At 40.6% G+C, this 134,569-nt stretch overlaps 6 protein-coding genes, 1 long non-coding RNA gene and 1 other non-coding gene across 9 annotated transcripts; 5 read left to right on the forward strand and 3 right to left on the reverse strand.

Annotated features, from left to right (window-relative positions):
• Positions 1–23,505: 23,505 nt before the first annotated feature.
• On the forward strand, positions 23,506–29,757 carry LOC143856910 (protein SET DOMAIN GROUP 41-like). 2 transcript variants are annotated; one of them, XR_013238427.1, is made up of 3 exons: positions 23,506–23,525; positions 28,930–29,028; positions 29,448–29,757. XR_013238427.1 is itself a non-coding variant. In XM_077367162.1 (3 exons), exons 1-3 carry the CDS (start codon positions 26,971–26,973, stop codon positions 29,514–29,516), a joined length of 243 nt encoding a protein of 80 aa, XP_077223277.1. In that variant the 5' UTR covers positions 26,926–26,970; the 3' UTR covers positions 29,517–29,757. The 2 variants fall into 2 exon arrangements, 1 of the variants encoding a protein (XP_077223277.1); XM_077367162.1 differs by lacking the exon at positions 23,506–23,525 and adding an exon at positions 26,926–27,045.
• Positions 29,758–36,530: 6,773 nt separating this feature from the next.
• Positions 36,531–39,449, forward strand: LOC143857081 (disease resistance protein RPS2-like). Its single transcript, XM_077367354.1, has one exon. The coding sequence runs from the start codon at positions 36,531–36,533 to the stop codon at positions 39,447–39,449; it is 2,919 nt and encodes a 972-aa protein (XP_077223469.1).
• Positions 39,450–44,798: 5,349 nt separating this feature from the next.
• Positions 44,799–79,490, forward strand: LOC143856912 (uncharacterized). Its single transcript, XR_013238429.1, has 4 exons — positions 44,799–44,934; positions 45,047–45,170; positions 47,609–47,688; positions 79,181–79,490. It is a non-coding gene; the product is annotated as an uncharacterized LOC143856912 (long non-coding RNA).
• On the forward strand, positions 48,633–66,085 carry LOC143857394 (uncharacterized). Its single transcript, XM_077367823.1, has 11 exons — positions 48,633–48,661; positions 48,765–51,176; positions 51,268–51,576; positions 51,652–51,751; positions 56,711–56,917; positions 57,041–57,327; positions 57,505–57,946; positions 58,394–58,653; positions 59,224–59,277; positions 59,653–60,263; positions 65,376–66,085. The coding sequence occupies exons 1-11, from the start codon at positions 48,633–48,635 to the stop codon at positions 66,083–66,085; spliced, it is 5,421 nt and encodes a 1,806-aa protein (XP_077223938.1).
• LOC143857465 (small nucleolar RNA R71) lies at positions 55,760–55,866 on the reverse strand. Its single transcript, XR_013238662.1, has one exon. It is a non-coding gene; the product is annotated as a small nucleolar RNA R71 (small nucleolar RNA).
• LOC143856890 (uncharacterized) lies at positions 68,116–68,904 on the forward strand. Its single transcript, XM_077367148.1, has 4 exons — positions 68,116–68,175; positions 68,256–68,339; positions 68,424–68,648; positions 68,754–68,904. The coding sequence occupies exons 1-4, from the start codon at positions 68,131–68,133 to the stop codon at positions 68,775–68,777; spliced, it is 378 nt and encodes a 125-aa protein (XP_077223263.1). The 5' UTR covers positions 68,116–68,130; the 3' UTR covers positions 68,778–68,904.
• On the reverse strand, positions 71,655–73,452 carry LOC143857395 (vinorine synthase-like). Its single transcript, XM_077367824.1, has 2 exons — positions 73,434–73,452; positions 71,655–72,280 (listed from the first exon to the last, which is right to left on the reverse strand). Exons 1-2 carry the CDS (start codon positions 73,450–73,452, stop codon positions 71,655–71,657), a joined length of 645 nt encoding a protein of 214 aa, XP_077223939.1.
• A 13,438-nt stretch (positions 79,491–92,928) lies between the features above and the next one.
• MEF3 (Pentatricopeptide repeat (PPR) superfamily protein) lies at positions 92,929–96,553 on the reverse strand. The gene has a single exon (XM_077367784.1). The coding sequence runs from the start codon at positions 95,994–95,996 to the stop codon at positions 93,930–93,932; it is 2,067 nt and encodes a 688-aa protein (XP_077223899.1). The 5' UTR covers positions 95,997–96,553; the 3' UTR covers positions 92,929–93,929.
• Positions 96,554–134,569: the final 38,016 nt, after the last annotated feature.

Consider the following 134,569-nt stretch of genomic DNA (forward strand, 5'->3'; position numbering starts at 1 on the left):
TTTGACTCATCTATCCTTTAGTTGGTGTTATTGGAGTCTTTGACTCATGTTTCCATTTCTTTTAGAGAGTCTTTGACTCATTCGTTCTTTTGTTGTACTACTAGGAAGTCTTTGACTCATTGGTTCTTCTGTTGGCGTTATTTGGGAGTCTTTGACTCATTCCTCCTCTAAGTTGTAGTATTAGAGAGTCTCTGACTCATTTGTTCCCCTCTTTAGTGTTGTTAGTTCGGAGTTTCTCATTTAGAGTTGTTGATTACTTCGCTTTTGATTAGAGGCTAACTCAGTCTTATTAGAGCTTTGCTTGCTTAGGATCTTGGACCATTTTCTCTCTTCTTGGGACGCTATCTTTCTTGTTGTGGTTTGTCTCTTTGAGACGCTAGTTGCTTATTCGGGGTTTCCCCTTTTGCTTTAGGGCTTTGCCCTAGTTTGTGGTATTACTTGCGTGTTCCCTTTAAGATTAAAAATATTTTAAGGTCCTGAGCATTGGAAAAGCTTTAAAATCCAAAAACATTAGAAATTTAAAACTCAAAAAACATTTGAAAACATCAAAAACCTTAAAAAAAATCTAAAGTGTTGAGTGTTTCTTTTAGAAGCGTATTAGGCGAGTTCGATTTTCGAACTACGTTGGCTTGATCCTCTTCCGAGGTACGTAGTGCAGCTTGGGATTTATATCCCAAGTCCAGCCAAACTTTTTTGTAAATAATATTTTAAACTTTCTTCAAAAACCTTTAAAATCTTGTTTTCAAAAGATCTTCCTCTAGAGTTAGGAGTTTCTCCTAGATAGAGAGTTTTAGAGTTAGGGTTTTTCTTTTGATAGGTTGTTTGATTGTTTGTTTCAGAGTTAGGGGTCTGTCCTAGAGTTATAGGAGCGCCTCCGTCCGGTCAGTCGGCGATCCATATTGCCGAGTGATGACTAGAGTAGGATACGCTAGTCCACCCTTTGTTTTCCTTAGGAAATACAGCCTAGTCACACATAGGTTGTAATAACCACCTGCATTAGGCTAGGGCTAATCTGCATTTAGTTAGGGCATATAGGGTGTCCTAAAATTCACAATTCACTGGAATTTAAATAATCGTACAATAAACTTTAATAATTGGTCCGGTCTTTTAGATCGAGTCTAGGATAGAGGGCTAGGTGTCTTAGGCATCTTAGCTTAGAATAGGCGCGAAGAACTACGTTGCCTTGATTCTCGTGGAGGCGGGGATACGTAGGCTTCTTTGGATGAATACCAGACCATCTGAGGACTCGGGCTAATCACTTTTAAAACTGTTGAAACAATCAAATCACTTAGGATTTTCCATGAAATTAGAATTTTAGGAGAACTTTCACTTAGATTGAATCCAAACCAATTAAGAAATCAAGATACACATTTAGGATTCACATTGAAATTAGATCATAGGATGCATGTCACATAGATAGCACATTAACAAGAGAGTTGAATGAGCCATTAAAAATGAATTTAAAAGAGTTAACTTTTGGAATTGAAGACCGATTATCGGGCAGGAATGGTGCATGTGGTGGATAAATCCCCATACCTTCCATTCTTGTAACCAGGTAGCGAGTCTAGATTTCTGGTTAATTATGGGTCCTAGATCCCACATCTAGGTGGCGACTCTGTCAGTCTCTTTTGTGTGGAATTCGGATTGCCTTAGTGATCCCAAGTTCACATAAAAGATGAATTAAAATCAATAATGAAAGGCACACGCCAATCGCGTGGGTGCGAGAGACCAAGAGATAGTGCGTGGCGGCTCGCGCACCACGCCCCTCTCGCGGGATCGGGTCCCACAGACTGGCGACTCTGCTGGGGATAACCTAACTTCATTACAATTCCAAAAGATTACTCATTTGAATCTATTTCAACTGGCTCATGAAAACTCTATCTCTTTTATGCTTGTTAGATTAGTTTGTATGCTTTATTTTCTCATCACATTTACTCAAACTTAATCTAACAAAACCTGAAGGCATCATAGATTGCGCGAACTTATTGCACACACTTACATCACTTTCATCTAAACCCCTGCATCTCACATGCACACACGTCCTATTTTAGAAACCCGGAGTGTTATCTAGCATGGTTGACTGGGATTTCATCACCTGGTGCCTCTGTGCTAGAGAAGCATTCCACCCTTAGCCTAGTACCTTTATGGTACGTAAACGGATCTCTTGTTCACGTACTGATACGCCGGACACTGGTACAGTATATCGAACATGGATTCGCGCTAAGGGAACTCTTGGCCTTACCCCTAGATTAACTCACACATGCATGTAGTATACGAACACATGTGCATCACGTGTGTTGAGCCTAGTTTAGGATATCCTACCCATTTGTGTCTAGATTAGGCCGTAGTTCATCTTCCAATGGCTACGATCGGTCATAGGTACACAAACAAAGTCATGAGTCGAGATCCTCTCTCCACTCCGCTAGATTAGGGTTAGGATTGATGCCTTCAGGTAACACTGATAAAATGTGCGAAGATTTAAAAAACTTTTCCTTTGGGGTTAGGATGTAAATCCCATTCATTTCCAAAGATCTCATAGGATTAGTCATTCATGATCCATCCGTTGAAAGCAATCTTATGCTATCTCATCTCATCTTGATCTCATCTTGATCGTACAGTTGTTGATATCCATCATTCAGATTTTAGATCTGGTCATTGACCCTACTTTTGTCATTCTTATGGCCATGGTCTATTATCTGAGCCATTGATTTTTCATTGATCCATGTTTATCATATATCTTTTACCCCTGGATCATATCGAAATCATTGATGAAAAAGTTTGATCTTACCTATATCCTTTGAGTGCATGATCATTGCTGAGATCGAAACTTATTTTGATTAGGGATGTTTATCGTTCCTGATTCTTCATTCCCAAAAGAAGACAAGTCATACTCAAATGAGACTTAAAGGTGTGGATTGAGAATTCATTGAGACGTTGTTGATGTAGGTCATATTATCATTGTCTATTTTTCTTTAACCTTCATAAACAGTATTTCTTTGATTTTCAGAATAAAATACCCTTTGGTGTGTTTCAAGATTACTCTTTTCTCTATTTGTTCAGAATCTTTATCCCATGACTATTGATCTAGTGTGTGTGCTTCCAAGTCAAGAGTCTATGTTTAGCGAAAGACCATTCTTTCTAAAGACTGACCATTTCCAATCATACTTGATCCAGGCAGTCTATTGTTTTACCCACATTGTCAACATAAGCCTTTGTTGCCCCATTTAACCTAGACCTTGTGGAGTTGCCTTTTCTGGGATTCCTACTCTGGGATTGAACTTTATAGTTATCATTATCATGGGGAAAGGTGTATCATCTATAAACTTTCAGTGTCAGTTCACTACCTTTGAAGAAGTGTCCTGTGTCTTTAGATTTATCTTTCATTAAGTGTACATCAACTTTCTTCTCTCTAAGTTGAAAAAGTTCAGTTATGTAGATGTTAAAAAAGAAGAAGAGAGAAGTGTCATATCTGCCAGTCTTTCTTATATAGAGTCAGTGTTCTGTTTTCTATCAGAACTGATAAAGAGCCCATTGAGGTGTGTCAAAAATCATCAATGTACTTACAGTCTTCAATTCAATAAAATGGTTGATTTCGTATCTTTGATACTCTATGATTCACTCTTAGATCTAATGTTTAAACAACTAAAGACCCCCTTTTCGGATGAGAATGCAGACGAAATTCACCTCGAGATCTGAAAGATGGTCGAACGAGAGGAAGAGCGTCGAGCATAGCCACTTAAAGAAGAAATCGAAGCCATTGATAGTGGTATCGAAATCCGAAATTCGGGAGAAATGGATTGGAAAAACTTTATCTCCTAAGGAGCGCAAAGAATTGATAAACCTGTTTAGAGGGGTTTGAGGTAGTCTTGCTTGATCCTATAAGGATAAACCAGGGGAATGCCCTGTCGTTGAGCAAAGCAAGACTTCATCTGCTTTAGACATCCAGTTGAAGAGTAAAATTTTAAAGAGATAAGCATCAGACATCCTGTGGAGCTGATGAAATACTGAGAGAAGATTTTCGGACAAGGAGTTGTGGAATCTTGAGCATAAATCCAAGATCTTTGAGATGAGAGTGGAGCACAGTGGTTGAAGTTTTGCCAGAAAACCGCCAGACTCCTCGATAAAAAAAAATTCTAAGTCTTTGAACCTCAGCATTCAAGAGCTTGTACATCATATACATCAGGAGGCCATCATTGGACATTTGAGCCTTAATAGCCAAAATCCTAAAATCCTTTTGAGAACCCTTTGGGCCAACAATTTAAAGCCAATGTTTCTTTTCAAACACATTATAAATCCGGGGCATTTATGCACCCGAACTACGTCGGACCTGATCCTCATTTCTTCAGGGGTACGTAGGCAACTTGATTAATTCAAGTTCGGTCAAACCTTGGGATAAAATCCCTTTTCAAAATTTTGAAGCTAAATGCTAAACCATTCTTTGAAAAATCCTTAAGCGAACTACGCGGACCTGATCCTCCATTTTTGGGGTACGTAGGTAATCTGGCTAGACCAGATTCGGTCCAAATCCTTAGAACCTTAGGTATTCAACCCTTTTGAACCCGAGCCTACCTAAAAAAAATCCTTCTGGTGAAACAAGCAAAGGTTCGAGGCGAAGGAAAAGAAAAACAGAAAGAAAAGAATGAGAGTCTGAAGACCCGCTAGGTTGAAAATCCGAAAGGGCGGCCTAGAGAAAGGTGAAAGTCGTTTTTCTTACTAAGTCAACAAGCAAAATGATTGACTTATCAGAAAGTAAGGGTAGTGGTATGCTGGATTGAAAACTTGAAGAGACAATCTAGTCAGAGGCAAATACTTCCCATGAAAAGTTGAGTTGAATAGAAGCAGAAGAAGTTCCTCAGTTACGTAGAATTCCTAAGTTCGAGTGCAAGCAAAAGTTAGGACAAGTAGTCTTTTAGACTGAAAACTTGGAAATAAAAGTTGAGACAAGTGGTCTTTTAGACTGAAAACTTGAAAATTAAAAGTTGTGACTTCTTTTGAAGAGGAGACTCAAGAAGACGGAGAAACAATCACTGCATAGGGTAGGATCTTGGAATCCAAATAGTGTCAGCGAGACTTACTTTGACACCTTTTTAAACTAGGGGCATTAAAACCGAGCAACCCAAAGGGGGTAGTAACCATGACGGAAATCCCGATGGAGGAAATTAGAGCATCTTGACTTGGTTTTTGAGACTACTCTAAGAGTGGCTGACCTTACCATTTAAAAAATGATACATTTGATTTAAGGGTGAATCAAAATTTAGTCAAGTCCCTTGAATATTGTAAGTCTTCTTTTGAAAGAGTCCTTAGGAGTCTGTTCCTTGTTTCTCATTGTTTTCTTTTAGAATCCAAAGTGTTTGGCACTGGAGAGAATGGATGTACACCTTCCGAAATGTAAAGAAAAATCTAGAGTAGATCCTGGTTTAAGAATCAAGGAAGGGGCAAGAAACATTTGGTCCAAACCTACCTGAAACATCAAAGCCTCAAGCAATGAGCAAAATGAAGAACTCTTACGTTCAGACTTTGTGAAGGTGGTCTTACCATTATACCAAAGAAAGAACCCATGCAAACTCAAATTTTTCCTACTTACCTTGGTTCTGCTTTCTTAAGACCTTGTCATGGAAGCACATCATACTAGGGGCATCTTTTATGACTTGCGTCATAAAAGATATTACACAATGATAACTGGGATATCTATTCTTAGCAAATAGAAACCAGAGAAGCTTGAACATACTCTTTGAGTTGAATTCCTTGATCAAGTTGTTTCTTTTGGAGTCAAAGTTTCATAAACTTCAATTTCCAGCGGGGTATATAATCTACTCCTACATCCTTCAAACCTCATTAGAATGCTTTTCATCTGTTAAAGAGAGTCAGCACCTAAAAATCTCATCAATCTACTTGAGTTTTGCTTTCAGCAAAGATCATGCACTCCAATTTATTCTCAGCAGGAGATAGCTATGCTATCAATGAACTCGATATAAGATTGATAAATATTTTCGTGTTGATTTGAGACTCTTTGAGTATAAAGGTTTTTTGTGTGCGTTTGAGACTCTTTGAGTAGTTGAGACCCTTTGAGTGTTACAAACTCTTCGGGTAGTTGAGACTCTTTGAGTATAAATGTTTTGTGTTGATTTGAGACTCTTTGAGTAGTTGAGACCCTTCGAGTGCTGCAGACTCTTCGGGTAGTTGAGGCTCTTTGAGTATAAATGTTTTTTGTGTTGATTTGAGACTCTTTGAGTAGTTGAGACCCTTCGAGTGTTACAGATTCTTCGGGTAGTTGAGACTCTTTGAGTATAAATGTTTTTGCGTTAATTTGAGACTCTTTGAGTAGTTGAGACCCTTCGAGTGTTACAGACTCTTCGGGTAGTTGAGACTCTTTGAGTATAAATGTTTTTGTGATGTATTTGAGACTCTTTGAGTAGTTGAGACCCTTTGAGTGTTACAGACTCTTCAGGTAGTTGAGGCTCTTTGAGTATAAAGGTTTCTCTATGTAGTTGAGACTCTTTCGAGTATAAAGGTTTTTGCATGTGTTTGAGACTCTTTGAGTAGTTGAGACCCTTTGAGTGTTACAGACTCTTCGGGTGGTTGAGACTCTTTGAGTATAAATAGATTTTGGTGTATTTGAAACTCTTTGAGTAGTTGAGACCCTTTGAGTGTTACAGACTCTTCGGGTAGTTGATGCTCTTTGAGTATAAATGTTTCTCTATGTAGTTGAGACTCTTTCGAGTATAAATGGTTTTTGTGTATTTGAGACTCTTTGAGTAGTTGAGACCCTTCGAGTGTTACAGACTCTTCGGGTAATTGAGACTCTTTGAGTATAAATGTTTTTGTGTGCGTTTGAGACTCTTTGAGTAGTTGAGATCCTTTGAGTGTTACAGAGTCTTCGGGTGGTTGAGACTCTTTCGAGTATAAAGATTTTTGCATGTGTTTGAGACTCTTTGAGTAGTTGAGACCCTTTGAATGTTACAAACTCTTCGGGTAGTTGAGGCTCTTTGAGTATAAATATTTTTTGTGTTGATTTGAGACTCTTTGAGTAGTTGAGACCCTTTGAGTGTTACAGACTCTTCGGGTAGTTGAGACTCTTTGAGTATAAATGTTTCGCCATGATTTGAGACTCTTTGAGTAGTTGAGACCCTTCGAGTGTTACAGACTCTTCGGGTAGTTGAGACTTTTTGAGTATAAATGATCTTTGTTGATTTGAGACTCTTTGAGTAGTTGAGATCCTTTGAGTGTTAGTTGAGACTCTTTGAGTATAAATGTTTTTGTGATGTATTTGAGACTCTTTGAGTAGTTGAGATCCTTTGAGTGTTATAGACTCTTCGGGTAATTGAGACTTTTTGAGTATAAATGATCTTTGTTGATTTAAGACTCTTTGAGTAGTTGAGATCCTTTGAGTATTACAGACTCTTCGGGTAGTTGAGACCTTTTTTTAGTATAAATGTTTTGCGTTAATTTGAGACTCTTTGAGTAGTTAAGGCCCTTTGAGTGTTACAGACTCTTCGGGTAGTTGAGACTTTTTGAGTATAAATATTTTGCGTTAATTTGAGACTCTTTGAGTAGTTAAGCCCCTTTGAGTGTTACAGACTCTTCGGGTAGTTGAGGCTCTTTGAGTATAAAGATTTCTATGAAGCTCTCTGAGTGTTTGATTTGAGACTCTATGAGTGTTACATACTCTTTGAGTAATTTGATTTGATATTCTTTGAAGGGTTGATTTACGTCTGCATCGATAGTGGTCTGCTTTCTTTGAGGTAATTTCATTGGGTTCGTTTTCTTAAAAGCTTTATTTTAACAAAGTATGTTTGTGTTTGCTTTAATAGAGTCTTTGCGTATTGATTTAAATAGTTGAGTTGTGAGTATTAGAGAGAGGCCATCTCATTGAGATGTCGTGATTGCCGAGTTAAGGGTCGGTGAGAGGTCATCTCCCTTTTGCTTCTAGTCTTTCAGTCTCGTAGTGCTATTTTGTTGTTTTACCCTAATGAACATCATTTTAAAAACAAAAAAAAAAAAAACTTGTTTTACTTTGTTTTCGGGCCGGCCAAAATGTGTCGTCTGTTCAGCTTTGCCATTCGTGTGTTACACACGCTTTGCCAAAGAGGGGCATCTGTAGACACCCCATTTTGACCGGACCCAAGTTCGCTATGCTTGGGCGAAATCCCGTTCAATCATTTCCGCCATGTTTCGCACTTTTCCGTTAAGTGTTAAGAGAGATTATTCCCAAGAATCCGAACAAGAGAGAATTTGGATCCGATTGATGGGCCCGTCTTGAGCATTTGTTTAGATTTGGATCAAACAGGGTGGCCCGCACATTGTTTTAGTGAAAAATGAGTTTTGAACCTACTTCGATCCAACACCTAAAGATGATCATCAAGAGAACGGTCAAGATCTCAGAGAAGTCGTTTTAACAACCAATTTTGTTTCGATCATCAGGTTGAGTTACTCGGATCAGCCCATTGAAATGATTTAGGAGGACACAACCTACTTAGGTAGGGGACCCATCAATTGGATGGTCTGGATCGTCATAGAGGAATGATTTAAGGGGGCACAACCAATTTACATTGCGACCCACCATTTGAACGGTCAAGATCATCAATTGTCGCCCATCAAATGGACGGTTCGGATCATCAAATGGGAGTGATTTAAAAATGGGGTAACATATTCACATTTTGATCTATTGGATGGTTTGGATCAGCCCATAGGATTGATTAGTGGAGCACAAATTAAATCACATCGCAGCCCACTATTTGAACGGTCAAGATCATCAATTATCGCCCATCAAATGGACGGTTCGGATCATCAAATAGGAGTGATTTAAAAATGGGGTAACATATTCACATTTTGATCTATTGGATGGCTTGGATCAGCCCATAGGATTGATTAGCGGAGCACAAATTAAATCACATTGTCGCCCATCAAATGAACGGTTCCGATCATACTTTGGAGTGGGGCATATGATTTTATGCACAATTGGGAATTTGGTCACATATGGGACCCATTTGGGTTATCTTTTACCTACTCAAAAGAACTTTAAAAAACATGCATGGGGCCACACACATGTCAAAATTCAATGTCCACAATGGTGGCCACCTACCATGGAATATGTCCACAATGGTGGCCACCTACCATGGAATAAGTCCACAATGGTGGCCACCACCCTCCCATTCCTTTGCTATAAATGGTTCAATGAGGGTGAGTAAGAGGGAGGGAGAACTCATTTCTCTTCTATCATGTGTTCTAACAAAGTTGCTATGAGGGGTTGAAAAGAAAAAAAAAGAAAAGAAACAAGAAAAGAAGAAAAAGAAAAAAAAAAGAAGCAAAAAGAGAAAGAAAGCGGAAGCGATCGCACGGAGGCGGAATTTTTGAGTTTTCGGCTCTCGGATTCGGCGAGGATTTCGATCACAGGTAGGTACACCGTTCTCGGAATTTTTTTTAGAATTATTTGGTATATTTTCGGATTTTTGCATGATTTTTAACAAAGAAAACTAAACGATATACTAAACAGATTCCAAAAATAATGAAATTTCGTGAGAAAATAATATGATAATGATATATTCTACCATGAATTTGTGAGAATTTTTGGATTTTGTTTGGTATATTATTTTACGCATTCTTTGAAAATTATCAGATTTTGGGAGAATTGTTACTGACGTCAAATCACAGATAAAATTCTCCAAAGTTTTACAGTAGTCTTAAATTCTATACTTCTTGCTTCTGTAAAATTTTCAAGTGATTTGGATCTTGTTTCATATGAGCTGTAGTGTTAATTCATAATCTGGTTTGAAATTTGAAAAATCCGAAACTGATAGTAAATAGTTTTCTAAATTCATGGAAATCTCACAGCATGCTATTTTCACTTATCTCTTACTACTGTAGAAATTTCATGGAATTTAGATATCTATTTCTAGTAGTTTATGTGTTATTTTTGCAATCTGGTTAATTAATTTTTAAATCCATATTAAATATGAGTTTAATGTAAAAATCTGTAAAAATCTTCCAGTAAATTACATCTCATCATATCTTGTTGGTGGAGAAGTTTCAACTCATTTCGAGTTCGTTTGCAACAGCTTCACTTGTAAAATCACTCATATGGTTAAAAATTGGTAAAATCCATTAAAAAAATAAAAAATTAAGTGAAAATCATCTTAAAATCTCTAAAGCACCTTCATCTTTGTGTGTGTTTGGGAGACCCGCCCGGTCTCATTCTCTCGTTAGTCCTCTTTGTGCGCCGTTTGGTTTTGGAAGAACGCCCTACTCGGCTTGGCTTCATACCCCTACCCTTATGGGTATTGGGTTGCACATTTGTTGCACCCTAGGGCTAGGTAGCTGTCCGGCCCGGCTGGGTGTTTTACCTCTGCCAAATGTGCAAATTCGTGTTTCCTTTTCTTTTAGAGAGTCTTTGACTCATCTATCCTTTAGTTGGTGTTATTGGAGTCTTTGACTCATGTTTCCATTTCTTTTAGAGAGTCTTTGACTCATTCGTTCTTTTGTTGTACTACTAGGAAGTCTTTGACTCATTGGTTCTTCTGTTGGCGTTATTTGGGAGTCTTTGACTCATTCCTCCTCTAAGTTGTAGTATTAGAGAGTCTCTGACTCATTTGTTCCCCTCTTTAGTGTTGTTAGTTCGGAGTTTCTCATTTAGAGTTGTTGATTACTTCGCTTTTGATTAGAGGCTAACTCAGTCTTATTAGAGCTTTGCTTGCTTAGGATCTTGGACCATTTTCTCTCTTCTTGGGACGCTATCTTTCTTGTTGTGGTTTGTCTCTTTGAGACGCTAGTTGCTTATTCGGGGTTTCCCCTTTTGCTTTAGGGCTTTGCCCTAGTTTGTGGTATTACTTGCGTGTTCCCTTTAAGATTAAAAATATTTTAAGGTCCTGAGCATTGGAAAAGCTTTAAAATCCAAAAACATTAGAAATTTAAAACTCAAAAAACATTTGAAAACATCAAAAACCTTAAAAAAAATCTAAAGTGTTGAGTGTTTCTTTTAGAAGCGTATTAGGCGAGTTCGATTTTCGAACTACGTTGGCTTGATCCTCTTCCGAGGTACGTAGTGCAGCTTGGGATTTATATCCCAAGTCCAGCCAAACTTTTTTGTAAATAATATTTTAAACTTTCTTCAAAAACCTTTAAAATCTTGTTTTCAAAAGATCTTCCTCTAGAGTTAGGAGTTTCTCCTAGATAGAGAGTTTTAGAGTTAGGGTTTTTCTTTTGATAGGTTGTTTGATTGTTTGTTTCAGAGTTAGGGGTCTGTCCTAGAGTTATAGGAGCGCCTCCGTCCGGTCAGTCGGCGATCCATATTGCCGAGTGATGACTAGAGTAGGATACGCTAGTCCACCCTTTGTTTTCCTTAGGAAATACAGCCTAGTCACACATAGGTTGTAATAACCACCTGCATTAGGCTAGGGCTAATCTGCATTTAGTTAGGGCATATAGGGTGTCCTAAAATTCACAATTCACTGGAATTTAAATAATCGTACAATAAACTTTAATAATTGGTCCGGTCTTTTAGATCGAGTCTAGGATAGAGGGCTAGGTGTCTTAGGCATCTTAGCTTAGAATAGGCGCGAAGAACTACGTTGCCTTGATTCTCGTGGAGGCGGGGATACGTAGGCTTCTTTGGATGAATACCAGACCATCTGAGGACTCGGGCTAATCACTTTTAAAACTGTTGAAACAATCAAATCACTTAGGATTTTCCATGAAATTAGAATTTTAGGAGAACTTTCACTTAGATTGAATCCAAACCAATTAAGAAATCAAGATACACATTTAGGATTCACATTGAAATTAGATCATAGGATGCATGTCACATAGATAGCACATTAACAAGAGAGTTGAATGAGCCATTAAAAATGAATTTAAAAGAGTTAACTTTTGGAATTGAAGACCGATTATCGGGCAGGAATGGTGCATGTGGTGGATAAATCCCCATACCTTCCATTCTTGTAACCAGGTAGCGAGTCTAGATTTCTGGTTAATTATGGGTCCTAGATCCCACATCTAGGTGGCGACTCTGTCAGTCTCTTTTGTGTGGAATTCGGATTGCCTTAGTGATCCCAAGTTCACATAAAAGATGAATTAAAATCAATAATGAAAGGCACACGCCAATCGCGTGGGTGCGAGAGACCAAGAGATAGTGCGTGGCGGCTCGCGCACCACGCCCCTCTCGCGGGATCGGGTCCCACAGACTGGCGACTCTGCTGGGGATAACCTAACTTCATTACAATTCCAAAAGATTACTCATTTGAATCTATTTCAACTGGCTCATGAAAACTCTATCTCTTTTATGCTTGTTAGATTAGTTTGTATGCTTTATTTTCTCATCACATTTACTCAAACTTAATCTAACAAAACCTGAAGGCATCATAGATTGCGCGAACTTATTGCACACACTTACATCACTTTCATCTAAACCCCTGCATCTCACATGCACACACGTCCTATTTTAGAAACCCGGAGTGTTATCTAGCATGGTTGACTGGGATTTCATCACCTGGTGCCTCTGTGCTAGAGAAGCATTCCACCCTTAGCCTAGTACCTTTATGGTACGTAAACGGATCTCTTGTTCACGTACTGATACGCCGGACACTGGTACAGTATATCGAACATGGATTCGCGCTAAGGGAACTCTTGGCCTTACCCCTAGATTAACTCACACATGCATGTAGTATACGAACACATGTGCATCACGTGTGTTGAGCCTAGTTTAGGATATCCTACCCATTTGTGTCTAGATTAGGCCGTAGTTCATCTTCCAATGGCTACGATCGGTCATAGGTACACAAACAAAGTCATGAGTCGAGATCCTCTCTCCACTCCGCTAGATTAGGGTTAGGATTGATGCCTTCAGGTAACACTGATAAAATGTGCGAAGATTTAAAAAACTTTTCCTTTGGGGTTAGGATGTAAATCCCATTCATTTCCAAAGATCTCATAGGATTAGTCATTCATGATCCATCCGTTGAAAGCAATCTTATGCTATCTCATCTCATCTTGATCTCATCTTGATCGTACAGTTGTTGATATCCATCATTCAGATTTTAGATCTGGTCATTGACCCTACTTTTGTCATTCTTATGGCCATGGTCTATTATCTGAGCCATTGATTTTTCATTGATCCATGTTTATCATATATCTTTTACCCCTGGATCATATCGAAATCATTGATGAAAAAGTTTGATCTTACCTATATCCTTTGAGTGCATGATCATTGCTGAGATCGAAACTTATTTTGATTAGGGATGTTTATCGTTCCTGATTCTTCATTCCCAAAAGAAGACAAGTCATACTCAAATGAGACTTAAAGGTGTGGATTGAGAATTCATTGAGACGTTGTTGATGTAGGTCATATTATCATTGTCTATTTTTCTTTAACCTTCATAGACAGTATTTCTTTGATTTTCAGAATAAAATACCCTTTGGTGTGTTTCAAGATTACTCTTTTCTCTATTTGTTCAGAATCTTTATCCCATGACTATTGATCTAGTGTGTGTGCTTCCAAGTCAAGAGTCTATGTTTAGCGAAAGACCATTCTTTCTAAAGACTGACCATTTCCAATCATACTTGATCCAGGCAGTCTATTGTTTTACCCACATTGTCAACATAAGCCTTTGTTGCCCCATTTAACCTAGACCTTGTGGAGTTGCCTTTTCTGGGATTCCTACTCTGGGATTGAACTTTATAGTTATCATTATCATGGGGAAAGGTGTATCATCTATAAACTTTCAGTGTCAGTTCACTACCTTTGAAGAAGTGTCCTGTGTCTTTAGATTTATCTTTCATTAAGTGTACATCAACTTTCTTCTCTCTAAGTTGAAAAAGTTCAGTTATGTAGATGTTAAAAAAGAAGAAGAGAGAAGTGTCATATCTGCCAGTCTTTCTTATATAGAGTCAGTGTTCTGTTTTCTATCAGAACTGATAAAGAGCCCATTGAGGTGTGTCAAAAATCATCAATGTACTTACAGTCTTCAATTCAATAAAATGGTTGATTTCGTATCTTTGATACTCTATGATTCACTCTTAGATCTAATGTTTAAACAACTAAAGACCCCCTTTTCGGATGAGAATGCAGACGAAATTCACCTCGAGATCTGAAAGATGGTCGAACGAGAGGAAGAGCGTCGAGCATAGCCACTTAAAGAAGAAATCGAAGCCATTGATAGTGGTATCGAAATCCGAAATTCGGGAGAAATGGATTGGAAAAACTTTATCTCCTAAGGAGCGCAAAGAATTGATAAACCTGTTTAGAGGGGTTTGAGGTAGTCTTGCTTGATCCTATAAGGATAAACCAGGGGAATGCCCTGTCGTTGAGCAAAGCAAGACTTCATCTGCTTTAGACATCCAGTTGAAGAGTAAAATTTTAAAGAGATAAGCATCAGACATCCTGTGGAGCTGATGAAATACTGAGAGAAGATTTTCGGACAAGGAGTTGTGGAATCTTGAGCATAAATCCAAGATCTTTGAGATGAGAGTGGAGCACAGTGGTTGAAGTTTTGCCAGAAAACCGCCAGACTCCTCGATAAAAAAAAAATTCTAAGTCTTTGAACCTCAGCATTCAAGAGCTTGTACATCATATACATCAGGAGGCCATCATTGGACATTTGAGCCTTAATAGCCAAAATCCTAAAATCCTTTTGAGAACCCTTTGGGCCAACAATTTAAAGCCAATGTTTCTTTTCAAACACATTATAAATCCGGGGCATTTATGCACCCGAACTACGTCGGACCTGATCCTCATTTCTTCAGGGGTACGTAGGCAACTTGATTAATTCAAGTTCGGTCAAACCTTGGGATAAAATCCCTTTTCAAAATTTTGAAGCTAAATGCTAAACCATTCTTTGAAAAATCCTTAAGCGAACTACGCGGACCTGATCCTCCATTTTTGGGGTACGTAGGTAATCTGGCTAGACCAGATTCGGTCCAAATCCTTAGAACCTTAGGTATTCAACCCTTTTGAACCCGAGCCTACCTAAAAAAAATCCTTCTGGTGAAACAAGCAAAGGTTCGAGGCGAAGGAAAAGAAAAACAGAAAGAAAAGAATGAGAGTCTGAAGACCCGCTAGGTTGAAAATCCGAAAGGGCGGCCTAGAGAAAGGTGAAAGTCGTTTTTCTTACTAAGTCAACAAGCAAAATGATTGACTTATCAGAAAGTAAGGGTAGTGGTATGCTGGATTGAAAACTTGAAGAGACAATCTAGTCAGAGGCAAATACTTCCCATGAAAAGTTGAGTTGAATAGAAGCAGAAGAAGTTCCTCAGTTACGTAGAATTCCTAAGTTCGAGTGCAAGCAAAAGTTAGGACAAGTAGTCTTTTAGACTGAAAACTTGGAAATAAAAGTTGAGACAAGTGGTCTTTTAGACTGAAAACTTGAAAATTAAAAGTTGTGACTTCTTTTGAAGAGGAGACTCAAGAAGACGGAGAAACAATCACTGCATAGGGTAGGATCTTGGAATCCAAATAGTGTCAGCGAGACTTACTTTGACACCTTTTTAAACTAGGGGCATTAAAACCGAGCAACCCAAAGGGGGTAGTAACCATGACGGAAATCCCGATGGAGGAAATTAGAGCATCTTGACTTGGTTTTTGAGACTACTCTAAGAGTGGCTGACCTTACCATTTAAAAAATGATACATTTGATTTAAGGGTGAATCAAAATTTAGTCAAGTCCCTTGAATATTGTAAGTCTTCTTTTGAAAGAGTCCTTAGGAGTCTGTTCCTTGTTTCTCATTGTTTTCTTTTAGAATCCAAAGTGTTTGGCACTGGAGAGAATGGATGTACACCTTCCGAAATGTAAAGAAAAATCTAGAGTAGATCCTGGTTTAAGAATCAAGGAAGGGGCAAGAAACATTTGGTCCAAACCTACCTGAAACATCAAAGCCTCAAGCAATGAGCAAAATGAAGAACTCTTACGTTCAGACTTTGTGAAGGTGGTCTTACCATTATACCAAAGAAAGAACCCATGCAAACTCAAATTTTTCCTACTTACCTTGGTTCTGCTTTCTTAAGACCTTGTCATGGAAGCACATCATACTAGGGGCATCTTTTATGACTTGCGTCATAAAAGATATTACACAATGATAACTGGGATATCTATTCTTAGCAAATAGAAACCAGAGAAGCTTGAACATACTCTTTGAGTTGAATTCCTTGATCAAGTTGTTTCTTTTGGAGTCAAAGTTTCATAAACTTCAATTTCCAGCGGGGTATATAATCTACTCCTACATCCTTCAAACCTCATTAGAATGCTTTTCATCTGTTAAAGAGAGTCAGCACCTAAAAATCTCATCAATCTACTTGAGTTTTGCTTTCAGCAAAGATCATGCACTCCAATTTATTCTCAGCAGGAGATAGCTATGCTATCAATGAACTCGATATAAGATTGATAAATATTTTCGTGTTGATTTGAGACTCTTTGAGTATAAAGGTTTTTTGTGTGCGTTTGAGACTCTTTGAGTAGTTGAGACCCTTTGAGTGTTACAAACTCTTCGGGTAGTTGAGACTCTTTGAGTATAAATGTTTTGTGTTGATTTGAGACTCTTTGAGTAGTTGAGACCCTTCGAGTGCTGCAGACTCTTCGGGTAGTTGAGGCTCTTTGAGTATAAATGTTTTTTGTGTTGATTTGAGACTCTTTGAGTAGTTGAGACCCTTCGAGTGTTACAGATTCTTCGGGTAGTTGAGACTCTTTGAGTATAAATGTTTTTGCGTTAATTTGAGACTCTTTGAGTAGTTGAGACCCTTCGAGTGTTACAGACTCTTCGGGTAGTTGAGACTCTTTGAGTATAAATGTTTTTGTGATGTATTTGAGACTCTTTGAGTAGTTGAGACCCTTTGAGTGTTACAGACTCTTCAGGTAGTTGAGGCTCTTTGAGTATAAAGGTTTCTCTATGTAGTTGAGACTCTTTCGAGTATAAAGGTTTTTGCATGTGTTTGAGACTCTTTGAGTAGTTGAGACCCTTTGAGTGTTACAGACTCTTCGGGTGGTTGAGACTCTTTGAGTATAAATAGATTTTGGTGTATTTGAAACTCTTTGAGTAGTTGAGACCCTTTGAGTGTTACAGACTCTTCGGGTAGTTGATGCTCTTTGAGTATAAATGTTTCTCTATGTAGTTGAGACTCTTTCGAGTATAAATGGTTTTTGTGTATTTGAGACTCTTTGAGTAGTTGAGACCCTTCGAGTGTTACAGACTCTTCGGGTAATTGAGACTCTTTGAGTATAAATGTTTTTGTGTGCGTTTGAGACTCTTTGAGTAGTTGAGATCCTTTGAGTGTTACAGAGTCTTCGGGTGGTTGAGACTCTTTCGAGTATAAAGATTTTTGCATGTGTTTGAGACTCTTTGAGTAGTTGAGACCCTTTGAATGTTACAAACTCTTCGGGTAGTTGAGGCTCTTTGAGTATAAATATTTTTTGTGTTGATTTGAGACTCTTTGAGTAGTTGAGACCCTTTGAGTGTTACAGACTCTTCGGGTAGTTGAGACTCTTTGAGTATAAATGTTTCGCCATGATTTGAGACTCTTTGAGTAGTTGAGACCCTTCGAGTGTTACAGACTCTTCGGGTAGTTGAGACTTTTTGAGTATAAATGATCTTTGTTGATTTGAGACTCTTTGAGTAGTTGAGATCCTTTGAGTGTTAGTTGAGACTCTTTGAGTATAAATGTTTTTGTGATGTATTTGAGACTCTTTGAGTAGTTGAGATCCTTTGAGTGTTATAGACTCTTCGGGTAATTGAGACTTTTTGAGTATAAATGATCTTTGTTGATTTAAGACTCTTTGAGTAGTTGAGATCCTTTGAGTATTACAGACTCTTCGGGTAGTTGAGACCTTTTTTTAGTATAAATGTTTTGCGTTAATTTGAGACTCTTTGAGTAGTTAAGGCCCTTTGAGTGTTACAGACTCTTCGGGTAGTTGAGACTTTTTGAGTATAAATATTTTGCGTTAATTTGAGACTCTTTGAGTAGTTAAGCCCCTTTGAGTGTTACAGACTCTTCGGGTAGTTGAGGCTCTTTGAGTATAAAGATTTCTATGAAGCTCTCTGAGTGTTTGATTTGAGACTCTATGAGTGTTACATACTCTTTGAGTAATTTGATTTGATATTCTTTGAAGGGTTGATTTACGTCTGCATCGATAGTGGTCTGCTTTCTTTGAGGTAATTTCATTGGGTTCGTTTTCTTAAAAGCTTTATTTTAACAAAGTATGTTTGTGTTTGCTTTAATAGAGTCTTTGCGTATTGATTTAAATAGTTGAGTTGTGAGTATTAGAGAGAGGCCATCTCATTGAGATGTCGTGATTGCCGAGTTAAGGGTCGGTGAGAGGTCATCTCCCTTTTGCTTCTAGTCTTTCAGTCTCGTAGTGCTATTTTGTTGTTTTACCCTAATGAACATCATTTTAAAAACAAAAAAAAAAAAAACTTGTTTTACTTTGTTTTCGGGCCGGCCAAAATGTGTCGTCTGTTCAGCTTTGCCATTCGTGTGTTACACACGCTTTGCCAAAGAGGGGCATCTGTAGACACCCCATTTTGACCGGACCCAAGTTCGCTATGCTTGGGCGAAATCCCGTTCAATCATTTCCGCCATGTTTCGCACTTTTCCGTTAAGTGTTAAGAGAGATTATTCCCAAGAATCCGAACAAGAGAGAATTTGGATCCGATTGATGGGCCCGTCTTGAGCATTTGTTTAGATTTGGATCAAACAGGGTGGCCCGCACATTGTTTTAGTGAAAAATGAGTTTTGAACCTACTTCGATCCAACACCTAAAGATGATCATCAAGAGAACGGTCAAGATCTCAGAGAAGTCGTTTTAACAACCAATTTTGTTTCGATCATCAGGTTGAGTTACTCGGATCAGCCCATTGAAATGATTTAGGAGGACACAACCTACTTAGGTAGGGGACCCATCAATTGGATGGTCTGGATCGTCATAGAGGAATGATTTAAGGGGGCACAACCAATTTACATTGCGACCCACCATTTGAACGGTCAAGATCATCAATTGTCGCCCATCAAATGGACGGTTCGGATCATCAAATGGGAGTGATTTAAAAATGGGGTAACATATTCACATTTTGATCTATTGGATGGTTTGGATCAGCCCATAGGATTGATTAGTGGAGCACAAATTAAATCACATCGCAGCCCACTATTTGAACGGTCAAGATCATCAATTATCGCCCATCAAATGGACGGTTCGGATCATCAAATAGGAGTGATTTAAAAATGGGGTAACATATTCACATTTTGATCTATTGGATGGCTTGGATCAGCCCATAGGATTGATTAGCGGAGCACAAATTAAATCACATTGTCGCCCATCAAATGAACGGTTCCGATCATACTTTGGAGTGGGGCATATGATTTTATGCACAATTGGGAATTTGGTCACATATGGGACCCATTTGGGTTATCTTTTACCTACTCAAAAGAACTTTAAAAAACATGCATGGGGCCACACACATGTCAAAATTCAATGTCCACAATGGTGGCCACCTACCATGGAATATGTCCACAATGGTGGCCACCTACCATGGAATAAGTCCACAATGGTGGCCACCACCCTCCCATTCCTTTGCTATAAATGGTTCAATGAGGGTGAGTAAGAGGGAGGGAGAACTCATTTCTCTTCTATCATGTGTTCTAACAAAGTTGCTATGAGGGGTTGAAAAGAAAAAAAAAGAAAAGAAACAAGAAAAGAAGAAAAAGAAAAAAAAAAGAAGCAAAAAGAGAAAGAAAGCGGAAGCGATCGCACGGAGGCGGAATTTTTGAGTTTTCGGCTCTCGGATTCGGCGAGGATTTCGATCACAGGTAGGTACACCGTTCTCGGAATTTTTTTTAGAATTATTTGGTATATTTTCGGATTTTTGCATGATTTTTAACAAAGAAAACTAAACGATATACTAAACAGATTCCAAAAATAATGAAATTTCGTGAGAAAATAATATGATAATGATATATTCTACCATGAATTTGTGAGAATTTTTGGATTTTGTTTGGTATATTATTTTACGCATTCTTTGAAAATTATCAGATTTTGGGAGAATTGTTACTGACGTCAAATCACAGATAAAATTCTCCAAAGTTTTACAGTAGTCTTAAATTCTATACTTCTTGCTTCTGTAAAATTTTCAAGTGATTTGGATCTTGTTTCATATGAGCTGTAGTGTTAATTCATAATCTGGTTTGAAATTTGAAAAATCCGAAACTGATAGTAAATAGTTTTCTAAATTCATGGAAATCTCACAGCATGCTATTTTCACTTATCTCTTACTACTGTAGAAATTTCATGGAATTTAGATATCTATTTCTAGTAGTTTATGTGTTATTTTTGCAATCTGGTTAATTAATTTTTAAATCCATATTAAATATGAGTTTAATGTAAAAATCTGTAAAAATCTTCCAGTAAATTACATCTCATCATATCTTGTTGGTGGAGAAGTTTCAACTCATTTCGAGTTCGTTTGCAACAGCTTCACTTGTAAAATCACTCATATGGTTAAAAATTGGTAAAATCCATTAAAAAAATAAAAAATTAAGTGAAAATCATCTTAAAATCTCTAAAGCACCTTCATCTTTGTGTGTGTTTGGGAGACCCGCCCGGTCTCATTCTCTCGTTAGTCCTCTTTGTGCGCCGTTTGGTTTTGGAAGAACGCCCTACTCGGCTTGGCTTCATACCCCTACCCTTATGGGTATTGGGTTGCACATTTGTTGCACCCTAGGGCTAGGTAGCTGTCCGGCCCGGCTGGGTGTTTTACCTCTGCCAAATGTGCAAATTCGTGTTTCCTTTTCTTTTAGAGAGTCTTTGACTCATCTATCCTTTAGTTGGTGTTATTGGAGTCTTTGACTCATGTTTCCATTTCTTTTAGAGAGTCTTTGACTCATTCGTTCTTTTGTTGTACTACTAGGAAGTCTTTGACTCATTGGTTCTTCTGTTGGCGTTATTTGGGAGTCTTTGACTCATTCCTCCTCTAAGTTGTAGTATTAGAGAGTCTCTGACTCATTTGTTCCCCTCTTTAGTGTTGTTAGTTCGGAGTTTCTCATTTAGAGTTGTTGATTACTTCGCTTTTGATTAGAGGCTAACTCAGTCTTATTAGAGCTTTGCTTGCTTAGGATCTTGGACCATTTTCTCTCTTCTTGGGACGCTATCTTTCTTGTTGTGGTTTGTCTCTTTGAGACGCTAGTTGCTTATTCGGGGTTTCCCCTTTTGCTTTAGGGCTTTGCCCTAGTTTGTGGTATTACTTGCGTGTTCCCTTTAAGATTAAAAATATTTTAAGGTCCTGAGCATTGGAAAAGCTTTAAAATCCAAAAACATTAGAAATTTAAAACTCAAAAAACATTTGAAAACATCAAAAACCTTAAAAAAAATCTAAAGTGTTGAGTGTTTCTTTTAGAAGCGTATTAGGCGAGTTCGATTTTCGAACTACGTTGGCTTGATCCTCTTCCGAGGTACGTAGTGCAGCTTGGGATTTATATCCCAAGTCCAGCCAAACTTTTTTGTAAATAATATTTTAAACTTTCTTCAAAAACCTTTAAAATCTTGTTTTCAAAAGATCTTCCTCTAGAGTTAGGAGTTTCTCCTAGATAGAGAGTTTTAGAGTTAGGGTTTTTCTTTTGATAGGTTGTTTGATTGTTTGTTTCAGAGTTAGGGGTCTGTCCTAGAGTTATAGGAGCGCCTCCGTCCGGTCAGTCGGCGATCCATATTGCCGAGTGATGACTAGAGTAGGATACGCTAGTCCACCCTTTGTTTTCCTTAGGAAATACAGCCTAGTCACACATAGGTTGTAATAACCACCTGCATTAGGCTAGGGCTAATCTGCATTTAGTTAGGGCATATAGGGTGTCCTAAAATTCACAATTCACTGGAATTTAAATAATCGTACAATAAACTTTAATAATTGGTCCGGTCTTTTAGATCGAGTCTAGGATAGAGGGCTAGGTGTCTTAGGCATCTTAGCTTAGAATAGGCGCGAAGAACTACGTTGCCTTGATTCTCGTGGAGGCGGGGATACGTAGGCTTCTTTGGATGAATACCAGACCATCTGAGGACTCGGGCTAATCACTTTTAAAACTGTTGAAACAATCAAATCACTTAGGATTTTCCATGAAATTAGAATTTTAGGAGAACTTTCACTTAGATTGAATCCAAACCAATTAAGAAATCAAGATACACATTTAGGATTCACATTGAAATTAGATCATAGGATGCATGTCACATAGATAGCACATTAACAAGAGAGTTGAATGAGCCATTAAAAATGAATTTAAAAGAGTTAACTTTTGGAATTGAAGACCGATTATCGGGCAGGAATGGTGCATGTGGTGGATAAATCCCCATACCTTCCATTCTTGTAACCAGGTAGCGAGTCTAGATTTCTGGTTAATTATGGGTCCTAGATCCCACATCTAGGTGGCGACTCTGTCAGTCTCTTTTGTGTGGAATTCGGATTGCCTTAGTGATCCCAAGTTCACATAAAAGATGAATTAAAATCAATAATGAAAGGCACACGCCAATCGCGTGGGTGCGAGAGACCAAGAGATAGTGCGTGGCGGCTCGCGCACCACGCCCCTCTCGCGGGATCGGGTCCCACACACCCTCCTCAGACGAGGTATAAATCCGTTATGTAAATTCTGACTTGATATTTCGATCATCTACATAAGTCATTAATTTTGTTTCTTATAATGTTGATAAGGTTGTTTTATTGAGTAAAATACGAAGGGGAGTTCAAGTGGCAAGGGGCATTTTTCTGAGCAGAGATCCGAATGATGAGGTTGATGATTTGCCGATTGGACTTGGATACTCCGTGGTCCAAATCGATGTCGTATTTGAGCCGGAGGAACCTTTGCTAAAGCCATCCCTATACCTCAAGACTATTGGAGATGCAGCAGGAGCACCAGTCGCCTGGCAGTCCTTTCTTGTAAGTAAATGACCAATGAAAATTTTACCACTCCTTATTTTTGCTGCTATTAACTTGGTGTTTCTAATTTATTTTAATATTTTTTTGTTTGATTTCTTCTTGCAGATTAGACCAGCTCATACTGCTTGAGGCCGACCTCTACTATATGTTTTGATTGTTTTTCAGTTTCATAGTTGATTTTCGGACTATATACCTTTTGTTGCATTGTAATAGACATTTTGAGTTTGTAAAGTTTCCTCGTTTATGGACTTTTGTATATCTTCTTCGTATAATGGGTCTCTTACTTTATCTAGAATTAAAACTTGTGCGCATTATATTGCTCGTTTGCCTATTTTATTGCTATGGTGTTACTGTTTAACTTTGAGGCTTTGGTGGTTTTGAGTAGATACCTAATTACTGAACAACAAATGTGGACAAGCTCGAGAAGGTACAATTCAATCAATTTTGTATGTAATATTGCCTTATTTGTCTTCTTCTTTTTATTTATTCACACATTATTTTTTTCAGGAGTTCGTTGTAGAGCTTGCGTGCCATGACTGAAATGAATGGGATGTAATGTTCTACAAGGTAGATGCGGATTGGACCGGCTACTACCAAGAAGAATGTTGGTACTGAAGAACTACAATATCCTGCAAAAGGTGTGCATAGTCACGTGCAATATTTTAGTTAGTTTGATTGTGGTTATGATCATATTTTCTTAATGGGATAATAATTAGAGCATTTTGCAGGGAAAGTTTGCCATTTAGTTGTTTATTGATGCTAAAATTCTGAAACCGACATTCTTCTTGTTTGTTTATATCATTTGATATGTTAAATAGACAAAAATAACAACAACAATATCTTGCATGACATAAAAGACAAAAATAACCTTCCTACGTACACTAACACTCTCTCATCTTGGGGAAGAGCAAAAAGAAAATCCATTATGGGTAAACCTAGTATTGAAGTCAATTCCGATGCCATGTCTTTTGCTTACAATGAAGTTGTATTGCTTCATGAGCTTTTATTTGATATTAGTTGCCTCCCTCGCCCCCACATTGATATATATCATGATAATAACAGTGTCATGAGCATGGCAGTGGATGAAAGTTATTGTAGCAAAAAATGAGATGTGTTGGGGAGGTTGGGAGGTGTCATGAGTTTAGATTATAATAAAGTGTAGGGAGCATGGCAGCAAGAGGGCCAAGTTATGAAGGAGCTTTTTCGCAGTGTTAGATTTAGATTAGTCGAATTCTTAAAGATTCAGAGGACAATAGAGTCCTCTAGTTACTTACCCGTTGGAGGAAATCACCCCATTGATTGTCAATTCAGATAGTAGGGTGTAGACTGGCAAAACCCAAAGTGACTTTTTGTGAGATCCTACATTCCCATCCTTGTTGTGACATCTTTGGTTAGGAGAAGTTCCTTTGCGCCATGCATTCGTAAATCTCTTCAATCTTGTTAGCTGCAAGGATAGGGAGGTGGACGTGTCCATCCATTAAAATAGAGTGCGGAAGAGTGGTTTGGGGCTCGCTGTTTTGTAGAATTCTTAATGAGTCAAGAGTCAAACAGTGTCCCCCAATTACTTATTATTGTTGGAGGGCTTTGGCCCATCAATTGTCAATGCAGATAGTAAGGTGCGAACTGTCGAAGCCCAAAAGTGACCATTCTCTGAGATCCTTCTTTACCATCCTCGGTGAGACAGTGGCTTTTTGTTTTTGGAGATTGGTGTGGAAGTCAATCATCAAATTTAATCTGCAGTATTTTGTTTGGCTGACAGTCTTAGAGAAGGTATACAAATTGGATGTGTTGAAATAGAAAGGATTTTGGTAGGCAAACCGGAAGGAGGAATCTGCAGAAAATATTTTTCTCCATTGCCCATCAGCTAACAGGTTATGGTGGGCAGTCCCATCAGCTAACAGGTTATGGTGGGCAGTCCTATGATTCCACCTGACATCTCACTGCCGAGAGCAATGACGGCACTGGTGGGTGAAATGCAGGTGAGCCTCCTGATGATCACATGTTGGGTCGGTATCCCAACGGCAATCCCATATTCATCCCAGCCACTTTTTATGGCAACACAGTCATCCCCAGAAACTATATAACAGTCTTCAATTCGTACATTGGTGCAGGAATCTGACATTAAGGCAGAAAACACAATCAGATCATGAACACAAGAATGGTTTACTCTTGTTTAGTGGTTCTAGTCATATCTGTTTATTTTATTTCTTCGTACTTCGCTACTAGTGGAATCTATCAGTTTAGCTATGTTGCCTTCACAGATTTGAAGTTCACAGCGCATTGCACCACTCCGAATGAGTCTGTGTCTTTTACTCATTTTAATCACATTCATTAGATTGAAAATTAGAAGTTCAGGGACTAGACAAACCTGGATTAATTCCATCAGTATTTGGAGATCTAAGTGGGGCAATAATAGTGATTCCTTTGACAATGACATTGCTGCAACTATCAAACTTAATCAGCACATGGAGACAAACTTGAAACAAATAAAACGATCTTTTCTGAAATGATCAATCTAGAGCAGTTGTCTTCTCTTCTAAGAGGTAGAGATTGTGTCAAATTGACATGAATCTGGTTTGATTTAGATGGCTTCTTCATTGAAAGATGCAGATGAGTAAAATGGCATTCATAAATATCAAATTATTGTGGAAGGAGAAGAATAAACCTGTTGTAAACAGGATGAACATTCCACGATGGGGAGTTAACCAGAGTAAGATCAGATATCAGAATCTGATCCAGAATACATGATTTCGATTAGGTACCCGCGTGTATATTTCAGCTTGTTACTTTTGAATTTCTGCCACCACATAGCCCCTTGGCCATCGATGGTGCCATTATCTCCTGAAGTGAAATCCAACAAAGGTGAGCTCAATTCTTAAGCAGTGAGAATATTTACATCATTCAGTTTATTTTGAGAATTTAGAACCTCAACACCTTATGGGCATCCCAATTCACAAATTGGGTGATGCTCAATTGTTCTATAAAGTTTATTTGGTATGGGTTTGCTCCTAAATTGTCAACTAAGATGATTGAGAGAACTGTTTTTCATCTCATTTGCAAATTTGGCAATTGGATGAACTGAGAGTACCTGTTATTACAAGTGGAGATAATGGTGAAGTGGCTAAAAATATCTCAGTCCTCCACTCCACCCTCTTTTTGGATCTCAGTCCTCCACTCCACCCTCTTTTTCTTCCAAATCATCATTGCTGATTGATAGGCTTGTTCATAACATTGGTTGCATTATGTGAATGAAGGTGAGAAGTTTCCTTGGAGCTTAATGAATATGGTTATATATTGGACATGTGAGTTGTTGCAAGTTGTAAATTACCATCTTCGTCATGAGCAGGCTCTATCACCAACACATAAACCTAAGGAGGGAGTGTCAAGTCCTCTGTTTTTGGGTCTCACTTTCCTGTTCCTTAGCTTATATGTAGGGTCATCTATGTCTTCTTTTACTTTTTTTTGTGACTGTCAGACAGAAAAAAAAAAAAAAGAATCATGCAACCTGTTAAAAACCATCTTTGTGAAAGAAAATTTCAGCTCTAGAGTGGGAGCCATCTATTCTTACAATGAAAACGTTGTGGCTGCGGCTACGAGGCTAGCAAGGTTCTCCTCCATATCAGCTCCTACACAACATTTGCTAATCTCTATGCTTTCTGATACAGAATTCATATGTGGACTTATTCGTGAAACCAGGGGCAGGTTACGGAAAATGTATTCCCTGTTTGTGGATGGGTTGAAGCAGTTAGGCATCAAGTGCGCAGAGAGTAATGGAGGCTTTTACTGTTGGGCAGATATGAGCAAGTTCATTCGCTCTTATAGTGAGAAGGGGGAGCTTGAGCTGTGGGATAAGCTGTTGAATGTAGCTAAAATCAATGTTACTCCGGGATCGGCTTGTCACTGTATTGAACCTGGATGGTTTCGGTTCTGTTGTACTACATTGACTGAAAGTGATATTCTTGTAGTTATGGAACGGATTCGTAAAGTTTCTGAAAGCGGTTAATTTCACAGTTGGAATGTAATTGGTTTTTTTTGTCTTTTTATCGATCTAAGGCAGGATCATGTAAATATGGGCCGAAAGTCATGATACGAAGTATAAAGTCGATTAAGAAAGGGGAAGAGGTGTGTGTTGCATACGCTGACTTGTTGCAGCCTAAGGTACATTGCCATTTCTTACCTATCTTTATGCAATACAGTATGATTACAGTCTGGTAGTTTGTAGAATTTTGAATTTGATGCACTAGGATATGGGTACATATAGATGCTAGGAGTTTGTAATTAGTTTTTCTTTTACTTCTATAAGTAGTTAATCTGGACTTATATGGTAACTCTTGATTTTTTTCAATAAGACTTGCATATTTTGTTACTCCTTGCTACCCATCTTCCTCTTGAAATATTGTTCTTGGGAGTTTGTTCATTATCTTACCACAAACTTAATGAAAGTCTTATTTCAGGGGCAACACAGCTGATGTGTATACCATGTTAGATTGGGTAGACATTTGAAGAAGCTAACAAAAATAGTGGGTTGAGTGTTGACTCAGATTCATACATATGCAACACCCAACTAGGACTATCATGTAGGCCACTAGTTGCAAAATACATGCGTCGACACTGAAATTGAACTTTGATGGCTCTCGTCTTGGTAACCTAGGTCGGGCGGGGATTGGCAATTTGTTAAAAAATGCCGAAAGAGAGACAATTTGTAAATATCCAGGACCTCTAGGTGTGATAAGAGGTTCAAGAGCTACTTCATGGAGTTAGGCTGTTGGAGCACGATCAATTGTGTCATATTATCACTGAGGGAGATTCCCTCAATGTTATCAAGTTGATCAGAGGTGACAATAATTACCATTAGAGGTTTACAAATGCTTTTGAGTAGATCTTGGGTGTATCGGAGGGACACTCGATTGAGTTTCGACATGTTTGGCGATTAGCCAACTACGATGTGGATCTACTCGCTCGTTTGGGTGTAGCTAGAGTCGACGGTGTGCTTGACTATTTTCCTCCTAGAGAGCGTTGATTCCTAGTTTATGCTTGTTCTCTTTTCTGTCATCTTTTCTACTATTTTTGATTTGTAGACTTGGAGCTCGTTTCCTAATGGGATTTTCTTAATCTGGCCGGTTTCAATGTTTTGGTGAAGGGGGAGCATCCATCTTTTAGATGGATGAAAATTTGGAAGTCTTGTGTGCTGCCCAAGGTCCAAAGATTTTGTTGGACAGTTGTGCACCAAAAAATTAGCACTCTATATCCATTAAAGAGGAGTTTCGAATTGGGAAACCTGTGTGACCTTTGATTGAAGGAAGAAGAGTCTTCCAACCACCGATTCATTCAAATTGAGTTTGTGAGTATTGAGTGGCATGAGTTTCGGTTTCATTGGGTTTTCCTTCAATATGATATGGACCTCTTGGATTGCCTGTGGACTAGGCAATTGAGTGCGAAAGGCCATAATCTTTGGTCAATTAATCCTTTGTGGTCATTTGGATGATTTGGCGGATAGAAACCGAAGAATTTTTTATAACAAGAGATCCACTAATAGTAAGGTATTTAGTGGAATCAAAAGTACTATTTTTAGTGGGCCATAACGAGGGAGGGGTTCAAGGGATGTTTGGTTCAAGATCTATATCGGAAATGGTTGGTGATAATTTTTTATAGTGTTTAAAGGCAAAATGAAAGTGAGATGGAAACCCTCTGGTTCCAACATTCCCAAGCTGAATTTTGATTATGCTTCTGTTGGAAACCTGTGTTTGTCCGGTAAAGATGGGATGATTAGAGATCAGAGGGATTATTTGAGGGGAAATCTCTGCCCCCCATATAATTTTTGTATTGCTATTTTCTTTTGCTTTCTTCAATAAAATCTGATTACCATTTCAAGAAAAAATATCTCTTAGAAAGGTTTTTCGATCTTTGTCGATGTACACTCTAGCATGACCATTGATGTTGTTTGCTAAGATATCCTGCTACATTTTTCAGTAGCATGATTAGTTTTACTTCAGTTTATTTCATGATTGCTTATCTTTTGTGAGTTCCTATTTATATTTACAGGCGATAAGGCAGTCAGAATTGTGGGAAAAATATCGATTTGTTTGCTGCTGTGACAGATGTAATTCGTCACCACCAACATATGTGGATCGTATTTTACAAGTAAGAAATGAAACATAATAAATGCATGATCTGTTTTTTTGTGTTTTGTTTTCCTTCGTAAGCACTGTGTTAGCTTATAATCTTATTACCTGTCGTAAGATGAAAAAAAATCTTATTACCTGTCATTTCTTTGGCTTAATTTAATACTTGAGTTGATTTTTGTATTTTTTTGTATTTTTACTCTCATTGTATCATGACGAATGATGTTCATGCTGTTTTGAGTGGCAGGCTTTGTTTTTAGAAATATAATATGGTTACAAGAAATTTTGTCCTATATATTCCTTTCGTTTATTGTCCTTTAAGTTTTCCTTAAAATTTCATGGATATGATTTTTATTTGCATATCCTTATTCACTGCTGCGTGTTATGATTTACCATTTTAAATTTGTGAGGTTAACAGTGCTATTTTGCTCATCGCAGGTTGGCATTGAGGTCGCTAAGCTATTCTTAAATGAAGGGGAGACGATATGCATTTCCTACGAGATATGAACTTTGAATATTTTCCATTCTAAATCTAATCAACAACAATAATTTTTCAGTTTGTTCCCTATTCAAAGTCAGATACTCATGTATTTATGTGACTATAAACTCCCCTTCTTTTCATTTTTTACTTTGTTGTTAATGATTTGAATATTAAGTTGGCAACTAAAACGAATTTTGGCTTAACTAGTACCAACTCGAGGAAGAGTATGTGGAGAACTTAAAATCGAATAAGACTTGTGGGACGCAGGGTTACATGGAGGGATGAACATAAGAAAGATAAGTGTTGTTATTGGATGTGTAGTTCTACTTGTCTTTGATGTGGATAATGTGTTAAACGATAATTTGTTATCAGGTATATATGTACTCATGAAGGGAATGAAGAACAATAACCCTCTTCAAAAGAATTAAATCCGAACCGGATAAAACTATTACCGGCGGTTATTCACCGCCGGCACTTAGTTAAGCCTTTTCCCCGGCGTTCTTAAACCGCCGGCACAAAATTCCATTTAAAGTTATCACCAGCGGATAGGCCATATTTTAGCGGCGTTCTAGAACGCCGGGGAAAACCTTTTTTCATGTAGTGAGTAGACAAGGTCCTATATAGGTATCATAAGGTTCATCATCAGAATCAAGGATCAGAAGATAATTCAATACAAATGTCAATAATAGAAATCAGTACATCTCAGGCTCCCAAGTTTAGTCTCCCAAGTTTAGTCTATTATTCAGAAAATAGTTGTCGGCAAGGTCAGTGAATTATACATTCCTTACTGATTGGGTCCAGAATTGGCCATTATGATTGTTTATAATTGCTCAGTATTACCAATGTATTATGCATGCCCCATTGACGGGGTCCAAAAATAAATTTAGGCCACCCAAGGGATGTCAATCATCAAATAGATCAATTGTCAATCATATGTTAGAACGATATTCAATGAGTTTATCATAACTAAGTGTACATAGTGCCGTACAAAACTAGTTGTTCAATGCAAAGAGGAGTATAGCCTCACTAGGTGGAACCATGATGGCCAAGTCAAAAGAGTCAATAGATTTTAGAAATCGATAATCGAATAGGCATGAATATCATTGCTTACATACAGAATCCTATAAACAATCAGTACAATAAGTATCAAGAGGTTTGGAAACAACCCATGAAAGTAATCCCTTATTAGTCACCTCGATTAGGGATTCAATGTTTGTCTCACAGTTATTTCTCAGTTACATACAGTCAACGGCACATACGGTGTCAATAAGTTTCGTCTAATTTTACTAGGTAATTTAAAATACTTTAAAAAAGGTTTGCTTATAATTGAGTTGAATCAGGTATTCATGGAACAGATTCTCAGTAAAACAGTGTCTAAAAATTTCCATTTAAGGGGATTCGGATGCTAGATTGAAGGTTGGATCACCCCAATGCCAAAACATAAACCCTCAAAAAATCTGTTGGTTCGAATGCCCGAACAGTACGGTCCGGACGCCCGAGTCACTGGGTTCGGGCGTCTGACTACCTCCTTCAGACGTTCGAGCCCAACAGGGCTCTCGGAACCAGAGAGCATGAAATTTTCTAAATTTTGAGGCACGGCTAGTCGGGTGCACGAGGGTTTCTCTTCGGGCGCCAAAAGGTGGTTCGGGTGCCCATCCAGGCTTCTGAATCAATTTGCGGGGTTTTTCATTTTTGGGGTGATTTTTACGCTATTTTTATCAATCTTTCAATGTTTATAACTTCTTCGTTTCTCGTAGAAATCCAGCATGGTTGGATCCGTTGGAAAGCTTGCGAGAAGATGCTTCCAAGGGATTGAAGAGGCTCGCTGATTGTGAAAAATGAAAAAGAACCCTCAAAGAAAACCCTAATTAGGGTAAAAACCATAGATGAGCTTCAATAATCACTAATGTATCACTCTTAACTCGTTATTTACCTTGTATCCGATCTCCAGAGGTCTCAAGATCCTTTCCCTAGGGTTTTTCTCCATTAGGAATGATTTCTCCACTTTGGACGTTTTCTCCACTTTGGTTTAGGGCTGCTGATAGAAAAGCAGCCTCTAATTCGTATTTATACTAAGGGTGATGATATTTTCACCCCCCTGCAGTGTGCAGTCGCCCCCCCTGTTAACGTGATTTGACGTCAAAAAGCGTCATTGTTCTCATTATAAGGGGGGCGAATGCACACTGCAGGGGGTGAAAATATCATTTCCCTTATACTAATCCGTAAAAGTCATAATGCGCCCCTTTTCATTACTTGGGACACCTGTATCTATGACTGCAAAGGTGCTGATGTACTTCACATTTGAAGGAATGAGGGCCCTGATCGCCACGTACAATACAGCTGGGTGTCCCAAGTGATGAAAATGGGCACATTTATCATTTCCCTACATATTTTGTGGGTAAAGATGAAAATACCCCTCTACTAAAGATGTATTTACGATTTGGGGTTTTCATCTTATTTACAAATAAATTATTATAAATGGGATTATTTTAGTGAAATGTTATCAGCACGATTGTATTTTGGTGATCGCACTCCTCACTTTATTACGAGTACGCTATGGCTCGCACCATAGGATGATCAAAACCGTCCATTAGATGGGCCACAGCCTAAATAGGTTGTGCCCCAAAAATTATTTCCATAGGTTGATCCTAACCCTCCGATTTGTACAACTCTCTACCAATCAGTCCTTCTACAGATCGGAGGGTCAAGATCAACCTATGGAAATAATTTTTGGTGATCAACCTATTTAGGCTCTGGCTCATCTAATGGACAGTTTGGATCATCCTATGGTGCGGGCCACACCGTACTTTTAATAAAGTGAGGAGTGTGATCATCAAAATACAGTAGTACTGATAACATTTCCCTTACTTTATGCTAGCCTTATTTGTAAGGTTGCAACTTGGGTCATGTTTTACCCGACCCACATCGACCTGACCCCAAACTATCGTGGGTTAGGTTTTGAAAACATGGGCTTTGGTACCTGACCCAATCTCGGACCGAGTAATATTTAACGAAAAAAGAAAACGCGAAATCCAAACCTGACCTGCCTCTTATAGGTGTGCTATGTTTTTTCTTAAATTTCTGTAAAAGAACATGCCAAATTATTTTCAAGTATATTGATATAATTGTTTTCACTGAGATGATCATGTTTGTGATGTAAAAAAGCAGTTTCCTTAAAATTTTGCACTTCACAACTTAAATTTAGAGATTTTGGTTTGAAGATTTTTTGTGTCCTACAATCTTTGAAATTAATCACAATGGTAAGCTAAACTTTAAAAACCCAATCCGAGAAACTATCCTGGTAGGGTCGGGTTTATGAATATCAGGATTTCCCATAAAGACTACCTCAACTGACCAAAAATAGTTTCTCAAGTAGCGTAGTAGGGTTACAGAAAACCGGACCCCCCCCCCCCCCCCGCGGCGAATGAGTTGCAAACCTACATATTTGCAATAAATTAAGGGAAATGGGTTTATTTTAAGCGACTCATATTTTCAATAGATTATGGCAAATGGGAAATAGGATTATTTAAAGGTAGCTAGTTTTAATTTCCTTATAAATTATGGTACATGATATTTTTAGGGCGCTGATATTCCTCCTCCCCCGCCCTCCTTGACGGCTGGCTAACGTTTTCCCACCATTTGACCGGTCTCTCTCTCTCTCTCTCTCTCTCTCTCCACACACACACACACGACAGGAACAATTGGGGGGCCCAAGAGAAACAGTTGATGGAATGGTGGGCCCATCTTTGAACAACGTAGGCCCCGCCCAAACCACACCATAGGATAATCCAAACCGTCCATTTGATGGGCCATAAACGTAAATAGGTTGCGTCCCAAAATATTATTTCCATAGGCTGATCCTAGCCCTCCGATCTAAATAGAAACTACATCTTATGCAACCTCTATAGATTGTAGGGTTGTGATCATCCTACGGAAATGATTTTTGGGGCACAACCTATTTACATTGTGGCCCATCAAATGGACGGCTCGGATCATCCTATGGTCTGGATGGTACACTTCATTTTCAAAAATATGGGTGGGGCCTAAATTGGTACAAACCACACCATAGGATGATCCAAACCATGGACGGCTTGGATCATCCTATGTTGTAGACGGTACGCTTCAATTTGAAAAATATCGGTGGGGCGTACGATTGGGCCTTAATGTTAGTGTACAACCAACTCCATAGGATTATCCAAACCATGGACAGCTTGGATCATCCTATGTTGTGGACGGGCCTTAATGTTACTGTACGACCACAGGATGATCCAAACCATTCATTTGATGGGCCAACCCTTTTGGGGGCACAACCCATTTATGTTATTGCCCATCAAATGGACGGCTCAGATCAACCTATGTTCTGGACAGTACTCTTCATTTTCAAAAATATGGGTGGGGCCTAAATTGGGCCTTAATGTTACTGTACGAACCACACCATAGGATGATCCAAACCATGGACGGCTTGGATCATCCTATGTTGTGAACTGTATGCTTCAATTTGAAAAAATATCAATGGGGCCTACAATTGGGCCTTAATGTTACTGTACGACCAACTCCATAGGATTATCCAAACCATGGACGGCTTGGATCGTCCTATGTTGTGGACATGCCTTAATGTTACTTTACGACCAGCTCCATAGAATGATCCAAACCATTCATTTGATGGGCCACAATGTAAATAGGTTGTGCCCCAAAAATCATTTCGATAGGATGTAGGATGATCACAACCCTACAATCTATAGAGGTTGCATAAGATGTAGTTTCTATTTAGATCGTAGGGCTAGGATCAGCCTATGGAAATGATATTTTGGGACGCAACCTATTTACATTTATGGCCCATCAAATGGACGGTTTGGATTATCCTATGGTGTGGTATGGGCGGGGCCTACGTTGTTCAAAGATGGGCCCACCATTCCACCAACGGTTTCTGTTGGGCCCACCAACTGTTCCTGTTGTGTGTGTGTGGAGAGAGAGAGAGAGAGAGAGAGAGAGACCGGTCAAATGGTGGGAAAGTGACCCATACGTTAAATCCTAACGTTAGCCTGCCGTCAAGGCAGGGGGGGGGGGGGCAGGGGAAATGGCAGCGCCCTATTTTAAATGTTAGTCGTTTTTGCAAATAAATTATTGAAAATGGGATTATTTTAAGTTAATTACTTGTTTTCTTGGTAGGTAATCTTGGATAGATCGAACCTCCGACTCCATGTTGAAGAACAAAGCCTTTGACCATCGTGCTGGGCAAGTTAGTCTTATTTACAAATAAAATATGGCAAACGGGAACAAACGGGAAATGTGATTATTTTAAGTTAATCTTATTTGCAAATAAATTATGACCAATGGTAAATGGAATTATTATAAGTTATTCTTTTTTACAAATAAATTATGGCGACCGGGTAACCAGATTATTTTAAGTTAGTTAAGTTAGCCTTATTTGCAAATAAAGTATGGCAAATGGAAGCGGGATTATTTTAAGTCAGTCATTTGCAAATATATTATGATCAAAAATGGTAAATGGGATTATTTTAAGTTAGTCATCTCATTTACAAATAAATTATGGCGACCGGGGAACATGACTATTTTAAGTTAGTCTTTTTTTAGGGCGATGTTATTTTCACCCACCTTGCATTACGCACACGCTCCCCTTATAAGATGCTTTGACGTCAAAAAACATACTGTCCTTCAGCGTCATGCAGGGAGGGGGAGGGGGGGGGGATATCATCTCCCTTTTTTTATTGTAGGTAATCTAGGATTGAACCTTCGACCTCCATGTTGAAGGACAAAGCGTTGCCATAGCTAGGTAAATTAGTCTTATTTGCAAATAAAATATGGCAAATGGGAAACCGGATTATTTAAGTTACTCTTATTTGCAAATAAATTATGACAAATGGTAAATGGGATTATTTTAAGTTAGTCTTCTTTCCAAATATTTTAAGTTAGTCTTACTTGCAAATAAATTATAACAAATGGTAAATTGGATTATTTTAAGTTAATCTTATTTGCAAAGGTAAGTGATATATCCGCCCCAAGTAATATATCCGCCCCCTTTTTCAACTAGGGACAGCCACCTCTGGTTTATTTATGACTGCAGAGGGGCTGATTTACTTCACGTGAGAAGCATTCAAGGGGCATGATTGCATCTTGCACGGAGTTGGCTGTCCCATGTAAAGAAACGGGGCGGATTTATCATTTCCCATTTGCAAATAGGATATCAAAGCATTTTTGGAAGCTGGGAAATTATATATTCGCTGCTTTTCTATTATTTGGATAACCTATATGATGAAATAGGGTACTAACACGTTCTCACCATCTCACCCTTGATATTTGATCCAACACAGCACCTCTCTTTTTGAGAAGCTGCTGTTGAATCAAATATCAAGGGTGGTACTTCTGACGTACCACCTTTAGGTATTTGTATGCCATTTCATCAGAAAGATTGGGCGATTTATCACCCCAATGTAGGATAAAGCACCCCCCTTTTAACGTGATTTGGCGTCAAAAAGTGTTAAAGTCTGCCCCAAGTTCACTAAAGAGTGGGGGGCATTATCATACAGTGGGGGCGAAAAAATCATCTCCCTATAATTTCTCCATTTATAAAGCCACTTTAGCCCTGACTCCAAATACACATTTTAATTTTAAAATAACGTGCATATAAGACTCCGTGGGATTTTGTCTGAGGTATACAGAGCTTGCAAAAATTAAAAACAAATTAAGTACCACTCTGTATCATTATTACTCTGTATCATTATTGGAGAATCATTAGGGCAACCACTTTAATTGACCCTTGGCTTTTCATTTAGATAAGTGAAAAGTTACGTCAAACAAATTTGTTGAGAGTATACCGGCTTCCTTGTCGCTTTGTCTGGCTTTCCCTGTGGCTTGGTAGCTTCTATTTCTTTAAAGAGGAGCTACCCTTTTCATTCACAGTACAATCGACTGAACGAGTTGTTTGCAATACCAGCTTCCTTGTCTGTGTTTCTAGCTTTCTCTGTTGTTTCTTAGCTTCTTTTACGTTTAAAGAGGAGCTACCCTTACTAAAATCAACCATGCAGGTTGGTGCTCAAGTTACTGGCCAGGTTGTGGCTCTCATTCCAATTATATACAATGCTATTGAAAAACGCGTGAGTTATTTCAAGGACCTCCGCCATCATGTTGAGAATCTCAACATAGAAATGAGAGAATTAAAGAGCAAGTCACTTGACATTGAGGCACGCATACGTGAAGCTCAGAGACAATCGTGGAGACCCAAGAATGAAGTAGGGAATTGGGTCATAGAGGTGGCCAAAATGGAATTTGAAGTCAATTCCATTAACTCAAAGTTCGACCGGATGAGATCGCGCTTCAACTTGACGTCTCGATACAGTTTGGGGAAGAAGGCCATTAAAAAGACCAAGATCGTTGTAGATCTCAAAGGAAAAGGCGATTTCGTTGAGGTCGCTGTGTGCCCTTCACCCGCAAGGGGGTTGATGATGCCTATAACAACAACACTTGGTCAGGAGACATATGAAGAAATGTTACGGTGTTGCTTACATGACGAGGGAACGACAATGTTATGTGTGCATGGCATGGGGGGAGTTGGGAAAACAACTCTCATGAAAACTCTCAACAATAGGCTTGTTGGAACCCATGACTTTGATGTGGTGATTTGGGTAACTGTGACTAAGGATCATAATTATCTTGAAAAGATCCAAATAGTCATTGGAAGCAGATTGGGTATGCATTTTGCTAATGACGAAGATCAAGAGTCGAGAAGCAAGAAAATCTTTGCAAGACTGAATAATACGAGGTATGTGCTGATGTTGGATGATCTTTGTCAAGAAATTAGCTTGAATGATGTCGGAATTCCAAAGCCAACCAAGGAAAATAAATGCAAAATCCTATTGGGCACTCGTTTCCTTCGAGTGTCTAATGCGATGGACGCTGATGTGCAACTTAAAGTCAAAACCCTTGGGAGCAAGGAAGCTTGGAATTTGTTCCATGAGAAGGTAGGCGACGTAGTGCTTTTGCAAAACATTCGACCCCTAGCAGTGAAGATTGTGGAAGAGTATGGTGGTTTGCCACTTGCAATCATCACGGTAGGGAGAGCTATGCGAGGAAAGACGAGCAAAGAGGTATGGCTGAATGCACGGAGGGCATTGAAGGAATCAGCGGTCCCAGAAATTGAAGGTATGGAGCCTAATGTTTTTCGATCTTTGAAACTTAGTTATGACTACTTAGAAGAAGACAACATCAAACATTGTTTCTTGTATTGTGCACTATATCCAGAAGATTATCTCATATATATAACTGAGCTGGTAGAATATTGGGCAATGGAAGGATTAGTTGACAATGTTGATAACTTGGAGGATGCATCAAATAAAGGGCATCATGTCCTTGAAAGATTAAAGGATGCATGTCTCTTGGAGGAAGTGTTTGTTAGGGGAGTTGCCCGGATCAAAATGCACGATTTGATCCGTGACTTGGCCCTATGGATCACGTCATCATCATTAAATGAAAGTGCAAAATTCCTGGTGAGAGCTGCGCTTGGTCTAAAGGAGGCACCCAAGAGGAATATGTGGGAAGGAGTTGAGAGGGTTTCATTGATGCAAAATGAAATAGAGGGGCTTTCAATTAGTCCTAATTGCCCTACTTTAGTGACCTTGTTCCTCCAAAGTAACCATAACTTAAGGACCATCCCTAGTAGCTTCTTTCAATTTATGCCAAGGCTTAGGGTTCTTGATCTCAGTCACACTGATATTGAATCTTTTCCAACGTCCTTGTCTTCATTGGTGAACCTACATGCACTTATTTTAGGATGGTGTGTCAAATTAAAAGAGATACCACCGTTGGAACACCTAAAACAACTGCAATTTTTAGATCTCAAGAGATGTAATGCCATTAGAGAACTACCTCAAGGCATTGGAGAATTGGTTAATCTCAAGAGATTGGATCTATCACATTTGTATCGTGTGAAAAAAATTCCACATGGTACAATATGTGCTCTATCTAGTCTAGAAGAACTAATCATGATGGGGACACCTATAAAATGGGCAAGCGAAGTAGGTGTAGAAGATGTGAGTGAAGGCACTAGTTGTAACTTAGGGGAGCTAGCAAACTTAAATCACATATACTCACTTAGTATCACAATAAATGACCTTGATTCCCTTGCTCAAGATTCATTCAATCGACAACAAATGTCGAGGCTGAGAAAATTTCATTTAGTGTTTGGCAATAGGGCAATTTTCAAAAAAATCCCACTTGGTAATATGTATAATAATAAAATTTTGGAGCTTTATGGATACAACAATTTCACTCAAACAAGTAAGATGATTGGAGAGTATGTAGAAGCGTTACGCATTGGACAATGCAATGGTCTTGCGAGAGGAATTTCTGAAATAGTTGGTGATTCAATGACCTTAAGAAAGCTTGAGATTGTTGATTGTCCTCAAGTAAATTGTGTTATTGACCATGGAGAGGTAGGACATAATATTGAGTTGCTGTACCTCGACAGCTTGCCAAATTTGGAGAAGCTAATCATGGGACATGGAAGCCTTAGCCTTCAAAAATTGGCATTATTTATTATACGTTCCTGTAATCAGTTGAGTAGTGTCTTCTCTGCTAACTTGGCACAACATCTAGATAAGTTGGAGTATCTTAGAATAGATGATTGTAGCGAAATTGTGGAAATTATAGAAGAGGGGGATAACATCTCGTTTCTCAGCAATGCACTACCAAGATTACGCCACCTTCATCTTCATCAACTAAATAGATTAAGAAGCATTTGCAGTCCGAGATTGTCTTTCACTGCCTTGCAACAAATGTCCATATCTAAATGTCCAAAATTGAAGAAGCTCCCCTCCTGCCCTGGCATTCGAACATTCAAAGCAGAAAAGGAATGGTTTGAAGCATTGGATTGGGAAGACGGTTGGAATACCAAGTCCCTCTTCACTCATGCTTTTGTTGAGTGGGCAGAAAAGAAAACGTAATTTGCGTTTTGTCGATATCGATGGTTGACCCATCTCATGATTGACCTTACACAGGTGCACAATCTCTTATATTTTTTATTTTCCATTTTGTTTCCTTTTATTTGAGTATTTCTTCACTTTTTTTTTAATCTTTCCCTTTTTCTTCTGCACTGTGCTTGCATGGCTTCAGTAGGGACATACCCTTCGGACCTAGAGAAAGTGTGACCCTAGTTTGGGGTTTGGGAACCAACCGGCTGCTGAAGACTAATTTGCTCCGTAAAGTAGACCCCATCCACACAAAAAAAGGCACATGTGCCAATGGGGACAGCCAGTTATGCAATCAAACAGGTGATGAGTCTTACATTTTGTAATTTCCATTTTATTTTCTTTTATATTACTATTTCTTCAACTTTTTTATAATATTTTCATGAGAAATTATGTGGAGTGTGGGTGGTACGATAAAAGTACCGCACTTGATATATATTTGATCCGATAGCATACTCTTAAAAAGTGCACTGCTATTGTATCAAATATCAAGGTTACCCCGCATAAAATCTGTATATAAAATCTCATTCTTCATTTGGGTTTTTGCACCGTTCTTTAGCAGGGCCAGATCTCATTGTAAAAAAAAAAAGACGCATCCATTGGGGCATAGTAGGTCCAGGCGGAACCACATATAGCGTGGAGGAGGCCACGGCCCCACCAATGATCTGCAGAATCTCTAATATGTGCAGAAATTTTTGATGGCTACCACCCAGCCCCCCCCCCCCCCCCCCCCGGGGGCAGATTTTTTAGTTTAAATTCCGAAGTGATACGGCCCTAAAAATCATAAAAATTTTGATTCTGTCTTCCTTTAATTTTTCCATTTTTTTGTAAGAGGGGCAATGCCCTTATTGGTATTTATCTAATAACTCTCTCTGTGCAAGTCGACAAAAGAGAATAACGTGAGGAAAGATACTCGGCAATTGTTTTGGGATTTACTTCCAACTATATGCTTTGCTTCTCCCACTCTATCAGAATCTCTCTTTCTTTCCCACTCTCCCTCAATCTCTATCTATCTCAATATCTCTCTCACACTCTCAACATCTAATCCCATGTTCACAGTGGCTAATTTTAAATAGTGCAAAAGAGAGCTTCTCAAAGGGCAAAATGAGGTAGGGCTATGTATAAATCCAGGAGAGACCTCATCTCCTCTTAACTCTCCTCTATTCATCTTCTTTTTAGGTTCCTTTTTATCTTCTAGCTGTAAAACTGGGTATCTTTGAATTTACCAAAAGCATCACCAATGCTATAAAACCAGTTGTTTCATGTTTGGTTTTTCCATGTTTTGATGGTAGTGCAAATATCAATAACATAAGCCCCAGGTTTGGTTTTTCCATATTTTGATGGTAGTGCAAATATCAATAACCTAAGGCCCCCTGTTTGGATTGCTAGAATTTTGTGGAAAATTTTGGAAAGGAAAAAAATTGTAAAATTGCCTACTTTTTAATCCATGAAAAAAAATAACTTAAACAGACCTTGTTCAATTTTTATTTAGAGGGACCATCAATTTATGATGAGATTCCTCTAGATTAACCGTAATCATATTATTTTGCTCTAAAGTGCGGAAAGAAAAATTTTTCGAGAGAAAATATTCCATCAAGTTTCTGCATCTCTGTTGAGATCTTCAATTAATATTTATATTTATTTCTGGAATTTGTGCATGATGCTAAGAACTGATGAACAGACATATAGAGAACATTTTGATATTATCTTATGACGAACGGATTACATGGACTTTATCTAATTTTTTTCATAGCCTTTATGTAGTTTTTTAGCATTTGGTAAAGTTATTTTTCATGAAAAAAAATTCCAAAATAAATTTTTTTTGAGAAAATTACAATTTTCAGACAATTAGTGTTTAGTTAACCGAAGCAAATTCTTGGCTCCGCCTCCCAATGACAATGCAGGCAAAGTGTAAATTAGTACTACCCCCCCACCCCGCACCCCCACCCCCACAAATGTAAATTCCTGGCTCCGCCCGTCCAGCTATGAATAATCTGAATGGTTCAATGCACATGTCTTTCTTTTGATTTCCTGAGGCTAAAAAATCAGGCCAATTGCTTTTTCCAACTTCCAATAATACGTACGTTACCTTCTTGAATATGGAGATAAAGAACTAATCTACGCAAAGGTTCACATTTAACAACAAAGAATACATATTATTATTGGAACTTATGACTGCACCATTGCCGTGATTTTTGAGCTTCATGAAATCCAACGCAAGGCCTGTCAAAAAGGATGGTCCAGATCTTTCAAGAGTGAGAGATATATGCTGTAATAGGCGTGCCTCACGGTACTCCTAGAGGTCATGCTCTATTTACATTGTCATTTGGTACTTTGTATATGGTCTCTTTATCTTACTCGTGGCTCTTCTCACCATATTTTCCAAGTTTATTGTTCAAGCTGCAGGTGCTTGTCGGATTCTAATGCGTGCATTTTTTCTCTCCTTCTGAATGGCAATGAATAATATTAAAAGAGAAGACAATCACAGGGAAGCCCCAGGTGATCAAGAAGAACAAAGCAAAACAGGCAACCAAAGCACCACTCAACTAAACCTCATTAAGGTGGAAGGAAACCGAAGACTTCCAACTTCACTCTAGAAGTACCCTCCATGGCTAGTCTATCGTCCTCGCTATTAGTCTATCTTCTTACATGCTGAAATGAGATTGCAGTTCCCTCCACTCAATCCCAATATCTCGTCAATCCATCTTGCAAATCTCCAAGGATGAGCTGCATTTCCTTCAACCACTTCACAACATTTGGAGAATCTCCCTCCATTATTACCTTATCGAGAAGATCTTGGTCCACATCTTTATCCCTTGATGTACCACTCTAATCTCTACATCTCTGTACAACTTTGTGAAGGGCAGTAGAGATCATGATACAAATGAAGGACAGGCTGAGAGAACAAAGTTGATTCTTTTTCATATGAGGTGACGGAGAAGAATAGCAAGGTGATGGCCTTCCTCCAAGAAAAAGAGCAAGATTTCAAATGAGGGTAGTTGGGAAAGGGTCGGAAGCGAAGAAAGTGAAGATGAATGTTTTACTTCTTATTTCAGATACAATAGCTCCCAATGTTAATTTTAAAAGGCTGTTTCACCTTCTCAATATGCACTAGCCTCTCTCTCTCTCTCTCTCTCTCTCTCTCTCTCTCTCTCTCTCTCTCTCACACACACACACACACACACACATACCCGGCCCCAAATTGTTAAGTTTTGGGGTGTATTTATCAAAAGATGCACATAAGTTTTTAGAAGCTTGTATGGTGGTGTCATTATAAAAAAATAGCTTATATATAAATTGAATTATGGATACAAGTTTGCAAGATCTCTAGCCTACGTTGTGCATCTTTTCGTTGAGTTGTAGCTAATAGGAAGAGAGGATCACCAATTAATATTAGAGAGAGGGGGAGGTTTTGAAAGATGAACCTTAATTAACCATTGAAGAGGAGGGCTTTCTTTTTAATGGAGTCTCCAAGCATGGAAACATCCAAGCTTTGGTGCTACTCTGGCAAGGTTTTAGGGAAAATTAAATTCCATATTGCAAAAGGAATGGTCTTCCATAAATAAAGCCATTAATTATAGAAAACTACCATAGATACTTACCTTCTTGAGTGAAATGGGAGCCTTGTGAAAACTATGGACATGTGTGGCTCCCAGCCTCTTAAATTATCAAGAACAACTTGAGGAGATAGATGCGCCTATGTTATAGAAGAGCTTTGAGTTCTCCCTTGGGGCACATGTTTGAATAGAGAAAACCTGTGATTTAAAATGGGACTTGTGTTTTGCATTAAAAGGGGGAAATGAATGTATTTTCTGTTTTGCAAAGCACTTATTTCTTGCATTAAGGAGAGAAGGAGGGCCACATGACTCCTCCTTCGTCCGTATTTAAAGAAGTCAGCCGCCCCATGCTCCTTACCTTTGCTCTGTTGAGAGAGATTAAGAGATTGTGAGGAGAGAGATTAAGAGGTTGTGAGGAGAGAGAGAGAGAGAGAGAGAGAGAGAGAGAGAGAGAGAGAGAGAGAGAGAGAGAGAGAGGAGGGAGGGAGGGAGAGGAAAGGTTGTTTGGGGGAGGATCTTGTTAATTCAAGGGCGAAGAAGGGAAGGAGTCGGGACTTTGGAAATTGTCACAGAGCCGTCGGAATCATCTTGGAGGGAATGCAAATTGAGGCAGGTAGACCCTTCCCTACTAGTGTATTATGTCTTTTTCCTATAGTTGCATTATGATATTAAGTTATGATATAAGCAAACTATATAATTACGTAGAATCTTGTAATAAGGCATTAAATCTTGTTGTAATTGATATATACCTTTGATTAAGTATGTTGAATGCATTTCAATTTTAGAAAATAAAAGGAATTTAGTAACAATACATGAAATGGATCATTTATGTTCTCTATGCATGTTTTGTAAATATTATGTTATTTAATTACATGATTCATTTATGATAGTGCATGTACAATTGGAAACTCAAGCATTTGAAATTTGATTGTATTTTCAAATTGAGAAATAACATAGTTTTGCATATGGATGATAGTTTTGCATATGGATGGAAACAAAGATTTGCAAGGGAATAAAATTGACTATATTGTATGATATGCACAAATTGCATAGGAAATCTTGAAAAGAATATTTCACAATAGAAACAAAAATACATGTTTTTCTTTAGCTTGATTATAATATCCAAATTTAAAATGGATAGAAAAGTTAAATTTGATTGGGTAGAGTATTACCTTGACAAATCACATGATTGGGTCCCACAAGGGCAAATCAAAAGCATCCATCATGTGGAGCCCACTATTTTGCCCCATGCTTTGATGGGGTAAGTCTATCCCATGATCTCCACCTGAGCCTATGTATACAATGGGGCCCACCGGTGTACATGGGGTAAGTCCCACAGTCTCTACCCGAGCCCATGTATAGAGTAGGGCACACCGAACCCATGTATGGAGTGGGACCCACCGTTTTACACCTCATGTTTTGATGGGGTAGGCCATTTTTTTTACACATTCACACTACAAGAAAAAGGGTTATTGCCGGCGGATATTTCCCGGCGGTCCAAATAAACGTCGGCAAAGACCATATTTCACCGGCGGTCACAGAAAAACCGCCGAGGTCTCGCGTTAACCTCGAACTCATTTTTGTGATGTTGTCCACGCTATTCCCGGCGGTCATGGCCGTCGGCAAAATGTACAATTCCCCGGCGGTAATAAGTGAAACCGCCGGTGAAGCTTATTGTAAAACCCCGGCATTTGTTGACCGTTGGCATATATTAATGGGGAAAACTCTAGAAATCCACGATTCCCCATTTTCCTTCCCGCGCGTGAAACTCTTTTTCCCTCCACTTCTTTCACCGATTAGGTACAACTTCCTTTTTTCCCTCCACCTCTCTCACCGTCTTAGCTAGTAACGAAATCGAGACTCACCAAAAAAAGAAATCGAGACTCTCCTTCGAAGAAAGCTAGGTGATTTGGTTTGCTTTTTCCTCCACCTCTTCTCTGTATTTCACATTTGTTCCTCCACCTCTTCTCCCTATTTCGTTTGCTTGTAATATATGTTTTTTGGATCTCTATTTAGGGTTTTGCAAAGGGTGGAAAGGAGGGCTTGAAGAAGATAAGGATAACTTTGTTTAGGGTTTTGGATATTGGAGAAGAAGTGAAGGGTCTGATCTCTCTAACATCCCAAAGATACCAAGACCTAGGTGATTTTCAGCCCTAAAATTCCTTTGTATTTTCTTTTTGCTCGTTCCTTTCCAACCTAGCTAAATTACCTATTTATTCATGGTTTTCCATCAGAATGTACGGGTTTTTTTAGGGGTTTTCATCTTATTTTGGGAGTTTTGTAAACAATCTCAGTAGATTGGTTTTTATGAGAGAAGAGATGACCCGTCTCTCAACTGGAATGGGGTTAGGATTTAATTTTTTACATAATGTGCAATCCCTCTTGCTTTTAGTTATGAAATTCCATGCCAAAGAAATGTGTTTGTTCTCGTAATAGTTTAATTTTTTCCTTCCTATGAAATGAATTTTTTCCAGAAATCTACTATCTTGAAGAATCTTTTTGTTTCCAATGTTGTTTTTTTTTTTTTTTGAAGATTAGGGTTCTGTTCTTTAAAGACGTAGGATATATTCTATGGAAGTAGAATACCAACGGTAAACCACCATCGAAGTAGCCTTCTCTGCTTCAACCTTCAGGTTCTGCCATTGAAACCGCCATCAATAGGCAGCCACATACCTGCCGAAATCTCCTAGTTTTTTAGCAACACAACCTTGAATGCTAGCCTCTCTTCTTCTTTCTTTTATTGCTGCAAACCCCACCTTGAAGCAGACCCACTTTCTAATTATTTGCTCAGCCTCAAAACAACCCTTTAATATTCTTTAAGCCCTTTCGCAAAACCCAGTACTTGGTGCACAAAAAGCTAGTCCTCAAAATTTCCTTTGTATCCCCACAAAAGTCAACCGGATACCACCCCCTTTCAGCCCACTGCAATGACTTAAATATATTAAAATCCTTGCCAAAATAGCCCCTGTTTCTGCATTAGATTACCCATGTTTTGACCGATTACCCAAAGCCTCCTTTTCTTAATTCTTGCAGCCCTCTATAAGTTTAACCAACAAACAGTACATAGAATAGACAAACTAGTCCCTTCCTAAAGCCTCATCACAGTCCATCTTTGTTCCCTAAATAGTCCCTTAATTCCCTAGTTTAAGGCACTAAACAAACCCCACAAGACCATCCTACAAACCTACCCTTTCCTTATAAAGCCTTATCCATCTCTTTTACCGAATATTAAAACTTCCGCTACCCGCCCCTGCATCAGTTTACAAGCTAAAACCTAGACTTTGTAAGCTAAAACCCTTATTTTATAATCCTGAAATGAACAATCCAGATTTTAGCTTACAAAATCTGGGTTATATCTTATAAAATTCAGGTTTTACCCTGTACAATGCAAGATTTTACGATCCATTCCAAAGCATGATACCGGCGTATCATACAGGAAGTACAAAATGGAAGTAGCCAGGTCAAAGCATCATACCTGCTTATCATACAGGTCAAAGCATGATACCTGAATTATGCCTGCATTACATCAAGGACTTATTGTCCAACTTAAACGAACAAGGAAAAGTGATCCGAACCAGTGCTGTCGGAACACAAACAAATTTCATATGAGTAGTAATATCTCTTATTCTAATTCAAGAGAGGCAAAGTATATCAAACAGATCATTCAAAAAAAAGAGTGTATTAAACAGAACCAGTTGCTTGGGCTTCCACTCGCAACCTACCAATTGGAATCATAGTGCACACCGACCCTTACAAACCAGCCTTGACTGCTTACCCAATAGGTCTAGCCTGAACTAAAGTTTAACTAATAATGGTTCAGCTACATAGAACCCTGTTCAAAAAATGAATGTCCCCACCTGCTTATCTTCACATGACAGGTCAGTTGTTGAGCAAATTTTGGGACTGCCACATATTGGGCTGCATCAATTTTGGTACTTGAACACAGAGCTCCTTATCTACCTCAGACAAAGACAAAACTCGGGCTCATAGTATTGTTGGAGAGTACACTCACCAGTAAGGTTTCAACTTTGTGCGTTTGTGGAAACTACTCGTTTTGAAAAATCAGCCCCTACTCTGGAGAATGGTGTTGTGCTAAATCAGGGTATTTGACTCCTATTCATGAACTGTTTAACCAGAGATCCTACTCTCCAAAGGGATTATCTTAAGTTGATGGATTGTTCTTGTTGGGTTACTACAAATTAACGCCATTTCAATTGCTTTGGGGCTGCCTATTTACACATCTAAATCAATTTATATTCCTTGTGGTCATGGAAGGAGTGCTCAAAGGACTTGAGTAGAAACATTGACAACCATGGCAAGTTGAAGGCTATGTTACTGGTCTTTGTTAAATACAACCGAAATCCCAAAAAAGGGAACACATCTCAAACTGCAAGAGAGATAGTTTTTTGTAGTTCAAGCTATGTTTTGAGCTACCATTGTTTATACATAGGTATATTATTTATGGTAACTGGCATGTTTGTTTTTTTCATTTTGCTACCATTATGCTTTGGATAATATTGTGTGTGGATGTTATGTGTATCACTGAATTTATTAACCATTCTTATGTTATTTCTGCAGGTGAGGCATTTCATAGCATTAACTCCGATTTGATAGAGTTCCCTCCTATTGAGTTGTCCACACTCCCTTTGATTTTAAAGGTGCTAATGAACCTCTCTAATTCTGCTTTTGTTTTTTTTTTTTGGTTGATTTCTTTAACCTAGCTCTTCTTTTCCATTGCCACACATGAGGTGTTTGTTTGGTTTTCTAAACTTCTATCATGTTTGGCCATTGCATCTAGCAAATGCTTGTTTCTCTTTAATATTTTTACTTAATACATCTGTGTTATTATACTCCTTGATGGTCTTTTTGTTCTTAATACTCCTTGATGGTCTTTTTGTTCTTAATATCATTCATGCTATCTTTCTTATCTCGGCCCACTACAAGAAAAAGGGGTATTACCGGCGGCTATTTCCCGGCGGTCGTAATATCCGTCGGCAAATACCCAAATTTCACCGGCGGTTCCGTAAAAAACGCCGGGAATCTTAATAACATCCTACGCTTTTTTTTAACCGTGGCCACAATATTCCCGACAGCAATGACCGTCGGCAATATATGTTATTCACCGGCGGTAATAAGTAAAACCGCAGGGAATACTTGATCTATAAAAACCCACGATCCCCTTTTCCTTTCCCGCGAGAACCCCTCCTTCCACAGATCCCATTTTCCTTTCCCGCGAGAACCCCTCCTTCCACAGATCCCATTTTCCTTTCCCGCGAGAACCCCTCCTTCCACATCTTTCATCGATTTGGGCATTTTCCTTCCTCGCGCGCGAACCCCTATTTCCCTCCCTTTTTTCCTTGCACCTCAATCTCTCGCCGCTTAATCGACTCTCCTTTCAACGAAGCTAGGTGATTTCGTTTTCCTCCACCTCTGCTCTGTATTTCCGCTTTTGCCTCCACCTCTTCTCCCTATTTCACAATGAAACTGGGATTCTTTATTTTAACAAGTGTGTTTGACCTCAATGACACTTTGTTTTTCTTCAGTCGTACACATTCATTCCAATCATTATCATTCTATCCTCGAGTAAAGCAGGAGAGTAGTTATGGATAAAAGTTGGATGCAACTTCCAAGGTACGACCCTCATAACGTAGGGTTAGTTTATGAAATTTGGATTTAACCAATTCGTTATCTTAATTTATAAGCCTCACGCATGTTCCCATTTTTGATAAAACAGAGTTGACCCAGCATATAGGGCAGGGTTGGATCGGTTCCTTGATTTTGCATTTGCCAGAACTAATTATGGGAACAAGATCAAATGTCCATGTGTTAAATGTGGCAACATTTATTTGGTTGATCGAATACAGGCCGAGGATCATTTGGTTGTCGATGGGATGCTTAAGGGCTACGATACATGGATTTTTCATGGGGAGGCAGTGCCATCGGCGTGTGTTATGGCTGACAGTGATCACCGAGTGCAGGATGAACCCATACTACAAGATGAAATGCATGAAATGTTACACGACCTCAACCCATTGTTTAATCGTGCTATGGACAATGTGCCATCAGACGGTGGGGTTGATCTAGGAAATACAAGTACGGAGGGGCCAAATTTAAATTCGCAAAGATTTTTCAAATTATTAGAGGACGCCGAGCAGAAATTATACCCGGGCAGCAAATTCACTAAATTATCCTTCCTTGTTCGACTTTTTCACATCAAGTGTCTCAATGGATGGAGCAACAAATCGTTCACTATGTTACTTGATCTCTTGAAGGAGGCACTTCCTGATGGTGAAACGTTGCCAAAGTCATTTTATGAAACGAAGAAACTTATTAAGGATTTGGGCCTCGATTACAACAAGATAGATGTATGCCCTAACGATTGCATGTTGTATTGGAAGGAAGCTGCTAATGAATTTAAATGTCGCACATGTGGGGCATTGAGGTGGAGAACAGATGCAGTACATCCAGATGACGAGCCATCTGAGACATCTACAAAAGGAAAAAAAATTCCTGCCAAGATTCTGCGTCACTTCCCACTGAAACCAAGATTGCAGAGGCTATACATGTCGAGGAAAACAGCATCTTTTATGACATGGCATGATGAAGGCCGCACAAAAGATGGTATCTTAAGGCATCCTGCAGACTCAACAGCATGGAAGACTTTGGACTACAAGTATAAAGAGTTTGGTTCAGAGACTCGCAATGTTAGACTTGGGTTAGCAAGTGATGGCTTCAATCCCTTTAGGACGATGAGTATTGCTCACAGCACGTGGCCAGTTGTTCTAATGCCATATAACTTGCCACCATGGATGTGCATGAAGCAACCGTATATGATCCTCTCACTGCTTATTCCAGGACCATCTTCACCAGGGAATGACATAGATATCTACTTGAAACCTTTGGTAGAAGAGTTGAAGGAACTATGGATTGATGGTGTGCAGACTTTCGACGCAGTGAGGAATGAAATGTTTCAAATGCATGCAGCTGTGTTGTGGACGATTAGTGACTTCCCGGCGTATGCTAACTTGTCAGGATGGAGCACGAAAGGAAAACTGGCTTGTCCATCTTGCCATAAAGAAACGTGTTCTCAAAGGTTGACTCATGGAAGTAAGCAATGCTACATGGGCCACCGGCGATTCTTACCAATCAATCACACATTTCGATCTGATAAGTCAGGTTTTGATGGGATGGAAGAATGGAGGGTAGCTCCGATTCCGCTATCAGGCAGTCAAGTTCTGGATCAATTACAGAGCATTAACGTAACATTTGGTAAGAAGCCGGATACTAGTGGGAAGAAGCCAACTACAACTGGGAAGAAGCTAGATACACGTGGAAAGAAACAAGATACACGTGGCAAGAAGTCAGATAACAGTGGGAAGAAGCCGAATACCCATGGAAAGAAAAGGAGGCGTGAGAAGAATCCCAATGAACCTGAGGAGAATACCGAAGAGATGCCTCGTAAGGAACACAATTGGAAGAAGAAAAGCATATTTTTTTGTCTTCCGTATTGGGAATCATTGTTATTGCGCCACAATCTAGATGTGATGCACATCGACAAGAACGTTTGTGATAATGTCATTGGGACGTTACTAAATATTGAAGGAAAAACAAAGGATAGTCTAAAAGCGCGGCTAGATTTAAAGAAAATGAATATCAGGAGAACGCTTCACCCAATAACTAAAGGAAATAACAAGACATACGTGCCCCCAGCATGCTTCACAATGTCTTCAAAGGAGAAAGATATTTTCTGTGGTGCCTTGAAACACGTCAAAGTTCCTGATGGTTATTCATCTAATATCTCACGACGTGTGAATATGAAGCAGCGCAAGATTTCAGGATTGAAGAGCCATGATTGCCATGTATTGATGCAACAGCTATTACCATTAGCTTTACGTTCATCATTGCCAACGACCGTCAGCTCGGTATTGATTGAACTTTGTAGCTTCTTTAGAGAGTCGTGTTCAAAGGTTCTCAAATCGGGCGAACTTATGAAATTGAAAAATAGGATAGCACTAACATTATGCCATATGGAAAAGATCTTCCCACCGGCATTTTTTGATGTTATGGTGCATTTGCCGATTCATTTAGCGGATGAGGCAAGGTTAGCTGGACCAGTACAATACCGATGGATGTACCCAATCGAAAGGTATGCAAAGCTTCTCAAAACTATGTTTCAACAGTTAATTTGTGTACATATTTTCAGTACAGAACGTAATACAAGTATTCACATTTTGTAGGTACCTTTTAACATTAAAATCGTATGTTCGCAATAGAAATCGTGTGGAGGGATCTATTGCAGAGGGGTACCTTGCGGAAGAATGTTTAACGTTTTGTGCAAGATATTTGGAAGGGGTTGAATCAAAGTTGAACCGACCACAAAGGAATGACGAAGATGCTCCGTGTGAATTTGAAGAAGGATTCGCTATTTTCTCAGTATCAGGACGCGCTCTAGGAAAGATTCATATGGAACCCATAGATCCACGGACAGTCAAACAGGCACATCAATATGTTCTCTTCAACTGCGCTGCTGTCAACCAATATCTTGAGTAAGTTACTTCAAGTGTCATAATTTAATATTTCCCAACTCTTCTTTTCTCTTACATTCATTGATTCACATGTAGAAAACACATTGCCGAACTTTGGAGCGAGCGTCCCCGTGCGCTCCCAAGGGACATAGATCACACTCACAACGAGCGGTTTCCAGATTGGTTTAAAAAACATGTCAGTTTTTTTTCTTGAACTCAGAACAGGTCTATTTGGAATACAACTTTTTTCTATAGCCATAATCACCCATTTTTTGTATAGGTTGAAAAGTTGCATGAGTCATGATGAGCACATTTATGTGTGAATTGTAGGTAGAAAAATCATGTAATTCTCTCATTTAAAGCGGTGCTACTAATGTATTTTCCTTATTTTTTGTGTCTCAGGGTTATTTATGGATTATCGTGGAAAATGGAGCTAAAGCGATGAAATTCTAAAGAAAGATTCAAGAGCGGAAACAACTATTGGATCAACACCATTGTGGCTCATCATTTGAAGGATTTGGATTATTTTACGATCCACCGATTGGTTGGTTCAAAATAGCCTTGGGAAGTCATTTTAGGAGTGCAACTAATTTAAATGGTGGGTTATAAAGTGGACGATCCAGATTATGCTATGACATGGGCTTGCAAGAATACTCTATTCATTATGGTCCATTAAATTGAATGGCTTGGATTAACTTACGAAAATGGTTGGGGTTACAATCAATCTACATTGTAACCCATCCAATGGACTGTTTGGATAATCCTATGAAGAATGGTTAAGGGGTGCCATTTTTTTTGTTGCGATCCATTAAATCAATGGTTTGGATCGGCCTATAAAATTGAATTGGAGGGACGACCAACTGCCCATCTGTCAATGGCATTTACCAAGTTGGGAATTACTTTGCACGTGGTAGTGAGTTATTACCATGCAAGATGCTGTGTTACTCTCTCTCTCATACTTTAGAAAGCAGGGCCCACTGATTTCCTAGAAATTGAACTACTTCCTGAAACTCAACCACGGTGGTGCGAATATCATTTGTAGCTACAAATACAAATCCAAAGATTTCAACTAATTCTAAAAAAATGGGCTATCAAATGAAGGGTTTGAATCAGCCCATGAAAATCACTATGGTAGGGCCACGAATAAAATTCACATTGGGATCTAAAATGGATGGCTCGGATCAAGTTTTGGAGATGAATCAGAGGGGCAACCCATTTATGTTGATAGCCCATTGTTTGAACGGTTTAGATTACTCTATGGAGGGGTACAATTGATTTAGATCAGCCCATTATTTGGATGGTTTGGATCTTATGAGAATGATTGTGCAACACTTTATACAGGGGCAGTTTTGCCATTTAAGGTTGAATTGGGAGTGGCTGTTTTGAATTACAAATTGAAGATGGGCTGCTAATTTGGGTTCGAATAGGCTAGAAACATGTGATATTCGGTAATATATGTGGTCACTACATGATGCCTAAAATTACAGTGAAGAGAGAAAAGGAAAGTGGTAGAAGTATTTTGGATTGGATATCTAGAGGTGGGGCCCACTCTTTGCATGTGTATCTATTTTAGAAAGAAGCATGGGGTGACTCTCTCTCTCTCTCTCTCTCTCTTAATCTCATCATTCTCCAACCGTAGGAATGGCAAGTGAATAAATTTGGTATAAATCTATTGCTTGCCCATCACATGAAAGGCAACTTCTTTTTTTTTATTGGTTGTCAAGAAGAGACGCATAGGCTGCTATCATAGAAAACTTCCATTTTTTAAAGTATGAGGTGGCTTGATGAGAGGCTAGGATTTCTATTTTATAAGTTCCTATTTTGGCAACAAAGAGAGTTTCGGCAATAGGATTTATTTCCCTTAAAATCTGTGACGTGGGCATATTTGTTAGATTTGGGTAGTTGTGTGGGGTTGCCATTAGATAGAGACAATAAATGGTGGTGATGGTGAATTGGCAAACAATATAAGAGGCAAGTCAATATTCTTTCTCAATTGTAACAGGTTATTGCATGGAATTAATAAGGAAGGACAACCAATTTACGTTGTCTCCAATGAAGTGGACGGTTGGGACTATCCAGAAGAATAGAAAGAAAAGGGTGATTGCTATTATTTTTTTTGGACTCTCTCTATATACTTCCTCTCTATTATTCTTTGAACGATCTTCCGATAGTCACTATTTACTCCTCTCTCTCCATTCTACTCATTCTCTCTACCACTCTCAAGCTCTCTCTCTTAGGGTTCTTGTTCTCTTTTTCTTTTTCAAGTTTTTATCTCTTCAACCAAGGATCAACCATCCAAGGCTCCACTCCAAGGTGACATCAAGAGACGGAGAAGGAGAAGTTGGCCGTTGCTCGAAGGAGAAAAAGACTAAGTGTTCTTTAATTTCTGTTATTTCTTTCAATCCTAGTTAACTGTATTTTTGTTTAATTTTAATTAAAAGAGAAAATACTTTGTGTTTGATTTTTCTTTTCAAGTTCTTAATGGCAATTCTCTTCTCTATTCTCTCTATTTTCTTTGTTTCTTTCCCCTTCTCCATGAATAACTAAATCCATCTACTTGGGGTTTAGATGAAGCCATGGGGAAGGAGAAAGATGATTAATTAAAACCAGTGGCCTATATAACAACTTATGTAAGGATTTGTATTTGTTGGATTCCCCAATCACGTATGCCACTGGCTTTCCCCAGTCGTATAAGTGATTGCCGATAAATAAATATAATTTCTTATATAATATCTTTAAATTGAGTAGTATATTTGATAAAACACTCATGGGCAATGACATCAATAGATCTTATTCCCCATAGACTAAATTTATCAAATACACTATCCAATACAGAAATTGGTTTGATTAATAATATAATTCCAAACCCGTGGTGGATTCCAGACCCTAAGTACGTTTTTAATCTATCTTTTATCTCTTAAACAAATCTTAGTTTTAGTGGTTTCTTTTAATTCTAGGTTTCAAGTTTGATTTCAAGTCCCACTATTTTCGTTTTAGTGCTGTTAGTTAATTTTCGAAGCCAATTTTGGACAGATAAACGACCGAATCCGTAAAAATCATAAACATAAAAGTTGTAGATCTTTCAAAATCCTTCGAAATGAGTACTCTTGGGTTAAAATCCGAATTGTGATGAGTAAGATACGACTGTTTTACTAAACGTTATTTTTAACTCCAGATTCTGAAATTCAGGTTTTAATTTTTTTTTTATTTTCTAATTAGAATAGTTTTAATGTGTTTGTTAATTAGAACTGATTTCTCTCATTAATTAGAAATGATTATTCTTATTTCATAGATACTTAATAGAATCATTAAATCTTTGGTACACTTTGCCTAAATTAGGATTTTAAATCACAAAGATCTTAGTTGAATTTGATTCTTAGATTGAATAGAATATACGCTTATATATAGTGTTGGCTCCGAGGTCTAAGTCCACGGAAATCCTGAGTCCATTCCAGGCAACATTATATCATAGCTAGTATTCTAATCGGTAAAAGAATAGGATTGACAACTAGATTTCTCTTCCTTGAGTTCGACCCGTATTTACACGATCCGTGCACTTGCGGTTATTTAATTTCTCTAACAAGTTTTTGGCGCCGCTGCCGGGGAAGAGAGTTGCATTAGAATCTTAATTATTCGAAGTGTTAGATTAGTAGTTGTTTTTAGTTTAGTTATATTTTTTTGGTTTCTTGGCTATCCATCTCTCTTACTTGGTTTTCCTGTGTTTATGAGTGAAGGTTGGGTGCGGAACTCGGCCAATCGACTAGAAAGAGCAAACCGGTTAGAGACGGCGGAAGACATCGCACCAAATCCAAATCAAGTAGTCATGGCGGAAGAACAAGAGCCGCCCAAGAGTTTGCGCGATCGCTTCTATCCGGCCCGAACCGCGCAACCTTCTTGCATTAGATTGCCGGTTGCACAGGGCAATAATTTTGAGCTAAAATCGCAATTTATTTCTTTGCTTCCTCGTTTTTATGGCCTCCCTTCGGAGGATGCTTATTTATTTTTGCGTGAGTTTGAAGATGTATGTGCTTTGATTAAGTTGCAACAACTTACCGATGATGCGGTAAAGTTGCGGTTTATTACGTTTTCACTCAAGGATGGAGCCAAAAAGTGGCTCTATGGCTTACCAACGAACTCCATCACCACTTGGGAGGAGTTCGCCGTCGCTTTCCTAAAAAAGTTTTTTCCATTACATAAAACTAATAAGCTTAGGAACGATATTTTACAATTCAAACAAAAGCCATTAGAGTCATTTTCTAAGTTTATGGAGAGGTTGAAAGATCTACTCCAAGAGTGTCCTCACCATGGAATTGATTTGTGGCACTTATGCCAAATTGTTTATGAGGGCATAGATTACCAAACAAAGCAACTTCTTGAATCCATGTGTCCTAACGGTTTTACATCTTTCACGGATGAGGCCGCGGCATGGAACTTCTTACTTGATTTGGCAGAAAAAACAAGAAAGTGGGAATCCACTCAAGACGGTGAGAGAGCCACTTCAAGTAAGGGATTTCTAATAGAGGGTGCCGTGGCAAAAGAGGCCCATCTTGATAGCCTAATCAAAAAGCTAGAAGCAATAGTTGTCAAAGGACCTTCACAGGTCCATCAAATTGCACATAATGTTCCTATGTGCAATTGGTGTCAAGCCACGGACCATGTCATGGAAGAGTGCCCAACTCTTGCTAAATTTGGTAATTCTAATGAAAATGCAAGTGCCATGTTTTTAAATAATCCATATAGTAGCACTTATAATCCGGGATGGAGGAATCATCCTAACTTTTCTTGGAATGAAGGGAATTATCAAGGAGGGCCATCAAATTTCCAAGGTCAAGGCCAATTTGTCCAACCTAGGCCCACCTTCCCTTCTATGCATGTTCGACCACCCCTAACCACAACCCCACCTTTTCAAAACCCAATTTTAAATAATGTTTCAAATCAGCAACCACCGGGTTTTCAAAAACAAGGGGAGTCGGCACGCATAGCTTCCTTAGAAAAGAGCATAGAACTTCTCACTAGCACTTTCATGACAAGCCAACACAATATGGAGAAGCAAATCTCCCAACTTGCCATGGCTTTGCATGAAAGGGAAAAGGGGAAGATGCCAAGTCAACCCGTTCCTAATCCAAGGAACGTGAATATGAATGTGAATCAACAGGTACCGCAAAATCAGTTGAATGTCATTCAACCAATTCTGCCGCTGCAAGAGCCCTCCAATGAATGTAATGTCGTATATGCTTTAAGGAGTGGTAAAGATTACCACAATGAGGAGGTCAGATCTGAACCTTCTATAGATCCACAAGATACATCCAAAGAGGTAAGAAAAGACTCCCCTCCAACAGGGTCGATTGTGGAACCCAAACAGGTAAGTGAAGAGCAAGCAGTTTCTCCACCTGAAAAGGAGTATGTGCCTAAAGCTCCTTTTCCAAGAAGACTTGCTAATAATAAAAAGGTGGATGCCATGGATAAAATATTAAATGTGTTTAAGCAAGTGCAAATTAACATTCCCTTATTAGATGCAATTTCCCAAGTCCCTACTTATGCCAAAGTGTTGAAGGATTTGTGTACACAAAAGCGCACAACTAATGTGCCCAAGAAGGCTTTCTTGGCCGCAAATATAAGTTCCATTTTATCTCAACAGATGGTGGCTAAGTATAAGGACCCGGGATGTCCTACTATTTCTTGCACTATTGGTAACACTAAAATTGAGCATGCTCTTTTAGATTTGGGTGCTAGTGTGAACCTCTTGCCATTTTCTGTATATATGCAATTAGGACTAGGAGACCTCAAACCAACCACCGTCACTCTCCAATTGGCGGATAGATCCATAAAGACACCTAAAGGGATGGTTGAGGATGTGTTAATTAAAGTAGGAGATTTTCTTTTTCCAGTCGATTTTATCGTATTAGATACGGAACCTGTTGCTAATATCAAGGATCAAATCCCTATCATTCTTGGGAGGCCTTTCCTTGCTACTAGCAATGCTCTCATTAACTGTAGAAATGGCCTAATGAAACTCTCCTTTGGTAATACTTCAGTAGATTTCAATGTGTTTCGCTTAGGTAAGCAACCCAATTTTCATGAAGATATTAATATGTTGCATGCCTTTCCTGAAGATGTTATGACTAATTTTGACATCAATTTTGATGCAGGTTTTCAAGAATGCTTGGATGCACTAGGAGATGATGAAGGATATGATTTCTTTTCCAAAGCTTTTGCTATTCAAGACGTAGAGCCCGTGGGACCATTAGCCACATCGCTTCCAAAGCCTTCCATTGAAGAGGCCCCACAGCTAGACTTGAAGCCACTCCCTTCTTCTTTACGTTATGCTTTTCTTGGTGATAATTGTACTTTGCCTGTAATAATTGCTGCGGATCTAACCTCCACTCAAGAGGAGGAACTCATTAAATTGCTAAAAGATAACAAGGAAGCCATAGGGTGGACAATGGCCGACATCAAAGGAATTAGCCCTTCGATTGTGCAACACCACATCAACCTCATTGAGGGTTCCAAACCTTCAAGGGAACCTCAAAGAAGGGCTAATCCTGTGATGAAGGAAGCCATCCAAAAAGAAATTTTAAAATGGTTAGATAACGGGATCATATATCCCATATCGGATAGCCAATGGGTGAGTCCCGTTCAAGTAGTGCCTAAGAAGTCGGGAGTCACAGTTATACAATCCGCCACCAATGAACTCATTCCTACTCGTATTCAAACGGGGTGGCGGGTTTGTATTGACTACCGAAAGCTTAATGCCGCTACTTGGAAGGATCACTTTCCTTTGCCTTTTATTGATCAAATGTTAGAAAGGTTAGCGGGTCGTGAGTATTATTGCTTTCTTGATGGATATTCCGGTTATAACCAAATTCCCATAGCTCCTGAAGATCAAGAGAAAACGACATTCACATGCCCCTTTGGAACGTTTGCTTATAGACGCATGCCTTTTGGGTTATGCAATGCACCGGCAACTTTCCAAAGATGCATGATGAGTATCTTTTCTGACATGGTGGAGACCTTCTTAGAGGTTTTTATGGATGATTTTTCTATTCATGGCTCCACCTATGCCGAATGTTTACATCACTTAAAATTGGTCTTAGAAAGGAGTAGAGAAAAGAACCTTGTCCTCAATTGGGAAAAGTGTCATTTTATGGTAAAAGAGGGCATCGTTCTAGGACATGTGATTTCTAAAGAGGGAATTAAGGTTGATAGAGCCAAGGTGGATCTCATTGTCCATCTTCCACCGCCCAAAAGTGTGAAGGATATTCGATCATTTTTAGGCCATGCGGGCTTTTACCGGCGTTTTATAAAAGATTTTTCTAAAAATGCTAGGCCTCTAACCAACTTGTTAGCAAAAGATCAAAAATTTGAGTTTTCCAAAGAATGCTTCGATTCTTTTGAGTGTTTAAAAAATGAGTTAACTACGGCTCCCATCATTCAAGCACCAAATTGGGCCGAACCGTTTGAAATTATGTGTGATGCTTCTGACTTTGCCATAGGAGCCGTTTTGGGCCAAAGATTCAATAAATTACCGCATGTCATCTATTATGCAAGTAGGACTCTCAATGATGCACAACTCAACTACACCACTACGGAAAAAGAATTTCTAGCGGTTGTGTTTGCATTAGAAAAATTTAGGTCCTACTTGATTGGATCGCATGTGATAATTTATACCGACCATTCGGCAATCAAGTATCTCGTTGGAAAGAAGGATGCTAAAGCTCGCCTCATTCGGTGGGTTTTACTTCTTCAGGAGTTTGATTTGGAGATTAGAGATAAAAAGGGTACGGAAAACTTGGTTGCCGATCACTTGTCTAGACTTCCTAATGCAAAGAATGACGAAGGTCCAATTAATGAAAACTTCCCTGATGAGCAATTGTTTGCTATTTCTAGTGAGCCATGGTATGCAGATATTGTGAATTACTTGGTTACAGGTGCTACCCCGGATCATTGGTCCAACCAAGACAAATACCGGTTTCACTCACAGGTAAAGTATTTCTTTTGGGATGATCCCTATTTATTCAAAACTTGTTCGGATCAAATTGTCCGACGATGTGTGTCCGATCATGAGCACCAATCGATTCTATCTTTTTGCCATGATCAAGCCTGTGGTGGCCACTTTAGTGCAAAGAAAACTGCGCACAAAGTTTTACAATGTGGTTTCTATTGGCCTAGTCTTTTTAGGGATTCTTTTGATTTTTGTAAAGCTTGTAGGTCATGTCAATCCTTAGGAAGAGTTACTAAGCGAAATATGATGCCCCTCAACCCGATCTTAGTGGTAGAAATCTTCGATGTGTGGGGTATTGATTTTATGGGTCCGTTTCCCAATTCTTTTGGCAACTTGTATATTTTGTTAGGAGTAGATTATGTGTCAAAATGGATTGAAGCCATTGCTTGCAAATCCAATGACCACAAGGTGGTGGTCAAGTTTTTGAAAGAAAACATCCTCTCGCGCTTTGGTACTCCTCGTGCGATCATTAGTGATAGGGGTAAACACTTTTGTAATAGACCTTTTGAAGCTCTTATGAAGAAATATGGTATTACTCATAAGTTGTCTACACCTTATCACCCACAAACGAGTGGCCAAGTGGAGGTTTCAAATAGGCAAATTAAGCAAATTTTGGAGAAGACAGTGAATCCAAACCGCAAAGATTGGTCCATTAGATTAGTGGATGCATTGTGGGCTCATAGGACGGCATTCAAGACTGATCTTGGTCAGTCTCCTTACCGCCTTGTGTATGGCAAAGCTTGTCACCTCCCGGTTGAATTGGAACATAAAGCTTTTTGGGCTATTAAGAAACTAAACTTTGATTTGTCTTCTGCAGGTGTTCAAAGGCGATTACAACTTTCTGAATTGGAGGAGTTGCGCGATGAAGCGTACGAGAATGCAAAGATCTATAAAGAGAAGACAAAAGCTTTTCATGACAAACATATTTTGAGAAAATCGTTTCAAGAGGGCGAAAAAGTGCTTCTCTACAATTCAAGATTGCATATCTTTCCAGGTAAGTTAAGATCCCGTTGGGATGGACCATATGTGGTTAACAAAGTTTTCTCCCATGGTGCGGTCGAGGTTCTAAATCCCAGCAATGGTGAGATTTTTAAAGTTAATGGTCAACGTTTAAAGCCGTTCATTGAGTTGTCACAGCCGAATATGGAAGAAGTCATGGATCTCCATGAACCTTCCTATTCCAATTCTACTTAAGAAAATACGGTACGTACCCTCCTTTCTATTTTTAGTCCTCATATTTTTGTTTCTATTTTTAATGCCTTGAGGACAATGCATAAATCAAGTATGGGGGAGTAGCTTTTGGAAACTTTCTTTTCTAATCTTTTCTATAGTTAAAGTTAGAAATTTTCTTTTCCTTTTGTTTTTGGTAATTTTTCAAATTAGAAAGAACTTGGTATTCTTAAAAAAAAGTTGTTTTCCTATTTTAAGAAAGAAAGTTTGTGGATATTTTAATTTTGGAATTTAAAAAATTAGAAAGAATACTTTCCTTTCTTAGTTTTGTTTTCTTTTGGAATCTTTCTTTTAAAAGGATTTGAATAAGAAATAGAAATGGAAACTTGCTTTTTATATGGTATGGATAAAAAGGAAAGAAAGGTTGAAACAAAAGAAAGGAAGAATGATTTAAAGAAAGTTTGCTTCTTGATTATAGTTTTGATTTGTAGCCTTTTTGACTTGAGCTATTAAGTCTGAAGGGTTTTTATGCCTAGTTCCTTAAAGCCAACTGGCTTGAGAGCAACTGACTGAAAACTACATACATGGGTCAATTAGAAAGCTTAATAAATCAAAGCATTGCACGTAATCAAAGGTAAAGTTTGGACTCATATGCATCAATGTCTATGACATATGCAAATCAAAGATTAGTCGGACACTGCTTAGTAGCCTGGGTGTCTGGTGCATGCCCTGCATGTCATTCACGCCAAAAGCAGTAGAGGATTACAAAAAAAATAAAACAAAATGAGTTCTATTCTTAGAAACTATGGGAAAAGTTGAAAGTATGGTGGACCATATAAATTTGTAAGTTTTCTACGAAGTTTCCGAATCAAATTTCTTTTATGGTACGATTACATCAGAGGCAAGTTTAAGGGAGCAAAGTAGGACAAATTCAAAAGAGGATTCCTTGATTAAAATATTTTTCAAATTTTTCCGACTTGGGATAGGATGCAAAGTTTAAGTATATAGGTATTCTTGTTCTTCTATTTTGAGTAATTTATCAAACAAATAAAAAGGATTAGAAATTTTTAGCTTTATTCTATAGGGAGATTTGGAAAGAAAAGTTTATTTTTAGAATTTTGTGTGTATATTCACTGCAAACACTCACGAGACAAAACTCGTCCACTAGGGTAACCTAGGGGTTTAAAGGCTTATTGCACCTGCTAAGTGCAATCGTGATTCCTACGAAAGTGAGTTAGGATTTTGTTTTTGTTTAGTTTCTATGTTTTTTTTTTTTTTTTTTTTTTTTTTTTTTTAGTTTTTCTTTTGGTTTGCTTGAGGACAAGCAAAGCTTAAGTATGGGGGAATCTGATGAGCACATTTATGTGTGAATTGTAGGTAGAAAAATCATGTAATTCTCTCATTTAAAGCGGTGCTACTAATGTATTTTCCTTATTTTTTGTGTCTCAGGGTTATTTATGGATTATCGTGGAAAATGGAGCTAAAGCGATGAAATTCTAAAGAAAGATTCAAGAGCGGAAACAACTATTGGATCAACACCATTGTGGCTCATCATTTGAAGGATTTGGATTATTTTACGATCCACCGATTGGTTGGTTCAAAATAGCCTTGGGAAGTCATTTTAGGAGTGCAACTAATTTAAATGGTGGGTTATAAAGTGGACGATCCAGATTATGCTATGACATGGGCTTGCAAGAATACTCTATTCATTATGGTCCATTAAATTGAATGGCTTGGATTAACTTACGAAAATGGTTGGGGTTACAATCAATCTACATTGTAACCCATCCAATGGACTGTTTGGATAATCCTATGAAGAATGGTTAAGGGGTGCCATTTTTTTTGTTGCGATCCATTAAATCAATGGTTTGGATCGGCCTATAAAATTGAATTGGAGGGACGACCAACTGCCCATCTGTCAATGGCATTTACCAAGTTGGGAATTACTTTGCACGTGGTAGTGAGTTATTACCATGCAAGATGCTGTGTTACTCTCTCTCTCATACTTTAGAAAGCAGGGCCCACTGATTTCCTAGAAATTGAACTACTTCCTGAAACTCAACCACGGTGGTGCGAATATCATTTGTAGCTACAAATACAAATCCAAAGATTTCAACTAATTCTAAAAAAATGGGCTATCAAATGAAGGGTTTGAATCAGCCCATGAAAATCACTATGGTAGGGCCACGAATAAAATTCACATTGGGATCTAAAATGGATGGCTCGGATCAAGTTTTGGAGATGAATCAGAGGGGCAACCCATTTATGTTGATAGCCCATTGTTTGAACGGTTTAGATTACTCTATGGAGGGGTACAATTGATTTAGATCAGCCCATTATTTGGATGGTTTGGATCTTATGAGAATGATTGTGCAACACTTTATACAGGGGCAGTTTTGCCATTTAAGGTTGAATTGGGAGTGGCTGTTTTGAATTACAAATTGAAGATGGGCTGCTAATTTGGGTTCGAATAGGCTAGAAACATGTGATATTCGGTAATATATGTGGTCACTACATGATGCCTAAAATTACAGTGAAGAGAGAAAAGGAAAGTGGTAGAAGTATTTTGGATTGGATATCTAGAGGTGGGGCCCACTCTTTGCATGTGTATCTATTTTAGAAAGAAGCATGGGGTGACTCTCTCTCTCTCTCTCTCTCTTAATCTCATCATTCTCCAACCGTAGGAATGGCAAGTGAATAAATTTGGTATAAATCTATTGCTTGCCCATCACATGAAAGGCAACTTCTTTTTTTTTATTGGTTGTCAAGAAGAGACGCATAGGCTGCTATCATAGAAAACTTCCATTTTTTAAAGTATGAGGTGGCTTGATGAGAGGCTAGGATTTCTATTTTATAAGTTCCTATTTTGGCAACAAAGAGAGTTTCGGCAATAGGATTTATTTCCCTTAAAATCTGTGACGTGGGCATATTTGTTAGATTTGGGTAGTTGTGTGGGGTTGCCATTAGATAGAGACAATAAATGGTGGTGATGGTGAATTGGCAAACAATATAAGAGGCAAGTCAATATTCTTTCTCAATTGTAACAGGTTATTGCATGGAATTAATAAGGAAGGACAACCAATTTACGTTGTCTCCAATGAAGTGGACGGTTGGGACTATCCAGAAGAATAGAAAGAAAAGGGTGATTGCTATTATTTTTTTTGGACTCTCTCTATATACTTCCTCTCTATTATTCTTTGAACGATCTTCCGATAGTCACTATTTACTCCTCTCTCTCCATTCTACTCATTCTCTCTACCACTCTCAAGCTCTCTCTCTTAGGGTTCTTGTTCTCTTTTTCTTTTTCAAGTTTTTATCTCTTCAACCAAGGATCAACCATCCAAGGCTCCACTCCAAGGTGACATCAAGAGACGGAGAAGGAGAAGTTGGCCGTTGCTCGAAGGAGAAAAAGACTAAGTGTTCTTTAATTTCTGTTATTTCTTTCAATCCTAGTTAACTGTATTTTTGTTTAATTTTAATTAAAAGAGAAAATACTTTGTGTTTGATTTTTCTTTTCAAGTTCTTAATGGCAATTCTCTTCTCTATTCTCTCTATTTTCTTTGTTTCTTTCCCCTTCTCCATGAATAACTAAATCCATCTACTTGGGGTTTAGATGAAGCCATGGGGAAGGAGAAAGATGATTAATTAAAACCAGTGGCCTATATAACAACTTATGTAAGGATTTGTATTTGTTGGATTCCCCAATCACGTATGCCACTGGCTTTCCCCAGTCGTATAAGTGATTGCCGATAAATAAATATAATTTCTTATATAATATCTTTAAATTGAGTAGTATATTTGATAAAACACTCATGGGCAATGACATCAATAGATCTTATTCCCCATAGACTAAATTTATCAAATACACTATCCAATACAGAAATTGGTTTGATTAATAATATAATTCCAAACCCGTGGTGGATTCCAGACCCTAAGTACGTTTTTAATCTATCTTTTATCTCTTAAACAAATCTTAGTTTTAGTGGTTTCTTTTAATTCTAGGTTTCAAGTTTGATTTCAAGTCCCACTATTTTCGTTTTAGTGCTGTTAGTTAATTTTCGAAGCCAATTTTGGACAGATAAACGACCGAATCCGTAAAAATCATAAACATAAAAGTTGTAGATCTTTCAAAATCCTTCGAAATGAGTACTCTTGGGTTAAAATCCGAATTGTGATGAGTAAGATACGACTGTTTTACTAAACGTTATTTTTAACTCCAGATTCTGAAATTCAGGTTTTAATTTTTTTTTTATTTTCTAATTAGAATAGTTTTAATGTGTTTGTTAATTAGAACTGATTTCTCTCATTAATTAGAAATGATTATTCTTATTTCATAGATACTTAATAGAATCATTAAATCTTTGGTACACTTTGCCTAAATTAGGATTTTAAATCACAAAGATCTTAGTTGAATTTGATTCTTAGATTGAATAGAATATACGCTTATATATAGTGTTGGCTCCGAGGTCTAAGTCCACGGAAATCCTGAGTCCATTCCAGGCAACATTATATCATAGCTAGTATTCTAATCGGTAAAAGAATAGGATTGACAACTAGATTTCTCTTCCTTGAGTTCGACCCGTATTTACACGATCCGTGCACTTGCGGTTATTTAATTTCTCTAACAAGTCAAATGAGCAAATCTCAGAAAAACTTAGATGGTTGAGCGGTGGTGCATCTAACATTGTTAGGAGATATACAGGCTATATTGTAAATGGAATCCGCTACAATACTAAGGATCGCGAGCAGGGAAAAAGAACACAAAATAGCGGAGTTGTTGTCATTGCAAAAACGAATAGCTTTGCGAGCGCACGAGATAGAAATCCAACCGCGGGAGATGTTAGTTACTACGGTGTCTTGACGGATATCATCGAACTCAACTATTACGAACAACTGAAGGCATTGCTATTCAAGTGTGATTGGTTTGATATAACACCCAATAGAGGAATAAGAAAGGATGAGTTTGGTTTTACGGTTGTAAACACGGCCCGACGTTTGTCATCGGATGAGCCTTTCATATTGGCATTGCAAGCACAACAGGTGTTCTACGTACAAGATAAACCCAATAAACCCAACAACAATGATTGGCATGTAATCATCAAGACGAAACCTAGGGATTTGTACGAAGTGCGTGGAGACAATGACGAGACATATATACAGAGCGAAGCGGTGGAAATCCATAATTTGGAAGAAATTGAACAATGGGAACGGACAGATATTGTTGGGACAGAGATTGATATACCATTGGATGTCTTCAGTCAGGAAAACCAAGACGAAGAAGAATATGATACAGAGCAAGATGATAGTGATGGAGTTGATAATACCTCCGTGGAACTCGATGGAGGCAATTCTGAGTGATATTTCAAATTTGAGTTGTGTCATGAGGTGTATCTGTGCCTAAGAACAGCTTGGTCATTGTACTCTCATTTATGCTGTTGAAAAGTTTCTTTCGTGGAATATTTTCCACCTCAATCATAGCATGGGTTGGGTCCATTGTACTTTTAGTTACATAACAAGTTTTTCTTCTTCTGATTTTCGACTGTACAAGTGTTAAGAACTCGTTGCTCTTGCTCTTTCTATACTAATTATATGCAAGGTCGTGTGGATTATATGAAGTCCTTGAATTAGAATTGGAGAAGGTTCTGATATTTGATATTTTTTCATGCATTGGTAAACAGAAAGATCTGTTTGATTTCCTTGCGCATCCATCAAACAAGAATCCTATCTGAGGTATGTAACATTCCACCATTGAAAAGTAAAACAAAATCATATATGCTAATTTATATGCTCTTTAGAAGGATGTTACTCCTCTTATTAAATTCAGGTGCATGCAAAAGTTTCATTTGATAAGTAGGTTCATCTGATGGTGGTTTCATCTGATAAGTAGGTTCTAGCTAACCTATATCCTTTAACGGTATGAATACTGGGGTTACAGCTTATATGTTGTCCCTTACTGTTTAGATTATGTTCTTGATTTTTTCTCCTTGGTCTGAAAGGTTGATTAAATTTTGTTATGATATCTCTTTCTATGTATTGTTTCAAGTTACAGGTTATCTGGTGCCTTTAAAAAAATGCCCAGAGAGAGTCAGGCTCCATCCCATTCACATGACTTTGAGCGTACGGATGTTCAGTCTGAAGAGGAGCCTCTCACTAACCAATCTCAGGAGGAGCATCCTAACCGGTCCAGTGCCTCCTCATCGAAGAGAAAAAGAGGGCCTACACATTGCAAAAAGACTTGGGGCCGACAAGGACCGCCGGAACCAGTTGAATTCAACCAAATTAGGCAGCCAGATTCAGAAAATACAAATCCTTTTGAAAGTTTCCTTGGAAATATTGCGAGGACAGGTGAAAAATGTCCTATCTCATATAGGGACTGGAGGAGGGTTCCACTTGAAAAAAAAGAAGATATGTGGGCAATTGTCAAGGTAAACGTTGTTGCATCTGTATATATGTCTACATTTACTTTTATTATTCTAACCTAATGATATTTATATTTCACTTGACATGTAATACAGACTAAATATGACGTTCCTGAAGACAACAAGCCGTATGTTATAGCAGACCTTGGGAAGAAATGGCGGGAATGGAAGTCAACCCTGAGGACTAAATACTTCCTCCAAAATGAACCACCACCACCTGGAAGCGTGATCCCGTCAAAATATCAAATTCTATGCGACTTTTGGAACTCTCGTGAAGGGCAGGTAGACAATATTACCTCCTGTATTATTCTCTCCTTTAAATTATTATAGTTATATATCTATTTATTGTTTTCACACTGCAGAAACTTTGCGCAACAAATAAGGCAAACCGAGCCCAACAAACGATAGCACACACTGCCGGTTCGCGGAGCTATGCAAGAGTGACCAAGATGGAGGTAATTTCAGCAACCTTTTATGTTGATTTACTATCTCTTTTTTATATTGATCACTTGCTGTCATTATTGAAATGAGTACAGTTCAAAGCTAAGAAGAAAATGCCGAGCCGTGCGGATACGTTTGTGATTACCCATACGAAAAAAGACGGGGAGGCTGCAGATCCTAAATCCAAGGAGATTATGGTATGTTTTACATAATTTGTTATTTAGGTCAACAACTTTATATAACTTGTCATTATTTTCCCTCATATTTTTCAAGGCAAAAATCAAAGAGCGTCAGGAGCAGAATCCCGAACCTGAATCGAGCGGGATCCCTTCCAGAGATGACCTCTTCGGCCAGTTAATGGGCGAAGAGACACGTGGTAGGGTGCGTATGCTTGGGTTTTTTGCTACTCCCTCTACAACATTGGGCACTGCAACTAGGCCTCCTCAACCCCGAGGAAATAGTTTGCATCTTAACACGAAAATGGTCCAATTAGAACAGGTGAATGCAATTATGGCAGAGGCGCTGACACAAGTGAAACAACAAATGTCGCAGATCTTAACCCACCTCCAGGGCGTCAGCCCCAACTACGTAAGTTTTTCACTATGTCCCTTAGGATTAATACGTAAATATTTCATTTCGTACATTTATTACACTATCTTTCTTAGCAGACTCCCGAAGATGGTTTGCAGTCGCGAGCTAATGCACCTTCCTCTTCTAGCAGTCATGGATTACGATCACCCTCCTCAGACGAGGTATAAATCCGTTATGTAAATTCTGACTTGATATTTCGATCATCTACATAAGTCATTAATTTTGTTTCTTATAATGTTGATAAGGTTGTTTTATTGAGTAAAATACGAAAGGGAGTTCAAGTGGCAAGGGGCATTTTTCTGAGCAGAGATCCGAATGATGAGGTTGATGATTTGCCGATTGGACTTGGATACTCCGTGGTTCAAATCGATGTCGTATTTGAGCCGGAGGAACCTTTGCTAAAGCCATCCCTATACCTCAAGACTATTGGAGATGCAGCGGGAGCACCAGTCGCTTGGCAGTCCTTTCTTGTAAGTAAATGACCAATGAAAATTTTACCACTCCTTATTTTTGCTGCTATTAACTTGGTGTTTCTAATTTATTTTAATATTTTTTTGTTTGATTTCTTCTTGCAGATTAGACCAGCTCATACTGCTTGAGGCCGACCTCTACTATATGTTTTGATTGTTTTTCAGTTTCATAGTTGATTTTCGGACTATATACCTTTTGTTGCATTGTAATAGACATTTTGAGTTTGTAAAGTTTCCTCGTTTATGGACTTTTGTATATCTTCTTCGTATAATGGGTCTCTTACTTTATCTAGAATTAAAACTCGTGCGCATTATATTGCTCGTTTGCCTATTTTATTGCTATGGTGTTACTGTTTAACTTTGAGGCTTTGGTGGCTTTGAGTAGATACCTAATTACTGAACAACAAATGTGGACAAGCTCGAGAAGGTACAATTCAATCAATTTTGTATGTAATACTGCCTTATTTGTCTTCTTCTTTTTATTTATTCACACTTAATTTTTTTCAGGAGTTCGTTGTAGAGCTTGCGTGCCATGACTGAAATGAATGGGATGTAATGTTCTACAAGGTAGATGCGGATTGGACCGGCTACTACCAAGAAGAATGTCGGTACTGAAGAACTACAATATCCTGCAAAAGATGTGCATAGTCACGTGCAATATTTTAGTTAGTTTGATTGTGGTTATGATCATATTTTCTTAATGGGATAATAATTAGAGCATTTTGCAGGGAAAGTTTGCCATTTAGTTGTTTATTGATGCTAAAATTCTGAAACCGACATTCTTCTTGTTTGTTTATATCATTTGATATGTTAAATAGACAAAAATAACAACAACAATATCTTGCATGACATAAAAGACAAAAATAACCTTCCTACGTACACTAACACTCTCTCATCTTGGGGAAGAGCAAAAAGAAAATCCATTATGGGTAAACCTAGTATTGAAGTCAATGCCGATGCCATGTCTTTTGCTTACAATGAAGTTGTATTGCTTCATGAGCTTTTATTTGATATTAGGTGCCTCCCTCATGATAATAACAGTGTCATGAGCATGGCAGTGGATGAAAGTTATTGTAGCAAAAAATGAGCTGTGTTGGGGAGGTTGGGAGGTGTCATGAGTTTAGATTATAATAAAGTGTAGGGAGCATGGCAGCAAGAGGGCCAAGTTATGAAGGAGCTTTTTCGCAGTGTTAGATTTAGATTAGACGAATTCTTAAAGATTCAGAGGACAATAGAGTCCTCTAGTTACTTAACTGTTGGAGGAAATCACCCCATTGATTGTCAATTCAGATAGTAGGGTGTAGACTGGCAAAACCCAAAGTGACTTTTTGTGAGATCCTACATTCCCATCCTTGTTGTGACATCTTTGGTTAGGAGAAGTTCCTTTGCGCCATGCATTCGTAAATCTCTTCAATCTTGTTAGCTGCAAGGATAGGGAGGTGGACGTGTCCATCCATTAAAATAGAGTGCGGAAGAGTGGTTTGGGGCTCGCTGTTTTGTAGAATTCTTAATGAGTCAAGAGTCAAACAGTGTCTCCCAATTACTTATTATTGTTGGAGGGCTTTGGCCCATCAATTGTCAATGCAAATAGTAAGGTGCGAACTGTCGAAGCCCAAAAGTGACCATTCTCTGAGATCCTTCTTTACCATCCTCGGTGAGACAGTGGCTTTTTGTTTTTGGAGATTGGTGTGGAAGTCAACCATCAAATTTAATCTGCAGTATTTTGTTTGGCTGACAGTCTTAGAGAAGGTATACAAATTGGATGTGTTGAAATAGAAAGGATTTTGGTACGCAAACCGGAAGGAGGAATCTGCAGAAAATATTTTTCTACATTGCCCATCAGCTAACAGGTTATGGTGGGCAGTCCTATGATGGTTTGAGGTAGCATGGGCCTTTGCTCCAACTCTAAAAGAGTTATTTCAAAGTTTGTGGAGTCCAAAACTTTCAGAGAGACTCCCTTTTGGAATGTGGTTTCATATGCTTCCATTTGAACTGGAATGAAAGAAATCTGTGTTTTTGAAGGAGTCAGAAAGTCCTTGAGGCAGCTGTTCTGAGAGGTAAAGTTCACGATTGTTCAATAAGTATTAGGGAAAACTAAGTTGAAAGGTCTTTCCATGAGGAGGGAGTGTCAAGTCCTCTGTTTTTGGGTCTCACTTTCCTGTTCCTTAATTAGCTTATATGTAGGGTCATCTATGTCTTCTTTTACTTTTTTTTTGTGACTGTCAGACAGAAAAAAAAAAAGAATCATGCAACCTGATAAAAACCATCTTTGTGAAAGAAAATTTCAGCTCTAGAGTGGGAGCCATCTATTCTTACAATGAAAACGTTGTGGCTGCGGCTACGAGGCTAGCAAGGTTCTCCTCCATATCGGCTCCTACGCAACATTTGCTAATCTCTATGCTTTCTGATACAGAATTCATACGTGGACTTATTCATGAAACCAGAGGCAGGTTACGGAAAATGTATTCCCTGTTTGTGGATGGGTTGAAGCAGTTAGGCATCAAGTGCGCAGAGAGTAATGGAGGCTTTTACTGTTGGGCAGATATGAGCAAGTTCATTCGCTCTTATAATGAGAAGGGGGAGCTTGAGCTGTGGGATAAGCTGTTGAATGTAGCTAAAATCAATGTTACTCCGGGATCGGCTTGTCACTGTATTGAACCTGGATGGTTTCGGTTCTGTTTTACTACATTGACTGAAAGTGATATTCCTGTAGTTATGGAACGGATTCGTAAAGTTTCTGAAAGCGGTTAATTTCACAGTTGGAATGTAATTGATTTTTGCAAGGCTCATCCTTGGATAACAGATCATTCATAATCAGATTTGATACTTCCAAGCTCTGTGGTGCACAAGCTTGAATAGAAACGGTTGTATTTAGCAATTACAGGTTGTCCCAGTTGCAAAAAAAATAAAATGCAATTGTCATTAATTCATAAGCTTCAGGGCAAATTTACATGTCAGTATGATAAATACAGTTCAAGAATGAGTGCGAGACAATGTGGGGTATCTCTAGTATGATAAATACAGTTCAAGAAACCTCATCTTCGAGTAGTGGAGGTGATTATGATGGTTGTGATAAGCAGAAATCGTCCTATTCAAGCTGGGTGGAGAGCCTTTAAGTGTGATGTTCATTGGATTTAAATACAATTCACCCGCAGACCCTACCGCCCTCTGAGCCTTTATAACACATTGCCAAATGAGTGCTGATATTGCTTCGTAGCGTGTGGGATGCAGAAAAGGTTTACCTTTTGTAGTTCTATCTCTAAGTAAGGCGATCTTCGATGCATCGAACACAAACCTTCTTGTGACAATATTCATTCCTACGGGAAATCTATATTGTGACACGAACTCTTTCGGTGGGAAAAGTGAGGCGATGTCGAAACTGGGACCCATAACTTCAGCGGACCCTCTTGTATTTGCAGCCCAGCTGTTGATCAATGTGATCAAGGAAGTCCCATCAGCAATCTTGTGTGAAATTCCAATGCCAATTGCCATTCCACCACAGTCAAACATGTTGACTTGGATGGCAAGAAGTACATCCCTCCCTGATTTAGCAGTGAAATATTTGCATGGGACGAACTGCTTGAGTACTTCAAGATCAAGTTGTTTGAGAAATTCTGAGAGTTGGCCACGCGCTTATGCGCACCTCCTTGCATTTTGATATCAACAGTTCCACAAATTATTTCATCGTATGCTTGCACTGCATAGTTTCACAAATTATAACATTGATGGGAATTTCTTTGTAGCAATGGAGCATCTTCAAAATTCTGGTGCTTCTTTATTTGTTTTGGACCTAAGAGATAATCTAGGTGGACTGGTGCAGGTTTGTTCAGATGTCATTTCTTAAGAGAGCTTGTGGACTTTTGTTTTCAATTTTACAGTTCGGTTGTCAGAGCAGTTGCAAGTGACTGTTATATGTTTCTGAGCCCCACCTTTTTACCATCGCCTTAACCATAAACCTTAGCAAACAATTACCTTTTCTCCTACCCAATCAATCCTAGATCATCATCTCACCTTCAAACAGTTATGGAATGCACCCCACCTACAAACAATCCATCGATTTCTATTCCCTTGCAACCCTTAACCCAAACTTGCACCTACACCTAACCTTAGCGTATCAATCTCCTTAGGAACCTTTATATTGTCCAGAAATTAACCCAGCCTTTCCTCTGGCGTAAATCTTAAATTTCAAACAGCGGGTCCCACACAATCACACAGGTGGCACAGTGTCGATCGGCCTATCCAGGGATTTTCCTCATCCGATACTCCGTACTCTCAGGTCAACAGCTATGCAGATATTATTTCCGCATTAACTACTCCGTATCAAAGGGACTATCCTCGAATGGATGTCAGCCACGTGCACGCTTTGGGGCACACGGAATTTGATGAACGAGGGGTTGGTGCAGAGGACATTTGGGATTCTTCGCTGGTGGGCCTTGGAGTCAGTCCGTTGAGGGGGCCTAATCCAATAATTCTCACCAGCAGGTGCTCTTTTTTCTCTCGAGAGGACTGTTTTTCCATTCAGTGCCGGGTGGGGCAAAGGGTGGTGCTCTTTGATTATAGTTGCTGGGGAGGTATGAGGTACTTATTCTATGGTCACCATAGGGGGTGGCCCTTTCGTTCGCTCGTCAAGGTTTCACTCGGAAAATACTCCCATCATAATTCTCTGCGATGGTGTAGCAAGGCAGACCTCCAGTCCCTGCTTTGTGCCCCCGCACTCTATCCTTCCCGGGATGACTCTGGTTCAGTTACTATCCAACAGGTGATTGAATTGATGGTGGATCATACCGTGACTCTCAGCTCCCATTTGGGCCTAGTTTTTCCGGGTCCGGCAGAAGAATACCGGTCTAGCATAAAGGCGGCAGAATTGAGGGAGGTCGCTGGAGTGTCATCTCCAGCCCCTATCTCCGATGCAAACCTGAAACGTACGGAGAGAGAATTGATACGGCTTCACTCGGATATCAATTATGACTCTGGATCGCATAGTAGTGGTCTCCAGCGAAAGAAAAATGGAAGAAAATTTGGAGTTGGGAAGGGGAGGAGCTTTTCGCACTATAGTTGTTGATGAAGATTATATCCTGGAATATCAATGGCTTGGGCTCTCGGGAGAAACGAATTCAAATAAAAGCATTAGTTAAACATCGGCGACCCGAGGTGGTGTGTATTCAGGAAACTAAGATGGAGCAAATCAGTACCATAGATATGAGAAGCATGGGGTTCAACTCTGATTGGAATTTTGCTTTCGTAGCATCCAAAGGAGCTTCAGGGGGTATCTTGGTGGCATGGGATACAGTCTTGTGGGCCAGTTCGGATGTTTGGCGAGGAGTCTTCTCTCTCTCTGTAGCCTTCCGAAAATGTAATGATAATTCAGTCTGGTTATTCTCAGGAGTCTATGGTCCTTTGTCCCCTTCTGAGAAGTGTTCTTTTTGGGACGAATTAAATCAGATACGTGGCCTATGTTCCGCTCCTTGGTGCATTGGGGGGGACTTCAATGAAGTTCTAGATTCAAGAGATCGACTTGGGGGTCAGCGCATTAATGTGGGTATGAGAACTTTGCTGATTTTATCGCGATCAATGAGCTAGCTGATATACCTTTGGGTGGTTCATCTTTCACGTGGGCAAGAGGTTCGAACCGGAGCCGGCTTGACAGGTTTCTTTTATCGGGCGACTGGTTGGCAGCTATCTCCGAAGTTTACCAGCAGGCATTACCCCATTCTGTCTCCGACCATTGCCCTATTCTTTTGTCCCCGAAAATGGAGTCCTGGGGCCCCCCACCCTTCCGGTTTGAATTGGCTTGGCTGGAAAATCCCCTCTTGGAGGCTCAGTTAGTCCGATGGTGGTCGGAATGTGTCTTCACGGGACCCAGTGATGTCGTTATTGGCAAAAAATTAAGGTTCATCAAAGGGAAATTAAAAGCATGGGCTAAGGAGCAGAAAGAGATTGCACTCGGCAGGAAGCGGATTCTTGAGGACCGGTTGATGGAGATTCATTCATTGGCTGATAGTGGATTGGCCTCGGCGGAGGATTTTGAGCAACAAGGAAGATTCCGCCAAGAACATAAAGAGTTGTTAATGCTTGAAGAAATCTCTTGGCGGCAAAAATCCCGAGTCAAGTGGTTGTTGGAGGGGGATAAAAATACAGCCTTCTTCCATGCCATAGCCAGTGCTCGCAGACGAAGGAACCGAATTGAGTCTTTAGAAGTGGAGGAGGCGGTTGTATCTGACCGGGAGAGGATTATTGGAGAAACTATTGCCTTCTATCGATCATTATACTCCGCTGACGGGCTTGTTCGCCCAATTCCCCAAGACATTTGTTTTACAAGTTTGAGCCTGGAAGCCTCTGCCAGATTGGAAATCCCCTTCTCTGAGGAGGAAATCCGAATCGCTCTGTCCTCTCTGGCTCAGGATAAAGCCCCTGGCCCTGACGGTTTCTGCTTGGCATTCTTTCAGACATGTTGGGAAACAGTCAAATCGGATCTTGTTCGTTTTTTTCTAGAATTTTTTGAGGGTGCTCTTCTCGACAAAGGGACGGGGGCAACTTTTCTAGTCCTTATTCCAAAAGTTGATGGCGCCACAAAAGTATCAGATTTTCGCCCGATTAGCTTGGTGGGCAGCCTCTACAAAGTGCTTGCGAAGGTGCTGGCGGACCGTATCAAAGTGGTTCTTCCATCTATTATCTCGGTAAATCAGAGTGCTTTTCTAGGCAATCGTCAAATTCTTGATTGTTCATTAACAGCAAATGAAGCCATTGACTATTACCGGAGGATAGGGGAAGGCGGCATCTTATGCAAGCTTGATATGGAGAAAGCATATGACCGTGTGGATTGGGCCGCTTTAGATTATCTTATGGGTCGAATGGGTTTTGGGGCAAGGTGGAGAGGGTGGATCCGGAATTGTTTATCATCCGCATGGTTTTCTGTTCTCATCAACGGCTCAGCAAAAGGATTTTTCAAATCCTCTAGAGGCTTGCGGCAAGGTGACCCTCTCTCTCCTTTTCTTTTCCTGATCGTGGCCGAATCCCTGTGCAGTTTACTGAAAAAAGGTAGTGCCATGGGGCTCTATAAAGGGTTCCTTATTGGAGATAGTAAGGTGGAAGTCTCGCTACTTCAGTTTGCGGATGACACCCTTCTATTCTGTTCTCCGGTCATCTCCCAGCTTCTCAACCTTAAAGCCATGCTTCGTTGTTATGAGATGGTCTCGGGTCAACGATCCAATTTTGGCAAATCTCGGTTGTATGCGATTAATGTCTCTGAGAGCGATGCATCCTCCTTCGCCGGAATTATGGGCTGTGGGCTAGATGTCTTTCCCGCTACCTATTTGGGTCTTCCTCTCGGAAAGGGCCGTCCGAGGCACAACCTATGGGCTCCTATTATACAAAGGATTGAGCGTCAGTTGGCCACCTGGAAGCGCCGGTTGGTTTCCAAAGGAGGTAGATTGGTGCTAATAAAGGCCGTTCTCTCTAATATGCCGATTTATTTTCTATCCCTTTTTCACTGTCCCGCTTCTGTTGCTAAGCGCATAGAGCAGATTCAGAGACGATTTCTGTGGGGTGGTTCAGGGTCTTCCAAGGGGGTCTCCCTGCTTAAATGGAGTCTAGTCTGCTCGCCAATTAAAAATGGAGGTTTGGGTATCAGGAGGGTCCAGCTCTTTAATCAGGCCCTTATGGGCAAGTGGCTATGGAGATATGGCGAAGAACACTCCTCTTTGTGGGTCCGGGTCATAGCCAGTAAGTATGGTTCATCTCTTGGGAATTGGGAATCCGTTGATAATTTTAAAAGCAAAGGGATCATGGTATGGAGGGACATCTTGCAGTTGAAGTCTTTATTTGCCCCTGGAGTTCACTTCAGAGTTTATAGGGGGGATCGAATTCGGTTTTGGCAGGACCCTTGGTGTTCGGCTAATTCTCTCCGAGTTTTGTTTCCTGACTTATTTATTGTTTCATCTCAGAAAGAGGCTTGGGTATCGGAATGTTTTGATCGGGTCCAAGGGCAAGTGGCGTGGGCTCCTAAGTTCCGAAGAGCCTTCTTTGTTCGAGAGTTAAGCGCTTACAAAAGCCCTCATCTCCTTATTGGACTCTTGCTTCATCAAGTCTTCGGGCGTAGATCGTCGAATTTGGATTTGGAATCCGTCGGGGATTTTCTCCGTCAAATCTTTTTACCACCATCTGATCCCCCATCTAGTGGAACATGCGTCCTCCGCGGTTTGGCGCCAAGCGTGCCCTCCGAGAGTTGCTTTCTTTGGGTGGTCGGTAAGCTGGGGCCGAATTCAGACGATGGATTTCTTGCGGAAGAGAGGAATGTGGCTGGTGGATCACTGCCCTCTATGTCTCTCCGCCGGAGAATCCATTGACCACCTCTTTATACATTGCAAGTTTGCTTCATATATTTGGGGTCTTCTCTTTACTCGGTTCGGAGTCAGTTGGGTTCCTTCCAATTCTATGGCTGAATTTATTCGGAGTTGGGACTGGGCTCCGTGGAAGAGGAAAGGCAGAATTCTGTGGAAGATGTGTCTATTAGCCTCCTGGTGGTTCTTGTGGAAAGAGCGGAATGCGCGTGTCTTCGAAGGGAAGGTCAGGTCCCCATATTGGATTTATATTCAGGTGGTAGCAGCGGTCATCTCCTGGGCCCGTTCTCTTCCTCTTTTTCAGTTTGTTTCTACTTATGCCCTCTGGGAAGGGTGGCCAACCATCTGTATGGAATCAGTTACCAAAGTGAAAACTCGACCTTCCTGGTCTCCCCCTCCGCCGGGATCCCTGAAGCTCAATTTTGATGGTTCCTCTATCGGCAATCCAGGAGCGGCAGGAGTGGGGGGGTTATGTCGAAATTACAAAGGGGAAATCATTTGGGCCTATTCGGGGCCTATTGGATTTGCAGACTCGACTGAGGCGGAGGTTAGAGCCGTACACAGCGGGATTCTCTCCATGCCGTGCTTGGAGTGCGACAGACTTATAGTCGAAGGCGACTCCGTAAATGTTATTCGCTGGCTTTCGGGAGCCGCTTCTCCCCCTTGGCGACTTGTGCCTTTCTTTGAGGAGATAGAGGATAGAGTTAAGGGCTTCTCCATGGTCTTTCAGCATGTCCGGAGATCAGCCAATGTGGTAGCCGACTCCCTGGCTAAGAGCGGTGTTTCTCGGGCCGAGTTGGAGTGCTTTGACTATCTCCCCCCTTGAATTCTTGTATTGCTATTTTCTTTTCTCATTGTTCCTTCAGGACCATCTCGGTTCTGCTTATTCATCTATATATTCATATTCTGTTGCCTTCTTCAAAAAAAAAAAATAATAATTTATTACAGACCTATTACCAACCTTAGTACCAAATTCTTATCCCAGATCTCCCTCTGCCACAGAATTGCCTCAGATATTTAATTACAGATCTGTACCTATCTGTTAAAAAATCTATTACACTATTCTACAGTCTTAGCTCTATATTAGAACTGTTATAAATCTGTCTTCATCTATGCACCCAGATCCTATTCTTGCCTGAGCCAAACCAATTACTAAGTTGACACCTACACTAAACCTTTAATTGAAACATCCTTTGTCAAATGTTATGCATCCCTACTTTCAAACAGTCCGTAGCAGTCCACTTTAGAATTGTTGTATTTCACCATACCCTGCAACAGTCCATCTAAAATCTGTCAGTCTATAAAATCTGCAACAGTCTTTTTAAACCGTTGCCTCAATTATTCCCTAAATGTCCAGTCCCTATTAAAATTTCCAGAATAATTAACTAGCCTAGATTTACCTTCTTGTGCATAATCTTTTCAGATCTGTCCAGATTTGTTAACCATGAAACCCATAACAACAGTCCATATTTATCCTTTTCCGAAGCCTACTCAGACCAGTTACCTTAATAGAGAGCTTCATTGGCCCAAAATCTCTGAGGCTAAGACTCTAAGATATCCTTGTCTTGACTGTCCGACATCAATTTGCCAGAGAGTTACAATACCTAGCGTCTTCCCTTTCCATCCTGCATCATTTAGTCTTAGAGCCTAGGTTCCAATGGCTATTCGAAGTAGTGGAATCTTTAGGGGAGAATTCACCAATGATGATGAGGCACAGAATGATGTGGATTACTTCATTCGCTTGCAACCCTGTAAGGCACATTGCTAACATCACCGAATGAGGAATATGAGGAGGATTGGCTTTGCACTGCTATCTTCTACACATTAGTCGCGAATGAGATTAAGTTCTATGCAGCGGCATGAATATCGTCTCCAAATCTTTTTTTCAACCGATTGTACATCCATTCTATAGAAGATTGCGTTAAAATAGTCACTCCAGTTTGGTCAATCTTTTATTTACTTTATTAGATCTGAACTAGTCCATTATCTTGCCCATTACACATGACTATATCAAATCAAATAAAATTTGACCAACTAATGTTGTCCTATATATTCCTTTCATTTATTGTCCTTTAAGTTTTCCTTAAAATTTCATGGATATGATTTTTATTTGCATATCCTTATTCACTGCTGCGTGTTATGATTTACCATTTTAAATTTGTGAGGTTGACAGTGCTATTTTGCTCATCGCAGGTTGGCATTGAGGTCGCTAAGCTATTCTTAAATGAAGGGGAGACGATATGCATTTCCTACGAGATATGAACTTTGAATATTTTCCATTCTAAATCTAATCAACAACAATAATTTTTCAGTTTGTTCCCTATTCAAAGTCAGATACTCATGTATTTATGTGACTATAAACTCCCCTTCTTTTCATTTTTTACTTTGTTGTTAATGATTTGAATATTAAGTTGGCAACTAAAACGAATTTTGGCTTAACTAGTACCAACTCGAGGAAGAGTATGTGGAGAACTTAAAATCGAATAAGACTTGTGGGACGCAGGGTTACATGGATGGATGAACATAAGAAAGATAAGTGATGTTATTGGATGTGTAGTTCTACTTGTCTTTGATGTGGATAATGTGTTAAACGATAATTTGTTATCAGGTATATATGTACGCATGAAAGGAATGAAGAATAATAACCCTCTTTTAAAAAAAAAAATTACCGGCGGTCCTGAACGCCGGTATATCCTCATTCAAACCGCCTCACCCATCAAAGGAATGAAGAATAATAACCCTCTTCTTAAAAACCCATTTACCGGCGGTCCTGAACGCCGGTATATCCTCATTCAAACCGCCTCCAAAAGAATTACAATTGAACCGGATAAAACTATTACCGGCGGTTATTAACCGCCGGCACTTAGTTTACCTTTCCCCGGCGTTTTTAAACCGCCGGCCCAAAATTCCATGTAGAACTTTTCTCCGAAATTGCCCGGCGGTTATAACCGCCGGGAATATAAATTCTTCGCCGGCGGTAAGATAAAACCGCCGGCAACATCTTTCCCCACAGTATCTTCACCGGCGGTTTTATGACCGCCGGATATCCGCCGGTAAAGTTATCACCGGCGGATAGGCCATGTTTTAGCGGCGTTCTAGAACGCCGGGGAAAACCTTTTTTCTTGTAGTGTCATGACATAGGCCAAGAATGTCAGCTTATAAAAAAATGATATTCTCACACCCTTATTGAAAACATATCAATGACCATCATGAGTATTTTGGTCTTTCGCAATTTTTTTTCACTGAAATGTGACAACTCTTTATGTAAATTTCAAACATGAAGTCTCTTTTTTGCAAATAAAGCAAAGTAGAAAACTTCTTTTGCAAAAAACCCCTAACTAATTTGAATGGTCTCTGTTACAGATATAATCCGACCCAGTTGAGTGGTGCCGCGTGTCTTGGGGCCCGGAACACCCCCATTCAGACACTGCGACGCAGCATGAATGAAGCGGATCTTCAATGGAAACTCCTCTGCTAGCGCGGAACATCCAGCCCACATGACATCCAGAAGCCACATGCGACCTCACTGCCCAATCAGTCATCGCTCCGAATTTATTGGGACAATATAGCGTGACAGTTCCAATCATACCATCGCCATGCAATGACTAGACAGTATAGCGTGCTAGTTCCAATCATGCCTTTCGGATGCAATGCTTGGATCTCCCTGGAGCACTGTTGCGGATACCTATGCCAATGATTTTCCAGTGTCACTCCACACTCACCCCAAGTCATGAAACCTCCATTTATATAAAGACCAACCCTTCCAGGGTCCATTTGGATGTTCAACTGTTTATTAATTTTATTAGTAGATCCCTCTTGATCGATGGTCGCATGAGTTTGAATTGAAATTGGAGCCTTCCGGACTGTCGGATCAACCATTGGGCCCCTTGGATCTTCAATCAGGCTCGAATGGAAGTAAGATTGTATCATCTGAGCGTTGATCACACCTTAATTATCTAATTAGCGGATGGGATGGAAATCAATGGCCCGTATTTCATCTGTGTTTAATTTGATTTATTATATAGCTTTAATTGATAAAAAATCTGATAGGGGTTTTGACCAATAAGAGATGAGATATGACCGTGAGGAAAAGTAAGAGGAAAATATTATTCTATTTCTACTCTTATTTTCGTCATTTTAATTGTAGCTAAATTTTAAGGCATCCAATTTTGCCTTTTCGATATGATTCTGGTCCCGGTAGATGGGTATTTTGAATAACAATCCAACGAACCCAAGATTTAGCGATTTAGACGTGATTTGAGTAAGTTATGACCATTTTTCTATTAGGGTTAGGCATAGTTACGAGTTTTGTCTTATTAGGCAATTTTTTAGGAGTGCCAATATTAAAATTTTGTATTTTTCTTTTTAGTTAACTTAAGTTATAAGATACTGTGGGAGCCGAATTTTTCCCGCGCGCGTGAGGCGGCAGAGGATCACCACATCGGGTTCTCTAGGAGTGTTTAGTTTGATCTGCGTTTCTTGCGGACTCGGGACCGGGATCCTAACTCCGCAAGAAAGAGAAACTCAGAGTTGCCACCTAGGTCAGGGCCTTGGACCCATGTCTGTTCTTCCGATGAAAAAGGGAGTAGTACCCGAGTTTCATTGGAAGAACAGTAACCAAAGGGGTTCTTTTGCTCTAGGCTTAGAACCTTATAATTTTGCTTTGTTTGTTTAAGGCATAGTCCTTACAGATATCTGGGTAAGGGTTATGGCTACAATCAGGGAAGGTGTTAGGCACCCCTCGTGCTCGGACGAATCCTGTCTCTTCACTTAGTTTTGCATTTTTCGAAGAATTTTAACCAGGATAACTTATCATTTTATCCGTTATTTGGATTAGGCTTAGTTCCAAGATGTAAATAAGATGAATTTACAAAAAAAACCGAAAATAAGCGGTAGTTATCCTGATTGAGATCATATATTACTGTATGAGTCCCGGAAGATCTCACAACTGATCACAATCAAGTTAACTTAAATCTAACAGAAAAGGCAGTGCGGAAAGTAAAAGAAAGGTAGAGGGATTTATATCATAAGTTCTGAGTGCAATGTGAGCCGGAGATCTTATAATGTCACCACCTCGTACCTTACTTTGTAAAGAAAATTACAGAAAGCTGGGAAATTGTAGACACCCCCATTTCGCTACGCTTTGAAAAGCGAGAGATTCGGAAGTTTTATCGAGTCTTGAGTCGGTCTTCCGCATTAGATTATAATTCTTTCATTTTTAAGGAGTTTTTAAGTTGATTCGCAATCCTAAAAGTCTTTAGGGGGTTCCATTGGCCTCCGGAATATGAAAATTCAAGTTTCCGATCAAGTAAGAAAACCTGCTATTTTTGAAATTTCTCAGGATTTTTCCTATTTTTTATCAATTTTTGCGCTACATGGGTATTTTGGTTATTTCCAGTGTGTCTCATTTGACCCCCAAGTTGTGTCTGAGAAATCTTGAGTGATTCTATGACTTTTTAAAAACCTTCTAAATTTAGAACTTCTCAGGGGTTTCACTTGTTTGGAAATTTTGTAAGACGAGGGCATTTTGGGCATTTTCAGGGGATTCCAAGTGATTCTGTTTAATATCACCCACTAAAAGGAGCCAACTTTAAAAATTTCTATTTTAGAAGTTTGACCATGAAGACTTTCCATTTTTAACTTTCTCCTTCAAGGGCAATTCGTTTTGGGAGCATTTTGGTCACCTTATTATATGTGTTGATCAAACGAGGTCATTTGGGCAAAAATAATTTTTCCAAGGGGTGAATGAGGTTAGGCCATGTGTGTAGGACCCACCATGTGCATCACATGGTGTGAGCCCACCATTATAAATTTTGAATTCTTCTTTGAAATGGGTTGGATTTCATAAAAGATGAGAAAGAAAAAAAAGGTTAATATGGTCAAGTTAGTAAAACGGCCATAACTTTTTAACCACTCGTCCGAAAAATTCATAGCTATACTTGTTGGAAAATTCTCGAGAAGCGCTATAACTTTTTAGTTTACAACTTCTCGTGATTCTACCACGAAATAAGTCAAAATGAGCATTAAAATCAGGCAGCGTCATGTATATGGAAATTTCAGCCCACTAAAATTGTCATAACTCTTCAACCGATTTGCCAAATTTAAAGTGTAAATATGCGTTGGAAAGGTCTTTCAAAGGGTTACAACTTTGTAGTTTACGACGTTTCCTAATTTTCCCCCTAAGTAGGTCAAAAATGAGCTCCAACATTTGACAGTCCTTTTTGGACGAGAATACTTAATAAAATGGTGTTTCCCATATGTGAAAGCTTCTAGAATAATCTTGAAAGATCTCTTTTGGTATAATTAGAATGGAATTCTTGCTTAGTAAGAAATCCTACTTAGAAAACAACTCTATTTTAGAAAGTCAAGGAAAGAAAGAAAGAGGAAAATATTGGAAACTTACTAAATATGGAGTCCTCACAAAAGAAACTTCTTATTCAATTCAAACTCTTGATTTTCTATATAAACAACACATCAAACCCGAGATGGGGAGCTTCCAAAAACGTCCAACTTGGCATCCTTCTTGGAAAAATGTCCCATCTTGATTGGGGTGTGAAGATCATCTTCCACACTTCATCTTCTTCAAAGTTCCATATTATTTCTTCCATCATTCTTCAAAATTCAATATATTAGAGATTATTGAATTGTTCTTCGGGGTTTTTCCAGCGTTTATAAGGGTGTGACAAAACGAATATCACGGATTGACAAAGCGAATATCCCGGATTTACAAACCCTTCAATATCTCTTTTCAATCTTAGGTTTAGAAAAGCATGTTTATGATTGATTTTAGGGTTTATTTTCGTATATGGTCTATATGGATGAATTTTTAGGTGAAATTTTAGTATGTTGGAATATGAATCATAATCATTTAAATTCCAGATTTTTACTGAAAAATTAATTTTTCTCCATTAAAAATTAGTTTTCTTTGATTTTCTTTCAATCTGGGTTTCAAACTTGGTTTTCAAAGCAAGTCATGCAAATCTTGGTTTTCAATAATAAATTGAATTTCTCATTAAATTATTTTTTTGAAAAAAGATTTTTTTATTTGTTTTCTAATCGCTTCTTCGTTTTACGTGTCGTAATTCTTTTTTATATTAAATTAATGAAATTTCGAATCTTTTTCCTACAAACCAGTAGTTTAGGCCATTAGAAGGTTAGTGAAAAAATTTTAAAAGATTTTACAAAGGTTTAATATGATTTCACAATTTTCTTTTAAACAAACGGGTTTTAATTCCTAGGAGACGAAATCCCCTTTTTATTCAAAAATCAATTTTATGGAGGAGTATTAATTATTAGGTCTTGAAATTTTGACAGTAAATCATATAACCTATTTTATATCTACTGGAATTTGTACATGATTTTACTATACCATTTAATCTACTTTTTAATTGATTCATTGATTTTATCCGAATTTTGTGTGAATTTTAATTGGAAAAAAATCTTGATAAACACCTTTTAAATTTTTACAGTAGTCTAATACCAAGATTCTATCTATACTGTAACAGTTTTACTTGATTTGAGATTCGTATGCTATGAGTTGATTTGTTAATTTGCAATCTGACCTACATTTTGGAAATTCAAAAATTGATAGCAAAACTTATTTCAAATTCATGAAACTCTTCCAGTAGTCTAAACTGATTCCTATCTTGTTACTGAAAAAGTTGCAATGAATTAGGAGTTTGATTGCTTAAGGTTACTGTGTAATCCTAGCAATCTGGTCTTAATGTTAATAAATCACAACTTAATAGCAAATCAACACAAAAGTCAGTGAAAACTTTCAGAAAACCCTAATTTTTTATCATATATTTAACCTTAAAATTGTTTAAAACAGAAACCCTAGAGGTTATAGATTCCCTTTGTAAATTGACTATGCTGTGACGGTTTAATTGCCGAGATCGCATTCATAATCGTATACTAATTGTGATCGTTCCTGCATAATTTGAGCATGTAAATTATAGTATGTTGTTCGCTCCGAGGTCCACTGTCCAGGCAAATCCTGAGAATCATGCCAGGCAATAATATACTATAATTTATGTGTTAAATTATACAAGGATTGAGAGCACGATACCCTTCCATGGATGCAACTCAAGGCTGAAATTTGCCAACCATAGAGCCTTTGGTATTCCTTAGATGTTAGGAATCGAAAATCTTTGAAAAATTGAAAATTATTTACTTAATAAATTAAGATCATTTGATCAGTGCTTTTGAAACCGTTGGATAACGGTATCTCTTCGTAAGGACCTTTAGAGACCCGTAGGAACACTTACGTCACGTTGTGTCCTAGGTTTTAGGGAGTCCTAGAGTTAGGAGTCCAACCTCATCATGGCCGTTTGCTATGGATAACAACCGTGCCATAGATCTAGTTACACTAGTCACCCAATTTTTTCCTAGGACAAACATAGTTACCTAGGATGTAGGTTCACCTGCATTAGTCTAAGGGACGACTTGCACTTAGATAGGACCATGTAGCATCTTAGATGAAGTCCTAGGATAATAAAATCTGCAACTTGAATTAAATAATTTCTCTTAAACTGTTAAAACAGTAAATCCAGTCTAGATCGGTGTCCTAGATGAGTTAGGCATAAGTAGCTTAGTTAAGGTACACCGAACTACGATCGACTCTGATTCCAATGAGGCTGGGATATGTAGGCAACTTGGATACTTGAGTGGCATACCAAGCCCGAGTCGGCTCCACACATAAATGGTGGGATTTTGTATATTAGTTTTTCTAAATTTCTAAATAAATTAATTAAAATATATAGGATTTCCCCCAAATTAGAATTTTAGGAGAACATTCACTTAGATCGAATCCAAATAAATCAAGAAAAATCAAGATACACATTAGGAAATACATTGAAATTAGATCTTATGATGCATGTCACGTAATTCACACATTAATATAGAGTTAAATGAGCCATTTAAAAGAAATTCAAAAGAGTTAACTTTTGGAATTGAAGACCAATTATCGGGCAGGAATGATGTATGTGGTGGTAACTCCCCATACCTTCCATTCTCCTAACCAGGTAACGAGTCTAGATTTCTGGTCAATTATGGGTCCTAGATCCCTCATCTAGGTGGCGACTCTGTCACTCTCTTTTACGTGGAATTCAGATTGCCTTGGTGATCCCAAGTTCACGGAAAAGATGAATTAAATCACACCTTGCTAGGCTCGGCGGCTTACCCCTGCTCTTATGGGTACTGGGTTGCACGTTTGTTTGCACCCTATGGCTTGGTTGCTGCCTGCTTGGTTGGGTAATTAAAATCAATAATAAAAAGCACACATCATTCGCGTGGGTACGAGAGACTAAGAGAGATGGAGGTGGGTCGCGTCGCCCCTCTCGCGGGATCGGGTCCCACAAAAGCAACCACGTTGTTTACTTGAAAAAAACTCAATTTAGGGATTTCTAGAAGTCTAAGAATTTCTAAAAACACTCCCACATTATTTGGTTTCTATTTTGAAAAAGCCAACTAGCTTGTTTCAAAATTGAAGCTTCTAATTGTGGCTAGTTTCCATGTTTTGTGAGATTTCTCTAAAAGCTTTGGGTTGTGTATATGAAAATTGAGAACTCTATAAATACAAGACAAAGGAATAGAGTTTGCAACAGCTCTTCCATAATTCCATGTGTTGGAAATTGGTAGAGACATCCCAAAGTCTTTCTCTTCTTCTTCTTTATCAATTCCATCAACTAGTTTTGTCTTTTCTAAGTCAAAGACAAACATCCAACAAAGCTCCATTGATCTAAATACATATTCCCACATTATAATCTGGTTTAGATCAGGTTATAAAGTAAACAAAGAGTTGTTTACAAGATCCTTTGTGCAAAGAAAGGAATCCATCGGTTCAACTTACGGTTTCACGTCGATTAGATCGTTGGCGAATTTTCGAGGAGTAGATCACGCAGATGTTTTTCTTCTCATCAACAAAATAAGGTATTTATATTTATGTTTATTAAATCACATTAAAATCAATTAGTCCCTAGGAATCATGGGTTAGAGCAAAAAATTTGTTCTACACGGTTTATTCTTCCGCAATGTGTAGCGATTTTGATCGGGGTTTTACAACCAATCTAACAGTCAGAAGCAGATAGATGAGTTGCGCGGCTAGAGCGGGGCTCACGTAGCGGATGAAGCTCGGGATGCAGAACATAGCAGGTGTCGAGGTAATGTCCCTCTCATCGGCAATGAGAACAACACGAGCAGGGACGACCACCAACTCCACGGCCGCCACCAGAGTCACGGCCAGCACCACAACCGCCACGGCCAAAATCACGGCCACGACCACGGCCAAAGGTGACACTACCATGAGTACCACGATCACTAGTAGTATAGGTCATTGCCGCAGATCCATCAACCTGGGCAGTGGGCAAAGAATCACCAACAGCATACTACTGAGCCCATAGATATAACTCCTGTAGGGAGGGCATAGTACCATAACCAAATATCTACTGTCAAATAGGTAGAAACTTGGAAACCAATGTCTTAAGGAAGTGAACAACACGTAAATGATCCCACTGTTGTGCGGCAGTACTCAAGTCAGTCATGAGGGGCATGACGACATCCAACTGTTGACAATGAAAGACAAACTGGATGTAGTATGTGGAAAGAGGAGTGTCACCACTCCGGAGATGCATCCACTGTGAATAGGTGGCACAAACGAGAGCAAGACTCCCCAGAATAGAGAATGGCAGTATGATGTCAAATACGTTTTGTGGTCGGAAGGTGCATTATGGTGCCAGCAATCTGAGTGGTCATGCTCTGCCACAAGAGTATGTGAATAAGAGCATCGTCCTGCTCCCACTTGTCATAAGTGGGATCAAAGGAGGAGGGAGGATCACGACAAATGAGAGAGAACTTCCCTCTAGAAATGAGATAAGTCTCCACAACAACCTTCCAATTCATATAATTGGACCCATCTAATTTGACTGTAGTCATCGGTGGGAATGACCCATCCACCGATGAAGAGTGGCTAGACGAAGAATCCGTAGGGTTGGGAGGAACAGGAGAGGGATCATCAATGATGGGAGAATCCATAGCTAAAAAAGGAGATGAAGGACCTCAACCTCAAATACAGCACGAAGAACAAAGAAGAACTAGATGGGCCCAAGACCGGGGGGCAAGCTCCAATAAAGAGAAAAACACAAAGGAGACATGATGGACCTGTAGAGCAAGAATCGGAGCCACGGATAAGGTGAGAAAAAGGGCGAAATGGATTTACACCATGAGGAAGAGAGAGAAAAGGAAGGAGAGGGGTAAAAGAGGTGGAGAGAGGCAAGAAGGGGGGTTGGTTTGAAGAGAAAAGAGAGGAGGGTGGGGTCAGACGATGGTCGGGAGGGGTGGGGAGATGGACGAGGGTCGGGGGGACGTGTAGGGTTGCGGGGAAGGGGAGAAACTAAGGGCGAGGGAGAAGAAAGGTTTTGGGGGTGGAGGGAGAGTGGCCAGCGGGGGGTGTGGGGTTACAAAGGAGGGAGAGAGCAAAGGGGAGTTTTATGGAGGGGGGCATGGGGTTACGGAGGAGGGAGATAGCAGAGGGGGTTACGGAGAGGGTGGAGTGGCCGTCGGGGGGGTTGGGGTTTACGGTGGTGGGAAAATGAGAGAGAGAGGGGTTACGAAGGGAGAAGGTGTGCCGTGGGGAGGGATGGGTGATAGAGTTAGGGTTTGGGTGGAGGAGAAGGGGCGCAGGCTGGGGAGGAGCTAGGGTGAGGGTGAGGGTGAGGGTGAGGGTGGAGGAGAAAAGTGGAGGCCAATGGTGGTCCCTAGGGATCACAACCCTAGGGCTCTGATACCTTGTCAATTAGAGAAAGAGAGAAGAGAATAGTGAGATAGGGAATGCTCCCCCTCACTTATGTATTTATATAAAGGAGAGAACATACATAAAGATCATTATTCCCTTAAGCATTTACTCTTTTTTTGAAAGTTGACAAATTTCATTAATCAGAACATAGATACATGGATTGGGGACTAGCAGTCCCTCTTACACTACATTGAAAAGGTTAGAGGATATTAATCCAATAACCCTAAAAACCTAAAAATCCTTGAGATTTCCTTGATATCCTTTTAGTCCAGAAACCTAAAATACTACATCCCAAGCCTCTTCAAAACACCCTAAATCTAAACCCAAAAAGAGGACCGCCAAAAGAATGAGTAAACAAGCCAGAAAACCTAACATTTACACCGACCCACTAGATATCCCTTCTACGAGCATTTTCTTAATTCCCTCATAAGATACTCAACCTCAGCTTCCAATTCCTCCTCTTTTGAAAAGAAGACAATGGCGTACTCAGGTACGGGGGACCTCTTCCATCAAATCCGATTTTATAGCAATAAGTTTCTCTAGGTTTCTAGGACAAATGAGTTTATTGGCTTCCCAGCTGAGACGTCGCACTCTTTTCTCGTCTCCGAAACGATCCTTAAAGAAGGGAAGTTTGTATAACGGTATACAAATATCCTTGATGTTGTAGGTTCCTGTTAGAGGGTAGAGCTCCTCCACATCTTTCATAAAATTCTGCTTGAATTGTTTCCATTGTTTTTTAATGAGGCTCCTGACAATCTCTCTGAGAGTAGGTGATTCAGTTGAAGCTTTGTCTACATCATACCGCAGGACTTTTAAGTCAATTTAGATTCTCGATCCACGTCGAGCAATCTATTATCTCCGTCCTTTTTTGCTTATAAGTGCGAGCCTCCAAGGAAGTGGGTATGCTTGAATCCATTTTTCTGAGCTCTATAGATATGTTTTTCTTTCATCTTCCTGAGAGAGCCCAAAAGACTACTTTTTAGTGAGAGTGAAACCGCCCATAACTCCCTGTAGATGGTCCCCACAGTTGAAGCAAACGTGTGAGACAAGTTTTTCTACCATCTTAAAGGGAGAAATTTATGGATATTCTTTCATTTATCTTTCCATAATGGGCCTCAATTCCAAGGAGACAGCCGCCTCCCTTACAAGTTAGGCAGTGATAAAGGCATACTTTCGTAGTTGTCAAGGGAAAGGATGCAGTTCCATCCAAAAAGACTCCTCCCCAGAAAGTTCTAGAGTCGACTAGTTTCATCTCAGATCCGTTATTAAACATTTTTCAATCCCTTCCCCTAATACCCCCATGATACTAGCTTTAATAATTTTTATCCAAGCTAGAAAACCATTCAAGCTGTCCTGAGATTAATTAACGATCCCTAATGTCAAAGGATTTTCCTCTCACCAATGGGTTGTTTCACTAATGGGGAGGATTAAGAGATGTGAGAGATTCTGCATGTTTTTCTTCGAGCCTACCATACACCATGGGAGGATAATGTCCCACCGATTGATATGCCCCTGGTATTCTGTGGTTCTTTTGGACCGAGGCTCTCTTCCAGATTTGGTGGACAATGATTTGTTGTAAGAGTTTTGACTGCTTCATAACTTCTCGGTTTGGGATCGGGGTCTAGGTGCATATTCCTTTTGGGGTAAGCCCAATTCTAACCCTCATGACGGTTCCCATGTTTGGTTGCCGGGTTTTTTTTGTTCCTGGGAGTTATGTGGGAGAGTAAGTTAAATTTTGGTCTCATCCCATGCTTGGTTGCCTTTTAGCACTAGGTTTATTTGAATCCCACTCTATTACTTGTGGGGTGAATTTTTTAATCCCACTTTTGTAATGATTGCCTTTTCATCCCATCCCAAGATAACCCCAAGAACAAAAATAAACTCAGGAACCAAAAATAAGCTTGAGAAGAATTTTTTCCTACCCAACAGTTCAAGCAACCAAACAAAGGTTTTTTTTTTCCCACCATAATCCGGTCAACCAAACATGGGATTTTTATTTTACCAGGATATTTCTAGGACTTTTTTTTTCCCACCTATCTCCCAGGGTATTTTTTCCTCCCACATAACTCCCAGGAACAAAAAAACCCGGCAACCATAAAGGGGCCGAGTTTCGGCACCTAAGTTTGTTCTTGCAGGGTTGACCCATTTGACTCATCTGTCCAGAGGAGGCACCTTTTTGGGGTGGAGCAGGTTTCTTTGGTGAAAAGCCATCATTGTTCTCTTGAGAAAACGTCAAAAAAGGCTTTACAGCTGAAGAGTCATCAGATATTTGACCCTTTTCAATTGGGTTAACTTTGGGATGCCCATTATGATTTGACTATGGAAATTAGAATTTGAATTTTGAATTCCTCCAGAGTGAGCCCCATGGGACAACCGAGTTAGAACAGTTCGAGTGAGGCAGGGACGAGGGCCGAGTGGCAAAAAGATTACCGGATCTCCCGCCATCTATGATCCTCCCATTAGTCAGATCGAGATGTGGGCCCAAGTTCACCATCCGTTGTTTCAAAGAGACAACCCGGGACCCAATAGAGTCGGCCGACGGCCGCTTCATGACCCCGGACTCGGCGCCACAGGATGATCGACCAGGAGGGGGAAGGCCTGATTTGATACTACCCTAGAGTTATTGATAGGTTCCCAAATCAACCCCCGCTTCGGGGGCAAGGAGGCCTGAATTTCTACGCTTATTCTGAAACAACTGTTCTGAACCCTAATATGGACAAAAGGCTCAATCAGCTGCCACTTTAATGAAAGTATTTGTGCCGACGCATAGCTCACACACTGGCCATGGTTTCCTTCCATTCTTACTTCCAAGACCGATCCAAAAATGCTTCCCAAAGCCTCCACTATCGATGTTGCCCACACGTGGAGGGGGATCCCTGTGAATTTATTCCAGATTGCCCTCTCCCCTTGCTAGTATTCCGGATTCCATGCAAACAGAGAATGGAGGAAGGTGCCACAAGCCCTTTCTTCCATCTTCAAAATTCTGGATGCCAGATCCTCACTCTCAAACATAAAGAGTACCTCATTATAGGCAAGAATGCCAGGCATAGTAAGGGTCAGGATATTCCAGAGACGCTTAGCCCAATTCCATAGGTCAACGAGATTCCTATCGTTCAATTTTATCCTACCAACCAGGCATGATTTTAGCAATTGTTTTCGATCTTCCACTTCCTTCCCAGATATTGATAAAGTTGGGATTCCTTCTTCCAAACTGGTTGAGATGTCCCATGAGTCAGGCCAGACCTCCTTTTCTCCCTTGTTTGGTGGGGTATGCAAATCTACCGGCAAAGGCCGCTCCATTGCATCTTTCAGTCGCCCATATTGGCATCGTTAACAATGTCTTCGATATCTAAAATTATGGTATCCGCATCTAGAGCAAAGACAGTCCCCCTGCCTAAAATCCCTCGACTTCGTCATAGACTTTGCCCCAGACTTCGACCCAGATTTCATTTTTCCAGTCTGCTGTTATTGTTTCGAAATAGTTCCCTCCCTCTTCCCCACACTAAATGTAACTAAGGACTCATAAGAAGGTCTAGCATCACTGTTGGTGCTCAAATCCAGCTAAGCGAACAAACAGTTGTGATGTTGTCGATCCCGTCTGTCGTCCGGTGCTGACGGCAAGAAGGTTAGCTCAACCTGTGACCTACGCTCGCAGACAAACGGTTAAGGACCACCCAGAGTTGGAACTCTGGGGGAACCCTCCAACACTCAAGTCAATTTGAGATCAACATAACGGGAGCTTAGCACAGGAAGATATTGTGTTCCCCTTAGGCATTTACGTAACACATCTAACAGAGAATAACAACATTTTCAAAGGATTATGCAAAGGAATTCTATAATTTTATAGCCAAAGTCCTATGTTTCATCAACATTTTCGAAGGATTGTGCTAAGGAGATTTACAGCAACACTGAGAACCTGATCTGTTGGATAAAATCAAGCTTTGTATTTCATCAACTTTCTCAGCATAATACTTTGATGGGTGCTAGATTAATTTGTATTTTTCACATAGATGGAATTTCCATTGGAAAGAGTGTGCCTCAGGTGAAGGAAGACGTGAAGAGGGATTTCATTCCATTGAGACACCAACTTCTTTGATTCCAGTGACAACAACAAGCATAACAGCAGCATCAATATGAAGAACAACGACAATAAAACCAACAACAATAACAAATCCATTTATTAAATAAGGCGATGGAATCATTTTTCTACGCATTAGTCATTTTGGTATCATTTTCCTCCCAACAAGATAGCCGTAACCACCAAGTAGATTATGATCTCAATGGAAATCAAAATCTTTCTTACTTCAGTGAGAGAGAGAAAGAGAGAGTCCATGTTTTTGTTCTCAAGCTTCTCTCAGATTTGCAAAGCAAAAAGGAAAAACAGCACCTATATAAAACAGAGGAGAGGAGAGGGGAGGAGAGCCCCACAAAACATAGACAGAGAAAGAGGGATTCACCTGTGATTATTCTCATTTTCTTCTCTTCGTCTCCTAATCAACTCTTCTGTGTTTTTCTTCGTAGGAATGTATCTTGCAGAGCAGCTAGAAAGGGGCGTGGGGTAGCTGGGTTGTTTGAGAGGAGAAGATGGGCTGGATTGGTTGAGAGCTGAGAGAGATTTGTAGTGGGAGAAGGATGAAGATGGTGATGAAGCCCTAAAGAGCCAACGGGTGGAGAGAGGAGAGAATATGCGCGGTATTTTCTGAAGCAAGACATATTCGATCCAAAAGAGTGCAACCCAAAAATCAGGAACAGTTAAAAGATCGGTTATGTAAATTGAAAAGAATGCGATTCCATCGTGTTTTTGGTCAATGGAGCGGTAAAAAAAACAGCAAAACGGCTCCAAAATATCGTTCAAGAACACAACTTAAGTATCTTTTACATCATTCCTCTTGCTATAATGCACAATTTTGCAAAAAGCGCACCCGCACATTTGCATTGTTTCACCTCCCCAAATAAATTGTTAATGACTTGTCGAATTTACTGGCGTTGCCTCATGCTCTCAAGTTCGCGCCATAAATAATCTGAGCCCATTCCTGCTGTAAAATCATAACATTTGAATAACATGTAGACCCTACAATTTGTAAAATCCTTAGTATCTAAGTTGCTTTAACTGAAAGTTGAAAAATCTAACTCCCCCAAGAGCATATCTGACTACCAATAATCTCCACAGGAACAAACTCCAACTTTGACATGGTGAAATCTTTTATTGTCCCTCATTATGATTTCTCTCTCTGTGATCAAAGAAATGAACTTGCTTGCAGTATGACAATCACCACAAACTCTCAAGTTTTTCGTTATCCTAATCGGCATCCCAGCACCGCTATTTAAAAGCCCAAACGCAATTGCCAACTTCTCACTATGACCACAGAGCATTTCCTCCTTTGTTTCATCATCCACATCACAAAGAGCAAAGGATATATCGGGAACATAACCAAGAGCTCTCATTCGCTCGCTTAAAGAGCTCCAAAGATCTTCAATTGCAGTGTTCTTATACGCCAGCCTATCCTTAACGCTAAAAGTATGAACTTCTTTCTTAACTTCAATTGAGCTAAACCCGACAGTCTTTTGCAGTCCTTTCTGACTCATTATCACCCGTATCTTTTTTGCCATGTCCCACATTTCAGATGCTGCATAAATATTAGAAAGCAAGATATACATGCCTGGATGATTAGGCTCCAAAACAAAGAGCTTCTTCGCCACTTGTTCTGCTAATTTGACTTGCTTGTGAATTCTACAAGCACCAAATAGAGCTCCCCAAACACTAGCACCAGGTTCAACTGGCATCTTCTCAATGAAAGATAATGCTTCATTGATCCTCCCAGACCTGCCTAAAAGGTCCACCATACAAGCATAATGCTCTTCTACTGGAACAATCCCATAGTCTTTGCTCATCGATTCGAAATAACGTTGTCCTTCAATCCTACCAGAGTGACTACACGCAGAAAGCACTGAAACAAATGTAATCGAATTGGGTAAATAATTTTCGGATATCATACGAGCAAAAAGGTCAAGTGCTTCTGAGCACAGGCCATGAATTCCATATCCGTTGATAATCGCACTCCAAGAAATTACAGTTCTCACAGGCATTTCGTCGAACAGTCTTCGCGCAGCCTTGATGCAACCGCATTTTGAGTACATATCCACAAATGCAGTATAAGTTACCGCATCCATTTCAAACCCATTTCTGATCACATAACCTTGAACACTCTTCCCTTGTTGCAAAGCTCCTAAGTGTGAAGAAGCCATAAGGACACTAGCAAATGTAACCACATTTGGTGTTATCGACTCATCTAACATTTGTCTGAAGAAGTCAAGTGCTTCACGCGCTCTAACATTTTGGGCGAACCCTGTAACCATTGTAGTCCAAAGAACAACATCCTTCTCAGGAATTTTTACAAACAGCCGATGTGCAGAGTCAAGTAAGCCACATTTCAAATACATATTAACTACGGCAGTCTGTAAGTACACATTAGACCCCAAAAATTTATGTTTTATACAATACCCATGAAATGCATTGCCTTCTTTAACAGCACAAACATTTCCACAGGCACGAACCAAACCCAATGCCGAAAATGGATCCAACTCAAAACCCATTTTCATCATATGTGAAAACAACTCAAAAACCTCAATTTCTTTCGAAAACTTCAAGTACCCTCTAATCATGGTACCCCAAAGAACCGAATTTTTCTCAGGAATTCTATCGAATAAATCCTGGGCATGTTCCAAACAACCCAATTCAATATACATGTTTATAAGCACAGGCACGACAAAAGAATTAGTCTCCAATCCTACTTTGACACTATGCGAATGAACAGCCTTTCCGTGTTCAATAAGCGATAAACCGACACAAGCCTTGATTGCGTAGACCAAATTGAAACTATCAGAAGTATAATTCTCGCCGAGCATTTGCTTGTAAAACCGTAGGACTTCGGAAAAGTGCCCATTGTTTGAATATCCGGAGATGATAGTGTTCCATGAATGTGGGTTTTTAAGAGGGATTTGTTCGAACACTTGGCGAGCGTTTTCGAGAGAACCCAATTTGATATAGGCATTTGAGAGCTTGGAACCAAAAATGACGGATTGATGGAGTCCATTTATGAGGATTTGGGTGTGTAGTTGTTTGATGAGGGCGAGGGATTTGCAGAGACTAAGGAGAGAAGATAGGGTTTTCGTAGGGGTTTGAAAAGAAATGGCGGGAATGGACTTTCCCGCCTCCATATACACAAACTACACTTCTAACCAATCTCATTGGAATATAAAAGGCTATGGCAACGATTTGTTGTAGTCACTCATCATGTGGCCCACCACTCAATATGGCTTTGGCATGATCCACACCATTCATTTAGATGGTCCTACTTTTGAAACATAGTAAGTGCCCACTATTATGTAGGGTGCCCTACATTTGGTTGATCAGGACCCATCATCTAATAGGATTTGCATCAGATCAACAATGGCTCAAAATCATACAAGTCAAGCAATCCAACTATCCAACAATATGTATATTTGGTCATTGAATTAGCACGGTTGCCTGGATGCCATGATTGTCCAATTGGTGTGATGTAGAAAATCCTACATAGGCCCTGTTGCGGCCAAAAATTGGAGATCTGTTGGTGTGACTTTGGAAGAGCTGATGTGGGCCTACGCAACGAAGAAGTAGTCATGTGCAAGGTAGCAAACGGTCAAACGACCAACCTGGAGTGGTTACTCCAGGAAGGCCGTCCGATGCTTAAGTCAGTAGGTGCAACAGGTAAGGAAAGTCTACTATGAATAGTAAATTTTGGGATTCGGACCCTTACCTTTGAGCCTTACGAGGCCTTTTATAGTGGAGTTTTGGGTATTGGATTACCCTTTTGCCCTTGGGGACAGGTGTCAGCCTATTAGTGGATCAAACTTTACCCTTTCCTTTATGCCCTTAGACAGGTGCAAGATTGTGCTTGGGCAACGTGTACACTTAATCTTTCCTTTTTTAGGCTGTGATGACCCTATTACCCCTTGTTGGGTGATGAGCATGTGGGCTTACCTTGGTGCCACGTGTTGATCCATGAATGGGGGATTTTATGGCCCCCATCAGTTGCCCCCCAATTCCTTAAGTCGATGTGTTCGACTTGGGGAAGCATTTCAGTTAGTCATCTTGAGTATTAGAACAGCCTGAAGCCGGACTCTTTTTTGTTGGCATGGGACGAACTGATTGGGCCGAACTGGATAATACGAACTCAAGTTCGGACGAACTGCTTTAGTGTAGCAGTTTTTTATCTTTTTTGCACAAACTTTGAATTCAGTTCGGCTTAATGACGAACTGAGTAGGCCGAACTGAAGTTGGACGGACTGAATGGGCCGCACTGAAGTTTGGGCAAACTGCTTCACTGTAGCAGTTTTTTTGTCCTTTTGTGCAAATTTGGCGTTAGTTCGGCTTAACGACGAACTGAATAGGCCGAACTGAAGTTGGACAAACAAAATGGGCCACACTAAAGTTTGGACAAACTGCTTCACTGTAAATGTTTTTGTCCTTTTGTGAGAAGCTGACACCCAGTTCATCCTATGGAAAAACTGGTGGTTGCCTTTTCGGACGAACTATCACGCTTGGGCAATTTTTGTCCTTTTGTGAAAAGCTGGCACCCAAGTAATCCTATGGACGAACTGGTTGTTGCCTTTCCGGACGAACTACCATGCTTGGGCAATTTTTGTCCTTTTCTGAAAAGCTGGCACACAGTTCATCCTATGGACGAACTGGTTGTTGCCTTTTCCGACGAACTACAATGCTTGGGCAATTTTTGTCCTTTTGTGAAAAGCTGGCACCCAGTTCATCCTATGGACGAAGTGGCGGTTGCCTTTTCGAACAAACCATGCTTGGGCAATTTTTGTCCTTTTGTGAAAAGCAGGCACCCAGGTAATCCTATGGACGAACTGGTGGTTGCCTTTTCGAACGAACTACCATGCTTGGGCAATTTTTGTCTTTTTGGGAAAAGCTAGCATCCAGTTCATCCTATTGACGAACTGGTGGTTGCCTTTATGGAGATCTACCATGCTTGGGCAATTTTTGTCCTTTTGTGAAATGCTGACACCAATATGGACGAATTGGTTGTTGCCTTTTCGGACGAACTACCATGCTCAGGCAATTTTTCTCCTTTTGTGAAAAGCTCGCACCCAGTTCATCCTATGGACGAACTGGTGGTTGCCTTTTCGGACGAACTACCATGCTTGGGCAATTTTTGTCCTTTTGTGAAAAGCTAGCTGCAAGGTAATCATATGGATGAACTGGTGGTTGCCTTTTCGGACGAACTACCATGCTTGAGCAATTTTTACCCTTTTGTTAAAAGTTGGCACCCAGTTCATCCTATGGACGAACTGGTGGTTGCCTTTTCGGACAACAACCATGCTTGGGCAATTTTTGTCCTTTTGTGAAAAGCTGGCACCCAGTTCATCCTATGGACAAACTGGTGGTTGGCTTTTCGGACGAACTACCATGCTTGGGCAATTTTTGTCTTTCTGTGAAAATATGGCACCCAATTCATCCTATGGACGAACTGGTGGTTGCCTTTTCGGACAAACTACCATGCTTGGGCAATTTTTGTCTTTTTGTGAAAATCTGGCACCCAGTTCATCCTATGGACAAACTAATGGTTGCCTTTTCAGACGAACTACCATGCTCGGGCAATTTTTGTCTTTTTTGTGAAAAGCTAGCACCCAGAGGTAATCCTATGGACGAACTGGTGGTTGCCTTTTCAAACAAACTACCATGCTTGGGCAATTTTTGTCCTTTTATGAAAAGCTAGCACCCAGTTCATCCTATGGACGAACTGGTGGTTGCTTTTTCGGACGAACTACCATGCTTGGGCAATTTTTCTCCTTTTGTGAAAAGCTGGCACCCAATTCATCCTATGGAAGAACTGGTTGTTGCCTTTCTAGACGAACTACCACGCTTGGGCAATTTTTGTCCTTTTGTGAAAAGCTAGCACCCAGTTTATCCTATGGACGAACTGGTGGTTGGCTTTTTGGACAAACTACCATGCTTCAGTAATTTTTGTCCTTTTGTGAAAAATTGGCACCCAGTTCATCCTATGGACGAACTGGTTGTTGCCTTTTCGGACGAACTACCTTGCTTGGGCAATTTTTGTCCTTTTGTGAAAAGCTGGCACCCAGTTCATCCTATGGACGAACTGGTGGTTGCCTTTACAGATGAACTACCATGCTTGGGCAATTTTTGTCCTTTTGTGAAAAGCTGGCACGAATATGGACGAACTAGTTGTTGCCTTTTCAGAAGTGCTACCATACTCGGGCAATTTTTGTCGTTTTGTGAAAAGCTGGCACCCAGTTCATCCTATAGACGAATTGGTTGTTGCCTTTTTGGACGAACTACCATGCTTGGGCACTTTTTGCCCTTTTGTGAAAAGCTGGCACCCAGTTCCACCTATGGACGAACTAGTGGTTGCCTTTTCGGACGAACTACCATGCTTGGGCAATTTTTGTCCTTTTGTGAAAAGCTGGCATCCAGTTCATCCTATGGACGAACTGGTGGTTGGCTTTTCTGATGGACTACCATGCCTGGGCAATTTTTGTCGTTTTGTGAAAAGCTTGCACCAAGTTAATCATTTGAACGAATTGGTTGTTGCCTTTTCGGACGAACTACCATGCTTGTGCAATTTTTGCCCTTTTGTGAAAAGCTGGCACCCAGGTAATCCTATGGACGAACCGGTTGTATCCTTTTCGGACAAAACTACCATGCTTGGGCAATTTTTGTCCTTTTGTGAAAAGCTGGCACCCTATGGATGAACTGGTGGTTGGCTTTTCGGACGAACTACCAGGCTTGGGCAATTTTTGTATTTTTGTGAAAAGCTGGTATCCAGTTCATCCTATGGACGAAGTGGTGGTTACCTTTTCAGACGAACTACCATGTTTGGGCAATTTTTGTCCTTTTGTGAACACCTGGCACTCAGGTAATCCTATGGACGAACTAGTGGTTGCCTTTTCGGACGAACTACCATGCTTGAGCGATTTTTGTCCTTTTGTGAAAAGCTGGCACCCAGTTCATCCTATTGACGAACCGGTGGTTGCCTTTTCGGACGAAGTACCATGCTTCTGCAAATTTTGTCCTTTTGTGAAAAGCTGGCACCCAGTTCATCTTATGGACGAACTGGTTGTTGCCTTTTCGGACGATCTACCACGTTTGGGTAATTTTTTTTTTCTTTTGTGAAAAACTGGCACCCAGTTCATCCTATGGACGAACTGTTGGTTGGCTTTTTGGACGAACTACCATGCTTGGGCAATTTTTGTCCTTTAGCGTGTAAGACAACCTGGTTGAAGACGAGCGGCGCGTTTGTCATTCAGCAAAAGGGAGGCGCTCAGGTCGATGAAAATGAACTACTTCCGTTGTAGTTGTTTGTCTTTTAGCGAAAGCGAGGCACTCAGGTCATCTATAGGACGACATAGTTGAAGACGAGCCGCTCATTTGTCGTTCAGCGAAAGCGAGGCCCTCAGGTCGTCTGTAGGACGGTTTGGTTGAAGACGAACTACTTGCCTTGGTAGTTTTTCTCATTTAGCCCATGAGAGATGCTTAGGTCATCTATAGGATGGCCTGGTTGAAGATGAGCTGTTCGTTTGTCGTTTAGCGAAGGCGAGGCACCCAGGTCGTCTGAAGACGAACTGGTTGAAGACAAACTACGTGCTTTGGTTGTTTTTTGTTTTTTAGCGAAAGTGAGGCACTCGGGTCATCTATAGGATGACCTGGTTGAATACGAGCTGCTCTTTTGTCGTTTAGCGAAAGCGAGGTTCTCAGGTCATCTTTAAGACAAACTGGTTGAAGACGAACTACCCGCCTTGGTAGTTTTTCTCTTCCAGCGAAAGGGAGGCACTCAGGTCATCTGTAGAACAACTTGGTTGAAGACGAGCTGCTCTTTTGTTGTTCAGCGAAAGCGAGGCGCTCAAGTCATCTTTAAGACAAACTAGTTAACATGAACTACCTGCCTTTGTTGTTTTTCTCTTTCAACGAAAGCGAGGCACTTAGGTCATCTGTAGAACAGCCTGGTTGAAGACGAGCTGCTCGTTTGTCGTTCAGCAAAAGCGAGGCGCTCAGGTCATCTTTAAGACAAACTGGTTAAAGACGAACTACCTACCTTGGTAGTTTTTCTCTTTTAGCGAAAGTGAGGCACTCAGATCATCTGTTGAACGACCTGGTTGAAGACGAGCTGCTCGTTTGTCGTTCAACGAAAGTGAGGTGCTCAGGTCGTCTTTAAGACAAACTGGTTGAAGACGAACTACCTGCCTTAGTAGTTTTTGTCTTTTAGCGAATGCGAGGAGGTCAGGTCATCTGTAGGACGATCTACCTGAAGACAAACTACTTGTCTTGGTAGTTTTTCTCTTTTAGCCCATGCGAGGTGCTCAGGTCATCTGTAGGACGACCTGGTTGAAAACGAGCTGCTCGTTTGTCGTGTTCTTGTCTTTAAGCGGAAGCAAGGCTCCCAGGTCGGTATAGGACGACCTGTTTGAAGATAAACTGCCATGCTTTCGCTTTGGAGAACTTGCGTTAGTGTAATTCTTCGCAAACTTGCATCCCATTAGTCGTGTATTGAGTTCGGCTGACTTAAAATACAAGGTATGCCTAGTGATTTTTTGCAAAATTGGGACTTGAGGGTGCATCTTTGAGCTCGGTCCTTGTAAAATTTCTGAGAATTTTGTGTTGGGTATATAATATAACCCATGTATGTTCTAATATAAGCCCAATAGGTAATGGACCAGGTGTAGTGGGCCCATTTGGGCTGGAGCCCATTAACCTCTTATAACCCTAGTGTATCTCTATATATAGGGGCTGGAGGCAACAAACTTGGTATTCCAAACTAGATACCTTGGGTGTAATGCTTTAAGCATCCTGGCTTAAACCCTAATTACACTAACAATCTTAAAGCATTAAACCCTAAATTCATTTTTGGGTTTTTTGCGGTCTTCTCTTTTGGCTATCTTTGGATCGTCTGCTTCTCTCATAGAAATCAAAAATCGTTTTTTGACGAGGGTTAATTCCATTCGTTGGAATCAAGAAGAGAAGCAAAGATCTACTGTTCGATTGCTTTGGGCGGATTTCAACCTTTCTCAAGCAAAGCCCACTCTCGCCGACCATCTTCATCCTCAAAATTTTGTTCTGGGCGTGGGATTATTCTCCCACAGAATCGTTGTTTCTTAAAGTGGGTTTGAATTGGGTTTACTTATAGAATCGTTCGTTGAGGTGGGTTTCTTGGATTGAACCCCTGTGGAACATCAGCCCTCTCTCTTGTTGGAATCATCTCTCACGGATTTTTGGGCGAGGGTTCCATCCATCAGACGAGGTTTTCTGAGCGTGGGTTTCACTCCTAAATACACAGCTTTGGGCCGTTTGGAATGGTGCCGTGAGCGTGGATTCGGCTACAAATCTCTTTTAAGAAATTTTGTGTATTGATTGAAGTGGGTTTCACTCCCATAGAAGTTTTTGGGCGTGGATTTCTCTCCTTCTTGTGGCCGGTTCTCGGTTTGTTGTGATTTTTGTGGCCGAGCCTTGCTGTTGGCTGGACTATTGTTGTTGACTCATCTAGTTGACTCCAAGCGGCTGCTGCTGCTTCGAATTTTTTTTGGAGATTGCGATTTCCAAACTTGGCCAAAATAGAGTGGGGCGAAATAACGTGGTCGAATTCAACACTCTCACACGGTTTGGTTCTTGCCGTCGGTTTTTGGATTGAGTACTGCGTTTCGCAAATCAGGTGCACTCTTTCTAATTTTTACTATTATCAAAAATTACAATGGAAAAGAGTTCTCTTCCGTTTGAGATGGTCAAACTTCAATCATTTGGAGGATCTGAGTTTACCTCATGGAAGCGAAAGACTCAATTCAGTCTAAAATACATGAACTGTTTTTACACTGTTTTGAGTACCTTTGCTGAGACGGATGAAGAAGTTGATGAATATCAATGGCTTAGAGATGAGGATTTCTGCAAAGACTACTTGTTGAATTGTCTTTCAGATCATCTTGCAGAAACCTATAGTAAATTTAACACTGCTAAAGCAATATGGGACAACTTAGATGCTCAATTCAAGAAGGAGGAGGAATTGTCCAAGACCCATCTTGTGGACAAATTCATGGATTTCAAGTTTCAAGAAAACAAGGAAATCACTCCTCAAGTAACTGATCTAGAGAATTTGAGATCTAAGTTGAATAATGAAAAAATAGCTGTCTGCGATTCGTTTCTTGTGGGTGTAATTATATATAAATTACCATCTGCATGGCATTCTTTCAAAACTGAGATGTATCGGAAAAAGGTGCAAGTGGGACTGGATGATCTCAAACGATTCATTCGAATCGAAGATGAGAATCGTGCTAGGAATAACTTGAAGATGGTTAGACAGCAACAGTCTGCTGCTAACGGGGTAACATATCCCAAGAAATTTCCTCGGAAATCCAAGTCACCTAAAAGTGAACATCCCAAGTTGGAGGCCAAAAAGACTATCTTTCAGAAAAAAGAAGGGCAAGTGCCACAACTATGGGAAATGGGGTCACTTTGCTGCAGAATGTAAACAACCTAAGAAAGCTAAATCTGACACAGCACAACAGGAAGCTCATATGATAGTAGGAAGTGTTGCGCCTAAGAGCTTTATTGCCATGTTAGGCAATGGTAAGGCCAGTACTTCTTCAGCCTAGTGGTTAGATACAGAAGCCACCTGCCATGTTTGCAACTCGAAGAAACTACTTACGGATGCTGTTGGCGTGAAAGAGACCGTTACAGTGGCTAGTGGAGCTGAGGCAAAAGTGACTCACACTGGAACTGCGAACCTGGTCCTTTCTTCAGGTAAAATACTAACTTTAAAAAATGTTAAAGTAGTTCCTGCTATTCAAAAGAATTTAATTTCTATTAGTCTCTTGGACAATGCTGGCATGTGTTCATCTTTTTTGGGTGGTAGAGTAACTTTAACTGTTAACTCTTATTATTTTGGCTGTGCTTTCTTAATCGATGGTATGTATAGACTGAGTTTAGCAAATGAAACTGTTAGTCAGGTTAGTTCCCCTTTGATTGATCCTAAGTTGTTACACACTAGATTGGGACATGTGAACTATCAAAAAATGGTCAAACTTGCTAAAACTTATAAAATACCTTTAGATACATCGATTAGATTTGACAGATGTGAAGTGTGTGCACAAACCAAGATCACTAGAAAATATTTTTGTTCGGTTTCTAGGAGCACACAACTTCTTGAGTTAATACATTCTGACCTTTGTGACTTCAAAAGCTTCACTACTCGAGGTGGTCGGAAGTATTTAATCACTTTTATAGACGATTTTTCTAGATATTGTCATATTTATCTCCTAAAATCGAAAGATGAAGCTTTTGATAAATTTAAAATTTTCAAGAATCGTGTTGAAAATCAATTAAACTTGAAAATTAAGCGATTTATGAGTGATAGAGGAGGAGAATACACTTTGACAGAGTTCAAGGAATTCTGTGCCTCTCAGGGCATAATACTTGAAACTACTGCTCCTTACTCACCTCAATCTAATGGCATAGCTGAACGTAAGAACCGGACGTTAACTGAAATGTTAAACTCTATGTTATTGACAGCTGGCATGCCTACTAGCTATTGGGGAGAAGCAGCTTTAACTGCAAATCACAACCTGAATAGAGTACCACACTCTAAGTTGCCCTCTACTCCTTATGAGTTATGGCATAAACATCCTTGTAGATATGACACTCTTACGACTTGGGGCTGTATTGCTTATGTGATGATACAAGACCCTAGAAGACCTAAGGTAGGACCTCAAACAAACACTTGTGTTTATCTAGGTGGTGCAGAAGATAGTGCTGCTGATCGATTTTTTGATCTATCTACCAATTTGGTTATAGAATCTAGAGATGCAGTATTCTTAGAGAATAAATTTCTCCGAGATCATGGTTTGAACCTACCTGGCGATACTGAGATGGTTACAGAATCGCATGTAGAGTTTGAACAGAATACTTTTGACACCTGTCCTACACTGATTTCTACATCAGAACCTTTAAGAGTTTCTACAAGAGATAGAGTACCCAAGACCTTTGGTGAGAACTTTGTGACCTACCATGTAGAGACTGATCCATCAACCTATAAGGAAGCAATGAGATCTAGGGACTCTTTGTTGTGGGCAGAAGCCATTGATGATGAAATGAGCTCTCTGTTACAAAATCAAACTTGGCAGCTAGTCGATTTGCCAAAAGGGGCTAAGACTGTGGGCTGTAAGTGGATTTTGAAGAAGAAACTTAATCCTGACGGATCCATAGCTCGGTATAAAGCACGTTTAGTCGCTAAGGGCTATACTCAAATCAATGGGATAGACTACTTTGATGTTTACTCACCGGTCTGTCATTTGGCAACGATAAGAATTCTTCTTGCTTTGGTTTCTATTGAGAAGTATGTTGTGCATCAAATGGATGTAAAAACAGCTTTCCTTAATGGAGACCTCACAGAGAAAATCTACATGAACCAGCCTGAAGGGTTTATCATGGAAGGTTTCGAGAACAAAGTTTGTAAGTTACACAAATCTTTGTATGGTCTTAAACAAGCACCTAAATTGTGGCATAAAAAATTTGACAAGGTAGTAAAGAGCTTTGGTTTTCAGACCAGTTACTCAGATAAATGCCTTTACTTTCGTTCTGTGTCGAATAAGGTTACGATTATTTGCTTGTATGTAGACGATATGTTGATTCTTGGTTCCGATCTCTCTGTAGTGAGTGACATAAAAACCACTTTGGCTCAAGAATTCGACATGAAAGATCTTGGTGTAGTTGACACCATTCTTGGTATGAAAGTAAATTTTGAAAGGCAAGGGATTACTCTTAGCCAAGCCCATTATATTGAAAAATTACTTTCTACATGGGGATACAGTGAGTGTAAACCGATTGAGACACCATTTGATTATACCAAGAAGTTGATCTCTAATAAAGGAGACAGTGTGAATCAGTTAGATTATTCTAAACTGATTGGTAGTCTCATGTATGCTATGAGTTGCACTAGGCCAGACATAGCCTTTACAGTTGGCATGCTGAGTCGTTTCACTAGTAATCCTGGCCATGAGCACTGGGATGCCCTTATGAGGCTGATGAGATACCTTAAGGGTACTCAAGGATATGCTCTATGTTATAATGGCCATCCTCCTATCCTGGAAGGGTATTCTGATGCCTCATGGGGCTCAGAATTAGGAGACAGTAAATCTACAAGTGGTTATGTTTTTACACTGGGTGGAGCCATTGTTGCCTGGAAGTCAAAGAGACAAACTTGTATTGCTCTGTCATCAATGGAATCGGAACTTTATGCTTTAGCTTCTACATGAGATGAAGCAGAGTGGATAAGAGATCTGATCCTGGACATTCCATTGACCCATTTAAAGATTAACTCTTTAAGTTTGTTCTGTGATAATCAAGCTACAATTACAATTGTGAAAAAATCACTCTTTAATGGTAAGAGGAAACATGTCAGGCTGAAACATGTCACGCTGAATTATCTTCTAGAACAAGGTATTATCACTTTGGTTGATGTGAGATCGAAGGATAATATGGCCGATGCTCTTACGAAGGGACTGAACAAAGATCGAATATTCAAAACTGCGGGGGAGATGGGGTTAAAGACTGTGTAGACGTGTCTTAACCTACATTCATATTATTTTGAATTTTTCGAATCTCCCTATCTTGGCCAAGATAAGCACTAGATATGTTTCAATGATGTTTACAGTTGTCTTTATGTCATTCCACATTTGATGACATGTCCTTCTTGGGAAAGGTTGTTTCATTCCAAACTTGATGATACAGCTTAACTCAATTTGGATATGATGCCTGTAACATTCCAAATGGAAACATGGAATGGTTCTTTGTAAAAGAAACTATTTAGGTCTTGTTCTTGATTGAAACTTGACATTGATACTTATTGATATTAATATTTGTTTTTCAGCCATTATGAAATTGTACTAAGTTCTTCTGGTAGAACTAGATACTTTTAGTAAAATACACAAATGATTGGATTCATTTTTTTAATGAACTTCATATTTGATAATTTACAGGAATTGGCGAAAATGGAGGAGATTGCCTAAATTTGGATCTTGATGAGGATGACTTACTTGATGAGTGAATCCTTATAGCGCAGTGGGAACTATTATTTTCTTCTCCGTTGATTAAATAGTTCACTTACATATGAAACTGCTTATGTTTGAGTTTAGATTATCTCTAAAACTTTTGGTTATTCTTTAAAGTATTTTGTTTTCAGTTGGATTACAAATCTTTATTGATATGGTGATATGGATGATTCAATAATTTTGTTTGGACATCACATTATCTATCTATTGGATTGTGCTATATGTAGAACATAGGAGGAGATTGTTGGGTATATAATATAACCCATGTATGTTCTAATATAAGCCCAATAGGTAATGGACCAGGTGTAGTGAGCCCATTTGGGCTGGAGCCCATTAACCTCTTATAACCCTAGTGTATCTCTATATATAGGAGCTGGAGGCAACAAACTTGGTATTCCAAACTAGATACCTTGGGTGTAATACTTTAAGCATCCTGGCTTAAACCCTAATTACACTAACATTTTGGTGGGCCTTGTGTGATATAGTCTTCGAGTCACTTCAGCATTACATCTCTTGGACAAGACTTATGCAGGGCTCGGCTTCCATTTCGCAAGAACTATGCATCGACATTTTTCATACCTTTTTGACCTTTTGGCCACAAGTAGAGCTTGGCTAGTCTTGACCTACGCGCTATGCCATAGAATGTTTCAAAACTTTGACCTTTTGGGCCACACACAGTTCGGCCAGCTTGGCATGCGCATTACGCTTTGCAATTTTTTGCACTTAATGACTACAAGGTCCCCACATTGCGGTCAGCTTGCTCAAAATATGAGCTGAACTGGGCATCTGCAATTTTTTGCAATTTAGTATTTTTTCCATGCCCAATTTGTCTCCTGCTGAAGCTGGTTGTACTTTGAGATTTGCAACTCTTGATATCTCCACTCCCTTAAGGAGTTACTTTGAGCTCGGATTTTATATCATCCGAGGTGAGTCTGGACTGTAGTTTGCACACCCCATATCTGAAGCGCCTTTAGCTGTTCGAGGTGCTTTCGTTGTCCGAAGTGAGATTTTCACACTCGGTGCTTTAACATACACCCCATTGCAGCCCTTGGATTTACATCTTTGCCTCCATTAACGTCACGTACACCTCGGTTTTTTAATGGTCCGAAGTGGTATCTCTACACTCATGTCATGAGCTACAACTTGTGTATTTTTGGAATTTTCATATTCACAGCGTTATATTCACTTAGGTGAGAATATAATCAAGGCTTGTAAGGCGATGTTACTTTGAGATGCATCCCGATATGAACTGGGATCATATTGCTCTTTCTGAGGATGAGGAGGACGATGACGACGTGGCCCAGGGTGATGAGGTGACATCAGTTAGGCCGGTTTCGATGGATGTTGACCTACCTGAGTCTTCTGCCACTTGGACCGTTTTGGTCCTTTTCTCTGATTGAGTTGTAGTTGGCTCTCCATTATTTGCGTTTTGACTATGGAGCTCATCTCATGTAGCCTCTTCTTGGATTTAGTGGGAACTTTTTGGACACAAGTTATTATTATTATTATTTTTGGATGTAAGTTCATCTTTTCTCATTAACCCTTTCCGAGGTAATTTTTGGGTTTCAGGTCATAACAATCGAGAAGGTCGGTATGTCGCACCCGAGTAAGGCCTCAAGTTTTTAGACTTCACTCACTAGGTCAGTCATAGACCAGCCCGAGGTGGTCCTCAGGATTTAGGTCGGGGTCCAACCTGAGTTAAGACTCATGTTTTTGGACATAACCAAGCAGATCGGGTTTAGACCCAGCCTGAGGTCAGGCTTAAGGTCGTGATAGCCAAGCTGATCAACTTTAGGCTCAGTCCAAGGTCTTCCTCAGACTTTAGGCAGGGAGTCCAACCCGAGTTAGGACTCAGGTTTTTGGACATAACCAAGCAGATTAGCTTTAAACCCAGCCTGAGGTCATCCCTAGGCTTAAGGTCGTGATAGCCAAGCTGGTCAGTTTTAGGCCCAGCCCGAGGTCTTCCTTAGACTTTAAGCAGGGGATCCAATCCGAGTTCGGACTCAGGTTTTTTGGCATAACCAAGTAGATTGGCTTTAGACCCAGCCCGAGGTCATTCTTAGGCTTACGGTCATGATAGCCAAGCTGATTGGTTTTAGGCCCAGCCCGGGGTCATCCTCAGACCTTAGGCAGGGGGTCCAACCCGAGTTAGGACTCAGGTTTTTTAGCATAACCAAGCAGATCGGTCTGAGACCCAACCTGAAGTCATCCCCATGATTAATGTCATGATAGCCAAGTTGATCGGTTTTTAGGGTGATCAATCTGGGGTGGTCCCCTGGTTTTAGATCGGTCTTCCTGGGCCAGCTTCCAATAGCATGCCCACCTGGGGTGATCCCCAGGGTTTTCGGCCGATCTTCGTTGTTGATACTTCGGACAACTCTTGCAGGACTTGTTTGTAGAAGAACAGAATTCTATTGACGGTCTAAATTTGGGATTACATCACTCAGAATGACCTCCTACTGGTGACACTTCTTCGAGTTTAGTTGCTTGGCCCCCAGATCTTGGTTGGGAAAGCTCTTCAAGCTTGTGATTTCTGGGCTGAAGTCGTTTTGTCTTCTGTGGATGGGCTACCGGGGTGGAGTGGATGATCTTAGTATCCGGTTGTTGATGGTCGTCTCTCTTGTGGCGGTGGTGATGATAATTGTGAGACGCATGTCGCTCTTTGGTACATCGGTTGTACCAATCAGATGAGATTAGGTGGTGTTCATAGTACATAGGAACATCTCCCTGCTCTATCACCATTGTCTCCTATTGTGCTAATCGGGCTTCTGGCTGAGCCCCAGTGGAAGGATGTCATGCTAAGTTCTTGAATTGATTGGTCAAAGCGGCGACTTGTAGTACCAGTGTGATGAATCACTCAGCTATAGGAACAGCTGCTTGTATATGAGGTTCTTACAGGACATGTGATTGTCCTTTGATTAAAGGAGGGACAACGATATGCGAGGCTATGCGGCGCCCTGGTGACTATCCCTGGGGCTGATCGGGTGCCCCGAGCTAAATTCGTACGGGCACACTTCCGAATTGCCACACTAAGATCTTGAGAGGCTTTTTGTTCGATGTCCCACGGATGGCGCCAATCTGCTGTGGCCAAAATTTGGAGATCTGTTGGTTTGGCTTTGGAAGAGTTGATGTGGGCCTACGCAGCGAAGGGAACTGAAGTAGTCCTGCGCAAGGTAGCAAACGGTCAGATGACCAACCTGGAGTGGTTACTCCAGGAAGGCCCTCCGATGCTTAAGTCAGTAGGTGCAACAAATAAGGAAAGTCTACTATTAATAGTAAAGTTTGGGATTTGGCCCCTTACCTTTGAGCCTTAGGAGGCCCTTTATAGTGGAGTTTTGGGTATTGGATTACCCTTTTGCCCTTGGGGACAGGTGTCAGCCTATTAGTGGATCAAACTTTACCCTTTCCTTCATGCCCTTGGACAGGTGCAAGATTGTGGTTGGGCAAGGTTTACACTTGATCTTTCCTTTTTTAAGTTGTGATGACCCTATTACCCCTTGTTGGGTGATGAGCATGTGGGATTGCCTTGGTGCCACGTGTTGATCCGTAAGTGGGGGATTTTTGGCCCCCATCAGGCCCTGTGGAATGGACCATCCTGATTAACTAATAGCGGTATCCACTACATGATAATGGGCATACCCTATTGAAGCATTAGTCTTTAATAGTAAAGTGATGATTTAATCGATGAAATAGTTTCTAAATGATGATAAGAGGAATAAGGGGAAAAAGGCAACATTTGGATCCTAGAGGAGCCATGGCGTGGGGTGCATGCATGTGAAATCAAGACCGTTGATCTTGTAGAACATATGATAAGGACTACGAAAATCAACAGTTTATCTTTCTTGGTGGAATCCTGAATGAGATTTGATAGATCAACTGCCCAAGATCGTCCAATCAATGTATTCTAATGGCATTTGGTTGGAACCTATGGCTGTTTTCGGATCAACGGATCTGATCACATAAGGAGTTAAAAATTGACGCCCATTAAGTATCTTTTAGGTGACTATTTTTAGCATTTTTAAGGAATTATATGGTGTTTAGCTTTATTTTTTTCATGTGTATACTTGAGGGCTACAAATGCATGGTCTATGGAAAGTTTCTACACTGAATTTGAGAATATAATTTATTTACATTTTATTTTTTTTTAAAGCAAAAAATTTTACTCAAAACCCAGCACGAGTAAGCAAAGGCATCCCAAGAGGTCTATTTTTACTGAACACCAAGGTAGTCTCAGCTATCCTGAATTCATTGACATTTGAAGTAAGCCGATTACAACCAAGGTATTAAAATTTCGGTTTCGGGGGTAATTTCGGTCCTAGCCGAAACCCAAATTTTAGCCAAAATCCCAAAATTCAGTAGACGAGCTCAAAATTTCGTTTTCTTGGGGTGAAATTTCAGCTGAAATTATGTAAAGGAATAAAAAAAATATTTTTTTTATCAAGAATTTCTCCAAATTTTGAGGTTTTGGAATGTTTCGGTTTCGGTCCTCACCGAAATTTAGGATGTCGGCCGAAATTTAAAACCTTGTTACAAGTTACAACCACCTGTTCCTTCTTTGCTCTCTCCATTGCAACTTTATCCGCCGCTTGTTCCTTTGCTGACGACCTCATATGGTTAAACTCCTATTTAGTCCACAAGCATAGATCCTTATTCTCTGATATAACATCCCCAAGCTTCCACGGCGGACTGCAATTTCTTGCCCAAGCCAATGCATGAGAGGAGTCTCCTTCAATGATTAAAAGCCCGACCCTTGTGTCGTCATACATCCTCATTCCGCAATTACACATTTATAACTGAGGAATTAATATATTTGCCCCTTTTCTGCCTAGGGCCACCACTCTAGTTTATTTATGACTCCTCTTTTTACACTACAGGTGGGTGGCCCAGGGAAGAAAAGTGAGCAAATATATAATTTCCCTTGTAGTAGATGGGATAATAAGAAGCCTAATTTTCCCATGCAATATATGTTATTTTTAAATGAATTTTAAAATATGTATTTCAAAATCATGGTGACATTTGTCTTTTTCTTTGGCAAAAGAAATCAGCACAACCATATTTTGATAATAGGCAAACTCACTTGTTCATGTTTTAACCAGCTGTCAATGGCTGCTGAGAGCATTTTGAGAATTTTAATGGCTAGTTAAGCACATACAACAAGGTGAGCTCGCCCCAATTATCAAAACATGGTTGTCTTAATATCAGTTGCCTTCTCTTATTTAAGCTTTTGTTATCAAGTACTCCCTCATCCATGGCCTGACAAATTTTTTAGCTCCCCATTAGTTGCGATTCTTGCAAACATGGTTTTAAATTTCGACCGAAATCTTCGGATTTGAGTCAACCCCGAAACTGAAATGTACAATACCCTAGACGTTACAAGATTTCGGCCGAAATCTTGAAATTTCATTTTCTCCAAACTATCGTCCGAAATTTAAGGAAATTCAACCAAAAATCTAGATTTTTTTAATTATTTAATATTTTCCCAAAATTTCGGTAATTTCGGCCGAAATTTGGTATTAAATAAAATAGTATTTTTAACGGCGTTCCGGATTTCGGTCGAAATTTCGGTTTCGGTGAGGACCTAAATGCATTCTGAAACCGAATTTGAAACCATGGTTGCGAACAATAGACTTCTTGGGCATAATAATGAAAGTTTTGAAGGGTTGACATAAAAAGAAGACTAGAGAGCGCTGACAAAGAAACTTTTCACCTAGAGATGCCGGACCGAGTTATGTGTGTATGTCTTGCCCCTACTATAACTTCTTGATCTTCTTTTTTCTTTTCTTTTTTGCGCGGGGGGAGGAGGGAAGGGAGGGGGAAGTGATATTATATTTGCCTCTTCATCCTTGGGGCCACCCGCTTTTAGTGTAAATGTCAGTCATAAATACACTGGAGGGGGATGATCCTAGGGAAAAAAGGAGGCGAATATATCACTTCTAACGCAGGGAGCGTGTCGAGCGGCAACACAAGATGAAGATCAACACAAGAAGCAGCTAAAATAATCTCGTGGGGGTTTGAATGCCCATGCCACAGTTTGGAGAGAAACTCCAATATAACACGTGAAAGGAGCGAAGCTCCTTCACCCACGTGAAAGAGCCAATGCTCTCTTCACAAGTGATATCCCAAAAATAAACTTGATTCAATCTATCTTTCTTTCCTCATGCCATTACATAATATAGAGAGTCAAAATTTAAGAATAGCAACCCTAAATACTTGCCTATCAATTATTCTCCATCTTCTATCTAAAGCAACAAAAATAAAGGGAAGAAATATCTCTAAGATAATCCTAAAATAGTAATCCCGTATTAGACACTTACCATATCATAAAACTGCCTATAACTTAGCCAAATCAAGTCCAAATAGCGTAATCTTGGGCTCTTTAGATAGGTAATAAAAAAACCTTTCTAAAAACACCAAAATCAAGCTAAATAGACAAGTTTTGACGTCCCAAAAAAATATCACAAATAAAATGACGAAAATAAGAAATAAAAAAATAAAAGATTTGATCAACGCCATGCATTCTGCATCAATTACACTTTATTTTACGGTAGGGGTTTTTTAAAATTACGAAAATATTCTCGCTTCTACCTCTCATTGCTCTCGATTTTCCCCAAACCCAATTTCATTCTTAGTATTGGTCATTCTTTCTCTCTGTCTCTTTTTCTCGAATTTCTCTCTTCTCGGTTTTTGGATTTATATCTCTTGTCGAATTTCTGGCCTTCTACTTCATCTCGCTGGTAGCCGCAACTAAATTTTTAGGACTTTTCGTAGGAAAATGGGTATGCATTAGGGTTTTTTGTCATGGATAATGAATGTGAATGATGGTTTACAGATTAATTTCTTGCCCTCGGTTTTCTTCTGATTTTTTTTACTCTTTTCATATTGATGGGGCCAAAATCCAAGCTTACTATCGCACGGCGAGTAGAGAGCCTCCGTTGGTATCTACGACCACAAACAAAGACGTCAAGGAGGTCCGGGGTGGGTCCCGGACGACCACTTCGACACCCAAGTCAGATTCTGGACCAACCGTATAATGAACATCAAGAAATAACAGAGGGACGATCAGGTTTACCATAACTAATGCACGGGCTTTTTCTCTATAAGCTGGGTAGATGGGTTGAAAGTGGAGAGTAGGAAAGGGGGAGCAGGCGTCCAGCACCTTTTCCTCCTCCTTTAACTTGGGGTTGGATGGTCTTAATGGTAGTTAAACCTGTTCTTTAATGGTGCTTGGTTCGGGAATTTAATCTCTCTTTCCTCTTAGGTTGGATCTCCTCCTTTTTTCAAGGGTTTAGTAGCCTATTTATCCTTCTTTCTTGCATGCAAATGTCCTTCATGGGATGCCACGTGGACCTCCCTCATCATTTTAGAGAGAAAGCCTTCTTTCGTTGGTTTGGGTTGCCCCCCTGGCTCGACGGAGCGCATGGCTTTGTCGTGCAACCTTATCCGTAATCATAATGATGGTGATTATGCTTAAGATTTTGGTGGTGGGGAAGCGACACGTGGCAAGATCACATGGCCCTGCCGTGTCTTAACACCTTTCTTAACCATAATTAGATTCCTCTGGTGCGAGGGTGACACGTGGCGTGATCCAACGGCCTCACCGTTTTTACTCCCTATCATAATACCCCCCTACTCCTTTGGTCCATTGGATGAACTAAGGGAGTAAGTTCATTTATCTGGTTAAAGAATATTGTGACGAGGGCATTGATGGGAGCCTCGAATTGCGGAGGGGCGTGCAGCTTCATTTGGCGGTTCTTCCTCGAGGGTCGCCAGGTAATTATGACGTGCCGGTTGACTACTCAACCGGGAAAAGACACGTGTAGAGTCGGTTACCCCGTTTTGTAATCCAAGGGTTGCTTTTACACTTATAAGAGAGGGTTTTTTGGTCTTCCTCTCCACGGGTCTTTTTCCTTCTTTTCTCTAATTTTACTATTTCCCTGTCTACTGAACATGTCCAAACCTAGAGACGATTCCTCTTCACGGGACAAGGGTAAGGCCCCCCTTACCCCGAATCTTCTAGCGATCCTGACCTGTCTTCTGACTCTAATGAAGAGCTAATGACTTACCAAAAGAAGGGTAGGAGGGATCCGGCCCTCCTTCGGGCTTTCCTCCCCTCCGCCTCTCTCCTTCGCCTCGCAAGGACAAGTCTTCCACTTCTCATATCGCGAAGAAGCGGTCTTTTTTCTCCATTGTCTACCAACAGAAGATGGTGTTATGCGACCGGGTCCTGAAGATGGATGAGGAGATCGAGGAGAGTCTATCGTCTGAACAAGCAGTTGCTTGAGTACGAAGTGGACCCTCTTTTGGAGAGCTCTTGGGAGGAAGAAGAGGAGGGGGAAGATTTTTTTGAGGAGAATTCCCCAATCAGTCGTTAGGACTGATTTGGGTCCGGCGGCCAGCTCTTTAGGGGCCGCGCCTCCTTTTCCTTCCTCTCTTCTCCCTTCTCTTTTTTTTTTTTTTGAAAAAGAAAACGTTGTTTCGAAGGTCCTGCTGGTTATGGGCCACTTCCCTTCTTCTTCCCCCTTTCTCTTTTTTTCTTTTGTTTTGTGGATGGTGTGGGGGTCCATGGGGGCCATTCGTTTGTTTTTGTTTTTTTTTTTTTTTTTTTTTTTTTTTGGGGGGGGGGGGGGCGGGGGGGCTTGTAATGGGGCCCTGCGGGCACCCAACTTTCCTGTTTTTTTTGTAGGCCTTCGGGCTAAAATGGTAATTAATGAATAGTTGTCTTCTGATTCCTTGGCATGTTCCACATGGCTCTTTTGCTGTCGCTTGCCTGCCCCGTGAGTAATGTATATACATCATTTTTATTTACTCTTCTTCATGAGCGTGGGTAGATCTTGGTTCGGTCTCCTAGCCAACTTTTCTTTTAATTCGCGGGGTGTGGGTGGGCCTTTGTATCGAGTTCCGAGCCCTTTTGCCCAACCGGGCCCTTTTTCCATCTAAGTGGAATGGTAGCTGAATCCTTGTACTGGGTTCCGAGCCCTTTTGTTCAACCGGGCCCTTTTTCCATCTTGGTGGAATAGTAGTAGGGTGGCTGGGCCTTTGTATTGAGTTCCGAGCCCTTTTGTTCGACCGGGCCCTTTTTCCATCTAAGTGGAATGGTAGTCGAATCCTTGTACTGGGTTACAAGCCCTTTTGTTCGACCGGGCCCTTTTCCATCTAGGTGGAATAGTAGTAGGGTGGCTGGGCGGATCCTTTCGAATGGCATTCCGCTCACTTCTGGCGGGAAAGTTGTAGGGGTAGCTCGTTTCCAAAGTTTGGCGGTGGGGGTGGAAGTGTCTTTTCACAGGTGAAATGGCGCTTTGCTTTTGACAGCTTTTTCAAATTCCCAAAACGGCGCCACGTGTGGATGTCCCATCCGATTGAAAGGAGGCGAGAGGGCAACTGACACGTGCAGAAACCCTAACTTAAAAGCTTTTTTGGAATCACTTTCCTTTATTCCTTCATCTTCTCCGGATGGGATAGGTTTCTCCGCGAGGCGCTTTCATCCACCGGTTGATTTCTTTCTTTTGGGGGGTGATTTCGTTGTTGACTCATCGCCGGTCCGTTTTCTGTCCCGGTGAGTCTCGTACTTTTTGTTTCCACCAATCTTTGGTTCCTTTTTTTTTCTTCGGCAATGTCCGATACAACTGATTCCCAAAATCCACTCGGTGAGTCGGTGGTAGTAGTTGAGAGTGACCAACCATAGGGTAAGAGGAGGAGGTTGGTAAAGAACCAGTGCGGTGGTTTCCGAGACGACCGGATGCCTAAAGAACTGAAAGATAGTTCAGGGGCCTCTGGTTCATCGTCTTCGGAAGCCACTCAATCTGAACTCCATGTTCGGGTCCCCCTCACCCGTGAGGCGGTCATTATGAACATAACGGCCGGTGAGATTATCCGTTCTAGGCGTGTGATGTCAATGAAGAGTTCTTTAAAGAAAGGGGATGTGGGCAGGATTAGGAAGGAATACCGGATACCCGATGAGTAAGAGATTCGAATCCCTAATTTGAATGAGGGGGTGTATAAGGGTGTCACGGGGGAGGAGGTAGCCTTTTATTTGGAGGCCTTTAGGGTGGGGGATAGGTTTCCTCTTTTGGGTATCATTATCGAAGCTCTTGAGTTTTACGGGGCGGCACCTTCCCAACTGGTGCCTAACAGCTGGCGTACTCTTTTGGCCTTTGTAGCCAAGGCTGGTCTGCTCAATGTCCAAGCCACTCTCCCCTTGCTTAGAAGTTGTGTAGCCCTTAGTCCTCTGGTGAAAGGCGAGGACGGTTGGTTGTACTTGACCCAGCGCCCCCAGGTAAAGATTGCAGCGAATTTACCTTCCTCCATCAAGAGGTGGAAGGAGGAATTCGTGTTTATTACTCCTCCGTCGGATGCGGATTGAGGTTTTCTCAGGTCCTAGAGGCATTCTAACGAGTGGAGGAGGAAGTCATTTGCTGATGAGTCGGATTACAGTAAATTTGACTTGGAGAAGCTCGTCACCGGGGAACCCATTGACATTTCCGAGTTCAAGGAAGAAGAGAATTTGAGGAGATATGGCCTGATCAGCACCATAGAGAGGAGGATTCACAGAATGGACGAGGATGTGGGAAAGAGCTCTGCCAATCTCCGTGGTGAGCCCCTCTCCTCGTTAGCGGTTTTTTCCTAGATTTTTCTTGGAGTCTCATTTTAACTTCAGAACCACTTTCTTTGTTTCTTGCCACAAGCAAGTCTTCCTCCGAGAACCTAGCGAAGGGAAAGGAGGCCATGGTGGAGTTGCCACCCTGGTCGAACAAAGATCCCTTCAGAGTTCATGGCAACGGCTCGGAAGGCGGTGGTCGTGCCTCTTGGGTCTATGCCTTCAAGCTCTTCCGGCCGCTCGGTAGGGGGGAAAGGTGTGCAGAGACCTCCTCCTGTCAAGGATATGGGGCCACCTGCTAAGAAGGTTGCTCTTCCGCGCGCTCCACAGGGGAAAACCGGACGGTTGGCTAAGGCTTCATCGGCATTTTTTACTGATGTTCCTAGCGGATGGAGGGGTCTAGTATGACCAAGTTGATTTTAGACGACGTGGAGATTCCTGAGCAGAATTTCAGGATGCATGGCGAGGTGTTTAGGCCATATTGGAGGATCGGCAATGAGGACGGTGTCCTTACGTACCCACGGGTTGGGGTGGAGTTGGGCCTGATGTCGACTCTTCCTGGTGACGAGGCCGAGCTAGAGAATTACCCTCGCAGAACCTTGGCTGCCCGGTATCTCCACTCAGCATCTTGCGTAAGTATGATTGATTTATGGCGTAAATGTTTCCATTATGTGCCTTGTGTATTAATATTCTGATAGTTCTCCGGGACGTATCCTTGGAGGCTCAGAGTTATGCTAGGAAGATGCTGGAGTACATGATGGAGGATGAGTCTGAGATGGGTTCTTTTGATGAGCGCATCCACAAGTTGGGGGAGGATCTTGAGAGGGTCCAGGACGAGAAGGCATCGCTCGAGGATATCGTCAAGGACCTCAGGGGACAGCTTCAAATGGCCTAGCAAAGGAGAGATGTGGTGGAGAACAATATGTTGGTTGCCCAGGCAACTCGTTCCGAGGAGTTAGCTCGGGTGCGGGAAGAATGGAAGGGCTCCTAGGAGTTCCTTATGGCCACAGCCGAGTTCAGCATCGATATTGAGATAGATGCCTTCATTGAGTGTCGGCGCAGTGTACGGGAGGTCGACCCATCTTTTCCTTTGGAGACGCTAAGGCATGAGTCCTAGGAGATTCCTCCAGAGGATCTTCCTCAGGAGGGGGGGAATGCTGTGGAGTCAACCAAGTATACGGCGAGTGAGGTGGCTCTGATTGCTCCTACTGAGGTTGTTGCTTCTGTGGGGGATTAGTAGGGTGGTAAGTATGGCTCTTGCGCCCCTCGAACCTTGAACTTTTCTTCACGGTCCTGTTTGAGGCCGGTACTTTGGGTATGTAATAATTTGCTGAACAATATTCACCTTCTTTTTTCTTTTCTTTTTTCTTTTTTTTTAATGGGGAGAAAGGGGGGAAGGTATGTTCGCCCTCCTTCCTCCATATATACTTTCCGTGACTTGGCAGTGATAGTATGACTCATTTTTTTTTGAGAGAGATTGTCGTAAGTTTCCTTTTGTTGAGATAGTGATGATTTGGTAGGCAGGAGCACCTCTAGCACGTCCTCGAGGGGCATTGCTTCAGGGTACCATGTTAGTGGGAGGGTCATCTTCCTCGCGAGTGATCAGCTTGGAGATGATAGGCACTGCCTGTCCCTTAGAAAGGACAGGTTTTCTTTTATTTCATGGGAAGCGTTCTAGGGCATTTTCCAGGGGATCAACCCGAATATTGCCTTTGTCTCACTTCCTGTGCCTTTTCGGTCCAGTGCGAGGCATGGGCCGAGGGGGTGGAGATGCGCGTAATATGGAGAAAATATCTTTTCATTAATCGCAAAAGAGGTTACATTGGCTTTGTTCTGAAAAAGGAAAGACAAAAGAAACACAAGCACAATATATCTTAGGAAAAAAAAGAAAAGACACTACTTACCCTTCCCTTTCATTGGTAGAACCTTCGTAGATTGTTCATGTTCCAGCTTCGGGGGACTAGAGTCCCGTCGAGGTGTTTCAGTTGGTAGGCTCTAGGTCTGAGAGCTCGGGCAACCTTGTAGGGCCCTTCCCATTACGGGGCGAGTTTCCCAGAGCTTTGGGGGTCCGAGACCTCCGTTCATCGCAACACTAGGCCTCCTGGTCGTACCGAGCGCGTTTTCACACGGGAGTTGTAGTATCGGGCGACTTTTTGTTTGTAGGAGGCAATCCGAAGCCTAGCCTGCTCTCTTTTTTCTAAGATTAGGTCAAGAGTGTTCCGAAGGAGCTCAGAGTTTTCATGTTCATCAAAATTCTCCATGCGGAAAGTTGGGAGGCCGGTCTCCATGGGAATGATGGCCTCGACCCCGAATGTTAGGCTGAAAGGAGATTCTCCGGTCGTAGTTCCAGGCGTTGTCCTGTAGGTCCAGAGGACATTGGGGAGTGCCTCTACCCAGGATTTCTCGGCTTCTTCCAACCGTTTCTTGAGACTTTGAAGGAGGATTCTGTTAGTTACTTCCACCTGACCATTAGCTTGAGGGTGCGCCACTGACGCGAACCTGTGTTCGATACTCAGATTGTCGCAGAACTTACAAAACTCAGCGCTTGCGAACTGGGGCCCATTGTCAGTCACGAGTATCTTCGGGATGCCGAAGCGGCAGACCACGTCGTGATAAAAGAATCTCTCTGTTGCCTTTGGCTTCGCCACAGCTTTGACCTCAACCCCCTTGGTAAAGTAATCAATGGCGACATATAGCATCGTACGCCCTCTCGGGGCTGTTGGGAACGGGCCAACTAGGTCCACACCCCACATGGCGAAGGGCAAAGGGCTCGACACGGGGGTGGACGGCTGGCGAGGTGTGGTGGCTAATTTCTGGCATGGGCCACATTTCTTGATGAACTCTTGGGCATCTCTCAGGATCGTTGGCCAAAAATACCCGTGCCTTATGATTTTTTGAGCCAGTGTCCTTCCGCCCCCATGATCTCCACATATTCCCTCATGCACTTCCCACAGAGCGTACTCTGACTCAGAGGGTACTAGGCATTGAAGGTATAGCCAGGTGTATGACTGTTTGTATAACTTAGCTCCGTGGAGTACATAGTGGGCGGCCTTCGTGATTAGCCTCCGGGCCGCCAATTTGTCCTCGGCAGTATCCCGTCTCGCAGGTACTTTACTATGGGGTCCATCCAGCTCGGTTCGGCCGAAACTTCCATCACTTGTTTTTCGTCAATGCTGGGGAGAAGCAATATTTCTGTGTATAAGGAGCCGAAATCATAGGTCTCTTCAGAGGCCATTTTGGAGAGGGCATCCACGCGGGCGTTCATGCCCCGTGGCACCTGCAGGATTTCAACTTCCTCTATTCCTTTCAACTTTTCTTTTACCTTCTCGAGGTATCTTTTCATCCTGAGCTCTTTGGCTTCATAGGTCCCGTTTACTTGTTCAACTACCAGCTGCGAATCACTGTAAACTTTCACCTTTTTTACGCTTAGTTATGTGGCTAGGCTTAATCCATCCAGCAAGGCATCATGCTCAGCCTCGTTGTTGGAGGCTTTGAAATCTAACCGTGGGGCATATTCTGCTATGAACTCATCTGGCCCCATAAGGACCACTCCCGCTCCGCATCCTCCCTTACTCGCCGAGACGTCCACGTGCAGAACCCAGGAGGCCTCAATACTTCCTGTGGGTTGTCTGGGCTCCGCGTGTCCGTTTCTAGGGGTTGGTGACTTGGAAGGGGTCTCAGCTTCTTCCACTTTCGTTGGATCTGGGGTGGGGGCAGTGAGTTTCACCTTAAAATCTGCGAGGACTTAGGATTTGATGGCCGGCCTCGGTCGGACCTGTATGTCGAACTCTCCCAGTTCGACTGCCCAGCTCACGAAACTCCCAGAGGTTTCTGGCTGTCATAGAATTTTTCGTAGCAGTTGGTCCGTTAGGAGCACAATGGTTGGGGCTTGGAAGTATGGGCCGAGATCCGGGCAGCAGTAACAACGGCGAAGGCGAACTTCTCTATGTTTTGGTATCGGACCCCCGCACCATGGAGGATCCTGCTTACGTAGTACACCGGGCATTCTTGCTTGTTCTTCCGCTGGACTAATACGGTGCTCACTGGTGTTGGGCTAACCGCTAGATACAAAAAGAGCTCTTCTCCAAATTCGGGCTTAGTCAACACCGGAGGTATTTGAAGGTACCATTTTGTAGACACCCCATTTTGACCGGACGCTAAAAAAAATCAAATCAGGTTCAAGAGCGAATAAAGCTCCGAAACCGAATCTCAAAATTCCCGAAAAACCAAGATGTGAGCTCCAAACCAATTTCTGATTCTCTGAAACCAATTCCTGAATGTCCCAAGATCAATCCCCGAACCCCGCCCGGAACCCTGCATTTAATCGCCCCTAACCTCCTCGTTCATTGTTGCGAAGATCGAAAAGCTCCGATATTGGCACCTCTTTATCTAAACCTGGAATTTTTGGCAAGTGTCTCATGTTTGAGAGTGCAACTTGGGTCAGGCCGAGTCGAAAGTTGTGCTCAAAATAATGAATTGAATTGACCCGAACCCGGCATGATCTCAAGTTAAAAGCCCAACCCGAATCCTGGAAAATTTAACCCGAGTCGCACCCCAATCCGTATTTTTAATCTCAAAACCAAGGCAAAAAGGGAGGCGAATTAGCAAGGCGTGGGTGTGCCAATACTAGTTTACCATAGGCAAATCAAAGAAGAAAATAATTTATTCCACCCCCATTTTCACCCTAGATCACCCCTATTTAGAGTAAAAAGAATAGTGAAATTGCACTATATGGGGCTGTCCGGAGAAGAAATGTGATCAAATATATCATTTCCTTTGATTCTATTTTACCCGAGCCACCCTCCCTATAGTGCAAAACAGTAGTAATACTACACTAGATAACGGGTGTCCATGGCGCAAAAGGGGGTCAAATATATCATTTCCTTAACAAAAGGGATCAAGCTAGGGTTTTCAAGGGGAAATTTCCATCTCTTTGAGCTACAGAGAGAGGGAGGAGAGAATACATAGAGAGGGAGAGAGAGCGACCAGAGAGAAAGGAGAAGAAGTTGGGCCCTTTTCTCCAGCCAATTTTGTCGCCGCTGGCCCCCTCATCAGCCACCTCATCCATCTTCATCTTCATCTTCATCTTCTTCAAACCCTCAAACCCCTATTCACTAAAGCCCTAATAACAGCCAGGAGAAAGAAGAGGTAGAGAGAGAGAGAGAGAGAGAGGAGTGGGTCTTCGGCTATTTTTTTCGGGTAATTCCACCGGATTCGAATCATATTCTTCAGCTCCCACCACCACCATCATCAGCTCCATCTCTACCATCAATTTTAATCTCCACCAAACCATATCTTCTTCTCCATTCACCCCCCATGAAACCCACTTGGATTTTCTCCCATTTCCAGCACCATCACAAACCCACCTCCATCTCTATCTTCTTCTACCTTTGGCCTCCATCAACCCAACAACCTAGAACCCATCTCAATAGACCCTTCTTCATTTTCCACCATATTCCACCATCGTTTCTCTCCCTAAGACCCCTCTCTGTGTATTTCTTGCTGATTTTCTAGACTTTTAGGGCTTCAAAGAATCGAGGGTTTGAGAATTGCATTTTTGTTTGAGGAGAGAAGAATTGGGGTTTCAACGTTTGGGACAAGGTCTTCCATGATTTTGTAGAAAGAGTTCTTGGGCATTTAGGATTCCTAGGCTTAGAGAAGAAGGGCTACTCAATCTCTTCATTTTTCTTCCCATTTTCCCTATCTCCACCTCTTAGCAGCCTCTACATAACAAACGCCATCTTCATCATCTACAGCGCAATCTTCTACCTCTCGCCATTTCAAGATCCAAATCAAGTCTATTTCTGCAAATTGCAAACTACAGAGGATCTCCGCAAAATTTCAGCAATTTCGCTCCAAACAGGTAATGCTCTACCTTTGGATTATAGCATTTTCAGTATAAAAAGCTAAAAATTTTGCGAAATTAATGTGTTTCTTTCATGGTATGGCTGGGTTTTCATACTAATGTTTAGAAACGGAAAATGTTGTTAGTCTTTCATTTTCCCTTTCATCAGTGATGATAAATGTGAATGTGGTGGTCACCAAAATAAAAGTGCCTCTTCGCATCATACAGTTTCGAGGATAATACTAAATTTTCTTGTTTTTTAGATTGTCTTGATAAGAGCATACTTGCCCTCTATTATCTGCATTATTTGGGTCTGATTTCTTTCACTGGGCTGGTGGTATCTATAGTTAACATGCCTTATCCGATCCTTTGAGCTTTAATTTCTATTTTGATTCATGCGATATGGCTTTATGTCTTGGAATTACCCTTAGCCTCTATCTGTCTTGTGATCATTAGAATAGATTTTCTTGAGTTTGGTTGAGCTTGTTCATGAATTTGTAAAAGAGGTGAGATGGGTCAAATATAGACGTCTGAACATGACGAGGTTGATATTGATATATTGACATGAATAACACCATGTTTACCATGTATTTACCTTTTTTTATTTAGAATGCTATTGGATTCTATTGTTTAAAATCTTTTAAAAGTCTACAGTAATCAGGGTTAATGGGTGTAATGTGATTAGAAGAAGTGAATTGATATTTGGTTGAAGCCTTGATGGACATCAGTGTGAGAAATTACCTAGGCTTACGTAGCTTCTTCTGTTCTACTAACAAATGCAAAACAAATTATTGTGCATCTTTACCTTAGTTATTCTCGTAATTCTTTTTATTCATCTCGCTTTTAGACCAAATAATGTGTAAGAATGAAGCTTGTATTAGCATTCAGTTGTCTTGTTGGTAACAATGATCTTGCAGGTTATTTCTTCTTGTCTCTTTTGTGATTAGCATCAAGGGTATCGATGTTTTATTAAGCATGAATGAACTTGAATCACTCTTTTACACTATCCAAATGGACTTTGCCTCTCATGGAATAAATTGATTGAAATGTCTGATGAATCATCTTGATTAAAGCAACTTCATTTCCTTTTTACTGGAGCTTCTTTAGATTGATTTTGTTCACATGTTAGAAGTTCAAATAGGTGTTTGTACTCCAGGAACTTCAGAAAATCATAGTTATCTGATCGGTATGCTATGCATTTAGACATCACCCTGTCCAATATTCATTTTGACGTAACCAAATGCTAGGTTGAGTGCACCAGTTTGGAGATTCAGAGCATATGTTATATGTTAAGGACATTTCAACTTTGGATGGTCTTTCAGGGAAGAAGGAAGATCAGGGAATTCATTTATCCATCAAGTGTAGGGAGAAAGAGCAGTTACCAAGAGAAAGTAGTTATACTCTAGTTTTCCCAACAGTTGTATCATCATGATTTGGTGGTTGCTTGCACCTTATCTGTCCTTTTCTTTCATCACATTTGCCTTGTAATGCTAACGAGTTTGGATTAGCATGAGGTTCCTTCTTTGGGTATGTGTCGATGTTCGGTAACATTCTAAAGTTTCGGGTCTTCCTCTTGCTATTAAAATCTTCATTGAAGTCTAAGGTGGCCTTCAGTAGCTTTCCCTAGGGTTCTAGCTATGACGGAATGTTTCTTGAGCCAACCCATTCCCTTCCTGCCTTAGAGTTTTCGCAGGTTAAGGAATTTCTTCCATTCTTAGGGTCTTTCATAGTCATAGGAGTCTGTCCTAGCGTCGTAGAGTTAGGAGTCTGTCCTATCATTCATAGAGAGTTAGGAATCCGTCATACCGTCATAGAGTCAGGAGTCTGCCCTACCGTCATAGAGAGTTAGGAGTCTGTCTTACTGTCATAGAGAGTTAGGAGTCTGTCTTACTGTCATAGAGAGTTAGGAGTTTGTCCTACCGTCATTAGTCTAGGAGTCTATCCTCTTGAGTCAAAAATTCATTTTTAAGCAAAAATAACAAAAATGTTTTTCGAAAAGCTGTTTCGAACTACGTTGACTTGATCCCCTTCCACGGGGTACGTAGGCAGCTTGAGTTCGTCACCTCAAGTCCAGTCAAACTTTATAAATAAACCATTTAAACCTTCAAAAATAAATCATTTAAATCTTTTCAAAATGCAAAAGTTCTTCAAACAAACCTTGCAAACAGTTTTCGGAAAGATCTTCCCCTAGAGTTAGGAGTCTGTCCTAAATGTTTGGGGTATCTTAGGGTTAGGAATCTGTCCTGGTTATGTTGATGCTTTGTGTGTTTCGTGTGAGTATCCCTAGAGTTAGGAGGCCTCGAGTCATGGTCGGTTAGACACTTAGTCGAGCCGATGGCTAGATTAAAATGTACTTAGTTAGCCCATTGTTTTCCTTAGGATAAACAGCCTAGTTACACATAGGATGTAGGGCCCACATGCATTAGACTAGATTGATTTGCATTAGTTTATGACCACATAGGCGTGTCTAAAATACTTAAACATGAGTCGAGTCGTGTCGTGTCGAGTCTAGTGTGGTCTAGGCACCTTTAGGCATCGTAGCTTAGAATAGGCCACCGAACTACGTTGACTCTGATTCTTCCCGAGGCCGGGATACGTCGAGCAGCTGGGATGGCCATTCTGGTCCGAGTCAAATTTCACATTAAAGTCTAGGGTTTGTCGTGTTGTGTTGTGTGTGGTGTCGAGTCCTGTTTTGTTTTCTTATTTTCCTGTACAGACTTTATACCTTTAGCTGTAGTATGCATGTGTTTGTCCATCAGAACTTAGACATCAACTAGGCATGACACTTATAACCTAGCTATGCTTAGGTGACACTTATTTCACTTATTTTGTATGTGCTTATTATTTTCATCCCCGGGTCATGCATGCCTATGTAGACGTCTTCTCGGGAATATCTGTTCCCATTTCACATGATTTTCGCTCAAAATTCTTCGAAATTAATAAATAAACGGCATAAGAGACCGAGTGCTTGCACGCGGACGGGTGGGGTGCTCTTCGGACCTTCCTCATTCGTCACCAAGCACGGACCTTTTGTATCTCTAGTTATCCGTCGTGACAGAGTATTGTATGAGTTCCAGGACCGACTACCCTGGATGGCGACTCTTCTTTGTTATAGGTACGTCTTGGTTCCGGGCTAGTCCCAGAATCAAGAGCTATCTCGTTTATCTCGCTACCCATGCTGTGAGCGGTACCATTTCGAGAGTTCCATGGTAGAGCTCTCCTTCACATGTGGAGATCTTAGAGGATCGATCGGGATCGCGTGTCCACACGTTTCAATGCGTCGAAGGCTTCTTGACAAACATGAGTCCATTCAAATTCTTGTATGTTCTTCAAGAACCTAAAGAAAGGCTGGCACTTCTCGGCCGACATGGACATGAAACGGCAAAGGGCAGCAACGCGCCCCATTAGCTGTTGTACTTCCACCGCGGTCGACGGGGGTTCCATATTTAAAATGGCTTAAATCTTCTCGGGGTTGGCCTCAATGCCTCTTTGACTGATCATGAAACCCAAGAACTTCCCGGATGTTACTCCAAAGGCGCATTTTGCCCGGTTAAGTTTCATTTGGGCTCGTCGTAAAACGTCGAAAGTTTCCTCAAGGTCGGAGATGTGCTTCTGAGCCTCCAGGCTTTTAACCAGCATGTAAGCCACATATACTTCCACATGTCGGCCTATCTGCTTCTGGAACAATTTGTTTACGAGCCTCTGGTAGGTAGCCCCAGCGTTCTTCAATCCGAAAGGCATGACCGTATAACAGTAGAGGCCTTGATATGTGATGAATGCTTTGGAATATCCAGCCCGTACATCTTTATCTGGTTGTAGCCAGAGAAAGCGTCTAGGAAAGTGAAAAGCTTGTGCCCGGAAGTGGCATCTATTAGCTGATCTATGCGCAGCAGAGGGTAGGGGTCCTTTTGGCAGGCTCGGTTTAAATCAGTAAAGTCTATACACACCCGCCAACCACCGTTAGCTTTTTTAACCATGACACGTTGGACAGCCATTCGGGATACCGGATTTCTCGGACGAATCCGGCTTGTAGCAACTTTTCCACTTATATGCGTTTGTCGCTCTGCCGCGAAGTTCCTCTTCTTTTGTCGGACAGGCTTGAGGGCCGGGTTCACGTTCAACTTGTGGACCGCGATCTCCGAGGGTATGCCGGGCATGTCGGAGGCAGACCACGTGAATACATCTTTGTTGGCTTTGAGGAAGTTGATTATTTGGTCCCGCAGTGTGCCCTTTAGTAGGGAGCCTATTAGGACTTCTCTCACTGGATGGTCCTTGGATATGGGAATGGAGTCTAGCTCCTCGATTAGCTCACGCCTAACCATACGGGCTCGTTCTCGTGGGTCCCCGCTTCCGATCGTGAAATTTTCCGTTGGGTATTGCTCCCCTTCATGCTTGCAAAGTAGCACTAGCGTGCTATCATTTGCTGCCCGCACACTTCTTCCACCCCGGTCAGGGTTGGGAACTTCATTTTGAGGTGAGACGTAGATACCACCGCTCCCAGATCCCTCAGGGCTGGTTGTCCAATGATGACACTGTAGGTGAACGGTATATCTACGACCAGGAAGGTTGCCATGATGGTCTTTTGGAGGGGGTATGTTCCGAAGGTGACAGGTAGGTCGATTTTACCACTAACTTGTACGGATGCACCTGAAAATCCGTATATGGAGTATTCGGCCAGTCCCAGCCTTCCTTCGCCTTGCTTCATTTCTTCAAAGGTCCCAAGGTGCAACACATTGACGGAGCTTCCTGTGTCTACTAGGATCTTTCCTACATCATAGTTGGAGATGACCAGCCTGATAACTAGCGCATCGTCATGTGGAACTTGTAGTCCCTTGTCTTCACTGGAGAAAGAGATGACCTTGCCTTCTTGAGGCAGGTCTGTCCAGGCCCCTTTTGGAGGGCATTTCCAGGGAGAATACTCTCTCCGCGTATGCTCGTCGGCCGGCCGTTGTTGGCCCCCTGCTGCGGGCCCTCATGTTATGATGTTGATCTTTCCAGCAATGGTGGGAGGTGGCTCGGCGGGTCGACGCTTGGTGCAGAGGTTCTTCTTTTCTGGGGAACCGGTGGTGCCGGGAGTGGTGATGACGGTCCCGAGACCAATGTCTAGTTTGGGAACGGTGCCTGTTGCGGGACGAGTGCCTGCAGTTGGACTGGCATCGGCCTCTCGATCTATCAGGGGGAAGAGCGTCATGCTTCCGTCTGGTGGTGAGAGCGCTCAATTCGGACATGGCTCTTAAGGTATCGATCCAAGTGGCCTTCCTCGGCTAGTTTTTCTAGCTTGAGCCTAAGATGGAAGCAACTGTCAGTTTCATGGCCGTGGTCCATGTGAAAATCGTAAAACTTTCCAGCGAGGCGCTTCTTTGGATCCGTGCTCATTTTCTTGGGAGGAATTAGGAGGCCCTGATCTCTGATGGCGAACAGAACGTGGGAAAGCGGAACTTTTAAAGGGGTATTTCCAAACCTTTCAAAGACGGGGATGGGGTTCCTGTTTGCCGGCCTCTCCTCGGCCCACAATCTTCATGCTCCCTTCACGTCTTCTTTTTTCTTTTCTTCAGGCCTGCTCGGCCCTGTTCCCACATGCATGCTTCTTCTACTCAGATAAGCTTGTTGGTTTTGGACTCTAGCTTTTGTAGATCCCGTGGTGGCTTGAGAGTGAGGTGCACCTTGAGGTTTTGATCGATGGTAGTGTGCTTTAGGGCTGCGACCGCTATCTGGACGTCGATGTTGGCGAGCTGGAACAATTCGGCATTGAATTTTAGCATGAAGTCTCTCAAGGTCTCGTTGTGAATTTCCTTCCAAACTCGTGAAAGGTTCTGATGGAGTAGGGCTCCAAGTGCAAATACCAATCGTTGGCGGTCCTTCTCAACAGGGAAGCAAAGGCTCTGCACATAAATCCATCTGACGCACCCCGGAGTGCCATCACCCTCCTGAAAGTCTGGAGGAATTCCAGAGGGTCGGTAGCTCCATCATAACAACCGAATCGGGAAAGGTCTATCCCTGTTTCCACAGGGGTTTTCAGCATCTCCGAGGTGAATGGGGATGTCGTTTCTCTTTCCCATTCGTCCAGAATGTCATTGGCGTATGGTTTTTTCATCTCTCGCTTGACTTCCCGGATCTGTCTTTGCAAGTCAGCCAGTTGGTCCAGACCCAGTAGTTGTGCGGAGGTAGCCACCTCCTCTGTACGCACCAGGGGCAACTCTTGGAATCAAGTTGTCCGGGTGGGGTTGGCATGTTTGAGTGGCTTGTCGTCCGGCGTCTGGTCGGTATCCCCTAGTCAGGGGAGCTCCCTCTAGCAGAGGTAAACGGCTGGTTGTAGAAGGAGAGGCGGCTCGGACTGGCTCCCGCCTTCGCCGATGATGACATTCTTTGGGTGCTTCCCCACTGTCGCCTTCGTAAATTTCAGTCCGCCCGCGTGGTGCCGAGGGAATATCGGGAACTGGGAACTTCGGTCATGGGGGCAACCGCAGGAGGAACTCCTGGCGAAGTTCGTTGAACATTTCCATAGTGGGAACCATTTGCAGTGCGTTGGAGGTAGGCGTGTGCTGGGCCGAGGCATGTGAGTTCTACTTCCGGGAATTAGAGATTCGAGTTTGTGCAAGTTGGGCCTAGCTCCTGGTCATTACCCGTATTTCTTGCTGTTGGGTGTGGTTTCTCATCGTCATGAAGTGTTCAGGCTCAAACAGGTCCCACGGATGGCGCCAATATGACAGGACCAAAATCCGGGTTTGCGATTGTACGGTGGGTAAAGAGCCTCTGTTGGTATCAGCAACCACAAACAAAGGGGTCAGGGAGGTCTGGGGTGGGTCCTGGACGACCACTTCGACACCCAAGTCAGATTCTGGACTAATCGTATGATGAACAGCAAGAAATAACAGAGGGACGATCAGGTTTACCAAAACTAATGCACGGGCTTTTTCTCTATAAGCGGGTAGATGGGTTGAAAGTGGAGAGTAGGAAAGGGGGAGCAGGCGTCCAGAACATTTTCCTCTTCCTTTAACTTGGGGTTGGATGGTCTTAATGGTAGTTAAAGTTGTTCTTTAATGGTGCTTGGTTCGGGAATTTAATCTCCCTTTCCTCTTAGGTTGGATCTCCTCCTTTTTTCAAGGGTTTAGTAGCCTATTTATCCTTCTTTCTTGCATGCAAATTTCCTTCATAGGATGCCACGTGGACCTCCCTCATCATTTTAGAGAGAAAGCCTTCTTTCGTTGGATTGGGTTGCCCCACTGACTCGGCGGTGTGCATGGCTTTGTCGTACAACCTTATCCATAATTGTAATTATGGTGATTATGCTTAAGATTTTGGTGGCGGGGAAGCGACAAGTGGCGAGATCACATGGCCCTGCCGTGTCTTAACACCTTTTTTAACCATAATTAGATTCCTCTGGTGCGAGGGTGACACGTGGCGTGATCCAACAGCCTCATCGTTTTTACTCCCTATCACATATGAGGTGTCTCAAAATATCAAGATTGCTTTCCTGCATAAACTCATCAAGTATTATGAGGCTCCCCTTCTCCCGTTGAAAGATAAAGCAGTAAAATAAAAAATAAAATGGAGAAGAAAGAGATTGAAACTTGAAAGAAGAAGAAAGGTCTAATGAGAGAGAGAGAGAGAGAGAGAGAGAGAGAGATGCTTCAACTTGGAATGGATTTTGGGCGAGAAAAGGAGAGATAAAACATGTTCTACTTTGGGCAAATGAGAGAGATAGGAGACGAGGATATTTTAATAATTTTAAAAACCACTTTAATTCCGATCGCTGAATTGAGAAAGATGGGATCGGAGATTCCATTTCCATATAGAAAGCTATCAATGGTCACACTGGGACGGGAACAGATGGGAAATTTAATTCTTGTTCAAATGAGACGACAGTGGTTAGGGAGGCTGAGCTGGGTATATGTAACGGCTATAATTCAATCCCTGTCTAAGTTTTGAAGAATGATTCTATAATCCAATTCAATATAAGATACGAATGGTATACATTATGAAAGCTTAGCCTGTTACAAAAGGAAAGCAGGTGTCCCTAGTAATGGAAAGAGGCACATAAATCAGCTCCTATTTTTATCCCATTTTATTTTTCTCTTATTCTTTTCATATCCTGGTCGCAGAGGAATTTCCAACAATAAGCATTAGATCTTTCCACACAAGGTTAGATAGAATTAAAAAAAGAAGACATTCGTAAAAAGGTGGGGGTGGCACGAATTGAGGAGAAGATGAGAGAGCACCACTTAAGATGGTTTGGACATATCCAACGTAGGCCTTTGGATGCTCCAGTGAGAAGAGGCGACTCGTGCCAAGTTGATGAAGTAAAAAGAGGTAGGGGCATACCGAAAACAACTTGGGTAGAAACAGTGAGGAAAGACTTGATAACTAGGACATAACAGAAAACATGACCTTCGAGTTGAGTTGAAGCATTAGATCTTAGCGATCGCATGACTGTGAAACCCCATCAAATGAATGGTTTGTCCCGTTTAATCTCTTAGCCATTCTGTACCACGTTTGGCATTGAAAGTGAGACATTTGTTCTACTATTTAGTATACGGTTTAGTGGGTGTATGTGTAAGAGTTACTTTCTTCTCCATACATAAACAAAACCCTAGAAAGGTTCACAATTCAAAACATCCCAAAACTCGCCTCTATTTGAAATTCAAACCCAACCAAAATCAACAGCCAAACTCCTCTCCACGTCACGAACACACCATCTTGGAAGAGAGTAAGCAAATCCATGCCCACCTGATCAGAACCTACTGACATCACAACCATCCGAATCTCGCTGACTTTCATAGGCCCAATCAGAGCAGAGCCTTGTAGCTCAATTCAACTTCCTCATCAGATCTTACATAAAGAACAGATCCAAAGATGCACTGAATATCCATGTCCACATGAGATCATCTTGACGATTGGGTTTGATTATGTTTTTGTACAGAACTCATTGATACAGATGTACTATGAACACGTAGCTTGCACGATGAAGGTATTTAATAAAATGCCCGAATGAGTACATCTCTTTTGGAATCCAACCATTCGATGAAGGTCTCTCCATGTGAATAAAGAGATGTATATGTTGCAAGTCTAGCCAGATTGCAAAGATAAACATGCTAAACCTATTTGCAGACATTGGGGTTTTGGATATGGGTAGACCAATGCATGCTCGGTGTCATAAAGAACACTGGAGAACACTCTGGCTCGAAGAGGATCAGAATTCTGTTATGTGCCTAGATGGGTCCAACTTAAGGTAGAATAAATTAGTTTATATTTTTTTATATCTTGTGGAATTTTATCTCTAGTTGTTGGTATGGATAAGTCTTTGAGATATGGATTATCTATATTGGATTGGGTAGGAGTTTTAGAGGAAGTGGTAAGTGGGTTTTCTATTTATAAATAACATGTGGAAGCAATGGTTGGAAGAACGGAGTCTCACCGTGACTAGTGAGGAGGAACTTCATACACCCCTTCGTAATCTGCCCATCTGCAAAAAGCTGCTAGAAAAAGAAAGACGAACGCGACGACGGTTATGGGGGGAGGAAAAACAAACAGCGATTGCAAATTTAGAATTAATGCGAACAAATCTGGATGAAGAATTTCAGGGCCTAGGGTCAAGAAGTCCAAGAATCAAGCAGGCAGTCTAAGATTCCAGATAGGCTAGATAAAGGAAAAGGAATTTTGCTTTTGAACCCTGAGGACGAATCTGGGAACCCAGACCTGCAAGGCTTTAATGATTTCTTGACAATGGATGATGCATTAGGGATGTCATATCAGGAAAACATAGGAAAGACTAGAGAAATGTTTCAGTCGATGCAAGCGGGATCTGCAGTGGATGCAATCAAAATAGCCAAAGAGGATGACCCATAAGCTGATGTCAAAAAAGAACCCTTAGAGAAACCGATTCCTTATAGAGGAAATGGTTGTAGGGAGAGTGGAAGCTGGAATCAAGAATGAACTAACCAGGGGTGCTGGAGTCAACCCCTTAAAACAAAGGTTTGACGGTTACTCTTATAGCTAGATTTTTTTAGGGTGCGGGATCTTGAAAGGATTCAGTCCAATGGGGATAACACCACAGTCTTGCAAGATGATGTTCCAAGATCCTTGGATGGTGGCAAAGTAGAAGTGGTGGACTCAGGTTGTCTAGATGGTACATACTTTGTGGATGCTAGAAGATGTACAGAATACGGTTTTTTGTCTTTTGTGCAGTATAGGGATGTCTTTTGTGTAGTTCAGGGAGGTATTCAAACCCATGTTTATGATCCACTTATCTCTTTGGACTGGATCCGGCATGTCGGTCCAGTCCGCCTTAATATTTTGTAATTGTAGGATGGGACTACTGGTCCGATTGTTAAACTTAATATTAATGAAAATTGTCAATTTTCAAAAAATATATATATATAAATAACATGTAAGCAGTCTATAGAAAATAATAAAGAAATTTATCCCTTAAAACTGTGTCTTTGCAGACAGATCCTTCCCTCAAAGTGGGTCAAGCGGCTGATCTTCCCTCTAAGAAGATCAATCACATTGCGAACCGATTTGAGTTCTCCGATTGAGAAATGATCTCAGGTTACCTTTGAAGGAGAAAATTAGAAGATGGACTGAAACGTTTTCATGACATGCAGAAAGAGAATGTGTTTCCAAATGAGATTACAATGCTTAAATCTGGTTTTAGAGTGTGGGTTCACTGGAGCTTTGGCATTGGCTACATGCATAAGTGCCAAAACGTGGGTTAGATATGTCTTGTTTCGGGCGCAGCCCTGACCAAAATGTATGGGGTGCAGTAAAATTATGAGTGAAAGAGCTCTATTTGAAGGTATGGATGAGAGGAATATTACGGCTGGACTGCAATGATCTCAGAATATGCACAAGAAATATGTCTTGAGCAGGCATTTCATCTCTTCATTTGAATGAAAGATGAGAACATGACGCCTATGAGGCAAACAAGACTAACATCCTCATACTATATGCAGAAGCTGGAGCTCTTGATTTAGGTAAATGGGTACACAGTGTGGTAGAAAACGAGGGGATTGAATCTGATGTTGTACTAGCAACTGCACTGGTTGATATCATATGTATGCCAAATGCAGGGACATAGAGGGAGCCCACAGAATTTTCACCAGGGTTTGAATAGCTACACATGGTCATGGCAAGGAAGCAATTTAACTCTTCTCGCACACAGAGATAGCAAGGATGAAACCAAAGATATCACATTCATAGGAATCAAAGCAATTTAACTCTTCTCGCAGACAGAAAGAGGGAGGA

Source organism: Tasmannia lanceolata, unplaced genomic scaffold, assembly GCF_043159265.1.
Source record: "Tasmannia lanceolata isolate RefF3 unplaced genomic scaffold, GAP_Taslan_0.1 ptg000024l, whole genome shotgun sequence".
In the NCBI taxonomy this organism is placed as follows: domain Eukaryota; kingdom Viridiplantae; phylum Streptophyta; class Magnoliopsida; order Canellales; family Winteraceae; genus Tasmannia; species Tasmannia lanceolata.

Excerpts from the sequence above, each read along its gene's own strand:
- LOC143856910 (XM_077367162.1), top strand. The coding sequence starts at position 26,971 with ATGATACGAAGTATAAAGTCGATTAAGAAAGGGGAAGAGGTGTGTGTT. Across the intron at positions 27,046-28,929 it reads CTGACTTGTTGCAGCCTAAG|GCGATAAGGCAGTCAGAATT; the intron begins GTACATTGCCAT and ends TTATATTTACAG. Across the intron at positions 29,029-29,447 it reads ATGTGGATCGTATTTTACAA|GTTGGCATTGAGGTCGCTAA; the intron begins GTAAGAAATGAA and ends TGCTCATCGCAG.
- LOC143857081 (XM_077367354.1), top strand. The coding sequence starts at position 36,531 with ATGCAGGTTGGTGCTCAAGTTACTGGCCAGGTTGTGGCTCTCATTCCA.
- LOC143857394 (XM_077367823.1), top strand. The coding sequence starts at position 48,633 with ATGGATAAAAGTTGGATGCAACTTCCAAG. Across the intron at positions 48,662-48,764 it reads AGTTGGATGCAACTTCCAAG|AGTTGACCCAGCATATAGGG; the intron begins GTACGACCCTCA and ends TTGATAAAACAG. Across the intron at positions 56,918-57,040 it reads CGATTGTGGAACCCAAACAG|CAAGTGCAAATTAACATTCC; the intron begins GTAAGTGAAGAG and ends AATGTGTTTAAG.
- LOC143856890 (XM_077367148.1), top strand. The coding sequence starts at position 68,131 with ATGTCGCAGATCTTAACCCACCTCCAGGGCGTCAGCCCCAACTAC. Across the intron at positions 68,340-68,423 it reads GATCACCCTCCTCAGACGAG|GTTGTTTTATTGAGTAAAAT; the intron begins GTATAAATCCGT and ends AATGTTGATAAG. Across the intron at positions 68,649-68,753 it reads TCGCTTGGCAGTCCTTTCTT|ATTAGACCAGCTCATACTGC; the intron begins GTAAGTAAATGA and ends TTCTTCTTGCAG.
- MEF3 (XM_077367784.1), bottom strand. The coding sequence starts at position 95,996 with ATGGAGGCGGGAAAGTCCATTCCCGCCATTTCTTTTCAAACCCCTACG.